The 127,397-nt window shown below is 44.4% G+C and overlaps 3 protein-coding genes, 1 pseudogene and 1 gene segment (V, D, J or C); 4 read left to right on the top strand and 1 right to left on the bottom strand.

The window, feature by feature from the left end:
- Positions 1–10,661: 10,661 nt before the first annotated feature.
- On the top strand, positions 10,662–14,666 carry LOC136103340 (trypsin I-P1-like; annotated as a pseudogene).
- A 19,060-nt stretch (positions 14,667–33,726) lies between these two features.
- On the top strand, positions 33,727–102,748 carry LOC136107982 (T-cell receptor beta-2 chain C region-like). The segment is given in 8 exon segments: positions 33,727–33,769; positions 36,937–37,234; positions 42,363–42,392; positions 95,472–95,509; positions 98,382–98,717; positions 99,107–99,124; positions 100,247–100,353; positions 102,426–102,748. Coding segments are annotated over 8 exon segments (897 nt in total).
- Positions 46,783–49,648, bottom strand: LOC136108002 (trypsin-like). The gene is made up of 4 exons (XM_065849445.2): positions 49,449–49,648; positions 48,592–48,845; positions 47,673–47,809; positions 46,783–46,932 (listed from the first exon to the last, which is right to left on the bottom strand). The coding sequence occupies exons 1-4, from the start codon at positions 49,646–49,648 to the stop codon at positions 46,783–46,785; spliced, it is 741 nt and encodes a 246-aa protein (XP_065705517.2).
- On the top strand, positions 50,099–56,932 carry LOC136107992 (trypsin-like). Its single transcript, XM_071803618.1, has 5 exons — positions 50,099–50,135; positions 54,098–54,266; positions 54,870–55,123; positions 55,906–56,042; positions 56,783–56,932. The coding sequence occupies exons 1-5, from the start codon at positions 50,099–50,101 to the stop codon at positions 56,930–56,932; spliced, it is 747 nt and encodes a 248-aa protein (XP_071659719.1).
- LOC136108009 (trypsin-like) lies at positions 64,593–67,458 on the top strand. Its single transcript, XM_065849456.2, has 4 exons — positions 64,593–64,792; positions 65,396–65,649; positions 66,432–66,568; positions 67,309–67,458. The coding sequence occupies exons 1-4, from the start codon at positions 64,593–64,595 to the stop codon at positions 67,456–67,458; spliced, it is 741 nt and encodes a 246-aa protein (XP_065705528.2).
- Positions 102,749–127,397: the final 24,649 nt, after the last annotated feature.

The raw sequence follows: 127,397 nt of genomic DNA, 5'->3' as shown, positions 1-127,397 counted from the left end.
CTGCACATTTAGCTAGATCACTTACTGTGGTCAAGATTCTAAATCACGAACCCTATCCTAAAGTGTACTCTCTTGGGAACCATGCAAGAGAGGCTTTTCCTTTCCCCCTTTCCTATAATCTTCATAGCAACTAGTAGTCTAATGGAGAGAGTGCTCAACCTGATTTTGACTGGGAACTGTTAGGTGAATGTCCATTATGATGGCTTAAGCTACTGACTCTTGTGAGGTGAGCATCCCTCAGCCCTGTTGTCTAGGAACTCTCACATCTTACATGAACAAGAAAATATTTATTGGAGGAGTATTGATCCTGATTTTTCCACATCCAAGAGAAGTGCCTGAATCCTCAGATTGAAGATGCAACAAATATTGAAAATAGTTATACAGAGTGGAAGCATTTCAAAAGGGGAAGTTTTCCTGCACTACGTTACCAGTTTGGCCACTGCCTTACCCACACCCTATAGGGTGGGACTTTTTTTCTCCTGTCTGGCTACTGACAGGACTGCTGGGATAAATATGATGTATAAGAACAAGAACAGTTCTGTCTATACTGTCCCTATTACAGCCATAATGTTGTTTGTTTGTTTGTTTTTCCTATGGAATGGTTTCCACGTTCCTTTAAGCCCCACATTTGGCTTCCATTTAGAAGCTTTTCACATTTCTTCAATCTGTGAAGTCTTCGATTTCTTCAGGCCTATTTAGGTTCAGCTTCTGTCTGGTTCTTGTGCTTGCATGGCAACATGGTGTCCTGTGGTCTTGGCATTGTCTGATGGAGCATGCCATCTCTCAGAGTTTAGCCTGGATACACATTCGCCTCTCCAGAGTGGACACTAAAGCCTCTACAGAGTTCTTGCAAAAAAAGAGTATCAGGCAATTAGGAAATCAGTTAATTGGCTCAAGAGATTTGCAGATTTAAATGGAACAACAAAACTCCTGTCTGTAGTCTTCTGTCTCCACCTCCTCACTGCTTGCTTTGGGGTGAAGTCAGAGACCTTGAAGTTTCTGTCTAGATTAGGAAAAAGAAACACTTGCAGCATGCTCCAGGATGTGCCACAGTTCACCCCCACAAGTACCTCTGTTTTCTTTCCATAGACAACTGGTGGTGTGAAAGGGTTTTCACTGTGGACATGTTGTGACAAGGAGTTGGGAGGTGTCTGGGATGGGTACTTGAACTCAGGGTCCAGGGGATGGTCCTGCATTCTGCAGATCAAACATTGTGTTGAGCCTTTTCCAGTGTAAGTTGGCTTACTGCTTTTGACCTGGCACGAGGTCAGATCCCTTTGTCTCCCACCTTTCACTCAGCCTCCTCACAGCTCTACAACCTTCTCACAAAAATATACTGCCTAGTCCATAGCTAGTCTCTGCACCAGGAGTTTCCATATCAATAGGGCATTATCCAAGGTAGATAGCCTGCCTATTTGTTCTGCTTAATGTAGAAGTGCTGTCTCCTACTTAGCTGTTCCAACATGATGAAGGATTTGTGGAATGCAATTTAGTGTCAATCTGTTTAGTGTAAGAAAGTGCGGTGTAGGTCATGGCTTGATAAAGAACTGTCGACATCGAGTAGACATACTGCATCTTGTCATGCTGTTGTTCAAATCAGCTCTTCATATTAACCTCACCTTAAGCAACAACATAGGGTTCCCATCCCTCTTTAAACTCATTACTCATTCAACAGCAGTTTTTCTATCTGAATCCCTTTTGTTCTTATTCCTAAACAAAGCGTGCCCTGCTTACAATCTCTCCTTCCTGTTTTCCAATTACTCCTTGTTCTCCTGTGCTCCTTCTTTCTAGATTTTCTGTGTGTCCTCTTTCATGCATTTTCTCTGTACAAGAAGTTTTCCTCTGCTCAAAGTGGCTGCTTGTGTAGTAGGTTGCTGACATTTCTGGCTGCTCCCAATGCATCTTTCACCTCTGTTTTGGGAGGGCAGTGTAAGGGGAAGGTGTATTTTTCTGTACTCTAGTGCTGTAAGTTATACTCTGAAACTTGAAAGTTGGAAGCCTTCATCTAACTTTACATTAATTATAAAAGACACTGCAGAAACCTATGGAATTTTCTGTTTCTTTTAACACAGGGGTAATGCCAGTGAAATTAGAACTTCATTGTTTTTACACTATATTCTTATCCACTAAGGTCTTGGTTGGGACCCTGTTGTGGTTTAACCCAAGCTAGCAATAAAACCACGACAGCTGCTCACTTACCCTCTCCCCCCATCCCCCAACAGGAGAGAGAATCAAAAGGGAAGGGAGAAAACTTGGATTGAGATAAACACAGCCTTTTGTGAGAGAGCTTGACAGGGTTCCTGCTCCTGTGAAAGTAAATACTTTTCTTGTAAAGCTTTGGTAGTTTTACACATTTCTAAGTGCTGATGCAACTATCAATATCAAGGATTACCTACAGACTTGACCCTGTGACTGTGGACACACTGTGCCTAAATGTTGCGGGGTGTGTAAGTGCCTGTGATATCTATCTGTCTCTCCACATACATGTGAGTACATGTCTTTCTCTCAATGACCATGTGCGTTAATATATCTACAAAGGTACATCTGCACTGGTGTGTTAACGCGTCTGCGTGCATCTGTTGAAACTGTGTCTGTCTATAACACAACTACCATGATTGCTCAATGTGAACAGATACAAGGGAAATCATCTAGGTAGAGGCAACAAAGCAAAAACAAGGAAGAAATTAAATTTGTTCCATACAATCTGTTTCCCTTTGCTAACTTTTCACAGTTACACCAAGAAGAAAGCTTCATGGTAGATCTACCGGAGAAATCACAGAATGTTAGAGATTGGAAGGGACCTCAAAAGATCATCTAGTCCAATCCCCCTGCCGGAGCAGGAACACCTAGATGAGGCTACACAGGAATGTGTTCAGGCAGGTTTTGAATGTCTCCAGAGTAGGAGACTCTACAACCTCCCTGGCCAGCCTGTTCCAGTGTTCTGTCACCCTTACTGAGAAGAAATTTCTTCTCAAATTTAAGTGGAACCTCTTGTGTTCCAGTTTGAACCCATTACCCCTTGTCCTACCGTTGGTTGTCAGTGAGAAGAGCCTGGCTCCATACTCATGACACTCACCCTTTATATATTTGTAAACATTAATAAGGTCTCTTCTTCTCCAAGATAAAGAGATCCAGATCCCTCAGCCTTTCCTCATAAGGGAGATGCTCCACTCCCTTAACCATCTTTGTTGCCCTGCACTGGACTCTCTCCAGCAGTTCCCTGTCCTTCTTGAACTGAGGGGCCCAGAACTGGACACAATATTCCAGATGCCGCCTCAGCAGGGCAGAGTAGAGGGGAAGGAGAACCTCTCTTGACTTACTAACCACCCCCCTTCTAATACATCCCGGGATGCCGCTGGCCTTCCTGGCCACAAGGGCACAGTGCTGGCTCATGGTCATCCTGCTGTCCACCAGGACCCCCAGATCCCTTTCCCCTACGCTACTCTCTAATAGGTCATTCCCCAATTTATACTGGAACCTGTGGTTGTTCTTACCCAGATGCAAGACTCTACACTTTCCCTTGTTATATTTCATTAAATTTTTCCCTGCCGAACTCTCCAGCCTGTCCAGGTCTCACACAGCCTTCTGGCCTGTCAGCCACTCCTCCCAGCTTGGTGTCATCAGCAAACTTGCTGATAGTACACTCTATTCCCTCGCCCAAATCGTTGATGAATATATTGAATAATATAGGCCCCAGTACTGACACCTGAGGCACTCCACTAGATACAGGCCTCCAACTAGACTCTGCCCCATTGACCATGACTCTCTGGCTTCTTCCGTTCAGCCAGTTCACAGTCCGCCTCACTACCCAATCGTCCAGACTGCACTCCCTCAGTTTAGCTGTAGGGATGCTGTGGGAGACTGTGTCAAATGCCTTACTCAAGTCAAGATAGACCACATCCACTGCCCTGCCATCATCCATCCACCTTGTTATGTCCTCATAAAAGTCAATGAGGTTGGTCAAGCATGACTTCCCCTTGGTGAAGCCATGCTGACTACCCCTAATGACCCTCTTATCCTTGATATGCCTTGAGATGGCAGCAAGGATAAGTTGTTCCATCATCTTCCCAGGGATGGAAGTGAGTCTGACTGGTCTGCAGTTACCCGGGTCCTCCTTCTTACCCTTTTTAAAGACAGGAGTGACATTTGCTTTCCTCTAGTCCTCAGGCACCTCTCCTGTTCCTCAAGACTTGGCAAAGATGATGGAGAGTGGTCAAGCAATGACATTAGCCAGCTCCCTCAGCACTCACGGATGCATCCCATCCGAACCCATGGATCTACAGATGTCCAGATTGCTTAATTGCTCCCTAACCCAGTCCTCATCAACAGAGGCAAACTCCTCCATTTTCCTGACTTCCTCTGGGGCCTCAGTGGTATGGGGCTCCTCAGGAGAGCCTCTGGCAGAATAGACAGAGACAAAGGCATCATTCAGTAAGTAACTCTGCCTTCTCTATATCTTCTGTCACCAGGGCACCCACCTCGTTCATCAGTGGGCCTACATTGCCTCTGGTGTTAGTTTTATCTGCCACGTATCTGAAAAAACTCTTTCTTTCGTCCTTGACCCCTCTCGCCAGGTTTAATTCTAAGGAGGCCTTAACTTTCCTAGTTGCCTCCCTACACCCTCTGACAACAGCCTTATATTCTTCCCAAGTGGCCAGCCCTTCCTTCCATGATCTATAAACTCTCCTCTTCCACTTGAGCTTACCCATCAGCTCCCTGTTTAACCATGCAGGTCTCCTGGCTCCCTTCCTTGACTTCCTACGTGTCGGGGTGCTCTGATCTTGTGCCTGGTAGAAACAGTCCCTGAATACTAACCAACTATCTTGGGCCCCTTTACCTTCAAGCAGCCTTGCCCATAGGATTTCCCATAGCAATTGCTTGAAAAGGCCAAAGTTTGCCCTCCTGAAGTCCAGGGTTGCAATTCTGCTTGCTCTTCTGCTCCTGCCACACGAGATCCTGAACTCCACCATTTCATGGTTGCTGCAAGGAAGGCAGCCTTCAACCTCTACCGCTTCAACCAGACCTTCCTTGTTAGTGAGGATAAGGTCCAGCAGTGCACCTCTCCTAGTCGGCTCCTCCACCCTTTGCATCAGAAAGTTATCGTCAAGGCACTGGAGGAACCTCCTAGACTGTGGCTGGCTGGCTGAGTAGTCCTTCCAGCAACATCAGGGAAGTTAAAATCTCCCACCACAACCAGGGCCTGTGATTGTGAGGCTGTTCTCAGCTGTCTATGGAAGGCCTCATCAACTTCCTCACCCTGATCTGGTGACCTGTAATAGACACCCACAACAGTATCACCCCTGCCAGCCTGCCCCTTAATTTTCACCCATAGACTCTCAACTCGCCCCTCATCCGTGCCTGGACAATACTCAATACATTGTAGTTGCTCTCTCAGATAAAGAGCAACTCCACCACCATGCCTGGCTGGCCTGTCTTTCCTGAGAAGGACATAGCCATCCATGACCACATTCCAGTCATGTGTGCTGTCCCACCATGTCTCCGTAATTGCTACCAGGTCATAATCTCCTGCCCGAACACAGGTTTCTAACTCCTCCTGCTTATTCCCCATGCTGTGCGCATTGGTGTACAGGCATTTCAGAGAGCGAGCTGAGCACACTGATTTCACCCTAGGGGGATGGGAGGCCTCCCAGCCTTCATCAACTCTAGAGTGCTGCCCCACTGATCAAGGCCAGTTACAACCCCACCCCCTTTGAGTCTAGTTTAAAGCTCTACAAATGAGCCCTGCTAATTCCTGTCCCAGCATTCTTTTGCCCCTGCAAGATAAAACTTTCCCACATATCACTGTTTGGACTGGTGTCTTGTAAAAGGAGCTGTTATCAAAGAACCCAAAGCCCTGCCTGTAGCACCAGTCTTGTAGCCAATTGTTTAGGGACTGAATTTTTCTATTCCATCCCATGTCATCACCCAAAACATGGGATGGAATAGAAAAATTCAGTCCATAAACAATGCCATCATCCTGAATGTCTTCCCCTTCTTTCTCCCAGCTTTGTATACTGAGCATGACATCATATGGTGGGGAATATCCCTTTGGTCAGTTGGGGTCAGCTGTCCCAGCTGCATCTCCACCCAGCCTTTTGTGCACTCTCAGTCTCCTTGCTGGCATGGCAGTGTGAGGTGCTTGAGGCCAAAAACACCTTGACTCTGTATGAGCACTGCTCAACAATAACTAAATCATCTCTGTATTACCAACACTTTTCTCATGCTAAATCCAAAACACAACACTATACCACCTACTAGGAAAAAATATTAACTTTCTATTCCAGCCAAAACCAGGATAGCATGTTAATGCCTAGCCTAATAGCATACCAATTCCAACCTATTCCTTGTCTGCCAGCAATAAAACAAACAATAATTGTGGACTTGCAGGTTGTGTATGTGGTCCTGTGCCTGGTGTATGTCTCTGTGCTCAGTGGAAAAAGCCTAACTGTTGGCGAGCCAAACATTTGTCACAGCAGCTTTTCATTTCTGTTCTGTCTTGGATGTGGTTCTGATTTCCTCGTGATTCATTGGCCTGATATTTTGATTTGTCTTTCAAACTTTCTTTCCATTCTTATCCCCTTCTAGTATGAGTTGTTCTTCCAGTAAAATAAATGCAGAGGCTAATCATAGCTTAGACAGTGTTTCAGTGCTGGTTTGGTCCTCATTTGGAGGTTCAGAAGGAAGTTTACATGATATATTTAGACCTGACATTACCTACAGAAGCAGATTTCACCCCCGCCGAGTTAATGAATAAAAGTTGAGTTCATGTCCATTAGAAAAATGCTCAAAATATTATCAGCTCTGTTGCCTAAGTGTGGCAGGATCTATTTTTTTTTTTCATGAATGGCACAGCAAAATTGATCTTGAAATATTTGAGAGAAAAAAAGACAAAAGAAAAAAGTGATGGGTTGGATTCTGAGCTAGGATGGATTTGTCGAACCATAGGGATTCCAGTGGAGAAGCTACAATTTATTACACACCAGCTCTCAGTGCAGCCTGAAATATTTAGGAGTACACATAAAAGAAATTAAAAAGTGGACTCTCACATTACTGTCACCCTCAGAATGATGTGTGTTCTCCTCCATAAAATAGTTTTTTTAAAAAACATAGCATAAATTGGAGAAAAGATTGGCACATTGCAGCACTGAATTCTGCAATTGCTTATCTACTAGTTATGGGGCATGTTGGAGTTGCCTGTCAAAGCAGAAAGGCCAAACTAAGATTGTAGCAGTAAGACAAGAATATGTTAGCACAGACTGCAAAATAACACATGAAACTTTTAGTAATTTCTGTGAAAATGTAGTTCAAGCAGCAGTCACAGAGCAATTCAATGTGCAGTCTGGGAAAATCCTAGGACACCCCTGAGACTGACCTGAGCAGGAGCAGAAGTGGGAAAAAAAGTAAAATAAATTAGAAGGTCACAGTAACCTTAGCAAAAAAACCCCCACAGAAACAGAGGATTTTTATGCTGTGACAAACTAAAAATGAACGGATTCATCAGTGATGTTTTCAAATTACATATAGACTTACTTGCTTCATTTTTACAGTCTTCTTGCTTCCTCCATGGGGAAACAAGGAATTGCAAAGGGAATCAAAGATTATTTAACCATCACAATAAAGTCAAAGCTCGTAGTGTTCTCCCTGCAGGGTGAACTCTTTGCTGGCTCTGATCAGTTGCTACTGCTGTCAAGGGGAGGGCCAGAATGCCAGGATTCTCTCTTCACATGGGTTTAGGGACCTAGATACCTCAGATCTTATCCCAGCTTCAAGAGGAGTGACAGAACTGAGAAGATGGACCAGGGTAGGAAAAGAGCAATAGAGGGACAAATCTGTGCTACGTTCTGACTGTCTACTGGTTCTGGGATGCATCGTGGCAGCTACTCAGGTAAGATGAGCTTTTACCTAGGTGCCATGGTGCCTGAGAATAGACATGGAGATGGAAAGTGAGGTTTAGACTGGAGGCAGAGATGTCTGTCTCTCATAAATGTCCAGGTAGGGGGGTTGGGGTTTCTAGGAAGATTTGTCGGAGGACTCAGGGTGACGGAACCTTACTTCTTTCAGAATGCTGGTAACATCAACAACAGCAAAGGCGTTGACAGCTTCAGTGCCAATGGGGTGAGTACTGGTGGGCTCTGTGGGGACATGACCTCCAACACCTCTGGCCCAAGGGACCATCAGGTACCTGAAAAAAAGGGCAGACAACAGTTTCAGGAAGGGGAGTGTATAGATGGGACCTCTGGATAGGGCTTCCATAGATGAAGGCACATGTCCCAGTTCCACAGCAATGAGGAACTGAGCAGAAAATGTGCCAAAAGAGATCAAAAACTATTTTAAGAGACTCTGGTATGAGGGCAGAGGTTTATGGGGAGATTGGAGCTCTCTGGGGAAAGGTCAAGATTGTCCATGACCTAAGGAAGCACTGACCATGGGGTAGGTCCATCCAGTGCATTGGCATTCCAGGGAGCAGGGGACTTCAGATCTCCTACATCCAATTATATGTTTTCTGGAGATTTTATTTCCCTTCCTCCAACCTGATACCCAGGAGCTTTGATGGCAACATTGGAGGATCTGGCAGTGTTTACAGCAGTTGTGCAAGCTGAAACAGAGTTTCTGCTTGAGCCCAGGGGCATCCAAGCAATGGGGAAGAATGCAGGTTAGATGGGTCAAGTCAGCTTCAAAACTCCAAGCTGCCTGATGCAAAGCTTCAATGGGAATGTTCCAGAAAATGATTGGAAAATACGGTTAGCTTCTCCACACGTCTTGTGTCCCTCAATACAAGAAGAGACAGCTGGACAGAGATTCTCTGAAAAGTCTTTTGTTGCCTAGGAAAACTAGGTAATTTAGTCCCCAAGCAAGGCCCTCACAGAACTAGGAATCCCTCCCACCCTGCTCCAAAAAGACTGAGCTGCTCCCAGGACCCTCTCTATGCTCCAGCAGATAAAGGGATGAGTTTGGATAACACTCCAAACTTTCTTGCACGTATTTGGCAGTCCTGAATATCTTTCTTTGGGTCATGGGAGACACTCTGGCAGATAAGTGAAAGTCCGTAGGGCTCCGTGATTCTCTTTGGTCTCTTACTACTATGTAGTAGCAGGGGAGTGTCCAACACCAGGCAGATCCTGGGTAGAAGGGAGGTCAGGTGGGGTGTCTTTCAGCCTCATAGGATCCTCAATGGGCTTCCACAAGTGTGTCCCCTCATTTGTTGAGGCTGTGTAGACATTTTGCATGCACAAAAAACTGTGGAAAGGGGTTCACAGCTTTCCTAAAAGACAAGGAATTGTCCTTTACTTCCTTTGAACCTGCCTAATCCCCTAACTTTGCTTGATATCCCCTAATTCTGGCACAGGAAAAGAGAAAACAATCCATCCTTCCCCATTCTCCCCAGGCCATTCATAATTTTGCACACCTTGTCATGTCCTACCTCCTTGGTCACCCTAGGAGACTAAGAACCCAAGTCTCTGACAAGGGTTGAAAACTGTTGAGGAAAGAAAAACAGACAGAGAGGACAAGGCAAAAGGCTGTGACAGAAGGTTTTCTAAGGTGTTGGAGAGCTACCTGGAGGATCAGAAGCTTTGGAGAATGTGACACATGTTCCCAAACGGGAGAGACTTGGGAAGAGAGAATCAACAGTCCCTCCACCTCCAAACTCTATGAGATGTATAAGGACAGGTGTGAGAAATTTATTTGCTTTATGCTCCTGGGAAGCTTTCTTTGACAGCCCATGGTCTCACCAGGTTCCCCTTTCCCAGGATCTTGCATCAGCCTGAACAGTCCAGCAATGATAGGCATGGAACATGTGCACTGATATCAGTTTAAACCCAAGACAAGTCGTGCAGCTCCTTGGAGGAGTCCCTGGCCTTGGACTTGTCCTTTAACATGAAGGAAAATTTGCATCTGGACAGTACTACTGTGTGTAACAGTCCTCCAGGGCTCACAAAAAATTGGTCAAGAAATGGAGCAGAAAAGTTATTTCTGTTTGGTCTTTCATGCTATTTCAGTATCTCAAAGTATATGAGTTCTGTTTACAGTCACTTGACATTATCCCATGTCTTCCAGGAGCTAATATGATGAAGTTGGCAGAGCTTGGAAGATGATTACTCGCCAAATTCATTAAGCTTTAGCAAACTCGGCATTATGACAGAAATTATCACACTTTCAGAGAAGGATTTCAGAAGATCTCATTATCCGTGTGTACAGTATTTTTGTTTGTATGCATTACATTCATAAACATCAATATTACACTGAAATTCTTCTGTGGCAAAATTGAGTATCTATAGAACATTCCAAAGCTAAATAAAAAATACTTTGTACTTAGACCAATATTCTCATATAGGTTAGGTAGAGAGAAACCAGGGAAGAGAGATCTTTCCAAGAGATATGGTGAGCATTCCCATATTTGAACAATTTAACTTGGGAGGTTAAAATTGTATTTGGGAAAACACTGTGTTCTATATGATAAACACACATACACATTACTCAAAAAAAGAAACTTGCTAAAATAGAGTTAACCAACTTAACACAGAGGTTTTTTGGTGGGTGTTTTTTGTTTGTTGCCCCCCTCAAAAAAAAAAAAAAGCATACTGTCTGTCTATTACCTATAATATTCAGCTTCTGGTAAAAAGGTGCATTTTTAAGACTCATGCCATCAACACAGAGAAATCTGAAAGGGGTTTGAGGGTTGCTATCAACAGGTGCTGCATATAAGAACGAGACAGGCAAAGGACTGCACGTCTTCCAAAGGCCAAATGTATTTTTAAATTGAAGGCTACCCTCTGAAATAATTTAAAATTGCTTTCTGTCTTAGAAAAGGTTTATGATTAACTGAGATGTTATTTGCATTTCTACCAATACCTGTTAATGCCTGCATTTGGATCTTTAAATTTTCCACTGTGTACTTCTTGTCTGGAGAAAACCTTGGGCTAGAGATATGGCCATTTCAAAAATGTAGTTCTAGCAGCTCACGCTTCCGGTCCACCAATCTGTACCTGAGGCTGATGAAGATCATAAAGTACATACTGTTTGTCGCCTTTGTTGGTATAGCTGGTGAGTATATTTTTTACTTCTCTTTTTGTAATTTATAAGGAAGCTTACCTTAATTTGCAAGGTAGTCTGTTGTGAGAAAGTGAAGACCAGTTTCACTTTGCAAATGTTTTAAGGCAGAACACTGCAACTTCTTTTTCCTGCTGTCCATACTTGCTTCAGTCACAAAATGTGGAACAAATGCCTCCTTAGGTGTTCTTGAACCAGGAATACTGAAATGTGTCCACAGCTTTGGAAAAATAATCTCTCTGTCTTAAGGACTGTGAAGTACAAACATAACACTGCTGGCTCAGGAAGTCCTAAAGCTACTGTAAATTTCTGGACTACGAGCAAGTGGATCAAGGAAATATCACTACAGAATTGTTTTGTACTTACACTTGGGTTGCTACCGACCACTTCTACAGACAGGATGGTGGGATAGACAGACCTTTTGTCTGATCTAAGGATAACATTTCTAGGTTCTTATCACAGAATCACAGAATGTTAGGGATTGGAAGGGATATGTTTACTCTGGGGCTAGCAGCCAGTGCATTAGATGCAGATATGTGAGGTGCCAATCTAAGCCTGATGACCTTATTTTAGGGAGGAGCAAATGAATGTCTGTTAGACTTTCCTGCCACTGCTACTGTGAGTTTTTACAGAAGTGGAGCCTGTAAGAGAGACGCTTCAGTCAAGTCACAGGTGCACAAGATTTCTCATGCTAGATTTTGACATATGCCACTTTTTATCTCCCAGTTGCCTTTCCTGTCAACACTGATGATGATGATGACAAGATCGTGGGAGGCTACACCTGTCCAGAAAGCTCTGTCCCCTATCAGGTGTCCCTGAATTCTGGCTATCACTTCTGTGGAGGTTCCCTTAGCAGCAGCTAGTGGATTCTGTCAGCTGCTCACTGCTACGAGACGTGAGTGGAAAAATATATATTCTTCCATAGCTTACCTCTTTCTTCCAGTTTGCTTCTTGCAGAAATTGTGATCTGTGAGAGCCAAATATGTAAGTGACTCCCTTCTGACAGGAGATAACCAAGGCATGGGTGTCTCATTCAGGAAGCTGGGCCAAGGCAGCATAAGGGGCTTTCCACTGCTGCATTTGTTTCTGTGAATGCAGAGCACTTTCTGAAATGAGAACATGATAATCTACCAATGGGTTATGGGCTGTGATTTCTTACATCTGCATCAATCTTGCTTAAATTTAGTCACTGGAGAACAGGAAGAGGAATGAGGTGAGGGTGATAGCAATTTGCATTTTTTCAGAATGTTTGTTTAAGGCACTGTTATATATTTAACTCGTCCCAGCTCAACAAAATAAACCTGCAGAAATTCACCACCTTTACTGGGAGTGGGTGAGATCTCAATGTCGACCCCCATGACTTATTGCAGGATGAGAAAGATAACCTGATTAAAGACAGCTGCAACAATAGTGGTGTTGAAGCGAGGACATAGGGTGATGGGGAGGTTCCTCATCACCTGTTGGGAGCAGAAAAGTGTATGCCATTCCTTGTCTTCTCCAGTCGCATCCAAGTGCAGCCTGGGAAACAGAACCTGGCACTCACAGAATCGACACAGCAATTCATTAATGCAGCTAAAATCATCCGCCACCCTGGCTACAACTCCGTAACAACGGACAATGACATTATGCTCATCAAGCTCACCGAACCAGCCCAGCTCAATTGAGCTGTCCAAATGGTTCCTCTGCCGACCAGCTGTGTGGCCACAGGCACCACATGTCTGATCTCTGGCTGGGGCAACATGCTCAGCTATGGCAGTGAGTACTCTGTGGGAACGTTCAACATCATGAGGGCCTGGGAAATATTCTAAGACCTCACCATTAAGTCTGAACAGTAGAGAGTAGAGCACAGAGAAGCGCTGTGAGACAGGCATTTTTGAATGATCACTGTCTGTAGGATGGTAATCATTTAACTGCTTTAAAGGCAAGCCTTTGTAAGGTCCTTCTCCTTGCTCTGGTGTTACAAACGTGGAATCACTTCAGTCATCCACCAGGATGTTCACACTGCCATCAATTTTGTGACCTGGTGCCACCAGCTATGCATTGCCAAGCACTAGCAATTTAACTAATGTCCATAGAGTTGTCAGTTCTGTGAGAACAAGATCAAACAATTGTGATTGTGGATCTCAAATGCCTGCGAGAGAGCTCCCTTCTCCTACACCAATGGTCAGAGGTGTGGACAGTGACTCATGTCTCATCCACTGGTGATAACTAAACCTGCACCAGAGGAGAGGATGGTTTTCCTAAGGCCCAGGTTTCCTCCAGCGTATACTCTACAAGAGCAGCTTTTAGCTCCACACTTGCCAATTGATGACTTTCTAGGTATCAGAAAAATTAACATGGCTGCAGCATAGAGTGGTGGACCCATGGATAGAACCTGTTCCATCTAAACAAAAGAAATCCATGCTGCAATTACTGTTTAGAGGAAAAATGACGAGTGCTAAACCAGGATGTTCAGTGATTACTTTTCTGCTAAGAAAGACCTTCTCTGGGCTCAGATGGTTGATGACACCTCTGAGTCCATTTCAATCTCCATTTTCTTGTAGCTCTGTATCCAGATGACTTGCAGATGACTTGCAGTGCCTGGATGCTCCTGTACTCTCCTCAAGCCAGTGTACCAAGGCCTACCCTGGGAAAATTACCAACAACATGATGTGTGTAGGATTCACGGAGGGAGGAAAAGACTCCTGCCAGGTGAAACATCTGCCTCTCCTGCCTTTTGCTATTAGAAGAGGACATCATATTAGAGAATCTGCTATCCTCACTGCATTGGCATGTCTGAATGTTGGGGTTTTTGAACAACAGCAGAGACATAGGGTGAGAGTTGCTTATGGAGTGAGGCTGGATATTTTCCCACTCAGTTAGTCGTTCTCCCCTTTTTGAGACAGTGAATAACTCTTCCCTGAATCTACGCAAGCAGACTATGCCGCCTCCCGCACCTCAGGTTGTTGAATATGGTGGAGTGCTGCACCAGAGAGGCAATAGTAATCATGGTGACTTTAGAGCTTAGGTTACAAATGTTAGTTTTGGACTCACCAAAAAAGAAATAACTGGTATACCAAGATCCAGGCAGTCTGGAAAATGAACACACTTCACAATTGCTCTGCATTTACATGTACCTAGCTCCAAGGAAATATTTGGCACACATATCCTAAGCATCTGCCAAGGACTGCATCCATCAAAACCAGGCAGCTTACTCATCCTTAGCTGTGGTGCCCTTGGAGCTAAAGTAAGCCACAGTAGCATCAGATGTAGAGCCATAATCAGAAATGACCTTTCTAGAACTTCTGTGTGGAAAAGCCCAGTGGAGCTCGTCGAATACCTGTGATTTCTGAAATCGCTGTCTCATGACTCACGTTGATACCATTTGCTGAGTTGCTGTATCTTTTATCTCCGCAGGAGAATTCCGGAGGTCCAGTAGTCTGCAATGGGCAGCTCCAGGGCATTGTTTCATGAGGTATTGGATGTGCACAGAGATGCTATCCTGGGGTTTACACTAAGGTTTGCAATTATATCTCCTGGATCAGAGCAACTATGTCTGCCAACTGAGACACTCTTGTTCTATGTGACCTGCTTTTTCTCCTCATAATTGTCTTCTGTGTTGGAATTGGAGATACAAAAATCATTAAAAAAAAAAAAAGACTTTCAGGCACACTTTCTTTGTGTAACGTTTCTCTGGGTACTTTCATAGGCTATATATAGAGGAGAGAGGCAGAGAATGTCACACTGGGTAAAATATTTACTATTTGTAGTGCCTCTAAACTAGCAGTATCTTGGAACATTTTCCAGACCCATCTTGAGCAGTCTTTCGGACAGTTATAGGCAGATGTTTCTGGAGCAGAACATCTTTTCTGTTTATCATGTACTCAGGTGCTACAAAGCTGCCAAAACCACCTGAGAGAGCACACTGAACCATAGAGGCAGTGTACTCCTACTGTTGAAAACAGCAGGCAGCAACACAAATGCACCCCATCGCCCCCAACTCCCAACCGTATGACTGAACATTTCCTAGTGGAAGCTCCCTGAAAGTTCTACTTGGGGAATGAAGCAACCTCTTGCTAGGGCTTGTTCTCTTCGTGTATCAGTGCCACTGTAACTTTTTACTTGGTTAACTAGTCCTGCCAAGCTTGCTTAGTTTTCTTGAAAGTTTCAAAAGGACAGAAGTGTTCCTGGGTTCTGACTTCAACTCCTCCTAATCCCAGTTGGCATGGGAATTGAAAGTCCATGAAAAAGCGAAATGAGGAGAAAAAAATGCCAAAAAAATAACAGGCCATTTTGTCCTGTATTTTGAGATTAGTGTTAAACCTCTTTACAATTTCTCCTCATTTCACTTTTCCTGTTGACCCTCAGGCCCCAATCAAGACTCACAGCTCTGTAATCCTTTCACTTCCACTGTCCAGAACTGTGGGCTTTGTTGTGCTCTTTCAGGTTCTGTTGGGGTGTGTTGGTCTCTCTCTTGGGCCATGTCAATCTCTGTTTGGCATTGTCAGGCTCTTTTGGTGGCTGTCAGGCTCTGATGGGCTTTGTAGGGCTTTGTTGTGCTTTGTCAGGCTCTGTCTGGCTCTGTCGTGTATTGTCAAGCTCTGGCAAGCCCTGTTGGGCTCTATCATTTGCTGTCAGGCCCTGTCAGGATTTGTTGGGCCATGTTGAGCCCTGTCAAACTCTGACAGGCCCTGTTGTGCTCTGTCAGGCACTGTCGGGCTCTGTCAAGCTTTGTCAAGCTCTGCTGGGATCTTTTGATCCCTGTTGGTCCTGTCAGGCCCTGTTGGGCTCTCTCAGGCTCTGTCAGGCCGTATGGGGCTCTGTCAGCTTTTGTCAGGCTCTGTAAGACTCTTTGGGCCCTGTTGGGCCCTGTCTGGCCCTCGTGAGCTTTTTCAGGCTCTGTTGAGCCCTGACGGGCTTTGTCGGGCTTTGTCAGGCTTTGTCAGGCTTTGTCAGGCCCTGTGAGACTCTGTTGGGCTCTGTCATATTTTTTCAAGTTCAGTTGGGCTCTATCAAGCCCTGTCAGGCTCTACCTGGCTTTCTTAGCCCCTATCAGGCTCCATCGATCCCTGTTGGGCCTGTCAGTCCTGTCGAGCTCTGTCAGGCCCTGTTAGGCTATGTCAAGCTTTGTCGAGCTCTGTCAGGCTCTGCTGGGCTTTGTTGGGCTCTCTCATGCCCTGATGGGCTCTGTCATGCTCTGTCAGGCCCTGGCATGCTCTGATGGGCTCTGCCAGGCTTTTATGAGCACTGTTGGACTTTGTCTAACTCTGTTGGGGCGTACCACGCCCTGTTGTGTTCTGTCTGACTCTGTTGGGATTTGCTGATCTTTGTCGGGCATGTAGGGCACTGTTAATTTGTGTCATGCCCTGTTGGGCTCTGTTGGGCCTTGTCAAGTTCTATCCTGGCTGTCTATCTATGTTGGGCTCTGTAGGGCATTTTTGGGCTGTGATGGGCTCTATCGGGCCTTGTCAGCTTCTGTCTGACTCTGTGAGCCTGCTCGGGCTCTGTGGGGTTTTGTTGGGCTCTGCCAGGCCCTGTCAAGTGTTGTAGGGCAGTGTCAGGCTTTATTGGGCATTTTTGATCCCTGTCAGGTTTGTTGGTCTCCATCGGGCTTTGACGGCTTCTGTCAGGACCTGTGGGGCCCTGTTGGGCTCTGTGAGCCCCTTTCGAGCTCTGTCTCTGTTGTAATCTGTCAGGCTCTGTTGGGCTTTATTGGGCTCTGTCAGTCTCTCTCGGGCTCTGTCAGGCTCTGTTGGGCTTCGTCAAACTCCTTTGGGCTCTTTCTGCCATACCAGGCTTTTTCAGGCTCTGGAAAGCCCTGTCATACTCTGTCAGGCTTTGTCAGGCTCTTTCAAGCTCTGTCAGGTTCTGTCAGACTTTGCCAGGCTCTTTCAGGCTCTGTTGGGCTTTGTTGGGCTCTGTCAGTGTCTGTAGGGACGTGTCAGGATCTGTCGGGATGTGTCAGGCTCTGTCGGGCTTTGTCGGGCTTTGTTGGGCTCTGTCAGGCTCTGTCAAGCTCTGTTGGGCTTTGTTGGGCCCTTTCAGGCTCTGTCTATCTGTATCGGGCTCTGTTGGTCTTTGTCAGGCTTTGTTGAGCTCTGTTGTGCTTTGTCAGCTAATTCAGGCCCTTTTGGGCTCTGTCAAGCTCTTTCGGGCTTTGTAGGTCTCTGCCAGGATTTGTTGGGCTCTGTCAGGCCCTGTCGAGCTTTGTTGAGCACTGTCAGGCTTTTTTGGTCTCTGTCCGGCTCTGTCAGTCTTTGCTGGGTCCTATCAAGTACTGTTGGGCTTTTATGTGCCGTTTTAGACTATCAGGCTCTGTCTATCTGTGTATGGCTCTGTAGGGCTTTGCCAGGTTTGTCAAAAATTGTCAGACTTTGTTGATCCCTGTCAGGTTTTCTGGGTTCTGTCAGGCTTTGTCAGGCTCCATCATGCTCTGTCAGGCTCTGTCCGACTCTGTGTGGCTCTGTCAGGACCTGTCGTGCTCTGTCGGGTTTTGTCTGGCTCTGTGTGGCTTTGTGGAGATCTGTCGGTCTCTGTTGGGCTCTGTCAGGATTAGTCTGGCTCTGTCGGGCCCTGTCAAGCTTTGTCGGGCACTGTTGGACTTTATTTGGCTCTGTCTAGCTCTGTTAGTCCTTGTTGGGTCCTATCAAGTACTGTCAGGCTTTGTCGGGCTCTATCTGTGTCAGGCTCTGTAGCACTTTCCCAGGCTTTGTTGGACTCTGTTGGGGTTTGTCAGACTCTGTCTGGCTCTTTCAGGCTCTGTTGGTCTTTTTCAGGCCTTGTCATGTGTTGTCTGGCTCTTTCAGGCTGTATCTATCTGTGTTGGTCTCTGTCGGGCTTTGGGGGTTTTGTCAGGCTCTGTTAGGCTTTGTCAGTCTCCATCAGGCTTTATCAGGCTTTGTCTGTCTCTGCTGGGCTCTATCAGGCTCTGTCAGGCTCTGTCGGCCTCTTTCTGACTCTGTACAGCTCTGTGAGGCCCTGTCAGGTTCTGTCAGGCTCTATCGGGTACTGTTGGTCTCTGTTGGGCTTTGTCGGTCTCTGTCAGGCTTTGTCAGGCCCTGTTGGGATCTGTCAGGCTCTGTTGAGGAATGTGAGGCTATGTCAGACTTTGTCAGGATCTGTTGTGCTATGTCGGTCCCTGCCATGCTCTGTTGGGCTTTGTCAGGCTCTGTATGGCTTTACTGAGATCTGTTGGTCTGCATCCATCTCTATTGGGCTGTGTCAAGCTGTGGCAACCTCTGATGGGCTCTTTTGAGCCCTGTCAGTATTTGACAGGCTCTGCAAATCAGTATCTTGCTCTGTCAGGCTCTGTCAGCCTCTTGGGATCTGTCAGGGTCTTTCAGGCCCTGTGAGGCTCTTTCTAGCTCTGTTGGGGAATGAGGGGCTGTGTTGGTCTTTGTTATGCCCTGTCGTTCTCTGTCGGGACCTGTAAAGCTCTGTCAGGCTTTGTCAGGCTCAGTTGGGCTCTGTTGGGCCCTGTTGGTCTCTGTCTAGCTCTGTCATGCTCTGTCATGCCGGGTATGTGCACCCACCACCACGTGCATGCATACGCAGCTACAGAAAAGCACATACCTTTTCACACACTGCTACAGAAGAAAACGTGTGGCCACCAACATGCACACTTCCGCAAGCCCTCACCCTCACATCTGTTAACAGAAAGACGTCCATCAGCTGTACTTACGTGCTTGAGGGTAAACACGGCTGTTGGTGTTTGGCATACTGCACACACGTATACGTGGCTGCACGAGAATACACTTTTGGAGAGTAGCTGCAGATATGTGCCTGTTCTTGGATGACCCTGTGCGTGAAAGCATTTGTGCCTCTAAATACTTGTCTGTCCACATGTGTGTGCCTCGATGTGGGCTCCAGTCGTGCTTAAGCTTGAGGGAGAGCACAGCTGTGCTGATTGTTGGAAAGGTTCCGCGTGTATCTATTTGCACAGTCCTGCATTTCTCATGCAGACAGGTGCAAGGGAGCTCTGCTAGTAAAGGAACAAAGACAGTCGTAGGCAGTACTGATTGCTGTTCCGTGGTAATTCTCTCCCATAACAAATGCTTCACGGTCACCCGAGGAAAGGCACTTAGCAATTGATCTATGAGAGAAACAAAACAGACCATGCCATAACGTGAAAGAACAGCAGAGCATCTCTGCACAAGCTTGTCCCTGATAGATAGCTGAGGGCAAGCGCTTGTGTATTTGTGTGAGTGCGAGTGTCTTTCCTGTAAGAGTTTGGCAGTTGTGCACAGTTACATGTGGTGGGCTCGACTCTCAACATCTAGGATACCTGCACACTTGACCCTGTTTGTATGGAAACACTGTGCCTGAGAGTGTGTGTTCGTTAGCGCCTGCTGAATCTATCTGTCTCTCTGCACGCCTGTGAGTACATGTCCTTCCCTCAACAGGCATGGGTGTTGACTTCCTCGCACATGTGCAGCTGCGCTTGTGCTGCTGAGTGAGCTGAGTGAGACCGTTGACACTTTGTGTGTGTTGGCTGTGCCTGTGTATACCAGCACAGTCATGACTCCTCAAGCGAACGGAGAACAGGTGAATCATCTTGGTAGAGGCAGCCAAGCAATACCGAGGCAGGATTGCCGCGTGTTGGATAAAGACGGATTCTCTGCGCTGACAATTCGCAGTTACACGAGAGCAACGCTGAGCTGTAGATCTACCAGAGAAACGTTTCCAAAGAGGTCGTTTAGTGAAGGAACAGCAGTGTGCGTGGCTTTCAGCAGTGCGCATGAAAATTTCCTGAACCAGGTTCCGCGTGTATCTATTTGCACAGTCCTGCATTTCTCATGTGGACAGATGCAAGGGAGCTCTGCTAGTAAAGGAACAAAGGCAGTCGTAGGCAGTACTGAATGCTGTTCCATGGTACTTCTCTCCCATGGCAAATGCTTCACAGTTGCCCGAGGAAAGGTGCTTAGCAATTGATATAGAAGAGAAAAAAAACAGATCATGCCATAATGCAAAAGAACAGCAGATCATTTCTTCACAAGCTTGTCCTGATATATAACTGATGGCAAACACTTGTGTGCTTGTGTGAGAGCGAGTGTCTTTCTTGTAAGTGTTTGGCAGTTCTTCCATGTTACATGTGGTGGGCTCGACTCTCAATGTCTAGGATACTTGCAGACCTGACCCAGTGCGTGTGGAGAGTGTGTTTGAAAGTCTGTGTTCTTTAACACCTGCTGAATCTATCTTTCTCACTACATACCTGTGAGTACGTCTTTTCCTCAACAGGCATGTGTGCTGATTTCATCGCATATGTGCATCTGCACTAGCGTTGAGCTTGACTGAGTGTGTCTGTTGACACTTTGTGTGTGTTGACTGTGCCTGTGTATGCCAGCACAGTCTTGACTGCTCAAGTCAACAAAAGGTAAATCATCTTGGTAGAGGCAGCAAAGCAAAACCAAGGCAGGATTGTCATGTGTTTGATATAGACAGCTTACCTGTGCTGACATTTCACAGTTACATGAGCTGTCGATCTACCAGAGAAATGTTTCCAAAGATGGCCATGCAGGGCTCTGTCAATCTTTGTCGAGGTCTTTTGGGCTTTGTCGGTCTCTGTCAGGCTCTGTTGAGCTCTGTTGAGCTCTACCATGCTCTGTCAGGCCTTTTCAAGTTCTGTCAGGCCCTGTCACGCCCTTTCACACTTATCTGGGCTCAGTCAAACTTTGTCCAGCTCTGTTGAGCTCTGTCGGATTCTGTCAGACCCTGTCAGGCTCTGCCATTCTCTCTCGTGCTCTGTTGGGCTTTGTTGGGCTCTGTCAAGCTCTGTCAGGCTGTGTTGGGATTTGTCAGGCTCTTCCAGGTCCTGGCGAGATCTGTCAGGCCCTGTCAGGTTCTGTCAGACCCTGTCAGGCTCTGTCACACTCTGTCGGGCTCTGTCAGGCTTTCTTGGGCTCTGTCGGGCTTTGTCAGGTTCTGTCAGGCTCTGTTAATCTTTTTTGCGCCACGGGCTCTGTCAAGATCTGTCGGGCTCTTTCAGGCTCTGTCGGGCTTTGTCTGGCTCTGACTAGCCCTGGCAGGCTTTATCGGGCTTTAGGGCTCGGTCAGGCCCTGTCGGGCTTTGTCAGGCTCTGATGGGTCCTGGAGGGATCTGTCAAGCCCTGTCAAGCTCTCTCGGGCATTAGGGCTCTGTCAGGCTTTGTTGTGCTCTGTCAGGCTTTGTCGTGCTCTGTCAGGCTTTGTCGGTCTTTGTCAGGCCTTGTTGGTTTCTTTCAGGGTTTGTTGGGCCCTGTTACATGTTGTCAGGCTTTGTTGGGCCCTATCGGTCTTTTGGACACTTTTGGGCTTTGTCAGGACCTGTTACATTTTGTCAGGCTCTGTCGGGCTCTGTCAGACTTTATAGATCTCTTTCGGGCTCCTTCGGGCTCTGTCAGGCCCTTTCACACTCATTCAGGCTCTTTTGGGCTTTGTCCAACTCTGCCAGTCTCTGTCAGGCTCTGTCAGTCTTTATCTGGCTCTTTCGGGCTTGGTGAGGCCCTCTTAGACTCTGTCGTTCTCTATCGGGCTCTGTTGGGCTTTGTCAGCCTCTGTCAGGTTCTGTCGAGCACCATCAGTATCATTTGGGCCCTGCAGGGCTATGCCACACACTTTTGGTTTCTGTCAGGCTTTGTTGGACTCTGTCAGACCCTGTTGCACTTATTTGGGCTTGGTCGGGCTCTGTCAGACCCTGTCGGGCTATGTCAGCCCTTGTTGGGCTCTGTTGGGCTTTGTCAGGCTCTGTCACACTTATTCAGTCTCTGTTGGGCTTTGTCGAGCTCTGTCAGGCTCTGTCAGATCCTGTCTGGCTCTGTCATTCTCTCCTGGGCTCTGTCAGGCTTTGTCAGGCTCTCTTGGGCTCTATTGAGCCCTTTTGGGCTCTTCTGGACCATACAGGGTTCTGTCAAGCTTTGTTGAGTTCTTTTGGGTTCTGTCAGGCTCTGTTGAGCTCTATCGTGCTCTGTCAGGCCTTTTCAAGTTCTGCCAGGCTCTGTTGGGTCCTGTCGGGCCCTGTCAGGCTCTGTCATTCTCTCTCGGGCTTTGTTGGGCTTTGTTGTGCTCTGTCAAGCTCTGTCAGGTTGTGTTGGGATTTGTCAGGCTCTGTCAGGTCCTGGCAGGATCTGTCAGGCCCTGTGAGGCTCTGTCACACTCTGTTGGGCTCTGGTGGACTCTCTCGAGCTCTGTCAGGCTTTGTCAGGTTCTGTGGGCTCTGTCAAACTCTCTTGGGCCCTGTTGAGCTCTGTCAAGATCTGTCAGGCTTTCTTGTACTCTGTTGGGCTTTGTTGGGCTCTGTAGGGCTCTTTCAAACCCTTTCAGTCCCTGTTAGGCTTTGCCATCCTCTGATGGGTCCTGGTGGGATGTGTCAGGCCTTGTCAAGCTTTGTTGGGCTTTTGGGCGCTGTCAGGCTTTGTCAGGCTTTGTCAGGCTCTGTCAGACTCTGTCAGGTTTTGTCAGGCTCTGTCGGGCTTTGTCGTGCTCTGTTGGGCCTTGTCAGTCTTTGTCAGGTTTTGTTGGCCTCTTTCGGTCTTTGTCGGGCCCTGTTACATTTTGTTGGGCTCTTTCAGGCTCTGTCCATCTTTGTCAGGCTCTTTTGGATGCTTTTGGGCTTTGTCAGGACCTGTCAGGCTCTGTCGATCCCTGTCAGGCTCTGCCATTCTCTCTTGGGCTATGTTGGGCTTTCTTTGACTTTGTTGGCCTCTGTCAACTTATGTTGGGTCTTGTCGGGTTCTGTCAGACCTTGTCAGCCTATCAGGCTCTGTTGGGCCTTGTAATGCTCTGTCAAGCTCTGTCAAGCTCTGTCAGGCCCTGTCGGGCTTTGTCAGGCTCTACCAGGTCCTGGCGGGATCTGTCAGACTCTGTCAGTCTCTGTCAGACCCTGTTGGGTTCTCTCAGGTTCAGTCAGGACCTCTTAAACTCTGTCAGGCTCTGTGAGGCCCTGTCCAGATCTGTCGGGCTTTGATAGGCTTTTTCAGGGTCTCTCTGACTCTGTTGGGCTCAGTTGGGCTTTTTCGGGCTCTGTCACGCTCTATCGGATTTTGTCAGGATCATTCAGGCACTGTCAGGCCCTGTCAGTCTCTGCTGGGCTTTGTTGGGCCCTGTCGTGCTCTTGATATACAGTTTAGTAGAAATTTACTGTGTAGATGGCAATGTATTGTGTAACTCGATAAGAGTTAAGAATTTATACATAGTGGTCAACTTAACTAACAGAGATAAGACGAGCCTGCATGCTTGGCGGCTGAGATAACCAGAACCTCCAGCACACAAGGAGAAGACAATCCAACCAGGTGTGCACGTTGAGCTTCAACCAACTCAGCATACCAGACCAAGGGTTAAAAATTTCATCTAAGAGACCCTGGCCCACGACGACCAGATACCAGCATGCATGAGCCAAGATGAGGAGCCCTATCATAATGAAATTATTATAATAACCACTCCTATTCCTGGAACTAATTCAACCCCCATTCTGAATACGATGTGTTAACATAAAGTAGCTACCTTTTGAAGCGAAAGGTGTGCAAGCAATACCCATGCACCCTGGTGCCAGAATAAATATACCTGCTTTATAAATCATCTCGAGTTGTAGAGTTTATTCTGCATGTCACTCTGTCAGGCTCTGTTGGGCTCTGTTGGGCTCTGTCGGTCTTTGCAGGGCTCTGTCTTTCTCTGTCTGACCCTGTGAAGCTCTCTCAAGCTTTGTCAAGCTCTGTCAGTCTCTGTTGGGTTTTGTTGGTCTCTGTCAGTCTTTTTCGGGCTATGTTGGGTTCTCTCAGGATCTGTCGGTCCCTGTCAGGCTCTGATAGGCTTTGTCAGGCTCTGTTGTACTCTGACAGGCACTGTCAGGCTCTGTCACCCAAATATGTGCCTACAGGCACACTTCTAAAAGCCCCGCACCAAAGGACTGCATACTTGTGCAACCACTTGCACCAGTGTGCAATCACAAATTCATACAGATGCACTTAGTCTCACAGAAGCACGAACGTGCTTGTGTTCAGCCATATATCACAGACAAGCTTGTCAACAGACTGTGTGCTGTTCTTCCTCTGTATGGCATGTTTTGTTGTATTTCTCTTGTAGATCGGACACTTAGTTTTCTTTGCACGACTATGTGTACTGAGAGAAACAGATTGTGTAGGAAAACTTGCAGTCTGCCCTCTTCAGTGTTGAAGTCTGCTTGCTCTCCCTTGTATGTGTCCACATACACACATGCAATTCCTCACCAAAACACAGACAGAAGTATTTCCATAAGCATACAGTTATGTGCACACACCATCACCTGCATGCATACGCAGCTACAGAAAAGCACATACCTGTTCACACACTGATATATAAGCAAGTGCTTGTCCACACACATGCAAGGTTCTGCAAACACCCCCCCCATATGACTATTTACAGAAATACACACCTGAAACGCACATTCGTGCTGGAGTGTAAACACATCTGTATATGTTTGGTATTCTGCATACACACGTGCATGGCTGCAGGACAATAAACATTGGGAAGGTGCCTGTGTTTGGACGTCCCTGTGCGTGAAAGCAGGTGTGGGCTCTACTCATGCATATTCTGGTGTGAGGGCACAACTCTGCTGTTGGTTGAAAAGGTACTGCATATGCTTGGTTCCACAGTCCTGCATTTTTCATGTGGACAAATTGAAGGGAACTCTGCTAGTAAAGGAACCAACACAGAAGCAGGGAGAACTGAAAGTCATGCCATGATATCTTTTTCCTTTGGCAGACTCTTCACCGTCACATGAAGAAAGATGCTCAACAACTGATCTACAAGAGAAATGTAACAGATGATATCATAATGAGAAAAAAGATCAGAACACATGTTCACAAGCTTGTCTGCGATATATGGTTGAACGCAAACACGTTCATGCTCCTGTGAGAGCAAATACCTTTCCTGTAACACTTTGGTAGTTTTGCACAGTTCTAAGTGGTGGCACATCTATCAATGTCTCGGATACCTTCAGACTTGACTCCATTAGTGTGGACACACTGTGCCTAAATGTTTTGTGGTGGTGTAAGCATCTACCATATCTATCCATCTCTCCACACACACGTGAGTACATGTCTTTCTCTCAACAAACATGAGTGTTAATGTTGCCACATATATACATCTGCACTGGTGTGTGAGCGCAACTGCACGCATCTGTTGAAGCTGTGTGTTTGGTGTGCCTGTCTGTAACATGACTGCCATGACTGCTCAATGTGAACAGATACAAGGGAAATCATCTAGGTAGAGGCAACGAAGCAAAACCAAGGCAGAAATGAAATTTGTTCCATACAGTGTTTCCCTTCGCTGACTTTTCACAGTTAAACCAAGAAAAAAGTTTAGCAGTAGATCTACCAGAGAAATGTTACCAAACAGATCGTTTAGCAAAACAACAGCGGACCCTGTGTTAAAAAGCTTGTGGTTATATGGCTGCACCTGTACACCTTCGTTTGTCTGTGTGTGTACAGAGGACTGTGTGTAAGCTTGTATGTTCACACAAAGTGGTACATTTCTGTCGGTGTGTGCATAAGCATTAGTGTGCCTGCAAAACTACGTGTGAAAACTCTTCTGCATATGTGTGAGTAAACAATTGAATATTCGTGTTCTGACAAGTGGTATATAATCACAGGTGCTTATAGGCACACTTCTGAAAGCCGTGCACCCGAAGACTGCATATATGTACAACCCCTTGCACCAGTGTGCGCAACCACAAACTTACACAGATGTGCTTAGTCTCACAGAAGCACAAACATGTTTGCATTCAACAATATACAATTTTGTGCCTGCCTCCTCCTGAATGTTCTGAGTATGTCCAAGTAGTGATTAGAATGACTATGAATTACTATTAATTATTTATTATATATTGTTAATTATTCATTGTTAATTATTAATTTTTAATTATTGTGTAGAACGACTATGACTTTTGTTGCTGGCATACTGACTTCCTTCTAGCATCCAGACTTGTAAAGAACAACATCTTGTCTCTGTTTCTAAGATGGGCTTATTGCACACAGGGAACGGACTCAGACTTTAATGACAACACTGCTAGTGCTCCTTTCCTGTTATTTCAGGGATTCCTGGTTTGTAGATAAATAAAAGTGGAGTGTCAGAGCACACACATTTCCCTCTGAGATGGTTCTTCTTTATGTACATGAGTGCCTGTGAGCTGATATGCTTGTGAATGTATGAAGGGCTGTGTAGACACAAATGGCTTTCATACAACTTGAGGAGGGTGAATGCAGGCTGTGCCTGTGTTCATTGAAACAAGAGGGCACCTGTGTGAGAAGATGTTGCCTACTTATGTGTGTGTAGACACATGTGCAGGATTGTACACAATGTGTGGTGTTTATGTGGACACCTAAATAGGGGTGCGTCATTTGTATGTGTGGCTTTGTGCCTGCAGGTGGGTGCATGTTTACACATGACTATCATAGATAGTGTCACGGAGGCACCCCAAAAATCAATTTTGACAGGTGATAAGCTCCAAACAGACTTTATTCTAACCAGAACTCTTTAGCAGAGAACCAACAAGAAACCAGATTTATCCAAAATTATTCAGCACTCCAGTAGCATTACAAAACAGCAGTTCAAATACCGGCCAAGAGTTTAATTACTACACAGTTGATTCTAACTCAAGGTATCAGGGAAAAATCATGTCTGAAGGAACTTTGGCTACTTCTTGCCAGCAAGGAAGGTGGAGGGAAAGGCCACTTTCCCTTACAGTTGCCTGGAATGTGCCTATGCTTCCCCTCCCTTCCAACCCATCTCATCAGCACTTCTGGAATAGGGTTGGAAGGAGCCCTGCACACTCACAGTATGTGTTTACCCCCACACACAGAGCCTCATATGCATCCCATCACAGAAAATACTGCACCGGTGAAGAGCAGTTCCAATACTCACACATACGTGTGATCAGCCTGACTGGAGTGGGGAAAGGTTCAAGATGCTGAGAATCTCTTGTCCATGCAGTCTCTCCTTGGACTAAAGAGAGCTATGGAAGACAACCAGGGAAAAGGGTCTTGGCCTGCTTTATTTCCTGTGCTTCTTGATCTCAGGATAGGAGTTGCTATGGATAGGGATTGAATAGGGATTGGTGTGGAGGGGTTGCTATTAGATGGAGATTCGTTACTGAACCAGCCAGGAATTTCAAGGCTGGGAACAGGACCTGCTGTGGGAGAGAAGCAACTCTGAAATAACAAGGCCCCAACGTGGTGTAAATCAACGGACCTATCAGCAGTGAGACTTCAGCGCGTGGACAGCTCGTGAACATAGATGATATCCAATTAGCGAATGCATGTTTGGAGCGTGTATGTGTGATCAGAGAATAGTTGCATATATAAGGAGGCTTGTTTCTGTAATAAATGGCTTTGTGTGATTCACATTGAATCGGAATGCTGAGTCCTTTATCGTTCCAACATATTGGTTTATTCTCTGCGTGTGCATGTGTGAACTAAGCAGGTTTGTGTGACCTTGGGTTTTGTGTCTATATGTGCAGGAAATAATGTGTATAATGGTGTGTGATCACAACTGCGCATGTGTGTACAGGAAGTGTGTTCAGCTTTGTTTGTGAGTGTAAATATGGAATGAGTGTGTATGAAGCCTTGTGAGCATATAGGAGTATGTATGTGTGTGTGCCATGATGTCTAACTACCAGTGTGCGTGTGCAGTGAAATGAGTACATACACATCCACGCACAAGTTTTCGTTTGTGTCCAATCTGTTCATTTCCCCCCTCATCCCCAAACATAGTTTCCCAGCTACTTCTTTCCTCTCGCAGACCTGCTGCAGGGAGTGTTTTGTAACAGGTTCAGGGCCTAGGATTGAGATTCATTTATCTGGAGATCAAGAATCCTGGAGCTGTCAGGGAAACAGGTAATGGAGATGTTGTTGCTGAAGTGCGAGTCCATTCCTGGCATGCAATGAGCCAATCTTAAAAACAGAGATATTCTTCATTTCAGAGTTGCACAGTCTAGATACTAGAAAGCCAGCATGCCAGCAACAAAAGTCACAGTCATTTTATACAAAATCTTATAGCTACATTGACACCCTCAGGGCAGTTCTAAAGAGCCAATTGGTCACACATTTGCCTATTGGTTACACAATAATTGTAGTACTATGCACAATCACTGGGGAGAGGTCTCATGCTGGGTTGCCATCTTCAGTCCTGTGGGAGTGCTTTTTAGTATTATAATCAGTCTATAATGAGCAAACTTCATCTAAAGGACACCATCTGACAGTGTTGAGATATATATATAAAAAAAAAAATCGCTCAGGCTTCAGGATGTCTAAGGTGAAAAGAACAGACTGACCTGAAACTGATCAATTGTTGACAGGATTCACATATGTTTAGGTTAGCAATCGCCCACAGGATTCGTTCTTTAAGTGGTAATGACTACAGAAGGATAGGAGGAGAGAGTCATTGTCAATACCTTAATAGGGTCAGGGTGGAGAAGAACCTGCCTATATATGGATGGCCACATAAAATGCCCAGGGAAATGGGTTTCTCATTTCTGGCACTGTCTGGGCCATTAGGAACACTCTACATGTGGAGGGAACTGAGTGCCTGAATGCTGGGATCCTCTTCCCGTCTGTAGGGAGATACTAGGACTTAGTGAAATAGAAGTGAGGGAATAGAGGAGGGAGCAATGCGGGTAACCAGGCTGTACTAGATGGATTAAATCTCTATGTGTGAGGAATTAAAAGTCTTGCTTTTGTGATAATTGTGCCCATCTTACAGGTGTGGAGGGTGTTTTGCTGATATCCAAAGACATGCCTGGTGAAACAAAGGTATGAACTTACTGTTAAGCAAGCATTCTTTTTTTTAACAGCACTGCCTGTTTTCCTTCATAAGTGCTCCAAGGACCGACTGCTCTTGCATTGCTTATATTCACACAATTATTGCATATTCATTACAATTTGGAGGAATTTTTAACATACAATACATCTATACTAAGTAATTGCATAAACCTAGAGTTAGACTGAAGTTAGTTATTTCATGGGCTTTGCTGTCATCTAGCTTCTTTTTGCAGGACATTCAGTCTGTTTCAGCAGGTCTTCAGAGGGTCTTTACATGTGTCCACTGATCAACCTCTCCATGTTGGCAAATCTTCTCAGAAGCGCAGCAAGTACACACTTACATAAGTAATTGATTAGTTTCTTACTTACATCTATTAATTTCTAGTCCAATATAAGCTAAGCACCCTGCTTCTAGACAACTTAATCTTCTGTCTCCAGCTTGTCATGTAGGAAGATCTAAAACTTGAAAAATATCCCCTCATTTTGCAAGTGGTTAGAAAGCATATCTCATGTCATTGGTTAACAATGGATAAGTCCTTTGTAACTTAATCAAAGTATACATTAATTTAGCAGCTTCTCTTGACTGGGACAGAGTCCCCTGTTCTGGACATAGCCTTGGTCCTGTCTTGACAAGGACAAGTAATTAACATCCAGGAACGAAAACTGTCCACACAAAAGCTGAAGACAAGACCCAGGCATCTGGCTTCTCAATATTCGCTTTCCTTTCTGTGTGTCACTGTGGTTATCTGCTTCATGCCCAGAGCCAGAAGGAACCCCGAGGTTGGAGCTGCTGTTCCTTTTATGCCCAGCCGCAATACTTCTTTCCCAACGGAGAAGCAATGCACTCTGAGATGGAGTGCAGGCAAATTTCCCGTGTAACGTGCCGGGAGGTTTATTTGTCCTGTAAAAATCAGTCGCTGGAAAGAGAACGTGTAGTTGGACCGGTGCAGTTAAGACTTTTGACCACAAGGTGGCACCACTAACTGCTAAATGGAACTTTTAGCTCAGGACTGCCCCTCTCTGTGTCACTAATCCCTTCACATCGCCGATCTGCACCCAGTTCCTTCACAGCATGCAGAGGGGCTTCCAGCCCTGGCTCAGCAAGCATCTGCCACCTCATGGAGATTCAGCACTCCACTGAGATGCTCCAAAAGCTGAGTCCTAGACTCAGTGCCCTTCCCCCACCCTCTCCCAGCAACTCCCCCAGCAGTTGTGCCTGGTTATACACTAACCCCTGAGGTTGTGAAACCCTCTGCCCCCTTGCCCAACATAAGCTCCCCGAGCCAAGAGGGGGATGTTTGCTCACCTGACAGCTATATACTATTGGTTAATCAAAAACTGCCCCCCAGACCCTTTCGCCATAAGTGACTGTGGAAGGGTTTTCCTCCATCTGTCTGTAAACCCCCTCCTCTTCCTCAGCATGCTCTGCTCTAATTCTCCAAACCCACTGTCCTCCAAGCAAAACCAGGTGTCTGGGCCAATACCCCTAATCCACAGACATGCTTGGCCTCCCAGAAGTAGGCTGAGAAAGTCAGCATCGAGGCAGTCCTTCCCACTCCCAGAGCCACATAGTCCTCAGGGAAAAGAAGAAAAAAACCACTTCACTGTTGCATGAAATAAATAAACTTGGAGGGGCACTGGAGGACAGTTTTCCCAGGGTAAATTGAGAGGAGGGGTGGGTGCAACATATCTGAGGATTCTTATGGTTCAAACACGGTGTAATTTCCTCCCGATGTTGCATTCTCAAAAGATGAAGTCAGGCCTCCGCTTCCTCCATGTATAACTCTCCACTCCCTTCAGCATGAGGCTCTGACTTTGTGGAGAACTACAGATGGGAAACCAAGGCTACAAATGATTGCTATAGGAAACAGAGCAACTTGGAGGGAGTGAGGAGGGCTGCTATGCAATTTCTATTAGGTTGACGCAAAAGCGCTGATATCTGTGAGTGAACAAGGAGCAGAGTAGCTCAGAAATCTCCCGGGACTGTAGACAGAGAACATTTTCCAATCCATCGCTGGAGGTGTTGTTCAATTTGTGTGTCTACTATATAACAGGTCAGATCACTTCCCTTTGAATGTTGCTGGGTTTTAAAGCAAGGAATGAGTGTAATATCACTGTTTAAACTTGAAATGGAACAAAGAAATGGAACAAAGTCTAATCTCTCTGAATGTGGGCCACACCAATTGACTGTAGTCTGCAGTGACGTAGTAAGGAAAATCAACTTTATCCCTTCTAAACTAAAAGGACAGCACATGACTTGTTTGGCTGTATCCTGCCAGGGAGCAAGGGAAAGCAGCTGACTGAAGCTGAGAATGACGAATGGGCAGGGTATAACTCAGGTGGTGGGCAGTGGCTTACATCCTTAATGATCTAACAGCATACAGTTAGAATGTTTCTGTCCTCCTGTGGATTTCAAAGGTAGAATTGCTTATTACAACAACAGAGAAGTACAATTCACATAAACTGAACATTGCTTCCTGCTTATCATGCACCATTATATTTTATAATGCAACAAGCAGAAGTATTGCAAACTATCACTGATCTCTTAAATCATATTCTTTTCCAACCCACTATAAGTGTGACACACCAACAGAGGAGCATACGGGGTTTCGTTAGGATTTTGAGGCAAACCAAGCAATCACTCTAAAGCAGTGTATGCCAAGTAAGAAAAACTAACAAGTGTGCTTATAGAATATTTGAATTCATTGGGAACGCTGTGGGAATAACAAGCTTGCAAACCACAAACCCAGGTATTGCAGACATGGTCTTATCAAGGTCACAAACCTTCAGGAGAAGGCAATCCCAGAATTACCTGAAGCCAAATGCCTGGCCTGTATTTCGGTTGTTTCCTAGTATCTGGTCTGGCCAACCCACTGCATCACCTGCTGTTTGTTGCCCTGACTTGCCTACGCTTCTTTATCTCTAGTGTCGCTGAATAGCAAAAGAAAGTGCAAATCCCCAGGGGAAGCTAATGCTAAGGTATATTTTGGCAGTCCACCAAGGACAGAAGCAAAGATCCTTCATGGACATTGAGGCACAGGCCTAATCAGAGGTTCTCCAGCTCATGATGTGGCTGTGGGGAAAGGGAGATGCTGTCTGGCATGCAAGTGAACTGTGCAACTCCACTGTCTCCACCAGATTCAGCATCTCCTGCTTAGCACCTGCATACCATTTCCTCACGTCTTCCACTGAACTTTCTCCTGCAGAGAAACGCTGAGTTGTGAGACTCCACTAGCCTTCTCCTTCCCATCATCATGAGGTAGGGGTACCACCATGGATCCTAGCTGACATGCACTTGCTTTTTCTTCCCTGTCCCCATGTAGAGCTCCAGACAGTGTCTGACAGCTCTTAGAGGAAGAAAAGGCACTGCCATCAGGCCTCAGCATGGCAAAGACCTGTGTCATTTATTGCTTGGCTTCATGCTTGCCATTCTCCAAGCTATTCATGCCTGTGCTCATTGGGGTCCCCAGCCAGCGTGTGCTATGTTTGCCCCATTTAGAACAAACCTTATGGGTGTTTTCTGAGCAGAAACACTTGAAGATACTCTGGAAAGGATGAGGATGCCAGCGACCTGAATCTCCTAAGCCTGTGAACAGAACAGCAGAGAGGTGTCCATGGTAGAGCATATGTGAATGAAATTGCCTTACACAGCTGCTTTCAAAACTCTAGAATTCTCACTGGCTACATTCCAGTGGAACCACTCACACGCCGCTGGAGGACAAGCTCCATCCTGCAGAACAAGGGAAATCACCTTGGGCAGGCTGTTTCACAGGGCAGAGGCGGCAATGGCACAGATGGTTTCAGTCCCTGGGCACTCTTTGAATTTGCCAAACAAAGTGTGCTCCTGGAGCAGAGCTGCCAGAAGTCCTCACCCCAGAGGCAGCACCAGGTTGAGGCACCCAATGCTCAACAGCTAGGTTCAGTGTCACAGGGAGAAACTATCTCCAGAAAATCTTGGGCTACTGCCCTTCAGCAAGGAAGTTGGAGAAAGACCACCGTGGCCCAAATCCTCAGCACCTCTTCTCACTCATGCCTTGCACTTTGGGCACACTCTATTCTCAGGCAGCCAGGAAAAGGGGTTCTGGCTTTTTTTTTGTCTTTTTTTTTTTTTTTAAATTTATTTTTTTTTTCCCTGACTCTCTTGATCCCAGAATGAGGGGTGCTATGGGTAGGGATAGCATGGTGAAGCTGAGATCTCCATTAAAATCTTTCCTTGGTGAAGTTCAGGAACTTTCCCAACTCTGCTGCAGAGAATCAGAGAAACTGATTAACAGCTCCCTGCAGGAGGGCTGGAAGCTACAGGCAGAATTCTTGAGCTCTTTTAGTGTTCTTCCTGGTCCTGCTTCTCGCTGACATTAATTACTGTACTCACAGCAAAAAGAGAAAGAAAGCCCCTGCACAGTGAGTAATTTAAAAAAAATGACAAAAAAACCCTTCAGCCCAAAACAGCACCCCCCCCCCCCAACAAACAAACAAAGAAAGAGACAAAAACACACACACACAAAAAACCAAAACCCCAAAAAACAGCCAACAACAACAAAAAAATCCAACACCTACCAAGAAAACGAAAAAGCTATGGGTGGGGAAGAGAGGGAAAACGCAAGGGATCTAGGTGTGTCCTTCAAACCTTATTCTTCCATATCTCAAGGGCTTCAGAAGAAGGGGAACTCTCAGTATTCCTCTGCCTTAGACATAGACTCCCATGCAAGCTCAGCATAGTTCTGTTGATACCACCCCCTTCTCCCAGCCCCCTTCCATCTCTGCAGGGTTTATACTTCCCTGTGACAGTAGTGTCCCCAGCCAATCCTTTCTCACATATCACGTCCTTGCCCAACCCCAATTTGTCTCTTCCTCACTCAGTGCTTTGTCTTCACATATCTCTGGGCAGCTACAAAAGGCAGGTCCCTGAAAGGACAGGAGCTTTTTCCCCATGGCTCCCTGTTGGTTCTTTGTGGCCATGCTGGCCCCTATGGGTAAGTGAACTGAACTCCCCATGACAACCTACATGGATTCCATTGCTGCTGTCCCAGCTACATACCTGGTTGCTGGCACTGCTTCATTACCCAGGGATTTCAGTGCTGAGGATGGACAATGAATGAAGCGGGCAGGAATTCCTGAATCTCCTGCATTGGCTGTCTGTGCACAGCCCCCAAAATGGTTCTTTTTTTGACACAAACTGCCCAGGAATTTTTCTAGCCTATGGGAGACAGATTGGAAAATCATCTGCTGATCTGAAGAGCTGTTTCACCCCTTCATCTGCTCCTTAGACTGTCCTCTGTTCTTTCTCATCCTCTTTACCAACTCACAGTGCCTAGTTCACATTTTTTCTTCCTCCTCAACACTTTTTCTTTTGCCTTTCAGCGTTGGCTCTCGAACAGTCCCCGGACACAGTGATACAACAAGACCAGCCCGTGGATCTGAGATGTTCCAAGAAGCAATCCTCCAGCACATTTATGTGCTGGTACAAGCTGCCTTTGGGGAAGGACTCCAGGCTGACCCTAGTGGCTTCTGTGTATCAAGGTGGTAAAGCAGATGTCGAGAAGGATTTCCAAGACCGTTTCAAGAACAGTGAGATACAAGGAGACGGGATGACCCTCTCGATAGAGCATGCCTTTGTCAATGACTCTGGCACGTATTACTGCGCTGAGAGTGAAACACAGTGGCTAAGCTGCTGAGGAAGCTAAACAAAATCCTCCACCCCCTGCACAAAAAGGGACCTGCTTTCCTCCTATTTGGTGCTGCATAAAGCACAATGATCCCTTTCCACTCATTACCTCCTCTGCTTCCTAGTCTTACCTTCTCTTCTCAGATTCTGTGAGTTTATTTGTCCTGCTTTCTCTCCTTGCCACCCAACTCCTCTTTGCCTCTCATTTAACTCTCATTTACATTATATTCACTTCTGTCAAGCACCCTTCCTTTTCTGCCCCTCTTCCTTTCCTGACCTTCCTCCTTCTGTCTTTCTTCAATCCGCATGAGTACACTCATCCTCTCATTTTCCACCACTCATCATTTGCACTGTCAAACACAAAGGAGGTTCACGTGGGATGTTCTTGAGGTACCTTCAGATAAAGGCAAGGCCAGGCAGGTGGCATAGAAGCCAGTAACAAGTGGGAGCTCCTCACATGCTCCTCTGTTACAACATCCTGTCTGAGGTTCTCCTTTGGCCAAGGGATATGTGCAGCACAGCACAGGCCTGAAAGCTGCATTGCACATGTCAGAACACACATCAGTGTGTGGCACAGGCTTGCATTGGGCACTGCAGTTGGTTTCCACACTGCAGTTTCATGTCCTAACATATGGGCTTCTCGAGCCCTAAGCACAACACCTGACAGAGCAGACATGGCCTGTTCCAGATCACTCTACATGTCTCATACTGTGTATTCTGCAAGGCTCCTAATGCACGGGTCTGCCACCTGCACAGACCAGAGAAACCCGTGGAAAATGGAGATCCCTCGCATGGACACCTCAAGCACAGCTTTCTCTCAGCTGGAGTGCTGGGGTTCTTGAGTATGCACGGGGATTCTTCCTGTTTCCTGCACAATTTAGCCTACACTCTTTCTTATTCTCTCCCTTTTCTTTTGAGAAATCTTTTGTCATTCCTGAATCTCCTGTAGGCAGTTCATGGGAACAAATGCAATGGGACACACTTGGACTTGCAACAGAGGCTCTAGGAGCTAGAGACATTGCTGTACCCTTCTGCTAAAAGGACACATGGGAACATCTTCACTGCAAAGCCCATGACAGACTTGAGCAGCCTGATCACTTGCTCTCTCGCATGAGTCAGCCTTCCACTGCCCTACTTTGCTGGACCCACAGCATGGCACACATCTGCAGAGGCTCTGTCAGGTCTGTGTAAAAAAAACGCCAGCCTCACTTGTTGACTGTGGCCATTTCCCCCAGCCTTTGGTTGGTGAATAAGGCTGAGTCCCATATAGAGAGGAAGATGTTCATCCTCAACCTGCTGCTCCTTGGCACAATGCTGTAAGAAGCAGAGCATAAGCTCTTCTCTGGCACAGAGAAAATAAGTCTGTACCAGTCTATCACACGGTGAATACCCTTGTCATCAGCAATCGCTCTGTGGTGCAGTTTCCTAAAAGGAAGCCTCAGTGCAGAGCCAATGGAAGCCTTTTCTCTTGTCTTCTCCCTGTCACCATACAACAGACACCAGGATAACAGGTCAGCAGCCTTTCCTGTAGCTGGCCAACATGATGAGCAGCACTGTGATGAGCATAGAAGATGCCACATCGCAGCTTGCAGTGTTGTGAGTCTGTGAGTGTGGGGATGTCTAGGCAGCAGTCTCAGCTGAGGGGTGTAGACATGCACAGATGTTCCTGAGCTCTTTCCTCTTCCTTCTTTCGGTGCCTATCTGTGGATCTCTCTGCTGTGCACACGCTTGGGCTGCCACGCAGCCCCAACATGCTCCTGTGGTAACTCTTCTCTCCCACCTACGCAGACACGTGCTCACACACAGGAGGAAGCCAGTAGAGTAGAGTAAGTGCACCTCATGCTTTCATGCAGGTGTTCTTCCCTGCTGTTCCCAGACAGCCAGTGGCCTTCTCACAGTTCAAGCTTTCTCTCAGGGCTTTGCCCACCTGCAAAGAGACTCCCCTTTTTCACACATCTCGCTACCTGCGCTGCCACTGTCAGGAGGTGGCCTTTTTCCATGGTTTTCCACTGGTTCCTTGGGGCAATGCTGGTCCATGCAGGTAAGTGAGCTTCCCTTCTGCTTGAACAGGTGCACTGCAGCCAATGCCGCTGCCTCAGCTGTGTGCACGGTTGTTGGCACTGCCTCATTCTCCAAGACTTCCAGGGGGATGATGTGCAATGAACAAGGTGAGCTTATTCTGAACCTCTTAACTTGGAAAACTCTACGAATCTGTGAATTGCTTTTTCTGTCATAGTTTCATACTTCAGTTGAGACTATTTAATTAACTTTTTTTTTTTGTTTTGTTTTAGTATTTCATTAAGGAAGTTTTGGTGGTATTTTTTCTCACCTATGTGTCTCTCTCAGAGAAAGAGGGCATTGTCCCGTAGCTTGCTGACATCCTTATGTCACCCCACCCCATGTCACAATTCAAGGATGTGTTTTCCCGTCCCCTACAACGTTTCACTCCTCACATATCTTCCATTCTCTTTCTAGGTCAGGCCCTTCAGCAATCACCAGACACAATTGTCCGAGAGGGAGACTCTGTGACACTGAACTGTTCCAAAAAGGTTAATGCATTCTCAGCCATGTACTGGTACAAACTGCCCCTGGGGAAGGATGCCACTCTGCAGTTGGTTGTATACTCAGTGGAAGGTGGCATGGCAGAGATTGAGAACGAATACAGAAACCACTTCAAGAGTTATGGGACTAAGGGGAGCCACTTATCTGTGGAGATAGATCATGCCTTTCTCAATGACTCAGGCACCTATTTCTGTGCTGAGGGAGACCCACAGTGACTCCAAAGCTGAAGCAGCATAGCACAAACCCTCCCATGTAAAAAGGGATCTGCCCCCAGCGCACACACAGGCCTATATTGGACAGTACATGATTTTCTCCTCTTGCACCTCCACCAGCTCCCTCAGCACCCTTGGTTGGATCCCACCTGGCCCCATATACTTGTACATGTCTAAGTGGTATAGCACACCGCTAGCCATTTCCCCTTGGATTGCTGGGGCTTCATTCTGCTCCCTGTCCCTGTCTTCTGACTCTGGGGGCTGTGTACCTGGAGAACCACTGGTATAACTATTAAAGACTGAGGCAAAGAAAGCATTTTAAACCTCAGCCTTTCCCTCATCCTCTGTTGATGTGGGTGGAGATTCTCCTTTGCCCTCCCTTTTTTGTTCCCTTTTACAGCAGTAGCCAGATTCAGCTCTAGTTGGGCTTTGGCCCTTCTAATTTTCTCTCTGCATAACTTCACGGCATCCTTGTAGTCTTCCTGAGTTGCTTACCTCTTCTTCCAAAGGTTATAAATTCTCCTTTTATTCCTAAGTTCTAGCCAAAGCTCTCTGTTCAACCAGGCTGTCTTCTTCCCCGCCAGCTTGTCTTTCAGCACGTGGAGACAGCCTGCTCCTATGCCGCTAAGATTTCCTTCTTGAAGAGCAATCAGCCTTCCTAGAGTCCCTTGCCCTTCAGGACTGCTTCCCAAGGGACTCTGCCAACCAACCTCCAAAACAGGTCAAAGTCTGCCCTTTGGAAGTTCAAGGCAGCAGTTCTGCTGACTGCCCTCCTTACTTCTCCAAGAACAGAAAACCTGATCATTTCATGATTGGTATGCCCAAGGTGACCTCCAACCATCACATTGCCCACAAGTCCTTCTCTGTTGGCAAACAGGTCCAGTGGGGCACCTTCCCTAGTCGGCTCACTGAACAGCTGCGTCAGGAAGTTGTCTTCCATACAGTCCAGAAGCCTCCTAGACTGTTTCCTCTCTGCTGCGTTGTATTTCTAGCAGACATATGGTAGGTTGAAGTCCCCACAAGAACAAGGGTTAGTGACCGCGAGACTACTTCTATCTGCCTGCAGAATATTTAATCTGCCTTTTAATCCCAGTTGCGTGGTCTGTAACAGACTCCCACTAGGATATCTGCCTTGTTGTCCTTCCCCCTGATTCTTATCCATAAACACTCAACCTTATTGTCACCCTCATGAAACTCTAGACAACCAAAACACTCCCTAACATACAGGTCTATCTCACCTCCTCCCTTGCTTATCCCTTCTGAAGAGTTTATAGCCATCCAATGCAACACTCAAGCTGTGCGAGTCATCCCACCATGTTTCTGTGATGGCAAGTACATTGTAGTTTTTCTGCTGCGTAATGGCTTCCAGCTCCTCCTGTTTGTTGCCCATGCTGCCCACATTCTCTGGTTTCTAACACATCAATAACCCTTTTGTCTTTGCTACCACATGGTTCTCTATCCCCTGCCTCAATAGGGATGGTAGACTGAAGGGCCTCGCTAGCCCCTTGTCCCTCAAACTCAGTGCTTTGTTTCATTTCTCTGCAATCTACAGACTGCTTCTCACTCTCCTCATCTACTCTCTTTCTCTCTGTCCGCTTCCCCTTTCTTCTCTGTCTTCTCTCACATCTGTCCGTGTCCCATTTCCTTCATTCTCTTCCATTTCTTCTCCCTTTCAGCCTGTTACACTACATCATGGGTAAGTAGGCTGTGGAATAGTTCCCACAGCCCTCTCCTTCTCCACCAGCTGGAAAGCCAAGGCTTACCTGGAGGTGAGTCTGGCAAGGGTTTGTGGGATGGAGCACTCCTGCCTGTGCTTGTGTGTCTATGGGCTTTGAGGGGATTTCTCATGCTGTGGTTTCCAAGAGCACAGGTCACCCAGGGGTCAGCACAGTACCTTTCTCAAGACACTGCGAGTTCTGGAACACCGTCAGGACCATGCTACTGAGCACTTCCCTGTACATGTTGGTCTCTTGGCCCCACTGGTCTCCAGGGAATGGTCACGCTTCTGTGTGCAGCAGTCCCCAAATTGCAACGCTAACCTGAACGCTCTGATGTACGCGACATATCCCAATTCTCATTGGTATCCGGGGACAGAGCACTGTCCTGCAGGCGAGGAACACCAAGCCACACAAGATATGGCTATCACTTGCTGAGACTTTCTTCCTCCCCTCCTGCCAGCCTTCCTTTCCCATCTTCCTTTCTGCCTTTGTTCTTTCCTAGCTTCATGCCTTCCATCTCTCCTGTCTTCTTTCTTGCTCCCTTTCTGGTATGCCTTCCTGCTTCGCTCCTGGCTATAAGTCCTAATTTTTGCAACTTTACTGCCTTTCCTCCTCACTTTCCACTTTCCTCTATCCTGACTTTCTTTCCTTCCCTGTCACCATCCATTATTTCAACTTCTTTCCTTTCCCTCCCCTCCTTCCATTCCTCTTTTTCACTGCCACTGCCTGCCCTTCTCTCCCACCCTCCTTCTTCCCTGTATTTACAGCCTTCCTGACCTCCTTTTGTCCATCCTTCACAGGACCCCTGGATGTGATGAGGACAATGTGGACAATGTTTCTCAAGCACAGACAGCGGAAGGAGAAGCAAGCAGTCTGTTGTTGTCTGTCCTTGCAAGCCCAGGCCACGGCCGTAGCTCCAGAGAGTGCATGCTGCTGTGTGCATGAGTCAACAAGCCCTGACGGTACATCAGTGCTTCTGCGGTGCTGCAGGCAATGGTCCCAGAGCACTGCCAGTATCAGGAGCACTTCTAAGTGTGTGCTAGTGCTAGGGTCTCACCAGTACCCTGAGGCTTTGCCTCCATCTCCACCAGTAAGACCTTCCTTCAGGAATCCCAGGCTCCTGAGACTAGACAAAAAGTCTGGAACAAGCAAGACATCCTCAGTGGAGGAGGACCAGGTTAATTAGCACTTAAGCAAACTGGAGCTACAGTACCTGGAGCCTGATGGGTTGCATCCATGACAGCTGAAGGAGCTTGCTGGTGTGATTGAGAAGCCACTCTTGATTGTCATTGAGCGGTCGTGGGGAAAGGAAAGCTACCTGAGGACTGGGAGAGAGAAATTATCACTCCTATCTTTAAGAAGGTGAAGAAGGAAGACCTGGAGAACTATGGGCCAGTCACCCTTACCTCAGTCCCTGGCAAGGTGGTGGAACCTATCCTCCTGGAAAGCATTTTCAAACACATGAGGGACAAGAAGGTGTTTTGGAGTAGTCAGCAAGTAGTTATGAAGGAGAAATCACGCCTAACCAACCTCTTTGCCTCCTACAATGATGTGATCAGCTTTGTGGGCAAAGGGAGAGCAGAGGATCTGGTTTACCTCTACTTTTATAGAGCCATTGATGCTGTCTCCCGTAACATCCTGTTGTGGATGAGTGATTTAGGCTCCTGCTTGCTGCAGAGCAGTGTTTAGATCACTTTAAGAAAAGTGTGGCTTAACGGAGTTGGATAGCACAGCTCATTCTATTACTTACTGCATGGAGGAAATAAGCCAAGCAGAAGTGGGCGAGAGTTGTTTTAGAGTGATAAACATACGGGGACAGGAAATGTAAAAGGGAAGAGGGAGGCCCTCCCATTGAGTCACGAGGTTCAGAATGGACTCCTTTGCTTTCTAAACTCCTTCTTAGAGAGAAGCCTAGGTGAGGCTGGATCGAAACTTAGTCTCAGACTGGGTCGATGCTACATGTCTAAGAGGCATAGAGGGTGTCACAGAGGCACTCCAAAAGTCAATTTAGACAGGTGATAAGCTCGTTATTCTAGACACAGAAAATGGCCAGCGTGGTTGAGAATGTCAGCAGAATTCTAATTTGCTGGGGGGAGGCCGGGAGTGAGCGAGGGAAGAAGAAAACCTTGGTAGTGAAGAAATCAGGGAGAACACGAAGGTTCTGTAGAGTTGGAGGCTGATGTTTAAAGCAGAATGTAAGAACGAACATGGAAGATATTCACTGAAACCACTAGAATAGTAGTCTCCAAACATTTCTGATCAGTAACATATTTCAAGTGTGTGTATATTTAATAAGTGATAACTATATAGATATAATACTGAAGTTCTAATGTTTTCTTCCCACAACCCGGTGTACTCTCTTGCACACTTTGGAGACCACTGCACTGGAACACTGTGAACCAGGAGCCTGTTGATTACAGATACCAAAGAGCAAAGGATCCAAAACCCATCCTCAGACACTCTCCTGGCCTCCCGCAACAGGGGATTTATCGTTCTTATGTCAGATGGGGCGTGTTTCAACAAGCTCTTCCCAGACAGGATGGACTTGTGGAGAGAAAATCAACAGTCCCTCCACCGCACAGCTCTGTGAGATGTACAAGGACTAGCGTGAGAAATTCCTCCACTTCATGCTCCTGGGAAACCTTCTCTCTGCCAGCCCATGCTCACGCCAGATTTCCCTTTCCCAGGATCTTGCATCAGCCTGGACAAATGTATTTACTTTATCTCAGTTCAGTGGCCATAGAATCATAGAATCATTTTGGTTGGAAGAGACCCTCAGAATCATCAAGTTCCAACAGTTAGCCTATCTCTGGCACTAAACCATGTCCCTAAGAAACTCATCTACGCGTCTTTTACACACCTCCGGGGATGGTGACTCAACCACTACCCTGGGCAGCCTGTTCCAAGGCCTGAAAACTCTTTCTGTGAATAAATTTTACCTAATGTCCAATGTAAGCCTCCCCTGGTGCAACTTGAGGCCATTGCCTCTCATCCTATCACTTGTTACTTGGGAGAAGAGACCAACACCCTCCATGCAACAACCTCCTTTCAGGTAGTTGTAGAGAGCGATAAGGTCACCCCTCAGCCTCCTTTTCTCCAGGCTAAACAGCCCCATTTCCCTCAGCTGCTCCTCGTAAGACTTGTTCTCCAGACCCTTCACCAGCTTCATTGTCCTTCTCTGAACTCTCTCCTCATTGTCTTGCCCATAGTGAGGGGCCCAAGATTGAAAACAGTATTCTAGGTACAGCCTCACTAGCACCGAGTACAGGGCGATGATCACTTCCGTACTCCTGGCCACACTATTCTTGATGCACGTAAGGATGCTGTTGGCTTTTTTGGCCACCTGGGCACACTGCTGTCTCATATTCAGCTGGCTGTCAACTGACACCCCCAGATTCTTTTCCACTAGGCAGCTTTCCAGCCACTCTTCCCCAAACCTGTAGCGTTGCGTGGCGTTGTTGTGACCCAAGTGCAGGGCCCGGCACTTGGCCTTGTTGCACCTCATAAAATTGGCCTCACCCCATTGGCACACCACCCCTGGGTTTGTCTCTGCTCTGCCTGGTTTTCTCCCCTTGCCCCTTCAAACCTAGTTTTAAGCTCTTTCAATGAGCCCTGCTAGCTCCTGTCTGAGGATCCTTTCCCCGCTTTGAGACAGGTTCCTCCCATTTGTTGCTAGCAGGCCAGGTGTCATGTAAACCGACCCATGATCAAAAAACCAAAATTCTGCTGGGGACACCAGTTCCACAGCCAGGTATTGATCTGCCTGGGTCTTCCTCTATCATCCCTCATCACACCCTGCAACTAGGGGAGCAGAGGAGAACACTGCTTGTGCTCTTGATCCCCTAACCAGTCGTCCCAAGGCCCTGAAGTCCCGCTTGATTGCCTTCGGATTTCCCATTGCAGTCTCATTGCTGCCCACCTGAAAAAGTAGTAGTGGAAAATAATCTGAGGGCCTTACCAGGCCAGGAAGTTTTCTCTTCATGTCTTTAACCCTGGCCCCAGGGAGGCACCAGACTTCTCTAAGAAGTGGGTCCGGTCTGCATATCGAGCCTTCTGTTCCCTTCCCATGACAATGACCCATCTTTTTTTCCTTTATAGCAGCTGTTTTGATCGAGGGTGCAGATCGACTTGTCCTCTGCGGCACCCTCGATTTAGTTGAACCATCTTCCTCAATATTGTTGTTCGGTTGCACTTGCAGAGCCTCACGACTGTTGTGCAAGGGAATCTGGGAAGGTGGAGTAGTCACAGCGGAGACCCTCCTCCTTCTGCGTCGGGCAGGAACATGCTGCCATTGCCCCCTATCCCTTGAGTCACTAAGTTCCACCATGCGGAGAGTAGTGAGCCCTCTATACAATGCACCCTGTCTACCCACTGGGCCTATCCCAGGGAAGGTAGGGTGCAACTCCCAGTGGTCTTTCACTCTGCCTGATATTCCTCAACCTACTCACCTCTCCCTGGAGCTTTGTCACTCAGCGGAGGAGTCCCTCTACGTGGGCACATTGCCCATGGCTGTGTTCACTGATGCCATCCAGTATCGGCGTAGGAGCAGGGCGCACCCTGCAGCCTGACGCCTGGGTGACAGCGTCTTCCCACCAGATCTTGGTCTGGACAGCGGCATCACTTGTGTTGGAGGCCAACCTTACGGAAGACATGGCTTTCTGCCAGGTGGATACAATTACTCCCTGGCTGAGCTTCTCCGCCCTTCCTGCACGCCCTTCCATGCAAACTGCCACACAAGCTGCTATGTCCCGCTCTGTTTGCCACACTCCAGTTGCTAGCGCTCCCTAGGCTGTTTTTTATAGGCATGGTCACTGTGGCCCTGGCAATGCCCAGGCCTTATCAGTAACTCTCACGAGAGTTGGCGGTTCCTGGCACTTGCCTCGGCGTTCCCCTGCTTCGGGAAAATCCTCCTTGTGCTGAGATCTGCTGCTTTGCTGCAGACCACGTTGGCTCCAGAGCAGCTCCCCTCCGCAACTGAATGTCAATCATCCCTCCAGAGTTGTGGGATTTGATCTGCTGAGTTTGAGTTGGCTGTGTCGTAGCTGAACTCCTAAACGGTATCTGAATATGTGTTTTGTAATGTTGTTGGAGTGCTGAATAATTTTAGACAAACCCCATTTCTAGTTGGTTCTCTGATAAAGAGTTCTGGTTAGAATAAAGTCTCTTTGGAGCTTATTGTCTGTCTAAATTGACTTTTGGGGTACCTCCATGACAGAGGGTAAAGGGAAAACAGGTAAGGGATTACATGTGTTCATGGCCAGAGGATTACATGTGCACACCCAATTACTTTTCTCATTTGGCTAGGATGTCAAAATTTCACCATGCTGCATCTCAGCCCCCTGCAGGTTGCTCCGAAGTCTGGATCCTAGGTCTCTTGAAGTAATCCTTCGGGTATCAAAGTTCGTAGAAATAAACCATTTACTAGAATAGTACAGCAGCAGTGTCAGCTCGAGCATTTGTGCCTTCACAGAGGAGCTGAGCTGAGCATAGAAGTCCCTGGGAAATTACACCCTTACAGACCATTTCCCACCCCTCACACGATGATTCAGTCCAATAGTAATATTCGAGTCTGGGGTCCTCTTGCTTCTCATTGGATTCTTTGACTGCACTGAGACAGGTCGTTGTTTTGTTTAGCTGCAGACATTGTTGATGGTCCATAGCTGCTTCATGCTGGCCTTGAAGGTGTTATTTTGTCTGAAAGAATCCTGTTTTGCTCAGCAGAGTGCAAAACAGGCATTATCTTGTGGGTGGTGTTGATGGTTTGTAGCTACTTTGTTTTCACTTAGGTAGATACAAGGTTGGTGAACATGAGAGGAGCTTTACGACATACAGTTTAAGATTTCACCAAGTTCAGCTAACTAAGGAACTAAGCAGACAGTATATTAAAAATGACGTGACCTTATAATTCTAAGTGATTCACTCTATTTAAAACACATTTACTTAGGCTAAATGACTAATAGAAAACTCGAACTGGGCTCATCCAGTGATCTGTGAGAAGTAGAAGATCATCGCCATACAGACACCCTTGTTTGGCAAAGAGAGCTCAAAGTAGGCTCAACCAGGCTGCCACAGGTATGGAATTAAGTGGTTGGCTAGCAGTCAAATTGCATACAGTGAGAAAGGTATGCACGAGACTCATCTGCACTCACAACTTACTGTTGTTCAGTGTGCCGTTCTGCTTCCGTGTGTGTTTCCTAAAAGGGAGTTCTTGACCTGGCTACAGCTCAGACCCTTACTTCCTCTAGTGCCTGTAGCAAACTGTGGCTGATTTGGTTGGGCGGACAGGGGTCAAGTGCGTCCATCTTACATCCTCACAGAGAAGCAGGCAAATTATTGGTTACGTAAGTGACAGTGCAGTGGATTAAAAACTGACTTCACATCCAGTGCCAGAGGCTTGCAAGCGGTGGCAGATGGTCCAGCTGGAAGTCAGTCTGTGGTGGTTTACACCAGGGGTTGATACTGAGTTCAATACTGTTCAACACCTTCATTAATGGCCTATAGGATGGACGGAATATGCCTTCAGCAAGTTCACAGAGGATACAGAACTGAGGGGCGTGGCTGATACACCTGATGGTTTTGCCAGCATGCAGAGAGACCTCAACCAGGCTGGGGAACTGGGCTGAGAGGGGTCTCTCAGTGTTCCATGAGGGGAAGGGCAGGGTCCTGCATCTGGGGAATTTTCATGAGTATGTAATACTTTAGAGCATTTAACCAAGTTTGCGGCTGCTGGAAATTTGCACACATCTTGGGTGGAATTATCCCCCGTGTGCCCAGCACTGAATAAACATACCTTCTTTATAACCCCACAGGTTGTAAGTGATTTCCGCACCTCACCAGAACAATGGGACACAAAACTATGATCTGATTCTGTTCGTATATGGTGCCTATCTCAATGAGTCAGGCACCTGTCACTCTCTTAAGAGCTATCTCAGTGACAAAACATCTGAGAGTGTCAGGCACAAACCTCTCTGTCAGCAAACAGCACTTGTTCCTTCCTCCTTCCTCCTCTCCTCTCCTCTCCTCTCCTCTCCTCTCCTCTCCTCTCCTCTCCTCTCCTCTCCTCTCCTCTCCTCTCCTCTCCTCTCCTCTCCTCTCCTCTCCTCTCCTCTCCTCTCCTCTCCTCTCCTCTCCTCTCCTCTCCTCTCCTCTCCTCTCCTCTCCTCTCCTCTCCTCTCCTCTCCTCTCCTCTCCTCTCCTCTCCTCTCCTCTCCTCTCCTCTTTCTCGTGTCAGATTTCTTTGAAAATTCTCCCCATTCCCCATTTCACCTATTCTCTGCTTTTTCTATACTTTTCTTTTACTCAAATTCTCTACTTTTTTTTTTTCTTTTTTTTTAAACACAGCTCCACAGCCCATTGGTAACTGCGGCAGCAATTTCATGGACTTCCAATTCCTGTGTGAGCTGGGGTTAGGAGAACTTCAAGCCAGGTACAGGCAGCAGCTCCAGTGGCACAGGCACATGAACAGAGCAAGCTCTAGCAAGAGATTGTTTCATTCCGCAAGTAGAGTTTTCACCTGATAAACAGAAAAGATGTTTTGCTCCAGAGATGGCTCCCTGTAACTGACTGAAAGACTCCTGAAAATGAACCTGCAAAATCTTCCAAGATGGTGCTAGTTGAGAGGCACTATAAATAGTAAATATTTTTCCCAGCATGATATTCTCTGCCTCTTTTCTCCATACCATAGCCTATGGAAGTACCCAGAGAAACGTTGCACAGAGAAGAGGTGCCTGAAAGTCTTTATTATTTTTTTTGTTAATCATTTTTGTCTCTCCAGTCCCAAAACAGAAGGAAATGATGAGACAAACCAGGATGCATAGAACAAGAGAGTCTCAGTTTGCAGCCACAGTTGCTTCGATCCAGGAGACATAATTGCAAACCTTAGTGTAAACCCCAGGATAGCCTCTCTGCGCACATCCAATACCCCAAGAAACAATGCCCTGGAGCTGCCCGTCGCAGACTACTGGACCTCCGGAATCTCCCTGTGGAGATAAAAGATACGGTTATTCAGCAAATGGTATCAGCATGAGTGATGAGCCAGAGATCCCAGAAATCATGGGCATTCAACGAGTTCCACTGGGCTTTTTCCACACAGAAGTTCTAGAAAGGTCATTTCTGATTATGGCTCTACCCCTGATACTACTGTGCCTTACTTTAGCTCCAAGGGCACCGCAGCTAAGGATGAGTAAGCTGCCTGATTTTGACGTATGCAGTCTTTGGCAGATGCTTAGGATATGTGTGCCTTAAACATTATTCTGCCAAATATGTCCTTGGAGTTAGGCACATGTAAAGGCAGAGCAATTGTGAAGTGTGTTCATTTTCCAGACTGCCCCGATCTTGACATACTGGTCATTTCATTTTTGGTGAGTCCAAAACTAAGGTTTGCGACCCAGGCTCTAAAGTCACTGTGATTACTATTGCCTCTCTGGTGCGGCACTCCCCCGTGTTCAACAGCCTGAGGTGCAGGAGGCGGCATAGTCTGCCTGTGGAGATTTAGGGCAGACTATCGTCTCAAAAAAGGGAAAATCACTAATTGAGTGGGAAAAAATCCAGCCTCACTCAATAAGCAACTTGCACCCTAAGTTTCTACTGTTGTTCAGGAAATCACCACATTCAGACATGCCAGCGCAGTGGGGATAACGTATTCCCTTAATATGATGGCCTCTTCTACCAGCAAAAGGCGGGAGAGAAACACATGGGAAAGGAGAGGTCGGAGTTTCACCTGGCAGGAATCTTTTCCTCCCTCCAGGAATCCTACACATATCATGTTGCTGGTAATTTCCCCAGGGTAGGCTCGGTTGCACTGGCTTGAGGTGAGTACAGGAGCATCCAGGCACTGCAAGTCATCTGGATACTGAGCTATGAGAAAATAGAGAGAGATGGTTGATGACATCTCTGAGCCCATTTCAGAGCCCAGAGAAGGTCTTTCTTAGCAGAAAAGTAATCACTGAACATCCTATTTTAGCCCTCGTCATTTTTCCTCTGGAGAGTTATTGCAGCATGGATTTCTTTTCTTTAGATGGAACAGATTCTATCCATGGGTCCACCATTTTACACTGCAGCCACATTTATTTTTCTGATACCTGGAAAATCATCAGCTGGCAAGTGTGGAGCTAAAAGCTTTTCTTGTAGCATGTATGTTGGAGGAAACCTGGGCCTCAGGAAAACCAACTGCTCCTCTGGTGCAGGTTTAGTTGTCACCAGTGGATGAGACATGAGTCACTGTCCACACCTCTGACCATTGGTGTAGGAGAAGGGAGCTCTCTTGTAGGCATTTGAGATTGACAGTCACAGATTTTGATCTTGTTCTCAGAGAACTGACAACTCTATGGACATCCGTTAAATTGCTAATGCTTGGCACTGCACAGCTGGTGGCACCAGGCCACAAAATTGATGGCAGTGTGAACATCCTGGTGACTGAAGTGATTCCATGTCTGCAACACAGAACAAGAGCAAGTACCTTATAAAGGCTTGCCTTTGAAGCACTTAGATGGTTACCATCCTACAGACACTGATCCCTCAAAAAGGCCTGTCCCACAGCACTTCTCTGTGCTTTACCCTATACTACTTGGACTTAATGGTGACATCTTAGAGCGTCTCCCAGGCCCTCATGATGTTGAACGTTCCCACAGAGTACTCACTGCCATAGCTGAGCAGGTTGCCCCAGCCAGAGATCAGGCATGTGGTGCCTGCGGCCACACAGCTGGTTGGCAGAGCAACTGTTTGGACAGCTCGGCTGAGCTGGGCTGATTTGGCGAGCTTGATGAGCATAATGTCGTTGTCCAGTGTTATGGAGCTGTAATTAGGGTGGCGGATGATTTTAGCTGCGTTAATGAACTGCTCTGTCGATTCTGTGAGTGCCAGGTTCTGTTTCCCAAGTTGCACTTGGATGCGACTGGAAAAGAGCAGGAATGGCATACACTTTACTGCTTCCGACAGGCAACGAGAAACCTCCCTGTCACCGTACGCACTCACTTCAACATCACTATTGGCGTAGCTGTTTTAATTCAGGTTATCCTTCTTGTCCTGCAATAAGTCCTGGGGGCCGACACTGAAATCTTACCCACTCCCAGTAGAGGTGGTGAATTTCTGCAGGTTTATTTTGTTGAGCTGGGACAAGTTAAATATATAACAGTACTTTGTACAAACATTCTGGAAAAAGGCAAACTGCTGTCACCCTCGCCTCATTCCTCTTCCTGTTCTCCAGTGGCTAAGTCTTACCAAGACTGATGCAATTATAAGAAATCACAGCCCATAACCTGCTGCTAGATTATCGCATTGTCATTTCAGAAAGTGCTCTGCTTTCAGAGAAACATCTGCAGAAGTGAAAAACCCCTTATGATGCCTTCTGCCAGCTTCCTGAATGAGCCACGCATGCCTTGGTTGCCTTCTCTCAGAAGGGAGTCACATATTTGGCTCTCACAGATCAGAATTCCTGCTAGAAGTGAACTGGAAGAAAGAAGTAAGTTATGGAAGAAAATATTCTTTTTCCACTCACCTCTTGTAGCAGTGAGCAGCTGAAACAACCCATTGACTGCTGATGAGGGAGCCTCCACAGAAGTGATAGCCAGAATTCAGGGACACCTGATAGGGGACAGAGTTCGCTGCACAGGTGTAGCCTCCGACGATCTTGTCATCATCATCGTCAGTGTTGACGGGAAAGGCAACTGAGAGATAAGGAGTGATGTATGTCAACATCTGGCGTAAGGAATCTTGTGCGCCTGCGACTGCTTGAGGCATCTCACCTGCAGGCTCTACTTCTGTAAAAACTCATGGGAGCAGTGGTGGGCAAGTGTAATGGACATTCATTTGCTGCTCCCGAAAATAAGGTGATCAGGCTTAGGTTGGCATCTCACGTATCTGCATCTAAAGCACTGACTGTTAGTCTCAGAGTGAACACAAGGACATAGAAAAGGTGATCTTGTTGGAACAGATCAAAGATATGTCTGTCCCACCATCCTGTTTGCAGAAGTGGTCAACGGTGGACTGAGTGTAAGTACAAAAAACAAGTTTGCAGTGATATTTCCTTGAACCACTTGCCCATAGTCCAAAAATTCACAGCAGCTTTAGGACTTCCTAAGCCAGAGGAATTATCTTTGTGCTTCATAGTCCTTAAGAGAGAGACAGTCTTTTTCTGAAGCTACGGACATGTTTCACTACTCCCGGGTCAAGAACCCCTACGAAGGTATTCGTTCCACATTTTGTGACAGAAGCAAGTATGAACAGACAGCAGCCAAAAGAAGTTACAGTGCTATGCCTTAAAACTTTTGCAAACTGAAAATGGACTTCACTTTCCCACAACAGACTACCTTGCAAATATCCTCAGAAAATGAGTTTCCTTATAAATTACAAGGGCAGAAGTAAAGAATGTACTCACCAGCCACACCAACAAAGGCGACAAACAGTATGTACTTCATGATCTTGACACAGCCTCAGACTCAGACTGGTGGACTGGAAGTGTGAGCTGCTAGAAATACATTTTTAGAAATGGCCTTATCTCTAGCCCAAGGTTTTCTCCAGACAAGAAGTACAGAGTGGGAAAATTTAAAGATGCAAATGTGGGCACTACAGGCACTGGTAGAAATAAAAATAACATATCAGTTAATCATAAACTTTTCCTAAGATAGAGAGGTATTTTAAATTATTTCAGAGGGCAACCTTCAATTTAAAAATACATTTGGCCTTTGGAAGATGTGTAGTTATTTCCTTGTCTTGTTCTTACATGCAGCACCTGTTGATAGCCAATTTTATGAGGTGCAACAAGGCCAAGTGCCGGGCCCTGCACTTGGATCACAACAACGCCATGCAACGCTATAGGTTTGGGGAAGAGTGGCTGGAAAGCTGCCTAGTGGAAAAGAATCTGGGGGTGTCAGTTGACAGCCAGCTGAATATGAGACAGCAGTGTGCTCAGGAGGCCAAAAAAGCCAACAGCATCCTTACGTGCATCAAGAATAGTGTGGCCAGGAGTACGGAAGTGATCATCGCCCTGTACTCAGTGCTAGTGAGGCTGTACCTAGAATACTGTTTTCAATCTTGAGCCCCTCACTACGGGCAAGACAACGAGGAGAGAGTTCAGAGAAGGACAATGAAGCTGGTGAAGGGTCTGGAGAACAAGTCTTACGAGGAGCAGCTGAGGGAAATGGGGCTGTTTAGCCTGGAGAAAAGGAGGCTGAGGGGTGACCTTATCGCTCTCTACAGCTACCTGAAAGGAGGTTGTTGCATGGAGGGTGTTAGTCTCTTCTCCCAAGTAACAAGTGATAGGATGAGAGGCAACGGCCTCAAGTTGCACCAGCGGAGGCTTACATTGGACATTAGGTAAAATTTATTCACAGAAAGAGTTTTCAGGCCTTGGAACAGGCTGCCCAGGGTAGTGGTTGAGTCACCATCCCCGGAGGTGTGTAAAAGACGCGTAGATGAGTTTCTTAGGGACATGGTTTAGTGCCAGAGATAGGCTAACTGTTGGAACTTGATGATTCTGAGGGTCTCTTCCAACCAAAATGATTCTATGATTCTATGGCCACTGAACTGAGATAAAGTAAATACATTTGTCCAGGCTGATGCAAGATCCTGGGAAAGGGAAACCTGGTGTGAGCATGGGCTGGCAGAGAGAAGGTTTCCCAGGAGCATGAAGTGGAGGAATTTCTCACGCTAGTCCTTGTACATCTCACAGAGCTGTGCGGTGGAGGGACTGTTGATTTTCTCTCCACAAGTCCATCCTGTCTGGGAAGAGCTTGTTGAAACACGCCCCATTTGACATAAGAACGATAAATCCCCTGTTGCGGGAGGCCAGGAGAGTGTCTGAGGATGGGTTTTGCATCCTTTGCTCTTTGGCATCTGTAATCAACAGGCTCCTGGTTCACAGTGTTCCAGTGCAGTGGTCTCCAAAGTGTGCAAGAGAGTACACCGGGTTGTGGGAAGAAAACATTAGAACTTCAGTATTTTATCTATATAGTTACCATTTATTAAATATACACACACTTGAAATATGTTACTGATCAGAAATGTTTGGAGACTACTATTCTAGTGGTTTCAGTGAATATCTTCCATGTTCGTTCTTACATTCTGCTTTAAACATCAGCCTCCAACTCTACAGAACCTTCGTGTTCTCCCTGATTTCTTCACTACCAAGGCTTTCTTCTTCCCTTACTAACCCCTGCTTCCCTTCTTCTACTTCTCACAGATCACTGGATGACCCCAGTTCAAGTTTTATATTAGTCATTTAGCCTAAGTAAATGTGTTTTAGATAGAGTGAATCACTTAGAATTATAAGGTCACACCATTTTTAATATACTGTCTGCTTAGTTCCTTAGTTAGCTGAACTTGATGAAATCTTAAACTGTACGTCGTAAAGCTCCTCTCATGTTCACCAACCTTGTATCTACCTAAGTGAAAACAAAGCAGCTACAAACCTTCAACACCGCCCACAAGATAATGCCTGTTTTGCACTCTGCTGGGCAAAAGAGGACTCTTTCAGACAAAATAACACCTTCAAGGCCAGCATGAAGCAGAACAAGAGGCAATTGGCACAAATTAAAATACCTAAACTGGAATTCCATCTGACCGTAAGAAAACTCATTTTTAGCATTGTTTCACTGGGAACAGAGAGATTGTTCCATCTCTTTATCAGAGAGCCAGCTAGAAGTCCTGGCCTTGGACTTGTCCTTAAGCATGAAGGTAAATTTCTATCTGGACAGTACCTCTGTGTGCACCAGTCCTCCAGGACTCAAGAAAATGAAATTCTCATTTTTGCCACAGAAGAATTTCAGTGTATCGTTGATTCTAATTTCAAATTCTAATTTCTCTCACCTAATCTAAATAAACTTTCTACTCCATTTCTTGACCAATTATTTGCGAGCCCTGGCCAGGGACTCCTCCAAGGAGCTGTAGTACTTGTTTTGGGCTTTGAATTAATATCTGTGCACATTTTTCCTACAAACAAGTGTATTAACTCAAGAAAATGAATTTGTTAGAACGGACTTAACAAACTCATCATTGAGAGATATTTTTGTGGGTTTTTTTTTTTCTTTGTTTGTTTTTCTTGGTTGTTTTTGTTTTTTTTTTTTTTTTTTGTTGCTATCAACAGGTGCTGCATGTAAGAACAAGACAAGGAAATAACTACACATCTTCCAAAGGCCAAATGTATTTTTAAATTGAAGGTTGCCCTCTGAAATAATTTAAAATACCTCTCTATCTTAGGAAAAGTTTATGATTAACTGATATGTTATTTTTATTTCTACCAGTGCCTGTAGTGCCCACATTTGCATCTTTAAATTTTCCCACTCTGTACTTCTTGTCTGGAGAAAACCTTGGGCTAGAGATAAGGCCATTTCTAAAAATGTATTTCTAGCAGCTCACACTTCCAGTCCACCAGTCTGAGTCTGAGGCTGTGTCAAGATCATGAAGTACATACTGTTTGTCGCCTTTGTTGGTGTGGCTGGTGAGTACATTCTTTACTTCTGCCCTTGTAATTTATAAGGAAACTCATTTTCTGAGGATATTTGCAAGGTAGTCTGTTGTGGGAAAGTGAAGTCCATTTTCAGTTTGCAAAAGTTTTAAGGCATAGCACTGTAACTTCTTTTGGCTGCTGTCTGTTCATACTTGCTTCTGTCACAAAATGTGGAACGAATACCTTCGTAGGGGTTCTTGACCCGGGAGTAGTGAAACATGTCCGTAGCTTCAGAAAAAGACTGTCTCTCTCTTAAGGACTATGAAGCACAAAGATAATTCCTCTGGCTTAGGAAGTCCTAAAGCTGCTGTGAATTTTTGGACTATGGGCAAGTGGTTCAAGGAAATATCACTGCAAACTTGTTTTTTGTACTTACACTCAGTCCACCGTTGACCACTTCTGCAAACAGGATGGTGGGACAGACATATCTTTGATCTGTTCCAACAAGATCACCTTTTCTATGTCCTTGTGTTCACTCTGAGACTAACAGTCAGTGCTTTAGATGCAGATACGTGAGATGCCAACCTAAGCCTGATCACCTTATTTTCGGGAGCAGCAAATGAATGTCCATTACACTTGCCCACCACTGCTCCCATGAGTTTTTACAGAAGTAGAGCCTGCAGGTGAGATGCCTCAAGCAGTCGCAGGCGCACAAGATTCCTTACGCCAGATGTTGACATACATCACTCCTTATCTCTCAGTTGCCTTTCCCGTCAACACTGACGATGATGATGACAAGATCGTCGGAGGCTACACCTGTGCAGCGAACTCTGTCCCCTATCAGGTGTCCCTGAATTCTGGCTATCACTTCTGTGGAGGCTCCCTCATCAGCAGTCAATGGGTTGTTTCAGCTGCTCACTGCTACAAGAGGTGAGTGGAAAAAGAATATTTTCTTCCATAACTTACTTCTTTCTTCCAGTTCACTTCTAGCAGGAATTCTGATCTGTGAGAGCCAAATATGTGACTCCCTTCTGAGAGAAGGCAACCAAGGCATGCGTGGCTCATTCAGGAAGCTGGCAGAAGGCATCATAAGGGGTTTTTCACTTCTGCAGATGTTTCTCTGAAAGCAGAGCACTTTCTGAAATGACAATGCGATAATCTAGCAGCAGGTTATGGGCTGTGATTTCTTATAATTGCATCAGTCTTGGTAAGACTTAGCCACTGGAGAACAGGAAGAGGAATGAGGCAAGGGTGACAGCAGTTTGCCTTTTTCCAGAATGTTTGTACAAAGTACTGTTATATATTTAACTTGTCCCAGCTCAACAAAATAAACCTGCAGAAATTCACCACCTCTACTGGGAGTGGGTAAGATTTCAGTGTCGGCCCCCAGGACTTATTGCAGGACAAGAAGGATAACCTGAATTAAAACAGCTACGCCAATAGTGATGTTGAAGTGAGTGCGTACGGTGACAGGGAGGTTTCTCGTTGCCTGTCGGAAGCAGTAAAGTGTATGCCATTCCTGCTCTTTTCCAGTCGCATCCAAGTGCAACTTGGGAAACAGAACCTGGCACTCACAGAATCGACAGAGCAGTTCATTAACGCAGCTAAAATCATCCGCCACCCTAATTACAGCTCCATAACACTGGACAACGACATTATGCTCATCAAGCTCGCCAAATCAGCCCAGCTCAGCCGAGCTGTCCAAACAGTTGCTCTGCCAACCAGCTGTGTGGCCGCAGGCACCACATGCCTGATCTCTGGCTGGGGCAACCTGCTCAGCTATGGCAGTGAGTACTCTGTGGGAACGTTCAACATCATGAGGGCCTGGGAGACGCTCTAAGATGTCACCATTAAGTCCAAGTAGTATAGGGTAAAGCACAGAGAAGTGCTGTGGGACAGGCCTTTTTGAGGGATCAGTGTCTGTAGGATGGTAACCATCTAAGTGCTTCAAAGGCAAGCCTTTATAAGGTACTTGCTCTTGTTCTGTGTTGCAGACATGGAATCACTTCAGTCACCAGGATGTTCACACTGCCATCAATTTTGTGGCCTGGTGCCACCAGCTGTGCAGTGCCAAGCATTAGCAATTTAACGGATGTCCATAGAGTTGTCAGTTCTCTGAGAACAAGATCAAAATCTGTGACTGTCAATCTCAAATGCCTACAAGAGAGCTCCCTTCTCCTACACCAATGGTCAGAGGTGTGGACAGTGACTCATGTCTCATCCACTGGTGACAACTAAACCTGCACCAGAGGAGCAGTTGGTTTTCCTGAGGCCCAGGTTTCCTCCAACATACATGCTACAAGAAAAGCTTTTAGCTCCACACTTGCCAGCTGATGATTTTCCAGGTATCAGAAAAATAAATGTGGCTGCAGTGTAAAATGGTGGACCCATGGATAGAATCTGTTCCATCTAAAGAAAAGAAATCCATGCTGCAATAACTCTCCAGAGGAAAAATGACGAGGGCTAAAATAGGATGTTCAGTGATTACTTTTCTGCTAAGAAAGACCTTCTCTGGGCTCTGAAATGGGCTCAGAGATGTCATCAACCATCTCTCTCTATTTTCTCATAGCTCAGTATCCAGATGACTTGCAGTGCCTGGATGCTCCTGTACTCACCTCAAGCCAGTGCAACCGAGCCTACCCTGGGGAAATTACCAGCAACATGATATGTGTAGGATTCCTGGAGGGAGGAAAAGATTCCTGCCAGGTGAAACTCCGACCTCTCCTTTCCCATGTGTTTCTCTCCCGCCTTTTGCTGGTAGAAGAGGCCATCATATTAAGGGAATACGTTATCCCCACTGCGCTGGCATGTCTGAATGTGGTGATTTCCTGAACAACAGTAGAAACTTAGGGTGCAAGTTGCTTATTGAGTGAGGCTGGATTTTTTCCCACTCAATTAGTGATTTTCCCTTTTTTGAGACGATAGTCTGCCCTAAATCTCCACAGGCAGACTATGCCGCCTCCTGCACCTCAGGCTGTTGAACACGGGGGAGTGCCGCACCAGAGAGGCAATAGTAATCACAGTGACTTTAGAGCCTGGGTCGCAAACCTTAGTTTTGGACTCACCAAAAATGAAATGACCAGTATGTCAAGATCGGGGCAGTCTGGAAAATGAACACACTTCACAATTGCTCTGCCTTTACATGTGCCTAACTCCAAGGACATATTTGGCAGAATAATGTTTAAGGCACACATATCCTAAGCATCTGCCAAAGACTGCATATGTCAAAATCAGGCAGCTTACTCATCCTTAGCTGCGGTGCCCTTGGAGCTAAAGTAAGGCACAGTAGTATCAGGGGTAGAGCCATAATCAGAAATGACCTTTCTAGAACTTCTGTGTGGAAAAAGCCCAGTGGAACTCGTTGAATGCCCATGATTTCTGGGATCTCTGGCTCATCACTCATGCTGATACCATTTGCTGAATAACCGTATCTTTTATCTCCACAGGGAGATTCCGGAGGTCCAGTAGTCTGCGACGGGCAGCTCCAGGGCATTGTTTCTTGGGGTATTGGATGTGCGCAGAGAGGCTATCCTGGGGTTTACACTAAGGTTTGCAATTATGTCTCCTGGATCGAAGCAACTGTGGCTGCAAACTGAGACTCTCTTGTTCTATGCATCCTGGTTTGTCTCATCATTTCCTTCTGTTTTGGGACTGGAGAGACAAAAATGATTAACAAAAAAAATAATAAAGACTTTCAGGCACCTCTTCTCTGTGCAACGTTTCTCTGGGTACTTCCATAGGCTATGGTATGGAGAAAAGAGGCAGAGAATATCATGCTGGGAAAAATATTTACTATTTATAGTGCCTCTCAACTAGCACCATCTTGGAAGATTTTGCAGGTTCATTTTCAGGAGTCTTTCAGTCAGTTACAGGGAGCCATCTCTGGAGCAAAACATCTTTTCTGTTTATCAGGTGAAAACTCTACTTGCGGAATGAAACAATCTCTTGCTAGAGCTTGCTCTGTTCATGTGCCTGTGCCACTGGAGCTGCTGCCTGTACCTGGCTTGAAGTTCTCCTAACCCCAGCTCACACAGGAATTGGAAGTCCATGAAATTGCTGCCGCAGTTACCAATGGGCTGTGGAGCTGTGTTTAAAAAAAAAGAAAAAAAAAAAGTAGAGAATTTGAGTAAAAGAAAAGTATAGAAAAAGCAGAGAATAGGTGAAATGGGGAATGGGGAGAATTTTCAAAGAAATCTGACACGAGAAAGAGGAGAGGAGAGGAGAGGAGAGGAGAGGAGAGGAGAGGAGAGGAGAGGAGAGGAGAGGAGAGGAGAGGAGAGGAGAGGAGAGGAGAGGAGAGGAGAGGAGAGGAGAGGAGAGGAGAGGAGAGGAGAGGAGAGGAGAGGAGAGGAGAGGAGAGGAGAGGAGAGGAGAGGAGAGGAGAGGAGAGGAGGAAGGAGGAAGGAACAAGTGCTGTTTGCTGACAGAGAGGTTTGTGCCTGACACTCTCAGATGTTTTGTCACTGAGATAGCTCTTAAGAGAGTGACAGGTGCCTGACTCATTGAGATAGGCACCATATACGAACAGAATCAGATCATAGTTTTGTGTCCCATTGTTCTGGTGAGGTGCGGAAATCACTTACAACCTGTGGGGTTATAAAGAAGGTATGTTTATTCAGTGCTGGGCACACGGGGGATAATTCCACCCAAGATGTGTGCAAATTTCCAGCAGCCGCAAACTTGGTTAAATGCTCTAAAGTATTACATACTCATGAAAATTCCCCAGATGCAGGACCCTGCCCTTCCCCTCATGGAACACTGAGAGACCCCTCTCAGCCCAGTTCCCCAGCCTGGTTGAGGTCTCTCTGCATGCTGGCAAAACCATCGGGTGTATCAGCCACGCCCCTCAGTTCTGTATCCTCTGTGAACTTGCTGAAGGCATATTCCGTCCATCCTATAGGCCATTAATGAAGGTGTTGAACAGTATTGAACTCAGTATCAACCCCTGGTGTAAACCACCACAGACTGACTTCCAGCTGGACCATCTGCCACCGCTTGCAAGCCTCTGGCACTGGATGTGAAGTCAGTTTTTAATCCACTGCACTGTCACTTACGTAACCAATAATTTGCCTGCTTCTCTGTGAGGATGTAAGATGGACGCACTTGACCCCTGTCCGCCCAACCAAATCAGCCACAGTTTGCTACAGGCACTAGAGGAAGTAAGGGTCTGAGCTGTAGCCAGGTCAAGAACTCCCTTTTAGGAAACACACACGGAAGCAGAACGGCACACTGAACAACAGTAAGTTGTGAGTGCAGATGAGTCTCGTGCATACCTTTCTCACTGTATGCAATTTGACTGCTAGCCAACCACTTAATTCCATACCTGTGGCAGCCTGGTTGAGCCTACTTTGAGCTCTCTTTGCCAAACAAGGGTGTCTGTATGGCGATGATCTTCTACTTCTCACAGATCACTGGATGAGCCCAGTTCGAGTTTTCTATTAGTCATTTAGCCTAAGTAAATGTGTTTTAAATAGAGTGAATCACTTAGAATTATAAGGTCACGTCATTTTTAATATACTGTCTGCTTAGTTCCTTAGTTAGCTGAACTTGGTGAAATCTTAAACTGTATGTCGTAAAGCTCCTCTCATGTTCACCAACCTTGTATCTACCTAAGTGAAAACAAAGTAGCTACAAACCATCAACACCACCCACAAGATAATGCCTGTTTTGCACTCTGCTGAGCAAAACAGGATTCTTTCAGACAAAATAACACCTTCAAGGCCAGCATGAAGCAGCTATGGACCATCAACAATGTCTGCAGCTAAACAAAACAACGACCTGTCTCAGTGCAGTCAAAGAATCCAATGAGAAGCAAGAGGACCCCAGACTCGAATATTACTATTGGACTGAATCATCGTGTGAGGGGTGGGAAATGGTCTGTAAGGGTGTAATTTCCCAGGGACTTCTATGCTCAGCTCAGCTCCTCTGTGAAGGCACAAATGCTCGAGCTGACACTGCTGCTGTACTATTCTAGTAAATGGTTTATTTCTACGAACTTTGATACCTGAAGGATTACTTCAAGAGACCTAGGATCCAGACTTCGGAGCAACCTGCAGGGGGCTGAGATGCAGCATGGTGAAATTTTGACATCCTAGCCAAATGAGAAAAGTAATTGGGTGTGCACATGTAATCCTCTGGCCATGAACACATGTAATCCCTTACCTGTTTTCCCTTTACCCTCTGTCATGGAGGTACCCCAAAAGTCAATTTAGACAGACAATAAGCTCCAAAGAGACTTTATTCTAACCAGAACTCTTTATCAGAGAACCAACTAGAAATGGGGTTTGTCTAAAATTATTCAGCACTCCAACAACATTACAAAACACATATTCAGATACCGTTTAGGAGTTCAGCTACGACACAGCCAACTCAAACTCAGCAGATCAAATCCCACAACTCTGGAGGGATGATTGACATTCAGTTGCGGAGGGGAGCTGCTCTGGAGCCAACGTGGTCTGCAGCAAAGCAGCAGATCTCAGCACAAGGAGGATTTTCCCGAAGCAGGGGAACGCCGAGGCAAGTGCCAGGAACCGCCAACTCTCGTGAGAGTTACTGATAAGGCCTGGGCATTGCCAGGGCCACAGTGACCATGCCTATAAAAAACAGCCTAGGGAGCGCTAGCAACTGGAGTGTGGCAAACAGAGCGGGACATAGCAGCTTGTGTGGCAGTTTGCATGGAAGGGCGTGCAGGAAGGGCGGAGAAGCTCAGCCAGGGAGTAATTGTATCCACCTGGCAGAAAGCCATGTCTTCCGTAAGGTTGGCCTCCAACACAAGTGATGCCGCTGTCCAGACCAAGATCTGGTGGGAAGACGCTGTCACCCAGGCGTCAGGCTGCAGGGTGCGCCCCGCTCCTACGCCGATACTGGATGGCATCAGTGAACACAGCCATGGGCAATGTGCCCACGTAGAGGGACTCCTCCGCTGAGTGACAAAGCTCCAGGGAGAGGTGAGTAGGTTGAGGAATATCAGGCAGAGTGAAAGACCACTGGGAGTTGCACCCTACCTTCCCTGGGATAGGCCCAGTGGGTAGACAGGGTGCATTGTATAGAGGGCTCACTACTCTCCGCATGGTGGAACTTAGTGACTCAAGGGATAGGGGGCAATGGCAGCATGTTCCTGCCCGACGCAGAAGGAGGAGGGTCTCCACTGTGACTACTCCACCTTCCCAGATTCCCTTGCACAACAGTCGTGAGGCTCTGCAAGTGCAACCGAACAACAATATTGAGGAAGATGGTTCAACTAAGTCGAGGGTGCCGCAGAGGACAAGTCGATCTGCACCCTCGATCAAAACAGCTGCTATAAAGGAAAAAAAGATGGGTCATTGTCATGGGAAGGGAACAGAAGGCTCGATATGCAGACCGGACCCACTTCTTAGAGAAGTCTGGTGCCTCCCTGGGGCCAGGGTTAAAGACATGAAGAGAAAACTTCCTGGCCTGGTAAGGCCCTCAGATTATTTTCCACTACTACTTTTTCAGGTGGGCAGCAATGAGACTGCAATGGGAAATCCGAAGGCAATCAAGCGGGACTTCAGGGCCTTGGGACGACTGGTTAGGGGATCAAGAGCACAAGCAGTGTTCTCCTCTGCTCCCCTAGTTGCAGGGTGTGATGAGGGATGATAGAGGAAGACCCAGGCAGATCAATACCTGGCTGTGGAACTGGTGTCCCCAGCAGAATTTTGGTTTTTTGATCATGGGTCGGTTTACATAACACCTGGCCTGCTAGCAACAAATGGGAGGAACCTGTCTCAAAGCGGGGAAAGGATCCTCAGACAGGAGCTAGCAGGGCTCATTGAAAGAGCTTAAAACTAGGTTTGAAGGGGCAAGGGGAGAAAACCAGGCAGAGCAGAGACAAACCCAGGGGTGGTGTGCCAATGGGGTGAGGCCAATTTTATGAGGTGCAACAAGGCCAAGTGCCGGGCCCTGCACTTGGGTCACAACAACGCCACGCAACGCTACAGGTTTGGGGAAGAGTGGCTGGAAAGCTGCCTAGTGGAAAAGAATCTGGGGGTGTCAGTTGACAACCAGCTGAATATGAGACAGCAGTGTGCCCAGGTGGCCAAAAAAGCCAACAGCATCCTTACGTGCATCAAGAATAGTGTGGCCAGGAGTACGGAAGTGATCATCGCCCTGTACTCAGCGCTAGTGAGGCTGTACCTAGAATACTGTTTTCAATCTTGAGCCCCTCACTACGGGCAAGACAATGAGGAGAGAGTTCAGAGAAGGACAATGAAGCTGGTGAAGGGTCTGGAGAAAAAGTCTTACGAGGAGCAGCTGAGGGAAATGGGGCTGTTTAGCCTGGAGAAAAGGAGGCTGAGGGGTGACCTTATCGCTCTCTACAACTACCTGAAAGGAGGTTGTTGCATGGAGGGTGTTGGTCTCTTCTCCCAAGTAACAAGTGATAGGATGAGAGGCAACGGCCTCAAGTTGCACCAGCGGAGGCTTACATTGGACATTAGGTAAAATTTATTCACAGAAAGAGTTTTCAGGCCTTGGAACAGGCTGCCCAGGGTAGTGGTTGAGTCACCATCCCCGGAGGTGTGTAAAAGACGCGTAGATGAGTTTCTTAGGGACATGGTTTAGTGCCAGAGATAGGCTAACTGTTGGAACTTGATGATTCTGAGGGTCTCTTCCAACCAAAATGATTCTATGATTCTATGGCCACTGAACTGAGATAAAGTAAATACATTTGTCCAGGCTGATGCAAGATCCTGGGAAAGGGAAATCTGGCGTGAGCATGGGCTGGCAGAGAGAAGGTTTCCCAGGAGCATGAAGTGGAGGAATTTCTCACGCTAGTCCTTGTACATCTCACAGAGCTGTGCGGTGGAGGGACTGTTGATTTTCTCTCCACAAGTCCATCCTGTCTGGGAAGAGCTTGTTGAAACACGCCCCATCTGACATAAGAACGATAAATCCCCTGTTGCGGGAGGCCAGGAGAGTGTCTGAGGATGGGTTTTGCATCCTTTGCTCTTTGGCATCTGTAATCAACAGGCTCCTGGTTCACAGTGTTCCAGTGCAGTGGTCTCCAAAGTGTGCAAGAGAGTACACCGGGTTGTGGGAAGAAAACATTAGAACTTCAGTATTATATCTATATAGTTATCACTTATTAAATATACACACACTTGAAATATGTTACTGATCAGAAATGTTTGGAGACTACTATTCTAGTGGTTTCAGTGAGTATCTTCCATGTTCGTTCTTACATTCTGCTTTAAACATCAGCCTCCAACTCTACAGAACCTTCATGTTCTCCCTGATTTCTTCACTACCAAGGCTTTCTTCTTCCCTTACTAACCCCTGCTTCCCTTCTTCTACTTCTCACAGATCACTGGATGACCCCAGTTCAAGTTTTATATTAGTCATTTAGCCTAAGTAAATGTGTTTTAGATAGAGTGAATCACTTAGAATTATAAGGTCACACCATTTTTAATATACTGTCTGCTTAGTTCCTTAGTTAGCTGAACTTGATGAAATCTTAAACTGTACGTCGTAAAGCTCCTCTCATGTTCACCAACCTTGTATCTACCTAAGTGAAAACAAAGCAGCTACAAACCTTCAACACCGCCCACAAGATAATGCCTGTTTTGCACTCTGCTGGGCAAAAGAGGACTCTTTCAGACAAAATAACACCTTCAAGGCCAGCATGAAGCAGAACAAGAGGCAATTGGCACAAATTAAAATACCTAAACTGGAATTCCATCTGACCGTAAGAAAACTCATTTTTAGCATTGTTTCACTGGGAACAGAGAGATTGTTCCATCTCTTTATCAGAGAGCCAGCTAGAAGTCCTGGCCTTGGACTTGTCCTTAAGCATGAAGGTAAATTTCTATCTGGACAGTACCTCTGTGTGCACCAGTCCTCCAGGACTCAAGAAAATGAAATTCTCATTTTTGCCACAGAAGAATTTCAGTGTATCGTTGATTCTAATTTCAAATTCTAATTTCTCTCACCTAATCTAAATAAACTTTCTACTCCATTTCTTGACCAATTATTTGCGAGCCCTGGCCAGGGACTCCTCCAAGGAGCTGTAGTACTTGTTTTGGGCTTTGAATTAATATCTGTGCACATTTTTCCTACAAACAAGTGTATTAACTCAAGAAAATGAATTTGTTAGAACGGACTTAACAAACTCATCATTGAGAGATATTTTTGTGGTTTTTTTTTTTTCTTTGTTTGTTTTTCTTTTTTTTTTTCTTTTTTTTTTTTTTTTTTGTTGCTATCAACAGGTGCTGCATGTAAGAACAAGACAAGGAAATAACTACACATCTTCCAAAGGCCAAATGTATTTTTAAATTGAAGGTTGCCCTCTGAAATAATTTAAAATACCTCTCTATCTTAGGAAAAGTTTATGATTAACTGATATGTTATTTTTATTTCTACCAGTGCCTGTAGTGCCCACATTTGCATCTTTAAATTTTCCCACTCTGTACTTCTTGTCTGGAGAAAACCTTGGGCTAGAGATAAGGCCATTTCTAAAAATGTATTTCTAGCAGCTCACACTTCCAGTCCACCAGTCTGAGTCTGAGGCTGTGTCAAGATCATGAAGTACATACTGTTTGTCGCCTTTGTTGGTGTGGCTGGTGAGTACATTCTTTACTTCTGCCCTTGTAATTTATAAGGAAACTCATTTTCTGAGGATATTTGCAAGGTAGTCTGTTGTGGGAAAGTGAAGTCCATTTTCAGTTTGCAAAAGTTTTAAGGCATAGCACTGTAACTTCTTTTGGCTGCTGTCTGTTCATACTTGCTTCTGTCACAAAATGTGGAACGAATACCTTCGTAGGGGTTCTTGACCCGGGAGTAGTGAAACATGTCCGTAGCTTCAGAAAAAGACTGTCTCTCTCTTAAGGACTATGAAGCACAAAGATAATTCCTCTGGCTTAGGAAGTCCTAAAGCTGCTGTGAATTTTTGGACTATGGGCAAGTGGTTCAAGGAAATATCACTGCAAACTTGTTTTTTGTACTTACACTCAGTCCACCGTTGACCACTTCTGCAAACAGGATGGTGGGACAGACATATCTTTGATCTGTTCCAACAAGATCACCTTTTCTATGTCCTTGTGTTCACTCTGAGACTAACAGTCAGTGCTTTAGATGCAGATACGTGAGATGCCAACCTAAGCCTGATCACCTTATTTTCGGGAGCAGCAAATGAATGTCCATTACACTTGCCCACCACTGCTCCCATGAGTTTTTACAGAAGTAGAGCCTGCAGGTGAGATGCCTCAAGCAGTCGCAGGCGCACAAGATTCCTTACGCCAGATGTTGACATACATCACTCCTTATCTCTCAGTTGCCTTTCCCGTCAACACTGACGATGATGATGACAAGATCGTCGGAGGCTACACCTGTGCAGCGAACTCTGTCCCCTATCAGGTGTCCCTGAATTCTGGCTATCACTTCTGTGGAGGCTCCCTCATCAGCAGTCAATGGGTTGTTTCAGCTGCTCACTGCTACAAGAGGTGAGTGGAAAAAGAATATTTTCTTCCATAACTTACTTCTTTCTTCCAGTTCACTTCTAGCAGGAATTCTGATCTGTGAGAGCCAAATATGTGACTCCCTTCTGAGAGAAGGCAACCAAGGCATGCGTGGCTCATTCAGGAAGCTGGCAGAAGGCATCATAAGGGGTTTTTCACTTCTGCAGATGTTTCTCTGAAAGCAGAGCACTTTCTGAAATGACAATGCGATAATCTAGCAGCAGGTTATGGGCTGTGATTTCTTATAATTGCATCAGTCTTGGTAAGACTTAGCCACTGGAGAACAGGAAGAGGAATGAGGCGAGGGTGACAGCAGTTTGCCTTTTTCCAGAATGTTTGTACAAAGTACTGTTATATATTTAACTTGTCCCAGCTCAACAAAATAAACCTGCAGAAATTCACCACCTCTACTGGGAGTGGGTAAGATTTCAGTGTCGGCCCCCAGGACTTATTGCAGGACAAGAAGGATAACCTGAATTAAAACAGCTACGCCAATAGTGATGTTGAAGTGAGTGCGTACGGTGACAGGGAGGTTTCTCGTTGCCTGTCGGAAGCAGTAAAGTGTATGCCATTCCTGCTCTTTTCCAGTCGCATCCAAGTGCAACTTGGGAAACAGAACCTGGCACTCACAGAATCGACAGAGCAGTTCATTAACGCAGCTAAAATCATCCGCCACCCTAATTACAGCTCCATAACACTGGACAACGACATTATGCTCATCAAGCTCGCCAAATCAGCCCAGCTCAGCCGAGCTGTCCAAACAGTTGCTCTGCCAACCAGCTGTGTGGCCGCAGGCACCACATGCCTGATCTCTGGCTGGGGCAACCTGCTCAGCTATGGCAGTGAGTACTCTGTGGGAACGTTCAACATCATGAGGGCCTGGGAGACGCTCTAAGATGTCACCATTAAGTCCAAGTAGTATAGGGTAAAGCACAGAGAAGTGCTGTGGGACAGGCCTTTTTGAGGGATCAGTGTCTGTAGGATGGTAACCATCTAAGTGCTTCAAAGGCAAGCCTTTATAAGGTACTTGCTCTTGTTCTGTGTTGCAGACATGGAATCACTTCAGTCACCAGGATGTTCACACTGCCATCAATTTTGTGGCCTGGTGCCACCAGCTGTGCAGTGCCAAGCATTAGCAATTTAACGGATGTCCATAGAGTTGTCAGTTCTCTGAGAACAAGATCAAAATCTGTGACTGTCAATCTCAAATGCCTACAAGAGAGCTCCCTTCTCCTACACCAATGGTCAGAGGTGTGGACAGTGACTCATGTCTCATCCACTGGTGACAACTAAACCTGCACCAGAGGAGCAGTTGGTTTTCCTGAGGCCCAGGTTTCCTCCAACATACATGCTACAAGAAAAGCTTTTAGCTCCACACTTGCCAGCTGATGATTTTCCAGGTATCAGAAAAATAAATGTGGCTGCAGTGTAAAATGGTGGACCCATGGATAGAATCTGTTCCATCTAAAGAAAAGAAATCCATGCTGCAATAACTCTCCAGAGGAAAAATGACGAGGGCTAAAATAGGATGTTCAGTGATTACTTTTCTGCTAAGAAAGACCTTCTCTGGGCTCTGAAATGGGCTCAGAGATGTCATCAACCATCTCTCTCTATTTTCTCATAGCTCAGTATCCAGATGACTTGCAGTGCCTGGATGCTCCTGTACTCACCTCAAGCCAGTGCAACCAAGCCTACCCTGGGGAAATTACCAGCAACATGATATGTGTAGGATTCCTGGAGGGAGGAAAAGATTCCTGCCAGGTGAAACTCCGACCTCTCCTTTCCCATGTGTTTCTCTCCCGCCTTTTGCTGGTAGAAGAGGCCATCATATTAAGGGAATACGTTATCCTCACTGCGCTGGCATGTCTGAATGTGGTGATTTCCTGAACAACAGCAGAAACTTAGGGTGCAAGTTGCTTATTGAGTGAGGCTGGATTTTTTCCCACTCAATTAGTGATTTTCCCTTTTTTGAGACGATAGTCTGCACTAAATCTCCACAGGCAGACTATGCCGCCTCCTGCACCTCAGGTTGTTGAACACGGGGGAGTGCCGCACCAGAGAGGCAATAGTAATCACAGTGACTTTAGAGCCTGGGTCGCAAACCTTAGTTTTGGACTCACCAAAAATGAAATGACCAGTATGTCAAGATCGGGGCAGTCTGGAAAATGAACACACTTCACAATTGCTCTGCCTTTACATGTGCCTAACTCCAAGGACATATTTGGCAGAATAATGTTTAAGGCACACATATCCTAAGCATCTGCCAAAGACTGCATATGTCAAAATCTGGCAGCTTACTCATCCTTAGCTGCGGTGCCCTTGGAGCTAAAGTAAGGCACAGTAGTATCAGGGGTAGAGCCATAATCAGAAATGACCTTTCTAGAACTTCTGTGTGGAAAAAGCCCAGTGGAACTCGTTGAATGCCCATGATTTCTGGGATCTCTGGCTCATCACTCATGCTGATACCATTTGCTGAATAACCGTATCTTTTATCTCCACAGGGAGATTCCGGAGGTCCAGTAGTCTGCGACGGGCAGCTCCAGGGCATTGTTTCTTGGGGTATTGGATGTGCGCAGAGAGGCTATCCTGGGGTTTACACTAAGGTTTGCAATTATGTCTCCTGGATCGAAGCAACTGTGGCTGCAAACTGAGACTCTCTTGTTCTATGCATCCTGGTTTGTCTCATCATTTCCTTCTGTTTTGGGACTGGAGAGACAAAAATGATTAACAAAAAAAATAATAAAGACTTTCAGGCACCTCTTCTCTGTGCAACGTTTCTCTGGGTACTTCCATAGGCTATGGTATGGAGAAAAGAGGCAGAGAATATCATGCTGGGAAAAATATTTACTATTTATAGTGCCTCTCAACTAGCACCATCTTGGAAGATTTTGCAGGTTCATTTTCAGGAGTCTTTCAGTCAGTTACAGGGAGCCATCTCTGGAGCAAAACATCTTTTCTGTTTATCAGGTGAAAACTCTACTTGCGGAATGAAACAATCTCTTGCTAGAGCTTGCTCTGTTCATGTGCCTGTGCCACTGGAGCTGCTGCCTGTACCTGGCTTGAAGTTCTCCTAACCCCAGCTCACACAGGAATTGGAAGTCCATGAAATTGCTGCCGCAGTTACCAATGGGCTGTGGAGCTGTGTTTAAAAAAAAAGAAAAAAAAAAAAGTAGAGAATTTGAGTAAAAGAAAAGTATAGAAAAAGCAGAGAATAGGTGAAATGGGGAATGGGGAGAATTTTCAAAGAAATCTGACACGAGAAAGAGGAGAGGAGAGGAGAGGAGAGGAGAGGAGAGGAGAGGAGAGGAGAGGAGAGGAGAGGAGAGGAGAGGAGAGGAGAGGAGAGGAGAGGAGAGGAGAGGAGAGGAGAGGAGAGGAGAGGAGAGGAGAGGAGAGGAGAGGAGAGGAGAGGAGAGGAGAGGAGGAAGGAGGAAGGAACAAGTGCTGTTTGCTGACAGAGAGGTTTGTGCCTGACACTCTCAGATGTTTTGTCACTGAGATAGCTCTTAAGAGAGTGACAGGTGCCTGACTCATTGAGATAGGCACCATATACGAACAGAATCAGATCATAGTTTTGTGTCCCATTGTTCTGGTGAGGTGCGGAAATCACTTACAACCTGTGGGGTTATAAAGAAGGTATGTTTATTCAGTGCTGGGCACACGGGGGATAATTCCACCCAAGATGTGTGCAAATTTCCAGCAGCCGCAAACTTGGTTAAATGCTCTAAAGTATTACATACTCATGAAAATTCCCCAGATGCAGGACCCTGCCCTTCCCCTCATGGAACACTGAGAGACCCCTCTCAGCCCAGTTCCCCAGCCTGGTTGAGGTCTCTCTGCATGCTGGCAAAACCATCGGGTGTATCAGCCACGCCCCTCAGTTCTGTATCCTCTGTGAACTTGCTGAAGGCATATTCCGTCCATCCTATAGGCCATTAATGAAGGTGTTGAACAGTATTGAACTCAGTATCAACCCCTGGTGTAAACCACCACAGACTGACTTCCAGCTGGACCATCTGCCACCGCTTGCAAGCCTCTGGCACTGGATGTGAAGTCAGTTTTTAATCCACTGCACTGTCACTTACGTAACCAATAATTTGCCTGCTTCTCTGTGAGGATGTAAGATGGACGCACTTGACCCCTGTCCGCCCAACCAAATCAGCCACAGTTTGCTACAGGCACTAGAGGAAGTAAGGGTCTGAGCTGTAGCCAGGTCAAGAACTCCCTTTTAGGAAACACACACGGAAGCAGAACGGCACACTGAACAACAGTAAGTTGTGAGTGCAGATGAGTCTCGTGCATACCTTTCTCACTGTATGCAATTTGACTGCTAGCCAACCACTTAATTCCATACCTGTGGCAGCCTGGTTGAGCCTACTTTGAGCTCTCTTTGCCAAACAAGGGTGTCTGTATGGCGATGATCTTCTACTTCTCACAGATCACTGGATGAGCCCAGTTCGAGTTTTCTATTAGTCATTTAGCCTAAGTAAATGTGTTTTAAATAGAGTGAATCACTTAGAATTATAAGGTCACGTCATTTTTAATATACTGTCTGCTTAGTTCCTTAGTTAGCTGAACTTGGTGAAATCTTAAACTGTATGTCGTAAAGCTCCTCTCATGTTCACCAACCTTGTATCTACCTAAGTGACAACAAAGTAGCTACAAACCATCAACACCACCCACAAGATAATGCCTGTTTTGCACTCTGCTGAGCAAAACAGGATTCTTTCAGACAAAATAACACCTTCAAGGCCAGCATGAAGCAGCTATGGACCATCAACAATGTCTGCAGCTAAACAAAACAACGACCTGTCTCAGTGCAGTCAAAGAATCCAATGAGAAGCAAGAGGACCCCAGACTCGAATATTACTATTGGACTGAATCATCGTGTGAGGGGTGGGAAATGGTCTGTAAGGGTGTAATTTCCCAGGGACTTCTATGCTCAGCTCAGCTCCTCTGTGAAGGCACAAATGCTCGAGCTGACACTGCTGCTGTACTATTCTAGTAAATGGTTTATTTCTACGAACTTTGATACCTGAAGGATTACTTCAAGAGACCTAGGATCCAGACTTCGGAGCAACCTGCAGGGGGCTGAGATGCAGCATGGTGAAATTTTGACATCCTAGCCAAATGAGAAAAGTAATTGGGTGTGCACATGTAATCCTCTGGCCATGAACACATGTAATCCCTTACCTGTTTTCCCTTTACCCTCTGTCATGGAGGTACCCCAAAAGTCAATTTAGACAGACAATAAGCTCCAAAGAGACTTTATTCTAACCAGAACTCTTTATCAGAGAACCAACTAGAAATGGGGTTTGTCTAAAATTATTCAGCACTCCAACAACATTACAAAACACATATTCAGATACCGTTTAGGAGTTCAGCTACGACACAGCCAACTCAAACTCAGCAGATCAAATCCCACAACTCTGGAGGGATGATTGACATTCAGTTGCGGAGGGGAGCTGCTCTGGAGCCAACGTGGTCTGCAGCAAAGCAGCAGATCTCAGCACAAGGAGGATTTTCCCGAAGCAGGGGAACGCCGAGGCAAGTGCCAGGAACCGCCAACTCTCGTGAGAGTTACTGATAAGGCCTGGGCATTGCCAGGGCCACAGTGACCATGCCTATAAAAAACAGCCTAGGGAGCGCTAGCAACTGGAGTGTGGCAAACAGAGCGGGACATAGCAGCTTGTGTGGCAGTTTGCATGGAAGGGCGTGCAGGAAGGGCGGAGAAGCTCAGCCAGGGAGTAATTGTATCCACCTGGCAGAAAGCCATGTCTTCCGTAAGGTTGGCCTCCAACACAAGTGATGCCGCTGTCCAGACCAAGATCTGGTGGGAAGACGCTGTCACCCAGGCGTCAGGCTGCAGGGTGCGCCCCGCTCCTACGCCGATACTGGATGGCATCAGTGAACACAGCCATGGGCAATGTGCCCACGTAGAGGGACTCCTCCGCTGAGTGACAAAGCTCCAGGGAGAGGTGAGTAGGTTGAGGAATATCAGGCAGAGTGAAAGACCACTGGGAGTTGCACCCTACCTTCCCTGGGATAGGCCCAGTGGGTAGACAGGGTGCATTGTATAGAGGGCTCACTACTCTCCGCATGGTGGAACTTAGTGACTCAAGGGATAGGGGGCAATGGCAGCATGTTCCTGCCCGACGCAGAAGGAGGAGGGTCTCCACTGTGACTACTCCACCTTCCCAGATTCCCTTGCACAACAGTCGTGAGGCTCTGCAAGTGCAACCGAACAACAATATTGAGGAAGATGGTTCAACTAAGTCGAGGGTGCCGCAGAGGACAAGTCGATCTGCACCCTCGATCAAAACAGCTGCTATAAAGGAAAAAAAGATGGGTCATTGTCATGGGAAGGGAACAGAAGGCTCGATATGCAGACCGGACCCACTTCTTAGAGAAGTCTGGTGCCTCCCTGGGGCCAGGGTTAAAGACATGAAGAGAAAACTTCCTGGCCTGGTAAGGCCCTCAGATTATTTTCCACTACTACTTTTTCAGGTGGGCAGCAATGAGACTGCAATGGGAAATCCGAAGGCAATCAAGCGGGACTTCAGGGCCTTGGGACGACTGGTTAGGGGATCAAGAGCACAAGCAGTGTTCTCCTCTGCTCCCCTAGTTGCAGGGTGTGATGAGGGATGATAGAGGAAGACCCAGGCAGATCAATACCTGGCTGTGGAACTGGTGTCCCCAGCAGAATTTTGGTTTTTTGATCATGGGTCGGTTTACATGACACCTGGCCTGCTAGCAACAAATGGGAGGAACCTGTCTCAAAGCGGGGAAAGGATCCTCAGACAGGAGCTAGCAGGGCTCATTGAAAGAGCTTAAAACTAGGTTTGAAGGGGCAAGGGGAGAAAACCAGGCAGAGCAGAGACAAACCCAGGGGTGGTGTGCCAATGGGGTGAGGCCAATTTTATGAGGTGCAACAAGGCCAAGTGCCGGGCCCTGCACTTGGGTCACAACAACGCCACGCAACGCTACAGGTTTGGGGAAGAGTGGCTGGAAAGCTGCCTAGTGGAAAAGAATCTGGGGGTGTCAGTTGACAGCCGGCTGAATATGAGACAGCAGTGTGCCCAGGTGGCCAAAAAAGCCAACAGCATCCTTACGTGCATCAAGAATAGTGTGGCCAGGAGTACGGAAGTGATCATCGCCCTGTACTCAGCGCTAGTGAGGCTGTACCTAGAATACTGTTTTCAATCTTGAGCCCCTCACTACGGGCAAGACAATGAGGAGAGAGTTCAGAGAAGGACAATGAAGCTGGTGAAGGGTCTGGAGAACAAGTCTTACGAGGAGCAGCTGAGGGAAATGGGGCTGTTTAGCCTGGAGAAAAGGAGGCTGAGGGGTGACCTTATCGCTCTCTACAGCTACCTGAAAGGAGGTTGTTGCATGGAGGGTGTTGGTCTCTTCTCCCAAGTAACAAGTGATAGGATGAGAGGCAATGGCCTCAAGTTGCACCAGGGGAGGCTTACATTGGACATTAGGTAAAATTTATTCACAGAAAGAGTTTTCAGGCCTTGGAACAGGCTGCCCAGGGTAGTGGTTGAGTCACCATCCCCGGAGGTGTGTAAAAGACGCGTAGATGAGTTTCTTAGGGACATGGTTTAGTGCCAGAGATAGGCTAACTGTTGGAACTTGATGATTCTGAGGGTCTCTTCCAACCAAAATGATTCTATGATTCTATGGCCACTGAACTGAGATAAAGTAAATACATTTGTCCGGGCTGATGCAAGATCCTGGGAAAGGGAAACCTGGCGTGAGCATGGGCTGGCAGAGAGAAGGTTTCCCAGGAGCATGAAGTGGAGGAATTTCTCACGCTAGTCCTTGTACATCTCACAGAGCTGTGCGGTGGAGGGACTGTTGATTTTCTCTCCACAAGTCCATCCTGTCTGGGAAGAGCTTGTTGAAACACGCCCCATCTGACATAAGAACGATAAATCCCCTGTTGCGGGAGGCCAGGAGAGTGTCTGAGGATGGGTTTTGGATCCTTTGCTCTTTGGTATCTGTAATCAACAGGCTCCTGGTTCACAGTGTTCCAGTGCAGTGGTCTCCAAAGTGTGCAAGAGAGTACACCGGGTTGTGGGAAGAAAACATTAGAACTTCAGTATTATATCTATATAGTTATCACTTATTAAATATACACACACTTGAAATATGTTACTGATCAGAAATGTTTGGAGACTACTATTCTAGTGGTTTCAGTGAATATCTTCCATGTTCGTTCTTACATTCTGCTTTAAACATCAGCCTCCAACTCTACAGAACCTTCGTGTTCTCCCTGATTTCTTCACTACCAAGGTTTTCTTCTTCCCTCGCTCACTCCCGGCCTCCCCCCAGCAAATTAGAATTCTGCTGACATTCTCAACCACGCTGGCCATTTTCTGTGTCTAGAATAACGAGCTTATCACCTGTCTAAATTGACTTTTGGAGTGCCTCTGTGACACCCTCTATGCCTCTTAGACATGTAGCATCGACCCAGTCTGAGACTAAGTTTCGATCCAGCCTCACCTAGGCTTCTCTCTAAGAAGGAGTTTAGAAAGCAAAGGAGTCCATTCTGAACCTCGTGACTCAATGGGAGGGCCTCCCTCTTCCCTTTTACATTTCCTGTCCCCGTATGTTTATCACTCTAAAACAACTCTCGCCCACTTCTGCTTGGCTTATTTCCTCCATGCAGTAAGTAATAGAATGAGCTGTGCTATCCAACTCCGTTAAGCCACACTTTTCTTAAAGTGATCTAAACACTGCTCTGCAGCAAGCAGGAGCCTAAATCACTCATCCACAACAGGATGTTACGGGAGACAGCATCAATGGCTCTATAAAAGTAGAGGTAAACCAGATCCTCTGCTCTCCCTTTGCCCACAAAGCTGATCACATCATTGTAGGAGGCAAAGAGGTTGGTTAGGCGTGATTTCTCCTTCATAACTACTTGCTGACTACTCCAAAACACCTTCTTGTCCCTCATGTGTTTGAAAATGCTTTCCAGGAGGATAGGTTCCACCACCTTGCCAGGGACTGAGGTAAGGGTGACTGGCCCATAGTTCTCCAGGTCTTCCTTCTTCACCTTCTTAAAGATAGGAGTGATAATTTCTCTCTCCCAGTCCTCAGGTAGCTTTCCTTTCCCCACGACCGCTCAATGACAATCAAGAGTGGCTTCTCAATCACACCAGCAAGCTCCTTCAGCTGTCATGGATGCAACCCATCAGGCTCCAGGTACTGTAGCTCCAGTTTGCTTAAGTGCTAATTAACCTGGTCCTCCTCCACTGAGGATGTCTTGCTTGTTCCAGACTTTTTGTCTAGTCTCAGGAGCCTGGGATTCCTGAAGGAAGGTCTTACTGGTGGAGATGGAGGCAAAGCCTCAGGGTACTGGTGAGACCCTAGCACTAGCACACACTTAGAAGTGCTCCTGATACTGGCAGTGCTCTGGGACCATTGCCTGCAGCACCGCAGAAGCACTGATGTACCGTCAGGGCTTGTTGACTCATGCACACAGCAGCATGCACTCTCTGGAGCTACGGCCGTGGCCTGGGCTTGCAAGGACAGACAACAACAGACTGCTTGCTTCTCCTTCCGCTGTCTGTGCTTGAGAAACATTGTCCACATTGTCCTCATCACATCCAGGGGTCCTGTGAAGGATGGACAAAAGGAGGTCAGGAAGGCTGTAAATACAGGGAAGAAGGAGGGTGGGAGAGAAGGGCAGGCAGTGGCAGTGAAAAAGAGGAATGGAAGGAGGGGAGGGAAAGGAAAGAAGTTGAAATAATGGATGGTGACAGGGAAGGAAAGAAAGTCAGGATAGAGGAAAGTGGAAAGTGAGGAGGAAAGGCAGTAAAGTTGCAAAAATTAGGACTTATAGCCAGGAGCGAAGCAGGAAGGCATACCAGAAAGGGAGCAAGAAAGAAGACAGGAGAGATGGAAGGCATGAAGCTAGGAAAGAACAAAGGCAGAAAGGAAGATGGGAAAGGAAGGCTGGCAGGAGGGGAGGAAGAAAGTCTCAGCAAGTGATAGCCATATCTTGTGTGGCTTGGTGTTCCTCGCCTGCAGGACAGTGCTCTGTCCCCGGATACCAATGAGAATTGGGATATGTCGCGTACATCAGAGCGTTCAGGTTAGCGTTGCAATTTGGGGACTGCTGCACACAGAAGCGTGACCATTCCCTGGAGACCAGTGGGGCCAAGAGACCAACATGTACAGGGAAGTGCTCAGTAGCATGGTCCTGACGGTGTTCCAGAACTCGCAGTGTCTTGAGAAAGGTACTGTGCTGAGCCCTGGGTGACCTGTGCTCTTGGAAACCACAGCATGAGAAATCCCCTCAAAGCCCATAGACACACAAGCACAGGCAGGAGTGCTCCATCCCACAAACCCTTGCCAGACTCACCTCCAGGTAAGCCTTGGCTTTCCAGCTGGTGGAGAAGGAGAGGGCTGTGGGAACTATTCCACAGCCTACTTACCCATGATGTAGTGTAACAGGCTGAAAGGGAGAAGAAATGGAAGAGAATGAAGGAAATGGGACACGGACAGATGTGAGAGAAGACAGAGAAGAAAGGGGAAGCGGACAGAGAGAAAGAGAGTAGATGAGGAGAGTGAGAAGCAGTCTGTAGATTGCAGAGAAATGAAACAAAGCACTGAGTTTGAGGGACAAGGGGCTAGCGAGGCCCTTCAGTCTACCATCCCTATTGAGGCAGGGGATAGAGAACCATGTGGTAGCAAAGACAAAAGGGTTATTGATGTGTTAGAAACCAGAGAATGTGGGCAGCATGGGCAACAAACAGGAGGAGCTGGAAGCCATTGTACAGCAGAAAAACTACAATGTACTTGCCATCACAGAAACATGGTGGGATGACTCGCACAGCTTGAGTGTTGCATTGGATGGCTATAAACTCTTCAGAAGGGATAAGCAAGGGAGGAGGTGAGATAGACCTGTATGTTAGGGAGTGTTTTGGTTGTCTAGAGTTTCATGAGGGTGACAATAAGGTTGAGTGTTTATGGATAAGAATCAGGGGGAAGGACAACAAGGCAGATATCCTAGTGGGAGTCTGTTACAGACCACGCAACTGGGATTAAAAGGCAGATTAAATATTCTGCAGGCAGATAGAAGTAGTCTCGCGGTCACTAACCCTTGTTCTTGTGGGGACTTCAACCTACCATATGTCTGCTAGAAATACAACGCAGCAGAGAGGAAACAGTCTAGGAGGCTTCTGGACTGTATGGAAGACAACTTCCTGACGCAGCTGTTCAGTGAGCCGACTAGGGAAGGTGCCCCACTGGACCTGTTTGCCAACAGAGAAGGACTTGTGGGCAATGTGATGGTTGGAGGTCACCTTGGGCATACCAATCATGAAATGATCAGGTTTTCTGTTCTTGGAGAAGTAAGGAGGGCAGTCAGCAGAACTGCTGCCTTGAACTTCCAAAGGGCAGACTTTGACCTGTTTTGGAGGTTGGTTGGCAGAGTCCCTTGGGAAGCAGTCCTGAAGGGCAAGGGACTCTAGGAAGGCTGATTGCTCTTCAAGAAGGAAATCTTAGCGGCATAGGAGCAGGCTGTCTCCACGTGCTGAAAGACAAGCTGGCGGGGAAGAAGACAGCCTGGTTGAACAGAGAGCTTTGGCTAGAACTTAGGAATAAAAGGAGAATTTATAACCTTTGGAAGAAGAGGTAAGCAACTCAGGAAGACTACAAGGATGCCGTGAAGTTATGCAGAGAGAAAATTAGAAGGGCCAAAGCCCAACTAGAGCTGAATCTGGCTACTGCTGTAAAAGGGAACAAAAAAGGGAGGGCAAAGGAGAATCTCCACCCACATCAACAGAGGATGAGGGAAAGGCTGAGGTTTAAAATGCTTTCTTTGCCTCAGTCTTTAATAGTTATACCAGTGGTTCTCCAGGTACACAGCCCCCAGAGTCAGAAGACAGGGACAGGGAGCAGAATGAAGCCCCAGCAATCCAAGGGGAAATGGCTAGCGGTGTGCTATACCACTTAGACATGTACAAGTATATGGGGCCAGGTGGGATCCAACCAAGGGTGCTGAGGGAGCTGGTGGAGGTGCAAGAGGAGAAAATCATGTACTGTCCAATATAGGCCTGTGTGTGCGCTGGGGGCAGATCCCTTTTTACATGGGAGGGTTTGTGCTATGCTGCTTCAGCTTTGGAGTTACTGTGGGTCTTCCTCAGCACAGAAATAGGTGCCTGAGTCATTGAGAAAGGCATGATCTATCTCCACAGATAAGTGGCTCCCCTTAGTCCCATAACTCTTGAAGTGGTTTCTGTATTCGTTCTCAATCTCTGCCATGCCACCTTCCACTGAGTATACAACCAACTGCAGAGTGGCATCCTTCCCCAGGGGCAGTTTGTACCAGTACATGGCTGAGAATGCATTAACCTTTTTGGAACAGTTCAGTGTCACAGAGTCTCCCTCTCGGACAATTGTGTCTGGTGATTGCTGAAGGGCCTGACCTAGAAAGAGAATGGAAGATATGTGAGGAGTGAAACGTTGTAGGGGACGGGAAAACACATCCTTGAATTGTGACATGGGGTGGGGTGACATAAGGATGTCAGCAAGCTACGGGACAATGCCCTCTTTCTCTGAGAGAGACACATAGGTGAGAAAAAATGCCACCAAAACTTCCTTAATGAAATACTAAAAAAAAAAAAAAAAAAAAAGTTAATTAAATAGTCTCAACTGAAGTATGAAACTATGACAGAAAAAGCAATTCATAGATTCGTAGAGTTTTCCAAGTTAAGAGGTTCAGAATAAGCTCACCTTGTTCATTGCACATCCTCCCCCTGGAAGTCTTGGAGAATGAGGCAGTGCCAACAACCGTGCACACAGCTGAGGCAGCGGCATTGGCTGCAGTGCACCTGTTCAAGCAGAAGGGAAGCTCACTTACCTGCATGGACCAGCATTGCCCCAAGGAACCAGTGGAAAACCATGGAAAAAGGCCACCTCCTGACAGTGGCAGCGCAGGTAGCGAGATGTGTGAAAAGGGGGAGTCTCTTTGCAGGTGGGCAAAGCCCTGAGAGAAAGCTTGAACTGTGAGAAGGCCACTGGCTGTCTGGGAACAGCAGGGAAGAACACCTGCATGAAAGCATGAGGTGCACTTACTCTACTCTACTGGCTTCCTCCTGTGTGTGAGCACGTGTCTGCATAGGTGGGAGAGAAGAGTTACCACAGGAGCATGTTGGGGCTGCGTGGCAGCCCAAGCGTGTGCACAGCAGAGAGATCCACAGATAGGCACCGAAAGAAGGAAGAAGAAAGAGCTCAGGAACATCTGTGCGTGTCTACACCCCTCAGCTGAGACTGCTGCCTAGACATCCGCACACTCACAGACTCCTAACACTGCAAGCTGCGATGTGGCATCTTCTATGCTTATCACAGTGCTGCTCATCATGTTGGCCAGCTACAGGAAAGGCTGCTGACCTGTTATTCTGTTGTCTGTTGTATGGTGACAGAGAGGAGAGAAAAGGCTTCCTTTGGCTGCTGAGGGAGCTGATGTAGGTGCTCACCATCCACTTTCAATTATTTATCAGCACTCCTGGCTAACCATGGAGGTCTCTAGCAGTGTCCCTGAATGTTGGGTATCACTCATCAACAACCTGTGGGTCCTGTCAGCAGTGAGAAATCATAAGTATGGATTGGGTTATCTAGCTGGATTCTAATCAAGTCTTGCAAAGCCACCAGATTTGGAATATGGTACCTAGCAAAATAAGAGAATCCAAGGTGACAATGCATGCTGTACCTTTAACCAGAGGAGAAACACTATCCTCTGTCTCACTGCTTTATGTGACATTTCCAGTATTTCTGCACTCTCATCGTGCTTTTCTGTGCAACCTAATGTGCCTTTCTGTGCAACCTATCTGCCTTTCTGTGTACATTTGCATGTCCATGTGGCTCATTATTACCTTTTTTTTATTTTTTTCCTTTTTCATTCCTACAGACTTTCTTTATGGATATTTCTTGTCCTATGTCTAGGGCATACCTTGTTTGTCTGCAATAAGAAACCTAATCTTGCTTCCTTCGGTATTGCTCTACTTGTCTGAAGTGATCCGTCTATGCTCGCACCATTACCACAATTGGCATTTGGGGATCCACTGGACAGAATTCCCAGCTGGAAAGGCTCTTCAGACTCCATCTTCCATGAAGTCATAAAGCTCATGGAGCTCTGTGACACATACAAATTTAATTAGGGCAGCACTCCTTTGCTGTTTTCCAAGTGTCTGCCAGTCCCTGTGTGGCACCAAGTTTTTCTGCCCATGGTTAACTGCTGCTCTTCTCTGCTGATAACTTTTCAGCCATATACAAGTGAGAATGGGAGAGTATAACATTGATGTGAAGGAAGACAGTAAACTAGACAGGAGTGCCGCATTAATCATTCACCATCATAGATAGGATTCAAAAAGGTTTGTTAACAACATTGTGTTGATCAAGCTGATAACCATGTTGGACTACAGTGCTGACATTTGACCCACGCCTTTGCCCAGCTCCTGTGCAACAGAGATTTCCAAGTGCCTTTTTCAAAGGGAGAAAAGCACTGAGCAGTGGTTGTGCATATAAGTGCATGGTGCATTGACCTATTGTTGAGGTTTGATTGCGGGGTAACAATAAAACTGTGGCAGACGTTAACCCCCTGTTTCCCCCCTTCCCCCCTTAGCCCCTCTCTCCCCGCTTCCCACTAAGGACAGTCGATTGGGATGGAAAGAATGACAGACAGAAGAGAGTTGGAAAAATTAAAAATGTTTTACTAATGCTACCAATAAAAATAGAAGAAATAATACAAAATACACAAAACCAATCTTGAAAGTCCCGGCAACTGCTCAGGCAGATGTAGGGCTGGCACCCGAAGTCCTGGACTGGACTCTGCAGCCAGTCAGAACTGGATTCAGTCTGTCACTAGGCCTCAGTTCGCAGGGACAACTCACGAGATCCTCTCCTAATGTTGGCCATAAGCAAAAAGGGACGAGATCCTCGTGATCTCCCAATTTTATACGACGTACCACATGAATCTGGCTTTCAGGAAAGCACAGTTAGTAAGAAGACTGTAGCTGACAGGAAAATTCACTAAAAGAGGAAATTGTTTTTAACAAAACCAGGACACCTAGTCACACTTCTGCTCTACCACTAGGTTGATGAGATCTGTGTACATTTCACTCCTGCTTTGCAGCCTTTGCATGTCTTGCCTTCAAGTTCCCAAAACTGTCCTGCCTGCATACCTCAATCAGCAATGTGCTTCACATTTGTTTATGAAGGTCAAGGGTCAAGTGTTGCCCTGCTTTGCTGGATGGCTCTCACATCGAGGTCTATAGGTCCTTCTGTTCACTGACAGTGCTAAGTCCCAAGATAAAACATAATTTTCACTGCTGTCGTAGCAGCTAACTTCTCTAAGGTTCTCCAGTGACTGAAAGCTTCAGTTCTGAGTAACCAAAAGTGCTAAGAAGCTTATCCAAGCCAAATCACCAGCAATGTGATCTGTATAGGATTCCTGGATGGTGCAATAGACTCATGCCGGGTAAGCATTGATGTCTGCCCAAAGCCCTGGGTCACACCACCCCATGTGTCTCAGGCTGCACAGTATATGTCAGAGCTTGGCAGAGTTTTCATCTCCAGGTTTTCTCTTCTGACACAGTTTCCTTCCAGCAGGGTTTTGATACAGGATGAGCTTCACCCAAACCAGCGAGTACAGCTACACCTGCTGAGCACTGACTGCAGTAGCAGTGAATTGTTGGGGGATAGCAGAGGTCAGCAAATAAGGGGTGCTATCTTTCTGTATTTTTGATATGCACACTGCTCTGAATCCTGGTATGACCTAGGAACCCCACCTTAGGCTCAAAGTACAATATTGCCAGGCTCACAGCCAGCACATGCCTTTTCTACAAATATATAAAGATCAAGGGAAGAGATGAATCTCTATAGAGCTTCAGGTAAATATGGGGAGGGGGATATTAATAAAATGGGAAGAAAAAGAGAAAATCTCATTAATATTGCTTATTATTTGGAAGATGCAATTACTGAGCAAGATCACTGAAACTAGATGTAAATATTTCATTCAAAGTACTAGCAAAAAAAGAATCAACTACAATAATCAAGTTTTTTGAATCTTACATATTCAGAAATAATAGAGAATTGTATAGAGGAATAACACACTGTTCATAAGGCTAATATCCAACCACAGTTTTTGTTTTCAGGAAAAAAGGCTGGCAGAGATGCCTTGCTTTTTGTAATTAGGAAGTGAATTACTGCTTCTAGAAAGATTACACTGCAGGGAATATGCTTCCCTGACTGGAAAACTGAAGAAATTAAGATGCGATGAAACATGATTTTTGTGCCTCTGCTGTCTTGGTCTATCATCTTTGCTTCTGTCTAATGTAAGTTCTGAGTTGTGAACTATCATCTTTTGGGTATTAAGAGCATCTCTCCAGAATAAAATAATATATATTTACATTTGCTGGAATAAGCCCTTCTGGAAAGATGGCCCAAGTGATATCCACAGGTATGAATAATTCAAAACATAATTTATAAGGCAAATATTCCCAGGTTCATGGCTGACAGATCCAACACCCAGACATGCACAATGATGAAATGACAGACTGTACAACATTCAACCAGTAACTTACTGGACTGCAAGCAATCTTACATTTTTTCTCAGGAGTTCAGAACACTGTCTGTCTCGTGGAAAAGCTAAAGCAAAACTTACAGTCACATGAATACTTAGCTTTCCTTTAAATGGCACACCAAAGAGGTGGACTCTCCCTTCTCTCTTCTCTGTCCAAGCTTGATTAAAAAATCAAAGCGAGGGGAGAGGCATCAGTCTTTCTAGTTTCTTCTCACTATACTCACAGTGAGTACTGTTCTGGGACAGCTGACAGGCCATGCTGATTGTCCTACTTCCTCTTTTACCTAATGAGAGACAACAGATCCATCTGCAGCACAGCTCTTGTTCAAGCCATGCAGGGCTGGTGTGAGGGAAAGGACCCTTTTTGGCCATCATCTGTACTTTGGTTTCTTTTCTCTTTTTCTCTTTCACTTAGGCAGGTGCTGGAGTCAGAACCCTCATCACACAGTGACCAGGAGAAATCCTTTAGAGAGCTGGAGAGAGTGTGGACATCTCCTGCTACCAGAATTATAACACTCTTGCCCATATGTTCTGGTACCAGCAATCTCCAAGCAATGTTCTGAAGTTAGTAGCCAGTATTTCTACATGGATGCAGAACTCTTATGAGGAAGGTTACAGTAAGGTTAAGTTTGAGATTAACAGAGACAATAATGATTACTCTGTGATGATGATCAAGAATTTGACAGCTAAGGATGCAGTCACCTACTTGTGTGTTGCAAGTGATCACATGGTACAGAAAAGGGGTTGAACAGTAAGACAATATCCCCACCTTGCCTGAATGAGAGACAGAGTCTCTGAAAAATGTGAGACACATTGCAGAGTGACAGAGGAAGAGAAGAAGAAAGACAAGGAAGATATGGGGGAAAACAGGGAGGACATTTTGGAAGAAAGAGGAACAGACAAAAGCAGTGCAGTGCAAGGGTAAAAAATCATGGACTCCACACAATCCAATGTGAATTCAAGTGAAGCCAATTTATTACACAAACAAGCTTCCTTATATATGCAGTTATTTCCTGATCACTCACCCACACTCCAAGCATGCACTGATTGACTGGATATTGTCTATGTTCATGAGCTGCCCGTGTGCCTGAGTCTCACTGCTGATAGGTCTGTTGTTTTCAGCTTTCCAAGGTGGCCTTGAAATTCCTTTGGGCCTGACTAGTTCAATAAAACATCTCCATCTAATAGAAACCCATCCACACATTAACTTCAACAAAATCCCTCAGATCTCCCACAATTCCCCCTTTTTGTTCTTGAACCAGCCAGGCCTTTTTTAAAATGAGCTGAATCATCTTTGAAATACACTGCAACATACAACACATGATTAACAACATAATTACAATTCCATATAATGCTGTTAATCCTTACTTAATAAGATCAAACAACCACTCACCTATTCCCAAGCTTTTAAGCCATTTGTCAAACCCTAATTCTAGTACAACAATCCTCTTGATGTGCTGTTTTAGTTTGTCTAAAACACTATGAATAGATTCAGAATGATCAGACAAGTATGTAACTTCGACCTAGTGTGAAAAGTAAAAAATCTAAAACAGAGCGATTTTGTAGAGTAGCATGCCTAATACAATCAACAGCTACTATTAATTGAGTTAGTATCTCAGAAGTTAGATTAGCCTTTTCAAAAGACCGATAGGTTAACTTTGATATGTCTCCTAAAGCTTTACCAGCTGCTAGACTAGGGAGAAAGAGTACAGTAGATACTATGGTAGGAACATCCCATAATTTTACCTCATTTTTGCATTGATTATCTAAGTGTAATATCACCCTTTTGGCTCTCCTGCTGTTTGTTCAAATTACCATTCTCTACAGAAAGTACAACACCTGCTTGCTAATGGGCTTCCAGACTACCAGGTCTGTGAGCCTCTATAACACTGAATTAGGATCCACAGTTTACATCTGAAACAGTCCTCAAAACTTATTTCCCTCCTGTCTGTCTGCATCCGTTGAATTTTTGTTGTCTTTATTCAGACATGGCTTGACCCATTTTGTGGGAATCCACTTCGATCCTTGGCCTGTAACGACACCAGCATAACCTTTTCCCCAAGTTATTAGCTGGAAAGGACCTTTGCATTCACCTGTAACAATATCGTGCGCTTTGACCTGACACTGATTTTCCCTAAGGTCTGTCAGATGGCCTTTTAAACTTGTTCCATGGTGTCTTCTCTTACATATCCTCTCTAAGAGAGGGGTGAAATACGAAGAAAGTAACATACATAGACTGTTAGTTTGGTGTAGAACTAACGGCTACCCGGTAGAAACTGAGGCGGCTTTTAAACTTGAACTTTGGGACGATACAGGGCAGAAATTGTGGGATAAGGTCAGCAATGGAGATAAAGAAGCTAAATCATTAGCAACTACATGGAAATTCATAATTACTACCTTAAAAGATTTTAAGGTTGAACAGTCTGCTGCTGCCGGAATAGGTGGAATATCGAACCCTTGGGGCAGGCTTGATAAGTTCAAAACATATAATGATTTGCTCAGTCTGTCATATGGCGTAGTGCAGTCACTTGCCCCTTTTTTGTTTTTGTTTTTTTTTAAACAAACAAACAAACAAACAACTAAACAAACAAACCCAAAACAGTTTGGAATCAGATACGTGTGTTGGACCTTCACTACGTACTCAGAATCACAAATCAAATGTTCCTCCTTAAAAAGCTCTGAGTAATGTAAAGCTGCTAATTGGATTGAACCTTCAATAATTTTTACAGAATGATGCCAATTGTTATCTTCATGCCAGACCACTACAGCTTTATGAGACTTCCCTGAGCCACCAACAAAAACTGTGCAAGTATGTAGGATCAGACCAAATACAAGTATGGTCTGTGACCTGATGTTAAAGACTTGCAGGTTCTTCAGCAGTTTGCACTTAGGTATGCCAAAAGCTGTGCTGTTAAGAAAACCAGCTAGTGCAATTTACAAGGACATAGATTACAAATAAAAAAAATCAGAATTAAATTTCACAAATGGTACATATATGACAAAAGGATCATGACCTATTAAGACTTAAATTCATTCCCTACATTTCTTGATCAGAGTAACAGTTGGTATATCAGTCTGATAGCATTCTCATCATACTGTCCCACAATAGCCATAGGTTGTTTCTATGTTGTAGCTATAAATAGACTGCAAGTCCAATTAAATGAAGTTAGCTTGTAAGGTTGTAGTACATTTATTCTTCAAAGTTTCTAACTCCATTTTGTCTGTCATATTTATTGGATATTGTTTTCCCTTACCAGATCGAAGTCCTGTTTCAGATCTATCAGTGCAGTATTTGCTTTATCGAAGCATTGGCTGTTAATACTAGTGGAAATACAGCATTTGAAATTTCCTTAGAGACTTCTCACTTGCAACAAGCAGATCTGCACCATCCAAGCAACTTCTTGTGGAACATGCAACTAAACAGAATTCTCAGAAAACGTTATTTCTCTCTTTCTCTCTTTCTCTCTTTCTCTCTTTCTCTCTTTCTCTCTTTCTCTCTTTCTCTCTCTCTCTCTTTCTCTCTCTCTTTCTCTCTTTCTCTCTCTCTCTCTTTCTTTCTTTCTCTCTCTTTCTCTCTCTCTTTCTCTCTTTCTTTCTTTCTTTCTTTCTTTCTTTCTTTCTTTCTTTCTCTCTCTCTTTCTCTCTCTCTTTCTCTCTTTCTTTCTTTCTTTCTTTCTTTCTTTCTTTCTTTCTTTCTTTCTTTCTTTCTTTCTCTCTCTCTTTCTCTCTTTCTCTCTTTCTCTCTTTCTCTCTTTCTCTCTTTCTCTCTTTCTCTCTTTCTCTCTCTCTTTCTCTCTCTCTTTCTCTCTCTCTTTCTCTCTCTCTTTCTCTCTTTCTCTCTTTCTCTCTCTCTCTCTCTCTTTCTCTCTCTTCTTCCTTCCTTCCTTCCTTCCTTCCTTCCTTCCTTCCTTCCTTCCTTCCTTCCTTCCTTCCTTCCTTCCTTCCTTCCTTCCTTCCTTCCTTCCTTCCTTCTCTCTTTCCTTCTCTCTTTCCTTCTCTCCTTCCTTCTCTCTTTCCTTCTCTCTTTCCTTCCTTCCTTTTCTCTTTCCTTCTTTCTTTCCTTCTTTCCCTTCCTTCCCACGATCTCAAAAACTATCACACCGAATTTATTAAGAAGTGTTTTACAAATAGTTACCACAGAATAAGTCTATTAAAAAAATTTTAGTTTAATTTCCCAGTTTCATTGGAACTACAGATCTGCTAGGGATACCTTTAAACTTCCACCCTCAGATTGCTCCATTCAGTATTACAACATCGCTGCAGTGGGGGGACAGAAAACCCCCCTTTTGCCACTTTAAAAACAGGCAGCCAGGTTTTCCCTTGTGGTTTTTTTTTTTTCCTTTCTCTTCTCGCTGCAGTTTAGATATAGCCAAAGCCACACAGGTGGCGTAATCGCTGGTACAAAGTGCTAGGCTCTGGCAAACTCCTCGGTTACAATGTGCTGAGTTTATCTTGCAGATTGATACAGGTCTGAAATTTATGTTCAAGCACAGGCCTGGGATATTTTGCTTTTTAGTTTTCCCATTTCATTCCAAACATAATACAGTTTATGGACAATTCCATTTAGCTCAACAGTCGTTACATTCCTCAGCCCCATTTACCTTTTACCATTTACAGATGTCAAAACCCAGTATATTAAGCATCAATCCATTATTACATTTTCCTAGATCCAAATCAGTTAATATTCTAGCAACTTTTAAATACAACCTCATACAATACCAAGTTCACATCCATCATAGCATTTAGGTGTGTGGTTTTTTTGTTTTGTTTTGTTTCCAATGCAAAGCAGAGTTTAACAATTTAAATTCTTTTCTGGTCTCAAAATTACTGGATAACATTATAAGTAACTGCTCCAATGTGTAAGGATGCATCCTAAGGGGGAGCAAGATGGAATTTCAGCAGTGGAACCAGTTCCTGTTTTGTAATTATCTCCCCAAACAAAAATCTTTTGGTACCAAATATAAATATGCAAATTAAAATACTGAGCTCAGATATGCAAAACAACATCAAGTTCAAATATGCAGATAGATCACAGTTACACTTATTCAAGACAATATCTCAATTTTTGCATTGTACCTTAGAACTGTTTACTGCTCATCCAAGTGGAGGTACCGCTGGGTCTCCCTGACAAAACAGGTCAGTGCATGCTGGAGCCCAATCGGCACCTGCCCCACTGCCTCCTTCAGCAAGCTGAACTGGGCAAGGCTTTTATTAGTGTCTCATCTGGTGTGCTACAACTGTTATTCCAAAACCAGGATTCTTTACTTGGTGTGCATACAAAAGAGCCAAATCCAGCACATCGAGATGAGTCACAGCCTATCACAGAGTTGCGCAAGTCTGGATATTGGAATAAAGCTAGCATGCTAGAAAGAAAAGTAACAGCTACTACACAGAAAATTTTGCCACCACATTCACGCAGTAAAGAACTAAATTACTTGTGATCTTCTGTATTATCACAAAATGCACATTTTGAGTCCATGGATTCTAATTCTTTAACAGTCTGTGAAGTTACTGTACCATATAACAGACAAAGACCTACTAAAACTGCAACATGCTTAAACAGATACCCACAAAGAAAACAGGTTAATGAGGAAAGCATCTTGCAGACTTCAGCAATTTTTCTAAAACTCGCAGATAACATGTTAATACCAAACATTAGCATTCTCTACTGCTAATTTCAACACCAGTGCTTCCTAGGCTTCTGAGTTTTCAGCCTGCTTATTGATGGCCTCTTAAAGATGGTCAATAAATTGCATGTAATTCTCATTGGGACCCTGATTAATAGGATAAATTATTTGGCTGCTTTGTTGGTTTCAGGAACCTTTATCATAGCTTGATATGCAAGGTCTGTTGACTGCCTCAGGATTTCAGAAACTAATAGTGCTTGTAATTGTGGTGTGCCAATTATGACCCGAGTCCGCAGGTGCACCCCCTTTCCCGTCATGACCTTGAGTGGCGGAGGAACACGCAGGTCGACTCAATATGAATGATAAAGCATAGTTCGATTTATTAGCCCGCATAGCATATACTTATATACTCCCTCTCTTCCTTGCCCCAGAAATACATACAATTTGGAGTTGGACCAAGGCATCCCTTCAAAGCAAAACCTCCTGGGCAGAGAAAGGAAACCACAGAGAGCTACCATCACCCAGTGCTCCTCTTCTGAGGGACAACTGAAGACTGAAATTGTCTCCCATCATGCCTCTGTCTTCATCACTTGCAGAGGTGAGCTTTTCATGAACTAATTGCCCTTCTGTCTCAGTCTTGGGAAAACTAAGGGCAGGGTATTATGAGGGTTCCCACACCTGTCATTGACTGTCTGTGCTCCTCTTTTTATCACATAACCTAAGACTTACCTTCTCTTCAAAGATAGGGAAACAGCACATGAAAGAGCAAAAGATATCACAGAATCACAGGATGATTGAGATTGGAACTAGTCTCCAAAAGTCATCTTGTCCAACTCCCCTGCTCAAGCATGGGCACCTAGTGGCCCGGGACTGTGTTTAGACAGATTTTGAATATCTCTAAACATAGAGAATCCCCAGCCTTCCTAGGCAACCTGTTCCTGTGCTCAGTCACCCTCGCAGTAAAAAAGTATTTTCTTGCATTCAGAAGGAACTCTCTGTGTTTCAGTTTGTGTTCATTGCCACTGTCCTTGCCACCAGGCACCAGCGAAAAAAGCCTGTTTACATCCTCTTTGCACCCTCCCTTCAGGTACTTATATGTTAATCAGATCACTCCTGAGCCTTCTCTTTAGGCCAGGAATGTCAAACTCATTTACACTGGGAGCAACATCAGCCTTGTGGTTGCCTTCAAAGGAATGAATGTAATTTTAGGACTGTATAAATGCAGGAGTAGTTACATTTATGCAGTCCAAAATTACATTCAGCCATTCAAAGTAAGCCACGAGGCTGATGTGGCCCCTGGCAAAAATGAGTTTGACAACCCTAAATAATCTCAGCTCTCTCAACATTCCCTCCCATGCGACGTGTTCCAGTCTCTTAATGTGGACCTTCATTGGACTCTCCAGTATATACATGTCTCTCTTGTAGTGAGTTCAGAATTGGACACAGTACTCCAGGTGTGGCCTTACTGGTGCTGAATAAAGGGGAAGGATCACCTCCTTGACCTGCTGGCAATGCTATGTTTAATGCAGGTCAGGATACTATCATGAATAGTGTGGCCAACAGGACTAAGGAAGTGAATTTTTCCCTGTACTCAGCACTGGTGAGGCCACACCTCTAGTACTGTGTCCAGTTTTGGGCCCCTCACTAAAAGAAAGACCTTGAGGTGCCAGAGAGAGTTCAGACAAGGACAATGAAACTAGTGAAGGGTCTGGAGAACAAGTCTTTTGAGGAGCAGCTGAGGGAAATTGACCTGCTTAGACTGGAGAAAAGGAAGGTGAGGGGAGACCTTATAGCTCTCTACAGCTATCTGAAAAAAGGTTTTAGCATGGAGAGTGTTGGCCTGTTCTACCAAGTAACAAGTGATAAGATGAGAAGAAATGGCCTCAAGTGGTGACAGGGGAGGTTTAGATTGGATATTAGGAAATTTATTTTCATGGAAAGGCTAGTCAGACATTGGAAAAGGCTGCCCATGGAAGTGGTGGAGTAACCATCCCTGGAGATGTTCTTAGGGCCGTGGTTTAGTGCCAGTGATACCAAAAAGTTGGCAAAAGACTCCTTAACACTGTTTTTAAAGTGTTAAAAAGCAGAAACTTTTATTACAGCACTCTAGATGATCAGAAGATTGTTCCTCTAAGTGAGCATGCACGTGATTTTCACTTCTTGGTATTTATGACATATACCTATTGCATATTCATTTGTTTCTACCACTTAGTTAATGGAGTAAACATAAATTATTTACATAACCACACCCTTTGCCAGAAGTCCATCTTTGGTATTCGAGAGTCTTCATCAGGGGTCTCTTGTAGTCCCCAGTGGTATTCACAGCCTGGTGCCCCCCTGGTGTCAGCTTGACCTAATTTCTTGAGCAGGCATATTGTCATTTTGTGCTGCTTCTCACCAAAAGTCACGTAGCTCTTTCTTCATTTAGTGGAACATTCAGCTTTTTCAGCTTGCAAGCCTAGGACATCCTGTTTTGCGTTATGTCCAGTCTCTATAAAGCTATTGTTTCTCTGTTAGGTTTCTGTTACACTATGCCTAGTCTTGCTACATTAGGTGTAGTCTTGCTATATTATGCTGAGGGGTTTCTGAAAGATTTTTGTTCCTCTTATCACCAGAGATAGGTTAACCGTTGGACTTGATGATCCTGAGGGTCTCTTCCAACCAAAATGATTCTATGATTCTATACCATTAGACTTCTCTTCAGCAAGGGCACATTGCTGGTTCATGTTCGAAGCTGCTGTCTACCAGCAACCTTAGGTCATTTCCTGCCAAGCTGCTTTCCAGCTGGGTCAACCCCAGTATGTATTGGTTCATGAGATTATTCCTCCCTAGGTGCAGGACTTGGCATTGCCCATTGTTGGGTTATTCTTCACCCATTTCTGTAGTGTATTGAGGTCGCTCTGGATGACAGCATGACCCTGTGGTGTATCAGCCACTCCTCTCAATTTGGTGTTGCCTGAAAAGTTGCTGAGGGTATATGCTCTGCCTCATCATCCAGATCATTAATGAAGGTGTTTCTCACCACAGCTGCTGTTTCTTGGGCCTCCTGTGAGACAAGAACTGACTTAAATCAGAAATAACATGACAGATAATTTTGTGCTAGGCATCTGAGTATTGGGTGCAGAAGATGAATGTTTGGGAGTCAATATTGTTCTTTAATGGAAAATTTGGATGCAAATCAAAGGCCTCTAAGAAGCAGCTTGACTAGACACAGGCTGGAACAGAAGACAAGCAGAGGGAAGGAAATAAGGGAAATATACTTATGATGGCATAGCATTGCTATCTGCATAGGGATGTGTATAAGCTCTGGCTGGGATGGAGTTAACTTTCCCTATAGCATCCTCCATAGTGCTGTGCTTTGTATTTGTAGCTAGAAAGGTGTTGATAAATCAGAAGTGTTTTGGCTACTGCTGATCAGTGCTCCCACATATCAAGGCTGCTTCTCCAACCCCACTTCTGCTCCAAAGGCCAACAGGCTGCAGATGAGCAAGAGACTGGGAGAGGACATAGCCAGGACAGCTGACACAATCTGACCAAAGACATATTCCATATATTATGTTGTGCTTAGCAATAAGAAGCTAAGAGAAAGGAGGAGGAGAAGGGGCATTCATTATTAAGGTGTTTCTATTCCAGAGCAACTGCTACATGTACTGACGCCTGCCTTCCCAGGAGGTGGCTGAATGTTGCCTGTTGATAGGCAGTAAAGAAGAAATCTTTTTGTTTTCCTTTGCTTCTGCACATGATCTTTGCTTTAACAGACATGGAAAAAAAATCAAGAAACTGTCTTTCCTCTCTTCTCTCACCCTTGCTCTCACTCTCACTCTCACTCCCACTCTCACTCTCACTCTCACTCTCACTCTCACTCTCACTCTCACTCTCTCATTTGAATTCATGACCTAAAAGACGTTTCCTTTTGACAGGTTACAGATTAATATGAGAGAGGGACAAGACTGGTCTCTACTGGTATGTCTTGGAAATTGCCTTATGGACATGCCCTGAGGAGATGTTGGCACCACATAGAAACACTCCTTCAAAATTAATACAGAGTTGGTTTTCTTATTTTTCAATGAAAGTCACATGGGAGACAGTCTGTTAGTGACAGTAAGGACACTAATGGAGCTGTAGACTTGAGAAGAAGACAGAACAATCTTAGATAAATTTTAGTAGAATGGTTTTAGACCCTGAATAAGCGGTGCTGGGATCAGGAGCAGACTAAAACCAAGGCAGGCAAATAATATCTGCTAGTAGTGTTATTATATAGGCAGAGCAAGACAAATAAAATTCTAAATGTATTTTTTAAAAAAATCAGTCTAAACAAAGGCAAATGTCCGTAGTCATTCCCATAATTAGTGACTTAAACACCTATTTTTGCTCTTGTAGAAGAGAGGATATTGTAGGGGCATCTGAGATCACCTATCCAATATCTTGGCTTCTGTAGTCATAGTCTTAGTTCTAAATGTTTCTCATTTCCTTCCCTGGGATGCTAACAGCTTTTCCCAGATGAACAGGTTGTGTCAGAAATTATGGGTTCTTCTGTGATATTGGAAACAAGAGAAAAAAAATATTTTTCTAGTAGAATTACCTTGTTTTGAAGGATTGTCCCCTGTACTTGTAGTCTATTTTTTATATCAAGACAGAATGAAATTATTAAAGAGCAATATAAACAACAGGTTTGCTGCAGTTACTTGGTCATGTTGCTATGTGTTTACCTTTTATGTGAGAAGATTAGGCCAGGATCTATGTGCTCCAAATCTAAACTTCTTTGTTCATGTGCCTGTCTTTCCCACTGTTGCCTTAGTGTGTGCTGGTATACACAGTCTCACTGGCAAAGATCTTTGGGCATTATATCACATTTGGACAAATCTATGGGGCAAAAAAATACAGTTTTGTGTGTCTATTTAGTTATGTGTAAGAGAGAGAGATAAAAGCATCCTGTTACCTGTCACTGTGAGTTCCCACCTCCTTCAGATGGTCTCCAAAATGAACGCACAGATGAAGGCTTTTCATAGTCAGGGTCACAAACGCCTGTGAGAAGCTTCTACTTCTGTTTCCCATAACAGAGCAGTCAGAGGAATACAAACTTGAGAGTTCGACATCTTACTTCCCTCCCTTTCAGAGCAACTGTGACAAGTGCAGTACAGACCAAGGAGGATATTCACAATCAGGCCAGCCTACAAACAGAAACACCAATCTGTAGTAAGCAAATCGTTCTCAATGCAACCCAGTTACAGTGGGCTCGAGTTACATTTATTATCCTGGGGCAGAAGGAAAAGAGTTGGAAGCAGCATGAACACTGTCATGATGTTACCAAGTGAAAAATAACTGCTTTTAGAACCAGCTAGTAAAAGAAAAAATATATATTATTTTTTAGTCTATAGGAAAAATTGTCGGGATTATAAATTCAGGGATAAGAGATACCCTGAGAAATAATCAGACTATCACAGAGCAACAGAAATGCAAGAGGAAGCATGTGGCTTGTGGTTCCCTTGGCAATCTTTCACAGTGACTGGGTGACTAAAATGGGAGGGAGGAGCCACAGGTGGGATTATTTTTGCACAAGGTTGTATCGTTGTGGGGACAGGGGGTCCACAATGATACATTGCCCAGGAAGCCTTTACAAAAACACATCTGTGCATAAGCCTTGTGGGAGAGTGTGTTAAGACAACTACAGAGAATTCTGCAGCACAATGGTCATGTCCTGTGTTGTTTTTTCTTGACAGACCTAAGATGCTGTCATCATCTGAGAACCGAATCTGGACTCTCTGGAAAATAAGCCAAGAGATTCTGAGACATTGAAATAATTCTAAGCAAACCAGACTGACTGCAGATGCACCTAAAACCTAACAGAGTGTTTGAAGGAGAGAATTAGTATTTTTTTGTGATGCAATAATGTTTGCAACAGACCACAAAATAGTTCTACTGACTCATGCCTGTGAGGGCAAAAATTTTCTCTAATCCTTTTCCACCCTGTTTCACAGGAGGTCTTAACGGATACCAGAGGTTTGACACCCCAGGCAACTGATCCTTCTGGACTCTCCTTATGTGGATTACTTTTAACCTATCAGAAAACTGAATGGGATCCTGAAAGACTATTCAAGACGGCAGGCCTGCCATTGAAGAGGAAACAAATGGATTTAGTTCAGTGCTACAAAAACGAGCCACTTATATGAAAAGGCATGTGACTATGACAACCACAGTGCAAGTATTATTGGATTATTAACTCCACAAGTTACAGAAAGGAAGGCTTCACAGTGTCCAGAGTACCAGACTGACAGTAAGGAAGCTCAAGTTGTAGGTTGTAGAGGAATTGTATTTCCAGACGATGACAACATCTACGACTTTGGATACATCTGGATGGTTTCTACATCTGCAAAATGAGAACAGTAGGTAATATCAAAGAGATAACATGGAGAAAAGTGAAAGGTTGTAAAATAAATTGAGGTGAAATGCAGACAATATAAAGAGCTATTAAAAAGTCTGAGAAATGCTTTTATAAATACTACAGATTATACTACAGGATTTCATGCTTGTTTTCTGCCAAAGCCCTTCAGACAGAGATCTTTGGGATTCTAGATACAATAAACATTGCTTAAGCTTCTGTTTCTTAAAGTCAACTGCAGTGCATCCCTTTTCTTAGCTTATGATACAACACTTTGTGACTGTGATCAACAATAACATGATTTTCGGCGATGGCACAAAACTTACAGTAATGGGTAAGAAAATTTTATTTTCTCTTTTGAATCACTTCAAAACCCAGGTCCTCTCTTCAGAGAACTTAACTTTGACCTCTTTCTCCCTTTCATTATTAAACTGGTGTTCTCCTGATGTGCTAATAACCCAGTCTACTTTGGAGAATAGACTGAATTTAGTAATCTAGTTATGGACACATATTTCACTTTAGAGAATGGAATGAGAGCCTTTTGAGTGATTAAAAAGCAGACTATAGAAAGAATCAGGATGAGGAATTGGTTAAAAAATATGTGTACATCATAAGTATATTGTCTTAATAAACTGAAATCTGCAGAAAGCAGTATTCCCCAAAAGTGCAAAAGGTTCTCCATAATGCTAGTTCTCCTGGGACTACAGGTGATTAAAGACAAGTCGATGAAAGGCTGCCTGTTTGGAAAGAACTGAGTTGCAGTTACATTTTGGACAGGTCTAGAAAACATAATCAGCACTACAAACTTAGATTTCTTTGGATATTTTCAGAGTAAACTGAGAAAGACAAATAAGTGTAGTAGCATTTTTAGTTGACAAAACATAATCGACTCAACTTTACCATAAGCAATACCAACAACTCACTGCAGTTGTTTAATTCCTTGTTGTTATAGAAAACTCTCCACCATACAGCAAATTTCTTTCCACAAAGCAGGCTCATCAGGGTGATAATAAAAAGATCCTTTAGGACAACAGTCTTTCTTTTTCAGAACAGATGGTAAAAGGCTGCTGAAAAGCCACAGAAACAGAATATGTTGTTAATTTCAAATAAAAGTAGCTCTCAGAGAATGTTCCTGGGCCATACTTCTTTATTTGGACTCTTCCCAAATCCAGGGGAAAACAAGGCTGCTTCTAAGACTCTTATAAATTATGGTGATCTCTTCTTCTCATTGTGTTGCTTCTGGAGTCAAAAGAACTGATGCCTCAGACTTTTTACATCATTCCACAGCAGAATAAAATTATTATGAGTGATAAAATTCAATCTCCATTGGAACAACACAATGATCAGAACAAGTTTTGAAATCCAGTCTGAATGTGAGGTGTCTGAGCTGATGAAAATGGCTACACTAATTCCTCATTGACCATAGTCAATTATGTGACTAGTTTTAATAATCATAACTAAGAGAACAGAGAGAATAGCAGCAGAGACTTCCTTCCAGGGAAGGAGAAATGAAGGGATGTTTAGGAACTGCTACAGTGGGCAGAGTGAGCCAGGGTCCCATGTTATATATAATACCACAAGCTATTTTCTAAAAAAAAAAAATATATATATATATATATATATTTATTTTACAAGAGAAGAATATTATTGATGCTGAAGGGAAATGAGGAAGTTAAGGAAATGAGGCTGTTGAAAATAAGCAAACAAAATTATTCTGTCTGCATATGGGAAATACTTTCTAATAGTACACCTAGATAAATAGATAAATGTCCTCTAAAGAAATGGTGAAAACTGCAACAACTGATTCACCTAAACCTGAAGCAAAAATATTTTGGAAGAGGTATTTCTGAGATTGATCTCACCTGGTTAGGCACACAGATGTGGTGGTGTTCCTTTATAGGCCTTTCTTTTTTTTTGGGGGGGGGGACACCATAAATTAATGTACTTTGTGTTTATTTTCCTGCTGGTACTGCATGAGGGGAGGGTTAGTCCACAGGTTTGGCTCAGAGAACTGAGAGTAGAGGTTTTCCTGCAGCTGCAGACCAGTGTGAATAATGAAAGACTGTACTTTGGCAGTGGGACAAAACTCACAGTCTTAGGTAAGATGGAATTCAAATATCTGATATATCTGATACTGGTTTAGGGGAAAAGAGAATTTTTAATTAGCAGAATAATGATCATTTTCCACACAGCCATGAGGACAGGATTAATGCTTTATTGGTTGCTTACTAAAATGAGGTGCACTAACATGGAAGCATAGGATTTACAGACACAAATTTTGAGATCCTTGTGTCCATTGCCTCTGTCTTCCCTTAGTGGGAAGTTCATGAAGGGAGAAAGGAAGAAATAATTATGCTTCCTTCCATTCTCCAAGAAAACATTATAGAGGTTGGGAATGAAAGATCCTTCTTCAGTCTGCAAGTTTTTGTATCATCTGTGTAATAATAAAAAACAACATTCCAGAGGCAGAATCTGGATTCTTGTGTCTGCTGAATCAGGCAAGGAAAAGAGTAGTCTTGTGGGTACTTTGCTGCCCTCTCCATATGTGTTGGACAGGCTGCCTAAAGTTGCTCTGAGACACTGGCTTCCTCTAACAGTTCTTTTCACAACTTCTAATTCTCAAAAAGGACTATGAGTTTTTTTTCTTGGTGCACTTTTCTCCTCTATTCTATCTCTTTTCCCTCTTTGCTTTCTCCGCCTTCTTCCCTCCCGGGAAAGGATTTAACTTCACATAAATCAAGGCATTTTGGCTTTTTCCACCTGCTAGTGGCACATCTGATGGCAAACTGTAGAAATACACACTGGTATCTGCTCCTTTAAGCAGTGCCACTTTAAGGAACCAAGGGGCTGTCAAGAAGAGCACAATGACATTGCAGTTTATAGTCCGATTGTGTACAACTGTGCTTTTCAAATGCACAGCTTACCTTTGGAGTTGGCACTGTGCTCAGAGTTATAGGTGAGTAACTGTGATTAACCAAATTTTTCAACGTGGAGGACACTTGAACATTTTCTGTGCATTAATGATATGTAGCATATATGCAGATGATTTTAAAATGAGAGTAGGAGTGAAAGATAACAAATCATGAAAATGACCTTGCCATGGTGAGAATGGAAGAACTATGTTACTTTTTCTCCTAGGTGAATTATAAATGTGTGATGAGGAATGCATGATTTTATGCATGGAAGTGATTAAGCATTGTGCCAGTGTCTGCCATGAACACTGTGAAAGATCAGAACAGAATGGGCTTTTGATAATACTTATTTTCTGATTGTCTTTGTTCTTGCTTGTACCAGTCTCCTTGTTTCATTTCAAGAGTGCTGATTTTCTGCCTTTCTTTGTCTTTCCAGTGGTCTGATCATTCTTTCTGTTTGCTTTTTTAAACTTGTCTTCCTCTTTGTCTTATTTTTTGTTTGTTGGTTTTAGTCTGTTAAATGTCCCTCATTATCTTTTGTGCCCTCCCGATCTGTTTCTGTGTCTTCCCTCATTAGCCATTTAGGCTATGGGCTAATGAACTTATGTCAGAGATACTTTTAGGACAGGAAAAAAAAACCAAGAACTAGAACGGAGCAGCAAAAGTGATCCATCTCTCCTCATGGCCGCCGGGACGAAAACAGAGCAGTGCCAAACGTTCTAGGGAGTTATGCCCATTACTATCTAGTTACCTCTTCTGAGGACTGTACAAGCTCATACATTTCCACAGCAGCACCGCAGGGATCTTTGTAGAGTAAGCTCTGACAATTGTGATTAAGGTTAACAGTTGAAAGTAAAGTCTAGGGCTTAGGGGTCAAGATCTACATAAGACATAAGTTTCTGCTAATTCAGCTAATTCTCTCTGCTCTAGAAAGGAGGGAGTAGTCGGGAAGAACATTACAGTTTATAATGTCTTCTTATCAAAAGATAAGTTTTCTCTTTAGCTCCATAGTTCACTCTGCATCTCTGGTTCAATGTGCACGCTGTAGACCTTGTGGGTTTATAATGCTAGATGATGTAAAAAAGGCAGTGTAATAGTATATTTAACACTTCAATTCAATCTTAAAGGTCTCTTCCAACCAAAACAGTCCTATGATTCTGTATGGAAACAAACAAACAAACAAAAGGTGGTGTTTAGTGTCACTGCCTAGCTTCTGAGTACCATCTCATTGTTCCGTTGTATATCCTTATTGACTGTATAAGTCTGTTGTCTTTAGTCTTATATCTAGGTATTAAACACTTTAGGACAGGGGGCATCTTTTGGTTTGTAAGTGTATAGAATCTTGCACCATTAGGGGAAGGTGCTTAGTCTAGAATGAGGGCTTCTCCTACCTAGGATAACCTAAATATTAAATAACATAAAGAGATATTTCACAGTTTTAAAAAGAATGGCAAGTTAAGACCTAAAGCAAAATTTGTCCCAAGCAGATTCAGATCACCTATGTTAAGTGTTCTTCATTTCAGAAAGTGAAAAATATTAGCATCTTCCTTTCAAGTCACCTTTTAGATAGGAGGAGGGGGGCAAGTAGAGTATCACCTGGCAGTATAATTCTGAACACTGTGATAACCTTCCTGTCTTACTACATCTCCAGGAATGTAAAACAGTCAGTTGAAGATGCTTGTTCTTTATAACACAGACTCTTACTTACCTCTTAGTACTATATTACAAATACAGGCTTTAGAGCACTACAGGGTACTTTTCTGCCCACCTGTTTGCTCAGCTTGTTTTCAGCTTTCCTATTCTTCTGACAGAGACAATACTAGAAATTCAAACACATGCGTTTCTGTAGCCAGAGGTTTTATGTTTCTGTGTAATGAATGAAGACAAATGCTTTCAGTTTTCTGCTATCTACCTATCTAATAGATACTGATAATGTAATAGACAGTTGTTAAAAGGCTCGCTCTATCAGGAGTTAGACAGAAGAAACACAACACAATTTTAAGGGTTTTCTTATTGAAGACAGTAATGGAGGCTCTGGCCCATATCGCTTTTGTTTCAGGAAAGCATGATGAAAACATACCTCCAGTTGTGGCCATCTTTTCCCCATCAAAGCAAGAGATCCGACAGAAGAGCAAGGCCACGCTAGTATGCTTGGCCTCTGGTTTCTACCCTGACCACCTGAATCTGGTCTGGAAGGTGAATGGTGCTAAGAGGACAGAAGGGGTGGGGACAGATGAGTTTTCCACATGGAATGGGAGTACCTACTCACTGACCAGCCGACTGAGGATCTCAGCCAGGGAGTGGTTCAACCCTTTGAATCGTTTTGAGTGTGTTGCCAATTTTTTTAAGAATGCAAAGCTACAATCGATACACAAAGCAATCTACGGTGATGCTGGTGAGTGAAAAATGTCTATCACCATCCTATACAAAGTAGAAATGACAAATCAAAAGGGTGTGGGTTATGATGTGAAACACATCTATATGCAACTTCCATACAAAGTGTTGTTATGGCACAAGTACATATGTAATATGGAGGTATTTGCATATTTCTCTTCATATTCCCAGGCCTCTGTATCTACATTATCATTATGTATCTATGGTTTTTCAAAGGTTTCTTAAGATTTTCACCAACAAATCTCTGTAGTATAGTAAGATGTATAGTATAATAGAATATATGGTATAGTAAAATGGATCAGGCAATATATTTTAAACTGAAAGTTCTAAAATTTATGTTCTGTTTGCATTGAAGAGAAATATGACTTTCAGTTCATCTTTGTCTTTCAGGTTGTGCACTCACAGAAGGTATGTGTGTCTTCTCACAAGCAAATGTCTATTTGTATTTTACTTCCATTTTTACTGACACTAAGTACAAGGTGTGTGAGATTTCTAGTACAAGAATAACTTGTACTTCCTCATCTAAGTAGCTTGTATGTTAGAGTAAAAACAAACAAACAAACCCACCACCAAAAATAAACAAACAAAATCCCCACAAAAAACAAAACAAAACAAACCTAACCTCAAAAACAAAACCCCCCCCCATGATTCTGGGAGGGTTGTATGTGTATGGTGTATTTAACTGTGTTTTTGATTTAGCTCTTCTTTATGATTCCCTTTTGAAATAACAGAAGAAATTGTGGAGTATTCCTATAGACTGTAATTTGCTCTTTTCAAAATTTTTTTTCCAGTGCTTAACTCTGCTTTCTTTTGGAAAGCTCCTTGCTCAGACATGAAAGAAAAAATGATACTTAGCCAAGTGACATAAAGATTCAGAATTCTGAATATTTCTTAGTATCAAATTCAGAATACTTCTCATTAGAAGTCACATTCCCCTCCAGATTGTGAGGATGCCCATATTAAAAATTGTTTCTTTCCTCTATATATATATGTCTACACACTCCTGTTTTTCTCCAACTGCTTTAATGCATCAGGAATCTTAAGGCTGAAGCAAGATCAGACTGCTGTCTCAATACTACTGCAATTCCTTAAGAGTGAAAAATCTATAAGACAAAAGTTCTAGATACCATGTCATTGTTGGCTATATAAAACTTCCCTGATATATCAGCAGGACTCACAAGGCAATAACAAGTAAAAAAAAAATTAATATCTTATGATTCAACTTAGAGTTTGTAAGAGGGGATTAACACAAACAGCCTAGTTTTTCAGTAGGTGTGGTAACACGATTAAACATACCCAGTCAGGACATACTTCTTAGCATAAAGCAAAACTCTTTCTTTCCTAGGTTTGCCTTCTCTTTTGGTTCTTTGTATCACAATGCTCTCGTGTCAACAGAGCCATTCATTTGGCTCTAGTTCCTTTGTGTCGCTTAGCTAAGGATTTCAAGAGTTCTTATTTGATTAAAGCTACATTAGATCTAGTCTCTCATGATGATGGTGATTCAATACACAAAGGATGTTTGATTTGCAGAGTCCTACTTGCGATACGGGAATTCTCTGAAGCTCACATACCTCATTCTCTGTGGCAAAGCCTTGCTCTATGCAGTTTTGGTGAGCGGTCTGGTGTGGACAGCCAAGGTAGGTTAGTGTGCCACTTGCAAGTGGATCAGTGGATATAGACTAACTCTATTATCAGTTGTGGGGTTGTTCTCCATATACTCTGCTGGGCTTTGTGCAGGCTAATTTGAAAAATCACAAGTGATGAGTTTTCTATTACTATTTTTCCAGAACTCAAAATCAATACTATCTAGCAGAGCAATTCCTTCTCAAAATACTCTTAACACATATGAAAAGATGGACAACTTTTCCAGAAAGTGAAGAAAAGACATATCAGATATGTACTACTTTCCTGTAAGCATTGAAAAGACACTCATGCCTGCAGTAATAAGCAGGGGATTAGATGAGACACATGGGATAAATCTGAACAAAGATTTACAAAGAACCATGGGATAAAACTGAATAAATGGGAGAAGTTTAACTAACTACCAAGAAATACTTTTTATCAGTTAGTTTCTCATATGGCTGAAAGATATTACCTGGAAGCTTCAGCACTTTTTCCTTTAAAAAGTAGGATGGGGAGAGGTATTTGAAAAGTTACTTGGTAGAGTTGAGGGTGAATACGAGCACAATCTCCATTATGTTTTCATGCCCTTTTTCAAGGATACTAGATGGAATAGGTTTGTACTTTACTGAAGCAAAATAATAAAGTCACAGAATGATTTAGTTCAGAAAGGACTTTTAAAGATCAATTGGTCCAACCCCCTTGCCATAAGCAGTGACAACTTTTACTAGGTCAGGTTGCTCAAAGGCCCGTTGAACCTGACTTTGAATGCTTCCAGTGATGAGGCATCCACAACTTCTCTGGGCAACCTGTTATATCGTCTCACCGCCCTCATAGTAAAAAATTCCTTCCTTATATCTAATCTGAAGCTACCCTGTATAAGTTTAAAACTGTTGCCCCTAGTCATGTCACTACAGGCTTTGCTAAAAAGTCTTTCTATCTTTCTTATCAATCCTCTTGTATATTGAAAGGTTGCAAGAAGGCCTCCCCAGAGACTTGTCTTTTTCAGGTTTCTCCAGGAAGACAAGTCTCCACAACTCTCTCAGCCTTTTCTCATAGGAGAGGTGTTCTATCCCTCTGATCATTTTTTGTGGCCCGTTTCAGGACCTGCTCTAACATGTCCACATCTTTCTTGTACTGAGAGCTCCCAGAATTGGACGCAGTACTCCAAGAGGGGTCTTACAAGAGCAGAGTAGTGGGCCGCAATCATCTCTCTTGACCTGCAACCCAGGATATGATTGGTGGTCTGGGCTGCAAGGGCACATGGCTGGCTGGCATAAAGTTTTTCATCCACCAGTATCCCCAAGTCCTTGTCGACATGGCTGCTCTCAAGTCATTCATTCTCCAGTCTGTACTGATCCTTCTGATTGCCCCAACCCAGGTACAGGAGTTTGTACTTGAGCTTGTTGAACTTTATGATGTTCACATGGGCCCACTCCTCAAGCCTGTCCAGGTTCCTCTGGATAGTATCCCTTCCCTCAAGCATATCTACTGCACCACTCAGCTTTGTGTCATCTACAAACTTGGTGATGGTGCATTCAATCCCATTATCAATTACACATCATTTAAGGTATTTAAGGGTAATGGTCCCAGTGTGGACCATTGAGGGAAACCACTTGTTACTGGTTTTCTCTTAGATACTGAGATGTTGACTGTAGCTCTTTGGGCACAGCCTTCCAGCTAATTCCTTACCCATGTAACAGTCCATCCATCAAACCCATATCTCTCCAATTTAGTTGTGTCAAAGGCCTTTCAGAAATTCAGATAGATGACTTCTGTACCCTTGTTCACTGATGCAGTCACTCCATTACAGAAGGCCACCAGATTTGTCATATAACACACAAATTTTTGTGTAAAGATATTATTTCAGAATGTAAGTAAATAATTTGTACAAGTACACTTCCTTGGTACAAAAAAAGAGGAGAAAGCATGGAGATACAACAAGGTCTTTTCTGTTAATGCTACGAGGAGACACAACTGTTCGGACACTGATAAATATGGTCTATTATTTCCTAGATCATTATATTTGTTCATTTTGCCTTCTTTTTTAAATTTGTTTGTTTGCTTATTCCATTTTGTTTTTAATTAGGCTGGTGACAAGTTGTATAGAGAATAATCGAGCCTGCTTCATCACAACAGCATGAACACAACAAATTATTTCTACCCTTCCACAGCAAAAAATCTATGCTTCTGTCTAAGAACCTCTGAATATAATATCTTGGTGGTTTTCTGTCCCCTTCTTGTTCTTTCTACTTGTAGTCACTGCTGGGTCTTCCCTGTACTTCCATATCGTATTGTACTGTATCATATAAAATCAATCATACAATATCTTTAAAACTAACACCTTCTTAATGCTCAGAGGCTGGAGATCCAGCTCCTTGAACTAAGAATAAAGTTTTAGCTTCTTCTCCATTCAAGTAGTATGAGTTGTTGTTTTTTATTTGGTCTTTTATAGCAATAATGTCCTACAACACAACATCCAGTGATGTGTAGTATCATAAGGAACTCACATTAAAGAACATTCTCTGACAATCCTTATAGGAATATTGAGGGGTTCTGTACCAGGAACTGGTATGGAGCTGAGGTGCTCACGTGTCTGGATCTGTTAGTAGCATCCCTGTTTGTGTGTTTCTGTCTGTATTGATTTGTGCGACTGGCTGTGTGTATATTGTGTATGTCTTTGTACACCTGTTGGGAATACACGCTGAGCCTCGCGAGTGGGTGGACCTAGGGAAAGGGAGCTGCAGCAGCCTCACCAACTATTGGGCTATTTGATTCAGCAACATCAAATAAAATATTTAGAATTTCTGATTCACTTCTAGTCATCTTAGAATATTTAGGACATTAACCAACCCATGCCTATTGCATAGCACTAAACAGTGGTACATTTTGTCGGCATTAAGAGAAATAAACTTACTATGTTTCATCCTAACCTTGCCAATAGTTTTTGTGCCACAGCCATTCAGAATAGGTGAATATGAGCCAAATCTTAGATTAAATGAAGAAAAGAAAAATGAGGTTGGAAGGTAGAGGAATGATTCTGTGATTTTTAGAATTGTAAATTTATGGCCGAAGGAAAAAGCTAGAGGTCTAGTCTTTTTTTGGTATTGCCTGCAGTACCATGCATGTTGCCAGTTGGGAAGTATGGAAGTTTCCACACAGCAGCACACCTGCCCCACTCATTTATTATGAAATGTAGCTGCCACTGCCGTTATAGAGTTTGTCCAGTCTGGTGGATCTGCTCGAGAAGGAATTGCTCCAGTCAGAAACACCCCTGAGAAGAAGAATGAACACATATAGAGAGCTACCTATCTTTGATTATGACCTATGTTAGTTGCTTAAAATGACCGGTACATAATTTAGGTGAGTCTTTGCAGTATGGAAGATGACCCAGCCACTCCAGATTACAGAATAGCTACAGGTGGTATGAAAGAGCATCTCTCCTTTATTGCCTCCATTCAGTGCAGTCTTGCAAGAGAATAAACTGGGTAAATGCCTTCTTTTCTTCGAAAAGGTAAACCACAAGCAGACCTCAGGCTGCCAGCAGCTGCCATCAACAAGCCGAGGCCTATAACAAAATCAGTTTGGAAACTAATTTTAAAACTACATTTTCATGAGCTCATGTATCCATCAAAAGACCAGAAGGGGCCATTAAATTATCATTTTGATATCATGTATATTGCACACCAGAAATTTCATATAACTAATTTTTCTTTGCATTGAGATAATAAATACAGAAAGTAATTATGGGAAGACTTCAATAAGTGAAGAAATCTCCTCCTTGGTAATTTGTTGCAGTGATTTAGCATCTCAAGTCTTGAGTAATTCTGCCTTATTTCAGTAAGGAGGTGTTTGATAGAATCATAGAAGTATTTATGTTGGAGAATACCTTTAAGTTCATTGAGTCCCACTGTAAACCTAACACTGCAACATCCACCATTAAACCATGTCCGTAAGCATCACATCTACATGTCTTTTAAATACCTCCAGGATTGGTGACTCAACCACTTCACTGGGCAATCTGTTCCAATGCTTGGTAACCCTTTCAGTGGAGAAAACTTTTCTAATTTCCAATCTAAACTGGCCCTGGTGCAACTTGAGGCTATTTTCTCTTGTCCTATTGCTTGCTACTTGGGAGAGCAGACCTATACTGACCTTGCTACAACCTCCTTTCAGGTAGTCGTAGAGAGCGATGAGGTCTCTCCTCAGCCTCCTTTTCTCCAGACTAAACAACTCCATTTCCCACAGCCATTTCTCATAAGACTTCTGCTCCTGACCCTTCACCAGCTTCATTGCTCTTCTTTGGACATGCTCCAGCACCATAATGAGGCTTGAGCACCTCAACGATTCCAGCTCCCAATCATTAGTCACAGTGTCACAGTATCACAGATAGAGTACTGTGTTCTTGCACGGTAAAACAACCGCCCTTGTCTTACACTGTTTCGTTTGCTTTTGCATCCAAGGCTTGCATAAATCACTCCTGCCACAGATCATGCTTGAAGCTCATACTGAGTCACTTCTCCAGCATACCTGCTGAGTCTTCCTGAGGGACTCTATTCCCTCATAATTCTGCAAATTTGGCTTCTTTTTCTTCCACACAGAAACTACTATGACAAGAGACTGTATGAATATGTCTAGGTATTATTAGTTGTGTATATACTCCTGAGAAACATGACAAGGAGTAGCAAGGGCCAGTGGAGAAGGTAAACCAGGAAACAAGGGTGACAACAGCTCACGCAGTGCATTCACTGACAAGGGCACAGTCCCACAGCGTCCAACACAGCAAGCAGAGTAGGATGCAGAGTTCATCAACAGTCCCAAACCACGTAAGCTGTGAACCATGTCCAGGATATATTCAGGAAGTCAAATCAGGAGCAAAAGAAGACTGGACTGTAGTCCACAGTCAGGGCTGAAGAGAAAGCTACAATGTGGACTTGCAGAATTACAGAATAGTTGAGGTAGGAAGAGACCTCTGGAGATCAACCTGTCTACCCACCCTGCTCTGGCAGGGACACACAGACCCAGTTGTCCACAGGGGATTTAAATTATCTCCAAGGATGGAGGCTCCACAAGCTCTCTGGATATCCTGCTCAATCAAGTCCTTAGTCACTCTCACCATATAAAAGTGTTTTATTGCATTCAGAAGGAACTTCCTGCCTTTCAGTTTGTACCCTTTGCCTCTGTCACTGAGCACCATGGAAAAGAGTTTGTCTCTCTTTTCCCTTTACATTCTCTTTTCAAGTATTTGTGAACATTCATGAGGTCCATGGTAGCCTTCTCCAGGCTGAACAGTCCCAGCTCTCCCAGCCTCTCCTCCTATGAGAGATGTTCCAGTCTCTTAATCCTTCTTGTGGCCGTTTTCTGGATTCCCTCCAGTACATTCATCCAGTATTGAGGAGCCCAGAACTGGACACAGGACTCCAAGTGTGGGCTCTCCAGAGCTGAGTAGAGGGGAAGGATCACCTCCCGCAACCTGCTAGCAACATCCTTCCTAATGTAGCCCTGAATACCATTAGTTTTCTTTGCAACAAGGGCACATTGCTGGCACATGGACTCATGGTTCAGAGTCTATCCAAGTTACAGGACCAAAGACATGACTGGATACAAGCTACAATGTGCATATTAAGGATCTGTCCAGAATACAAGGTACCTACAGCATAGGTACAACATCCATTCGGAAGACAGAGTCAGAGGCAGGGCTGGATACAGGTGCACCCACAACACATATCAGGGAAAAATTGAATGATCAAGTCTAAGCTTAAATAGAGATCTTGGGCTCATGGGCAGAGGGTGAATTTTCCAGATGAAGGTGGTTGGAGACATTAATGTCTACAGGCAGACTTGAGACCCTAACAAAAAGTATCATGGAATGAAACCTGCCTGAAAGCACCACTCAAGTAGAATGAGACTTTGACTACATATGTCCTGTTTTCACTCAGTAGGTAATTCCAAGATGCATTGAATAACAAAGCACAGATCACTGTTATTGGGGAGGCCTACCTGAGAGTTCCAGACTATATCTGTCAAAACTGTTACATGCACAGTTACAGGCTAGAAAGTGATTGTCACCCAGATAACAAATGCCAATTGGCTTCAGACATGGAGAAAGTCAAAGTGATCACCCTGGTGGGCATGACTCATGCCAATGTTGGCTCATGACAACCATTTATAAGAAATATTTGAGACAAGAGCTCCTCAGACAAACACATTAATGAATTTCCAGTACTGTAGAAGACTGAACCTGAGGTCCACATTCAAATCCAGGTGATCAGTCTGGACTTAGATTGGAGTGAGCATACTGTTTATCCAAGTTCAGGGTCCTGGCCACAGTGCATTGGAGTCTTGATTGATGTGTTTGCTGTACTCTGTGTGCGCACATGTTGGAAATCTTAAAATAAGAATTGCTGTTTATTCACTATACCCAGCCCACTTAGTAAATATGTTTTGTATTGTATGTCACTGAGTGGTGTTTTCTTCTTGTGACTATCTCACCCCTAAATAACCTCATGTCAATAACTCTACACTCTCCTGTGTTAGTGCAGCTGTGATGTTTAACTTCCTAATAGTATTCAGCATCTGTATGATGTGCTCAAACCTACATCAGCACTGGTCTCATTTTCAGCCTATCACAGCCATCTCCCCTTCCTGTTTCTCATTGGATATAAATACAAGATTATCCTAGTGAATGGTAGTGGGCCATAGAAGACAACACAGTGCAACTATGCATACAAAGATATAGAAGTCTTTCTGTTTTTCCAGATATCTCTGTGTGCTGGTTTGACTGAAAATGGGTTGATTTTTTTTGTGCAGTTAGAAACCTTTCTTTTTCATAGATAGCATGTTCATTATTTGGAATTAGTTTGAGAACAAGCAGATAACATCCCAGGACAGAGCTAACATTTTTAATAGCTGTGGTCTGAGAGCCAAGGACACTCTGAATGCTCTGCCCACAGGTGTGAAGTAGTGAGGCAGAGATGGAGAAGACCTTGACTGACATCCAGATTGATCAATAAGAGTATTCCGTCCCCTTAGCGTCATGTTAATTATTTCAGGCGAGTTGGGAGTTGGGATCTTCCAGTTTTGCTCTTCCATTTTCTCTTGTTTGCTCTTGCTATCAAGCCAGATGAGTTCAGTCGGAATGTTTAGTCCAGCCTTTTTGCCATTTTGCAGTGGCCTCTAAGCCTTTCTACCTTTTTCCTCCCTTCTCTCTCTCTGGGATTGGCTTTGGGACCAGGTGCTGTTTCCTAGGACTGACTGCTCAGTATGTTTGTGAGGAACTGCCTTGAGTATCTTTTATTTCTATTTTATAAATATATACATATATATATATATATTTTTACTAGTAGTGTATTAGCATTTTGTAACTTTTTAAAACTGTGTTTATCTCAATCCAAGTTTCTCCCTGCCCTTTTGATTCTCTCCCCTGTTGGCGGGGGTAGGAGAGGGGTTGATTGAGCAGCTATCGTGGTTGTATTGCTAGTTTGGGTTAAACTACAACATTCTGCAATATAGAGACATACAAGACAGCCAAGACCATCTGTTTTCTGAAGTTCAGTGTGCATGTCCGACCACATGAAAAATGGGAAAATACTATTTTTCTCATATTAGGTACAGGCAACCTAGTGCAGACCCTGAACTGTAACACTGGATCCAGAAAGCGAAAATAGAAAACCAAATGTTAAAATGCTAGTTCCATTGAAATTAATTATAAAGCTTCCACTAGTTTCAGTTAAAGTTCCATCCTCTGATTTTAATTTCAGTCTGGTTTCTTATGCACTATTTAGAGCCATTGAAGTTATATTTACCATGACACCTCCAAGCTGTCTACTATGCTGTCTGGTTCTTCAGATTTCAGATATATATGCTGGATTTCAAGCAGACAGATGGGGAAAGAGTGGAGAAGGACATGGTCAAATGAGTCTGAGAAAGAAAAGCACGAAAAACTATAAATGCTGAGATAATTCTGTAAAATCATCCAGTGAGGGTGTAAGAAAAGATAAATGGGAAGAATCTAAATTTAAAGGGTTATATCACAGAACGCTCCTGTAGCAGGGGAAACAGTCATACATAATGCACACACAGAACCACAAAATTCAAGCATTCATATTTCAGACACTGACAAACAGACTTCTGCCAAGAGGAACTGTTGTCTATCATTAAGCACTGTTTTTTCTGATCTCAGTTGTTTTCTTTATTGCCATGGCTATGCAAAGAAAGAATTGGAGATGATAGTTTTAACAAGAAATTATGGAGCTGACAAGTCCTGTGACATTGGTATGAGAAACATGATTGGAGTACCATCTGCTTCTTTTCATAGTCTGATAAACTTGTGCTTTGTGTCCTCTTTGGCATAAAGAGAAGACACAAAGTACCTAGCACACTTTTTTTTTTTTTTTCCTCAAGCAGAGCGGAAATGGTATTAGCAGTACAAAATCAAGCCTTCACAATTTCAGTACTTATTTTGCTCAATAAGTGTGTGGGATGTGGGATTTCTTACTCTATTACATGTTTGTGCTCTGGATATGAGCAAGATTTTGTGACAGGAACTAAGCTGACTGACTTTGGTAAGAAAACATGGCCTACTGTTTCCTTGCTAAATAAAAAAAAATGCATTAGTTTTTGGTTCTTTTGGGAAACTTTGAACATTAAAAAATTTGTAGATTATAATTTTGGGGGGTAGTCAATTTGTTTGCTTGTTTATTTTTATTTTTAAAATTGTAGGATAAGAAGAACAAGAGATTGAGATGAAATAAGCCAAATTCCAGAGAAAATCTTGACTCAAGACCTGAGGAGGCAGACGTGCACAAAAAGAGTTAAAAGCAAAAGAGGATAAATGCAGTCTGCCCCCTGTTCATTGTAGAGTTTAACAGAATAAACCAGATATCAAAATTCCTTTTTACAGTTAGTACCTTAGTTTTAGTAAGCTCAGGTATTTAATCAGTATCAAGAGAAAAAAGCTTTGTATTTGTTCTGCACCTTTAGCTTTAAAATCTGAAGCCACATTCTGTTCAAATAACACATTAATTTTGATTTAAATGGCATATATATAATGGCATATTTAGTACATACTATGTTGGAAAGTTAACTAAAATTTAAAGTAAATATGATTGTCTTTTAGACTGAAGATCATGATCCTACCTACTCCATGCTATATGACACACTGAATCTTGAATTCAGCATCCAGTCTCTAACAAACACATTCCTCCAAAAAACCCCACATGATGTGATATTTAGATACATGAGGGTGAAGGCTCTGGGCAATATCATGCTCATTTTCATGAACATTTTTTATGGAATCACAGAATGGTTTGGTTTGGAAGGGACCTCTAAAGATCACCTAGTCTAACCCATGTTTGTGATGTTTGTGATGGGGCTGATGCTTAGGTGCAGAGAGGAACAGAGTTCTGCTGTGTACACATCTGTTTTAACTCATTCTAATCATACAGAAGACCACCATGCACAAAATGATGCCTTAAAGTTGACGTTTATATAAATCCACTTCTCTACAATTATATTGTATATCTCATTATTTTTATGAGAACAAGCTAATGAGAATGAAAGGAAGGATTTTAGACAAAAAGAGGGAAAGAACTCCAGGGAGATATTACACAAGACAATGAATAAAGTATTATCAAAATGTGTGATATTTTAAAAGAAAATAGTGAAAAGGAAAACTAGGAAGAATAAGGAAATAAGAAAAATGAGAATGACCAAGCAAAGGAAAAAAGAAAAAGATGAAACTCAGAAAAAAGGGAAGAGAATCTAATTCATGGGTGAGGAGGAAGAGGAGCCAGCATGTGGTTCTTTAAATCTGTGTTTGTGGGCAACATTTCTGCGCAGTATAGAATATAAAACCAAGGGATCACTAAACCTGGAGAGTGTTTCAGGAGATCCTTTGTCTTTACATCTCGTTCAGCTATTACCTTGTAACACAATTTAAACAATTGGTAATTCAGAGGTTGCTTACTTAGGAATAAATGGAGAACAGAGTCATAGCTTTTATGTATAGATGTATCCTAAATAGAGGTAGGAATAACACAGGCCAAGATAGACAGGGGACTGCTTGTGGAGCTTTGGCAACAGAACATCTGGGAATGCAATAGCAAGGCAGAAGGAGTAGAAGACATAGAGTGGAAGCTATGAAGAGACTGTCTGTCTAGCACAGCCAGGGTCTTCAACAGAAGGGGGAAATATCTCTGAAGGCCTAAGCAGAAAACAGCACCTCAGAATCAGAGCAGATGACATACCAAAATGTACTTGAAAATATCTCTTGAAGGGAACAGCAGTTGAATTTTAGCAAAACAGGATGTGGTTTGACATTTAGTCAAAAAAAAACGTTTAGATAATGCATCAGCCTCTCCTACCACATTGCCACCCCATCCTGTCCGGATGAGGTACAGGGTGCAGCTCTCTGTTCTCCGTATGACAGTTGGACAGAACAGTGACACAAAAGGGCCTTATGAAAGCTGGTGGTTTGTTTCTTTTTTTTTTTTTTAATTCCATGTTATCACATAATCTTCTTGTTAGTGAGCTCTGCAGATGGTTTTTGCATGTGCAGCTGCTGTTTCTGTTGTGCAACACACATAAAACAAAAGATTTGTGGGTTTGGGGGAGTTGCTGATGTGCTGTTGCAAATCAAAAAAAAACCAAACCACACATTTTCTAAGTATCCCACAATGGTAATACAAGGTGATAAAAATCATACACTTGTAGAAAAACATTGATGGGAGGGGACTTCTGGAGGTGTCTCAATACAAATTGCTGTTCAAAACAGTACTGACTCCAAAGCTAGATCATGTTGCTCAGAGCTTTGTTCAGCTTGTTTCTGAATAACTTCAAGGACAGAGATCTGACAACCTCTCTGAGAAATCCATTCCAGTGTTGAAGCACCCTCAACAAGAAATACTTTTTCGTTACATCTAATCAGAGTTTATCACAGAATCACAGAATGTTGGGGATTGGAAGAGACCTTGAAAGATCACCTAGTCCAATCCCCCTGCCAGAGCAGGAACACCTAGATGAGGTTGCACAGGAAGGCGTCCAGGTGGGTTTTGAATGTCTCCAGAGAAGGAGACTCCACAACCTCCCTGGGCAGCCTGTTCCAGTGCTCCATCACCCTTACCGTGAAGAAGTTTCTTCTCAGATTTAAATAGAACCTCCTGTGTTCTAGTTTATACCCATGGCCTCTTGCCTTATCGTTGGTTGTCACTGAGAAGTGCCTGGCTCCATCCTCATGACACTCACCCTTTACATATTTATAAACATTAATGAGGTCACCCCTCAGTCTCCTCCAAGCTAAAGTGATCCAGCTCCCTCAGCCTTTCATCATAACGGAGGTGCTCCACTTCCTTAATAATTTTTGTGGCTCTGTGCTGGACTCTCTCAAGCAGTTCCCTATCCTTCCTGAACTGGGGGGCCCAGAACTGGACACAACATTCCAGATGCAGTCTCACCAGGGCAGAGTAGAGGGGGAGGAGAACCTCTCTCAACCTACTAACCACACCCCTTCTAATACACCCCAGGATGCCATTTACCTTGGTCACAAGGGCACAGGACTGGCTCATGGTCATCTTGCTGTTCACCAGGACCTGCAGGTCCCTTTCCTCTACACTGCTCTCTGATAGGTTGTTCCCCAGCTTATACTGGAACCTGGGTTTGTTCCAGCCCAGATGCAAGACTCTACACTTGCCCTTGTTACAGTTCATTAAATTTTTACCCTCCTAACTCTCCGGACTATCCAGGTGTCTTTGGATGACAGCATAGCCTTCTGGCATATTAGTCACTCCTCCCAGTTCGGTGTCATCAGCAAACTTGCTGACAGTGCATTCTATTCCCTCATCCAAGTAATCGATGAGAATAGTACTGCAAGGGTGAAAAATCATGGATTCCACACAATCCAATATGAATTCAAGCAAAGCCATTTATTACAGAAACAAGCCTCCTTATATATGCAGTTATTTCCTGATCACGCGTCCACGCTCCAAGCATGCATTAGTTGATTGGATATTGTCTATGTTCATGAGTCCGAGTCTCACTGCTGATAGGTCTGTTGATTGACGTCATGTTGAAGCCCTGTTATTGTAGAACTGTCTCACTCCCACAGCAGGTCCTGTTTGCAGCGTTTGAGGTGGCCTTGAACTTCCTTTGGGCCTGGCTAGTTCAATAAAAAATCTCCATCTAATAGGAACCCATCCACACATTAACTTCAAGAAAATCCCTCAAATCTCCCACAATTGCCCCTTTTTGTTTTTAACCATCCAGGCCTTTTTTACAATGTGCTGAATCATCTTGAAATACACTGCAGCATACAACATATGATTAACAACAATGATTACAGTTACATATAATGTAGCTAAGCCTTACATAATATTATCTAACAACAACCCACCTATTCCCAAGCTTTAAAGCCATTTGTCAAACCATAATTCCACTATGACGATCTTATTAATGTGCTGTTTTAGCTTCTCTAAAGTACTATGAATAGATTCAGAAGGATCAGACAAGTTAATACAACACATTCTCTCAAATTCTTCACAACTATGATCTAGTGTTAAAAGATCTATAACTGTGTGATTTTGTAGAGTAGTATGCCCAATACCACCAACATCTAGTATTAATTGAGTTAGTATCTCAGAAGTTAGATTAGCCTGTTTAAAAGACCAACAGATTAACTTTGATATGTCTCCTAAAGTTTTACCACCTGCTAGACTAGGGAGAAACACTGCAGTAGATACTATGGTAGGAATGTCTTATAATTTTACCTCATTTTTGCATTGATTATCTAAGTGTAATATCGCCCTTTTGGCTCTCCTGCTGTTTGTTCAAATTGCCATTCTCCACAGAAGGTACACCACCTGCTTGCTAACAGGCTTCTAGACCACCAGGTCTGTGAGCATCTATAACACTGAATTAGGAAACATGGTTTACCTCTGAAACAGTCCTCACAACTTATTTCCTTCCCGTCCGTCTACATCTGTTAAATCTTTGTTGTCTTTATTCAGTCACAGCTTGATCAATTTCGCAGGAATCCACTTCAATCCTCGGCCTGTAATGACACAAGCATAACCTTTTCCCCAGGTTATCAATTGATGTGGCCTTTTCCGTTGACCACTAACTAGCGATTTGACCATAACTAACGTAGGTTCTTTCTGATTTAGCATGTTTTAGGTCATACTTGCAAAGTATTTCATCACAGGGCAAATTTGGGCTGCACCACTTAGATATAAGTGATTCATCACATACAATGCTTTTGACAATTGGTTTTGTGGTGTTTTCCCTACTTCTCCCCCACTTTTTGTTTTAAAAATAAATAAATAAATAAATACAGTTCAGAATCAGATAAATGCGTTGGACCTTGGCTACATACTCAGAATCACAAATCAAATTTAGAGGTTCCTCCTTAAAAAGCTCTAAGTAATGTAAATCTGTGCCAAGTTCTGCTAATTGGGTTGGACCTTCAATAATTTTTACAGAATGATGCCAATTGTTATCTTCATGCCAGACCACTACAGCTTTATGAGACTTCCCTGAGCCATCAACAAAAACTGTGCAAGTATGTAGGATCAGACCAAATACAAGTATGGTCTGTGACCTGATATTAAAGACTTGCAGGTTCTGCATCAATTTACATTTAGGCATGCCAAAAGCTGTGCTGTTAAGAAAATTAGCTAGTGCAATTTGCAAGGACAGAGATTGTGAATAAAAAAAATGAAAATCTACTTTCACAAAAGGTACATATATGACAGATGGATCACAGCCTACTAAAACCTGAATCTGTTCTCTGCCTTTTTTGATCAGAGTAACAATCAATTCCAGGGGCTCAGTAATAGTTTTAGGAAAAGAATTGGGCAAAAAAATCCATTGCAAGTATATCAGTGTGCTTGCAATCTCATCATATTGTACCACAACAGTCACAAGTTTTTCTATGTTGTAGCTATAAACAGACAAATCTTCAAGTCCAATTGAATGCAGTCAGCCTGTAAGGTTGTCATAAATTTATTCCTCAAAGTTTCAAACTCCATTTTGTCTGTCATATTTATTGGATATTGTTTTCCCTTACCGGATTGAAGTCCTGTTTCAGTTCTATCAGTGTAGTGTTTGCTTTATCGAAACATTGGCTGTTAATACTAGTGGAAATACAGCATGCAAAATTTCTTTGGTGTCCCGGTTTTGTCAAAAACCAAGTTTCTCTTTTAGTGAATTTGCCTGTCAGCTAAAGCTTCATGTTAGCTGCATTTTCCTGGAGAACCAGATACATGTTTTGGTAAATCTAGCAATGGAATGCAAACTTATTGATAAGCACGGATGGACATCTCGCAAGAAGGGCAACGAGAAACTGGTGACCAAGAAACTGACCAACTGTGTATAACATTCCATTCATGTGAATACTTCATATAAAAGTGGGAGATCACGAGGATCTTGTCCCTTTTTTCCCTTTTTCCTTATGACCGACATTAGGGGAGGACCTTGCTAGTCGTCCCTGTGAGCTAAGGCCTACTGAGAGACTGAATCCAGCTCCGGTTGGCTGCAGAGTCTAATCCAGGACTTTGGGTGCCAGCTCTGCAGTTGCTGAGACTTACAAGATTGGTTTTGTATATTTTGTGTTATTTTCTCTATTCTTATTAGTAGCATTAGTAAAATATTTTTAATTTTTTCCAACTCTCTTCTCTCTGTCCTTCTTTCCCTCCCGATCGCCTGTCCTTAGTGGGAAGTGGGGGAGAGGGAGAGGCAAACGGGGGAAGTGGAGGGGGGGAAGAGGAGGTTAGCAGTACATCTGCCAGGATTTTATTGTCACCCCGAAATCTAAACTCACGACACTTGGAGATTTCCCACTTGCAGCAAGCAGATCTGCACCATCCAAGCAGCTTCTTGTAGGACATGCAACTAAACAGAATTATCAGAAAACGTTATTTGATCTTACAAATTACTTAACAAATCTTGACCCAAGATATGTATAGGACTTTCTGGCAACTACAAGAATTCATCTGTTAAAACTTTGTTCCAAATTTGGCATTCCATTGGTCTCAAAAAACAGCCTTTCTTTCATTCTCTCCCATGACCTCAAAAACTAGCATGGTGAATTTACTAAGAAGTCTCTTACAGCTAGTTACCACAGAATAAGTCTATTAAAAAAAAAAAAAGGTTTAATTTCCCAGCTTCATTAGAACTACAGATCCACTGGCAATGCCTTTAAATTTCAGCCCTCAGACTCCTTCATGCAGTATTACAGTTCTCTAGCAGTAACATTACTGGGGAGGGGAATAAAACCTCCCTCTCGCCCCCATCTGAGATGGCAGGATCTCCAGCCCAGCATGAAAACAAATCAGTTCGAACTCCACATCAAACCAACCTGGCTCCACTGTACACCCAAATTAGTACCAGTCTGACCCAGAGAAGCACTGAGCACTCTGATCCCCAAAAGCTGACCAGTGTGAAAAGACCGATTCCAGCAAGGAGGTAAAATGATGAGCTCTCTCCCCAGATGTGCCAAAACCTAGGAAACAAGACAGAAGCAAAAAGAAACAACACAAACAATCCCTGATTCAAAGCTGAGAAGCAACGCAGTGCCACAACAAGGATGGATGACAACACTTCAGGAAAAAAAAAGACAGAGCGGGGGGAGTAAAGTCCCCCTTTCTCTGCTTAGCAACGGGCAAACAGGTTTTTCCTTTTTTTTTTCTTATTTTTCTTCTTGCTGCAGTTGGCGTAATCGCTGGTACAAAGTGGGAGGCTCTGGCAAACTCCTGGGTTACAATCAGCTGAGTTTATCTTGTAGCTTGATACAGGCCTGAAATTTATGTTCAAGCACAGGCCTGGGATATTTTGCTTTTTAGTTTTCCCATTTCATTCCAAACATAATACACTTTATATGCAATTCCAATTAGCTCAACAGTTGTTACATTCCTCAGCCCCATTTACCTTTTACCATTTACAGATGTCAAAAACCAGTATATTAAGCATCAATCCATTATTCCATTTTCCTAGATCCAAATCAGTTAATATTCTAGCAACTTTTAAATATAACCTCATACAATACCAAGTTCACATCCATCATAGCATTTAGGTGTGTGGTTTTTTTGTTTTGTTTTGTTTTGTTTCCAACGCAAAGCAGAGTTTAACAACTTAAATTCTTTTCTGGTCTCAAAATTACTAGATAACATTATAAGCAATTACTCCAATGTGTAAGGATGCATCCTAAGGGGGAGCAAGATGGAATTTTAGCAGTGGAACCGGTTCCTGTTTTGTAATTATCTCCCCAAACAAAATTCTTTTGGTACCAAATATAAATATGCAAATTAAAATACTGAGCTCAGATATGCAAAACAACATCAAGTTCAAATATGCAGATAGATCACAGTTACACTTATTCAAGACAATATCTCAATTTTTGCATTGCCCCTTAGAACTGCTTACTGCTCAGCCAGGTGGAGGTACCACTGGGTCTCCCTGACAAAACAGGTCAGTGCATGCTGGAGCCCAATCGGCACCTGCCCCCCGCCTCCTTCAGCAAGCTGGACTGGGCAAGGCTTTTATTAGTGTCTCATCTGGTGTGCTACAACTGTTATTCCAAAACCAGGATTCTTTACTTGGTGTACATACAAAAAAGCCAAATCCAGCACATCGAGATGAGTCACAACCTATCACAGAGTTGCACAAGTCTGGATATTGGAATAAAGCTAGCATGCTAGAAAGAAAAGTAACAGCTACTACATAGAAAATTTTACCATCACATTCATGCAGTAAAGAACTAAATTACTCCTGATCTTCTGTATTATCACAAAATGCACATTTTGAGTCCATGGATTCTAATTATTTAAGTCTATGAACTCTCTGTACCATATAACAGACAACGATCTATTAAACTGTAATATTCTTAAACAGATACCTACAAAGAAAACAAGTTAATAAGCAAAGCATCTTGCAGACTTCAGCAAGTTTTATGACCTGTGTGTTATCAGCTAATTCTCAGCTTGTTGAAGTTCAAACCGTTCCGCTTGTAAAACTGACTGAAATGATTTAATGATCTCTTGTAGAGATTTATTTTGTCCTGCTCTTCTTGCCTTAAAAACATTAATTGCAACAAAGTGTTATACTTCAAGATTCTATTCTCCGGACACTTTTCCCAATCATTTAACTTATACCGCAGCCACCATTAATCACAATATTTCACAAGATCTTCCTTCCTCATATTTCCGAGTGCCTTCCTATGTTTTAAAACACCTACCGATACCGGTTTCTTAGGAACATGAGTGAAAACAGTCATGCCTGACCCCATCTCGTAAGTAAAACCATGAGAAGAGGGATGGAGGGGGAAAGTACAGGGCTGCTTGCAGCACAAGTGGGAAACATGGGGAGAAGATTTTTTACAGTGTACTTATACCACAAAGAAACAGTTCTAACAACAACCAGTAAAACAATTAACTCACATTCCTGACAAGCTGCTTGATTCTCAGAGGGGCAATACACAGAAGCATGTAATATGTACTGTAAAACTCGCAGATACGTTGATAGCAAACATTAGCATTCTCTACTGCTCATCTCAACACCAGTGCTTCCTAGGCTTCTGAGTTTTCAACCTGCTTATTGATGGCCCCTTGCAGATGGTCAATAAGTTGCATGTAATTCTCTTTGGGACCCTGATAATAGTTATAAATGATTTGGCTGCTTTGTTGGTTTCAGGTCCCTCTATCATAGCTTGAAATGCAAGGTCTGTTGACTGCCTCAGGATTTCAGAAACTAATAGTGCCTGTAACTCTGGTGTGTCAATTAGTGTCTCTTCCAAGAGTTGTGGGATACCCACCCCTTTCAACGAGTCCCCATCATTCTGTCCTAAATGATCTATAGCTGTTACATTGTCAAATATTTTTTTGAGTCTTTCATGGTTTTTATCTGATTTCGGGGCAACACGTACACATACTGGTCACAGTACTGACCCTTGAGGCACTTCACCAGATACAGACCTCCAACTAGACTCTGTCCCATTGGCCATGACACTCTGGCTTCTTTCCTTCAGCCAGTTCACAGTCCACCTCACTACTCAATCATCCAATCCACACTTCCTCAGTTTAGCAGTGAGGATGCTGTGGGAGACTCTATCAAATGCTTTACTGAAATCAAGGTAGACCACATCCACTGCTTTGCCATCATTTATCTACCTGATTGTGCCCTCATAAAAGTCTATGACATTGGTCAAGCACAAATTCCCCTCGGTGAAGCCATGTTGACTGCCTCTAATGACATTCTTATCCTTGATATGCCTTGAGATGGCACCAAGGATAAGTTGTTCCACCATCTTCCTAGGGATGGAGGTGAGGCTGACCAGTCTATAGTTACCCGGATCCTGCTTCTTGCTCTTTTTAAAGACTGAAGTGACATTCACTTTCCTCCAGCCCTCAGGCACCTCTCCCGTTTCCCAAGACTTAGCAGAGATGATGAAGTGTGGCCTAGCAATGACTTCAGCCAGCTCCCTCAGCACCCATGGGTGCATCCCATGGACCCATGGATTTATGGATGTCCAGATTGCTTAACTGGTCCCTAACCCAGTCCTCATCAACTAAGGCAAACTCCTCCATTGTCCTGAATTCCTCTAGGGCCTGAGGGGTACGGGGCTCCTCAGGACAGCCTCTGGCAGAGTAGATAGAGACAAAGAAGGCATTCAGTAACTCTGCCTTTGTATCTTCTGTCACCAGGGCACCCACCCCATTCATCAGTGGGCCTATATTGCCTCTAGTATTACTTTTATCTTCCATGTATTGGAAAAAGCTCTTTCTGTTGTCCTTGACCCCTCTAGCAAGGTTTAATTCTAAGGAGGCCTTAGCTTTCCTAGTTGCCTCCCTACACCCTCTGACAACAGCCTTATACTCTTCCCAAGAGGCCAGCTCCTCCTTCCATGATATGTAAACTCTCCTCTTCCATTTGAGCTTGCACAGCAGTTCCCTATTTAACCAAGCAGGTCTCCTGGCTCCCTTCCTTGACTTCCTACATGTCGAGATGCTCTGATCTTGAACTTGGAAGAAGCAGTCCCTGAATGTTAATCAACTATCTTGGGCCCCTTTACCTTCAAGTACCCTTGCCCAAGGGATTTCCTCTAGCAATTGCTTGAAGTCCAGGTTGCAATTCTGCTTGGTATTCTGATCCTGCCACATGAGATCCTGAACTCCATCATCTCATGGTCACTGCAACCAAGGCAGTCCTCAACCTTTACCGTTTCAGAGCCTCCTTGTTAGTGAGAATGAGATCCAGCAGTGCTCCTCTCCTAGTTGGCTCATACACCAATTGCATCAGGAAGTTTTCATCAATGCACTGGAGGAACCTCCTGGACTGTGGCTGGTTGGCTGAGTAGTCCTTGCAGCAAACATCAGGCTAGTTAAGATCCCCCACAACAACCAGAGCCTGTGACTGCGAGGCTGCTCTCAGCTGCCTATAGAAGGCCTCACCAACTTCCTCATCGACAAGGCCTCATCAGCTTCCTCTGGTGACCTGTAATAGACACCCACAACAGTATCACACCTGCCAGCCTGCCCCTTAATTCTCACCCACAGACTCTCAACTCGTTCCTCATCCACCTCTGGACAATACTCAATACATTGTAGTTGTTGTCTCACGTGAAGAGCAACTCCATCATCTTGCCTGGCTGGCCTGTCTTTCCTGAGAAGGACATAGCCATCCATGACCACATTCCAGTCATGTGAGCTGCCCCACCACGTCTCTGTAATTGCCACCAGATCATAATCACCTGACCGAACATAGGTTTCTAATTCCTCCTGCTTATTCCACATGCTGCGTGCATTGATGTACAGGCGTTTCAGGGAGCGAGCTGAGTACACTGATTTCACCCTAGGGGGATGGAAGGCCTCCCGGTCTTTATCAATTCTAGAGTGCTGCCCCACTGGTGAAAGCGCAGCTACAACCCCATCCCCCTTCAAATCTAGTTTGAAGCACTCCAAATGAGCCCTGCTAATTCCTGTCCCAGCATCCTTTTGCCCCTGCGAGATAAACCTTTCCCATAAATCACTGTCCAGACTGGTGTCTTATAAAACCAGTCATTATCTAAGAATCCAAAGCCCTGCCTGCAGCACCAGTCCTGTAGCAAATCATTGTCACCTGAAAACGGAAGGAGGGAAGAGAAAATCACTTGTGCCCCAGACTCTTTCACCAAGGCCTTGAAATCTTTCTTCATTCCCCTCAGACTACAGGATGCATTTTCCTCCCCACCTGTCTGGATGATCAGCAGTGGGTAGTAGTCTGTTGGGTGCACCAGGTTGGGGAGTGTACAGCAGCTTGTTCACACTGACTTTCACTGTGCCCCTCTAAGACTCCAACTCTGTTTAGGCAGTTGTATTAATCCAATTAGCCATCTTTTACCTGACATCTCCAAGATGAACAAAATAAATTCTCTCAGCCTCCATTCATATGTTTCTCATCGAGTCCCCTGATCATCTTCATGACCTTCTGCTGGACTCTTTAAAATTTGTTTATATCTCTGTTGTACTGGGGCTGGGGCAGGGTAGGGGTATGTATCAACAATAGAGGTAGTTTTCGAAATATAGACTCAAAAGTGCTTCAACATCACAAAGGTGATCAGAACACTGCAACACCTTGCCTCTGAAGACAGCGTGAGAGATTTGGGGTTGTAGCCTTTCAGTACCTGAAGGGGACCTAGAAGAAAGTTGGAGAGGGAGTTTTTGCATGGACATGTAGTGATAAGACAAAGAGCAATGTCTTTAAACTGAAAGACGGTAGATTTAGATCAGATATAAGGAAGAAATTCTTCACCATGAGGGTGGTGAGACAGTGGAACAGGCTGCCTAGAGAAGCTGTGGATGTTCCATTCCCGGAAGTGTTCAAGGTCGGGTTGCATGGGGCTTCGAGCAAACTGGTCTAGGCACATGCTAACCACATTCTTCCTAATGCAACCAAAACTGTAATTAGCCTACACTGCTGAAAGGGCTTGCTGTTTATTCATATTCAATTACTTTTATACACAGCTGCTGCCTAGACAGTCAGATAATACTTAAAGAACTCAGAAAAAGGTTCTTTCACCTTTTCCCCAGGCGATATGCCTGTAATGCAGTAACTCCTTTCCCAAAGAAGAAATGCTGCATAGTAGTCATAAATTGAAATTTTCCCTTGAAGATCAGTATGCTTATACTGCACATGTGGTAATATAGATACCCCTTTGCCATACAGCATTTACAGGACAATTTGACATAATTCAGATTGGGATAACAATAATCTCAGAATGTGGATGTTGTGTCTAATTATGGAATGTTCCCATTCTATGGTCTTCTTTTAAACCAGACCAGATTGGGTAGTGAGGTGGACTGCGAACTGGCTGAAGGAAAGAAGCCAGAGAGTCGTGGTCAATGGGGCAGAGTCCAGTTGGAGGCCTGTATCTAGTGGAATGCCTCAAGGGTCAGTGCTGGGGCCAGTACTGTTCAATATGTTCTTCAGTGATTTGGATGAGGGACTAGAGTGTACTATCAGCTGTAGTGGCAGAGCCCCCCACTCTGGCCCCAGGGGGTTGGGGTTGTCGCCAGCCTGGCTGAGAGGTGAAGCCAGAGACAAAGGAAACTAAAGGAGCACCATTAGAAGGTAACGAGTGAGCAATCGCTGGACACACGCGTGCAGAGCGCGTGGACAGTACATGCAGCCTATCATTTTATTGTATAGCACGAGTTACAACCAATCACATTGTTGTAAGGTGTGTGGACAGGGCAGTTTTGCTATAAAGCTAGCTCAGTCCAATAATACAGCGAATTTTGTGAACATCACATTGGTGTGTCAGGTTCCGTGTCTCGCATGGAAAAAGCAACATTTTGGTGATTCTGACGTGATACTTCAAGATCGTTGGGACGTGAAGACGCGAGGAACGCCACCTGGAGGGCGAAGTTAGCTCGGCACTCAAAGAACAGCGAGAAGTAGGCCTACGGGGAAGCAGGTGGCATGGGAAACGCGGTATCCGTGGAAGGAAAAATAATAGTGAAAAGTATTCTGCAGCTAGCTGCATGAACAGGAAGATTTTTGGAAAAAGACTCGGTGGAGCACCTTTTACTACTCGCCCAGTGGAAGGGGTGTGTCCGATTGATGGATGAATTTTTTTCTCCCGGTACATGGGAAGACATAGGGATCGAACTATGGGAAGCGGTCACAAGGGGGAGCCGCGAGGCTTGCGACCTCGCCGGACCCTGGCGGGAGGTCAGGCAGCTGATGCAGGAAGTCTCAGAGGAGCCGGAGTTGTGTGCCGTCCACCCGGAGCCGCCCGCCGCGAGCGGCCGCCCCATCTGGGAACTTCAAAAGATCGATGCCGCTGGTATGTCCCGTATCAGATCTGGAGTTCTGGGGTGGAGAGCAAATTATGCCCTCTGCACCCTTTGAGCCATTGCCTGCCTCCGACGATAGATGGCAGCAACCAGCAAGTTTCAACAAGCCAGGACGAATTAATCCAGCTGACGTGCCTTTGCCGGAGGACCCGATGGAGCACCAGGATGGAGCACCGCAGAATTGCCCTGACTTCCAGGAGGAGAGCCACGTGCAGAGCCTGAAGGACTTACTGAGATGGCAAGAGAGCCAGATGCAAGAAGTTCTAAAAGCTATGAAACGACTAGACGGCGGTAACAGTAAAACTTTGTGGCTAATAGCATATAAAAAAGTGTCAGATGCAATTAAGGACGGGCTGGAGGCAATTGGCAGGGAATGTGAAAAATGGGGAAAACATGAACGGGAGGGGGTGGAATTAGACCTCACTCCTGAGAAGCTCCGTATTAAAAGGGAGCGAATACAAAAATGGGCTAGACAATGTGTTGAAGACGGGATGTGGCCTGTAAGAGAGGCAGATGAATATTTGAGAGCGCGATACGGAAAAGGGCTGGAGACTGGGTTAGCAGATCGGTTTGCAAATATGCTTCGACTTACTGATCCACAGGAAAACACAAGGGAATTGTATGGCAGTGATAGTAATGATAATTTGGGTGCTGCCTCTGTGCATCAGGGTAGAGATATTCCTCGAGATCATTCTTACAATGCAGGGCAACGTTGGCAAGGGGTAATCAGAGACACAACCATTGAAAGGATCATGTTACCTGGTAGTATTACAGCAATACCAGTGCACATAGATAATAGAGGACAAAGGCAGTGGTCGCCCTTTGATTGGAAAAAGGTTAAGCAATTGCAAAGTGCAGTTATGCAATACAGTATGGATAATAAGCACGTGATGCAGCTAATCAATTCATTTTTCAAGGGGCAAGTACTAACTCCAACAGATATTAGAGCATTGATGGAGTTATTGCTTCCTCCAACGGGGTATTTGCTGTTCTTGGACAAGTGGCAGCGGAAGGTGGAATTGGCAGTGTTAGAAAATGTTCATTTACCAGCTGATGATCCATTGCAATTAGCTAGCATGGACCAATTACTGGGTCGTAGGCAATATGCAGATGGTGCCGCTCAGGCAGCGCTTCATCCAAGGATTTTGCAGCAAACGCAAGTGCTTGCTCTGGCGGCAGTGAAAGAATTGTCAAATATAGGTAACCCTGTGCCACCCTATTCTACAATAAAGCAGGATCCTGGGGAACCATATGTGAAGTTTGTGGACCATTTAAAAGAAGCTATAGATGCCTCTCCTAACCTGACTTCAGAGGCAAAAGCTGCTGTGGGGAAAGTTTTGGCCATGATGAATGCAAACACCCAATGCCAACAGATATTAGCCGATTTGGGAAAAACTGCTTCTCTGGCAGAGATGGTGGAAGCTTGCACACAGGTACCAATTACGCAACAGGAGGTAGAAAAGGCAAAAATACATGCTCAAGACCACGCTGCGGTCTTGACTGCAGCACTTAAACCTGCAATGAAAGGGCGAAGCCCTCCTTCTCGTGGCCTAGTATGTTTTACTTGTGGACAGACAGGACATATTAAATGAAATTGCCCTCAGTACACTCGGAGAGGGGGACCTAGTAATGGCACTAGTCAGTCGCCAGCTCCTCTAATAATTCGCGCTTCGATGGCATGTGCAGTCAGTGTGATAAGTATGGACTCCAAGCAGTGGAGTGTCGATTAAGATTTAAAAAAGATGGCACACCACTGCCGGGAAACGGGAAGGCCAGCGCCAGGGGCTGAGGCGCGATGACACCACAATACCAGCCGAGAGGGCAACAGCCATGGTTGCTTGTCCGAGCTCAGGGCAGCAACCTCAGGAAGCGCAGGCGTCGATCTGGCCGTGGGAACAGATGTCACAATAACAGACCGGTCTGTACATGTATTTCCATCTACAGTAACGGGGCCCCTAGGGTATGAATTGAGTGCACTTTTAATAGGCCCTCCTTCTGCTTCAAGACAGGGGTTGTTTGTTTTGCCAGGATTAATAGACTCTGATTATGTTGGACCCATAGGCATTATGTTGCAAGTCCTAACACCCCCTGTGACTATTAAACAGGGGACCCGTATAGCACAATTGGTACCCTTTAAAGCATGTGTTACAAAGGCTTTAGATGCGGAAAGAGGTCAGAAAGGTTTTGGCTCTACTGGAGCCCTGTGGTTGCTTTCACGGAAAAACTGACTTTGGACAAACCATCTAGGGTAGTTTCCATATATGGGCCTGGAAGTGAGATTAGGAGAAAAAGAATACTTTCAGATTCAGGGGCAGATGTGACAACTATCCCTTGCACTGATTGGCCTCCGTGTTGGCCTTTAGAAGCAGTAAACACCATGGTAGTGGGGATAGGGGGGCCACTCCTACCCACATCAGCACACATATAGTTAAGATAAGAGAAGAGGTCGAGGGCTTAGAGGCATGGGTACAACCTAATGTTCTGAACACGACAATTGCATTATTAGGAAGGGATGTGATGTCTCAGTGGGGAATAGTCATGCAGTCACCTTTTTGATAATGGCCATTGCAGCGAGCGACACCTGACCGTGTATGAAGCTGAGTTGGGAAACAAATGATCCTGTCTGGGTGGATCAATGGTCATTACCAAAAGAAAAGCTTGCACATTTAGAGGAGTTGGTTGAAGAGCAACTCTGTCTCGAATATTTGGTCCCTTCCACCAGCCCATGGAATACACCTGTTTTTACTATCCAGAAGAAATCAGGGAAGTGGTGTTTGTTACAGGACCTCAGGGCAATTAATGCAGTAATGAAAGATATGGGGGCACTGCAACCAGGTCTTCCTACCCCAACCATGCTTCCAAAAGATTGGGATATAATTGTCATTGATTTGAAGGACTTTTTTCACGATCCCTTTACACCCAGAGGATTGTGAAAAGTTTGCCTTTACTGTTCCAGTGCTTAATCATCAAGCTCCCACAAAAAGGCATCATTGGGTAGTGTTACCTCAGGGAATGAAAAATTCTCCTACTATTTGTCAATGGTATGTAGATTTGGCTTTAAAGTCATTCAGGCAACAACGCCCTCAGATGATCATCTATCATTATATGGATGATATCCTTTTGCGCAATGAAAAGGAAATTAGTAAGGATACAATAATTCAGTTGACAAAGCAATTAGGTCAGTGGGGTCTGGTTGTGGCACCAGAAAAGGTACAGTGAACTGTGCCATGGAAATATTTAGGATATGAACTAACTCAGGCCATGATTAGACCTCAGAAACTTACTGTGAAAGCAAAGGTAGCAACCCTTCACAATGCAATGAAGTTGGTAGGCGACTTGCAGTGGATAAGAAATGTTGTGGGAGTTACAAATACAGATTTGCAACCGTTGTTTAGTCTCCTTCGCGGGGGACGAGACCCCTGAGAACCACGGTGGCTCACATCAGAAGCACAAAAAGTGCTTGAGCAGATTGCAAGAAAAATTTCACAGAATACTGCTCAGCGGGTAAGATCAGAATTGCCTGTTACTCTCTATGTCTATAATACCAATAAGGAGGTGGCAGGACTTTTGGCCCAGTGGAGCACGGAAGAAAAGGATCCGTTGGTAATATTAGAATGGATATTTTTAAACAACCAAAAACAAAAAAAACATCATTCAGAGGTGGGAAACCATTGCCCAAGTGATATTGAAAGGACTAAGCCGATTTCTGACATTGTCTGGATTGTATGTTGCTAAAATTGTGATCCCTATTTCTCTCAATTCGTTTGAACAGATCCTTCTCAAATACAACGATCTTGCCTTAGCTCTTGCCTGGATTCTAGTGCAGGTGGACAATCATTATCTACAGCATCCCGTATTTAAAACCAACCTCCCCTTGGAGCCTATGTCAATTGTTAGTGAGCGTCCATTAGATGCCATAACCATTTTCACAGATGCGAGTAGTCGCTCATGCAAAGGAGGCTTTGTATGGTTTGAGAATGGTCAGTGGCATTCACAGATTGTCATAGCTGAAGGATCGGTTCAAATTTTAGAATTGCAAGTGGTGATAGCAGCATTACAAAAATGGCATAACTGTCCAGTTAATCTGGTAGCAGATTCTCTTTATGTTGTGGGAGTTGTACAAAGAATACATAGGGCGCTTTTGCAGAGAGTTTCCAATTCCTTGTTGTTTGAAGCATTGTTAGATTTGTGGAACGTATTAGATTAGAGGACAGCACCAGTATTTATAATGCATATAAGAAGCCATACTAACATACCAGGTGGTCTAGTTGAGGGAAACAGCATTATAGACAAACTTGTGGCAGTAACAGATATATCTCCTTTTGAACAAGCCAGACAAGCTCACAAATTCTTTCATCAATTCCCAGTAGCGCTCAGAAAACAGTTTGCACTTACCAAGGAACAAGCTCGAGCCATTATTGCAGCTTGTCCTGATTGTGCCCGCATAGTACCTCTCCAACAAAAGGGAGTAAATCCTCGGGGCTTGCAGCCAGGTCAGTTATGGCAAACTGATATTACTGAATTTGTACCATTTGGCTGACAAAAGTACATGCATGTCTCCATAGATACCTGTTCCGGACTGCTGTGGGCTACAGCTTTGACCTCAGCAAATGCAAAGGCAGTAAAACGTCATTTATTACAAGCTTTTCCTGTCATGGGTGTCCCTAGACAAATCAAAACAGATAATGGTCCTGCATACCGCTCTGATGGACTTGCAACCTTCCTCGTCCAGTGGAAGG

This window comes from Patagioenas fasciata, chromosome 1 (assembly GCF_037038585.1).
Source record: "Patagioenas fasciata isolate bPatFas1 chromosome 1, bPatFas1.hap1, whole genome shotgun sequence".
NCBI lineage: Eukaryota > Metazoa > Chordata > Aves > Columbiformes > Columbidae > Patagioenas > Patagioenas fasciata.
This window is presented reverse-complemented; position numbering and strand designations above follow the sequence as displayed.

Coding starts and splice junctions, on each gene's coding strand:
- LOC136108002 (XM_065849445.2), bottom strand. CDS start 49,648: ATGTTGACATACATCACTCCTTATCTCTCAGTTGCCTTTCCCGTCAAC. Junction 48,846..49,448: donor GCTGCTCACTGCTACAAGAG/GTGAGTGGAAAA, acceptor GCTCTTTTCCAG/TCGCATCCAAGTGCAACTTG. Junction 46,933..47,672: donor GAGGAAAAGATTCCTGCCAG/GTGAAACTCCGA, acceptor TTATCTCCACAG/GGAGATTCCGGAGGTCCAGT.
- LOC136107992 (XM_071803618.1), top strand. CDS start 50,099: ATGTTTCACTACTCCCGGGTCAAGAACCCCTACGAAG. Junction 50,136..54,097: donor GGTCAAGAACCCCTACGAAG/GTATTCGTTCCA, acceptor CTTATCTCTCAG/TTGCCTTTCCCGTCAACACT. Junction 54,267..54,869: donor GCTGCTCACTGCTACAAGAG/GTGAGTGGAAAA, acceptor GCTCTTTTCCAG/TCGCATCCAAGTGCAACTTG.
- LOC136108009 (XM_065849456.2), top strand. CDS start 64,593: ATGTTGACATACATCACTCCTTATCTCTCAGTTGCCTTTCCCGTCAAC. Junction 64,793..65,395: donor GCTGCTCACTGCTACAAGAG/GTGAGTGGAAAA, acceptor GCTCTTTTCCAG/TCGCATCCAAGTGCAACTTG. Junction 66,569..67,308: donor GAGGAAAAGATTCCTGCCAG/GTGAAACTCCGA, acceptor TTATCTCCACAG/GGAGATTCCGGAGGTCCAGT.